This window comes from Erithacus rubecula (assembly GCF_903797595.1).
Source record: "Erithacus rubecula genome assembly, chromosome: 3".
NCBI classification, from domain to species: Eukaryota; Metazoa; Chordata; class Aves; order Passeriformes; family Muscicapidae; genus Erithacus; species Erithacus rubecula.
Window position 1 is genome coordinate 5,133,170 of NC_136689.1, and position 144,179 is coordinate 5,277,348.

General features: G+C 44.1%; 2 protein-coding genes and 2 long non-coding RNA genes across 6 annotated transcripts in view; 1 reads left to right on the top strand and 3 right to left on the bottom strand.

Annotated features, from left to right (window-relative positions):
• The window catches only part of EXOG (exo/endonuclease G), a 19,470-nt gene extending 18,727 nt beyond the window's left edge, over positions 1–743 (bottom strand). The window contains exon 1 of the mRNA XM_079301700.1: positions 571–743. Coding sequence (XP_079157826.1) covers positions 571–718 — 148 coding nt within the window. The 5' untranslated portion in view covers positions 719–743. The remainder of the gene's footprint in view (positions 1–570) is intronic.
• Positions 744–11,289: 10,546 nt separating this feature from the next.
• On the bottom strand, positions 11,290–107,935 carry ACVR2B (activin A receptor type 2B). Of its 2 annotated transcripts, none has more exons than XM_079302761.1 (11): positions 107,457–107,935; positions 32,361–32,568; positions 28,312–28,421; positions 26,655–26,806; positions 24,226–24,369; positions 23,020–23,163; positions 22,025–22,173; positions 18,362–18,476; positions 16,587–16,725; positions 13,607–13,737; positions 11,290–11,544 (listed from the first exon to the last, which is right to left on the bottom strand). In XM_079302761.1, the coding sequence occupies exons 1-11, from the start codon at positions 107,506–107,508 to the stop codon at positions 11,350–11,352; spliced, it is 1,539 nt and encodes a 512-aa protein (XP_079158887.1). In that variant the 5' UTR covers positions 107,509–107,935; the 3' UTR covers positions 11,290–11,349. The 2 variants fall into 2 exon arrangements, with proteins under 2 accessions (XP_079158887.1, XP_079158888.1); XM_079302762.1 differs by lacking the exon at positions 107,457–107,935 and adding an exon at positions 68,431–68,492.
• Positions 52,593–56,405, top strand: LOC306800638. 2 transcript variants are annotated; one of them, XR_013773887.1, is made up of 3 exons: positions 52,593–52,878; positions 53,501–53,633; positions 56,099–56,405. It is a non-coding gene; the product is annotated as an uncharacterized lncRNA (long non-coding RNA). The 2 variants fall into 2 exon arrangements; XR_013773888.1 differs by lacking the exon at positions 52,593–52,878 and having other exon boundaries at positions 52,911–53,633.
• On the bottom strand, positions 77,771–78,747 carry LOC306800456. The gene is made up of 2 exons (XR_013773839.1): positions 78,515–78,747; positions 77,771–77,954 (listed from the first exon to the last, which is right to left on the bottom strand). It is a non-coding gene; the product is annotated as an uncharacterized lncRNA (long non-coding RNA).
• Positions 107,936–144,179: the final 36,244 nt, after the last annotated feature.

A 144,179-nucleotide genomic window follows, 5' to 3' on the forward strand; every position in this document is an offset into this window, starting at 1 on the left:
TTTTTTAACAAGCAATAATTTTTCTCATGGAGGAATATTTACATCCATCTTACTGTCTTGTTCATTCTCCAGCCATCTGTCCAACAGCAACACATGTTTTTAGAGCCATTCTTCCTCTGCTTTCCAACAATCCGGTACTTTTAAAGCCTTGAGGCTGCGGAGAAAACCATTCACTCCCTCAGGAGCCCCAAAGATCTCACCCAGCACACCCCACACTTGATGAACGAGCCTCGGCTGACCCAGGGCAGCAACAGCTGAAATTTAGTTATGGTCTGACCCAAAATGCGTGTTTAAAACTAAGCACACATTCCTCTCCTGCCACCAGCACTCGGCTGTGAGGAGGCGCAAAGGGAAGCGCGTTTAATCACAAGCTACAGCTCAGCATCCCCAAATAACCTCCCCGCTCAGCCCGGCGCAGGTCCTGGGGGAGCCCAGGATGTCCCGGCAGCATTTGGGCATTCCGGGAATGGGGGAAGGAGGGAAAAGGCTCTTCTGAGGAGAAGGAGAGAGTTTAGGGACAGAAGGGGCTGCGGGACTCCGGGCCGCCGTCCCCACACCCGCGGCTCTTACCCTGTGCCGCAGCCCGCCCGGGGCCCGGCTCCGGCTGGCTCTGGCTGCGGAGGAGCCGCCACGCAGCCCAGCAGGAGGCGGCGGCCCCGGCCGCGGCCCCGCAGACGAAGCCGCCGAGGAAGCGGCGGTGGCGGGGCAGAGCCGCCATGGCGGCGGCGGGAGGGAGGGAGGGAAGGGGCGGGCGCGGCCCCGCAGCGCCCCCTCACGGCACCGCGCTGCGGGCGCCATGGCGGCACCGCCTCCGTGAGGGGATCAGCCTGCCGGCCTTAGAAAATAAAACTAGTGCCCTCACGGGGACTGCAGGGACTGAGGTGGCTAAACTGCCCCCATCCAGCTCAGCTGGGAGCGATCACCGCGGGCTCCAAGCGTAAAGGGTCACTGAGTCATCGGATCGTAGGACGGTTCGGGTCAGAAAGGATCTTTAAAGTCTTCTGCTGGAGAGCAAAAATCTCAATTCCCTTATGAGGAGAGACTGCGGGAGCTGGGGCTGTTCAGTCTAGAGAAGACTGCGAGATCTCAATATCACATTTAAATATCTCAAAGGTGGGTGCCAAGGGGACTGTGCTGGACTTTTCCGTAGTGCCCAGCGACTGGATGAGAAGCAATGGCCACAAACTAAAACACAAAGAAATTTCACCTCAGCATGAGGAAGAACTTTTTACACTGAGGGTGGCAGAGCCCTGGATCAGGGAGGTCATGGATTTCCCTCTCTGGAGTCATTCCAAACCCACCTGGACACGTTCCTGCATCACCTGCTCCAGGTGATGCTGCCTTGGCAGGACTGGGTGGTCCCCAGAGGATCCTTCCAGAGCATCCCAAACAATTCAGTGATTCTGTGAGAGTCCAACCCCTCTGCAATGACCAGGGACACCTTCAACCAGACCAGGTTGCTCAGACCCCCATCCAAGCTGACCTTGGATGTTTCCAGGGACGAGGAATCCAGCACCTCTCTGGGCAGCCTGTGCCAGTGCCACACCACCCACATTGTAAAACATTTCTTACATCTAATTTAAATCAACCCTCTTTCAGTTTTAAACCATCCCCCCTTGTCCTATCACAACAAGCCTTGTTGAAAAGTTTGTCCTCATCTTTCTTATAAGTCCCTTTTAGGGTCTGGAAGGTCACCAGAAGATCTCCCCAGTATCTTCTCCAGGCTGAACAAGAAGATTTTGGTGTGGGGTTGGCTTCAGCCAATATAGGGTGATGTTACATTGGGCTTCTTTTCAGGAAAACCACCAGCCTGATTATTACTATTTTTCCCTCCCAAATGCCTGCTAATATTCATATTTGCCTCATACATCTCCACACCAAGCATTTTCAACCCAGCACCAAGCTAGAGGCAATTTTCTTTAAAAAAACAAACAAACAAAAGGATCAGTTTAGCAATGCACCAGAAGAGGCAACACACTCAAAAGAGCAATTAAATAATAGGCAGTTAAATAATAATTGATAATAATAATAGTAATCATGGGACAGAGGTTGGCCTGAGATGTTTTGGATGTCCCATCTCTGGTGGTGTTCAAGGTCAGATTGGATGGGGATTGGAGCAACCTGGTCTAGTGGAAGGTGACCCTTAGCAGGGCAGCTGGAATTGGATGAGCTTTAAAGTCTCTTCCAACCCAAACCATTCTATGATTCTGTGAATTTAAGATAACTCCCACTTCTTTTTGGAACTGTTTGCGAGTGATGGGTAGTAGAGCAGGCCTCAGCTATGCCTCTGCAGGGACTTTTTAGGGATTTTGGACAGCAGAAATGCCATTGAAATATCAAAAACATTCAACTATGAAGAAGGAAATCCTCCAGCTAGATGCCAAAGATAATAAAATAACAATGAGTTTTAATATCACACCAATGAGGGAAACAGTTATTTGTAATTTACTGTTTATTTTCATATACAAAAAGATAAACTTGAAATAGTTCTTTCTAGGTTTTTTTCCTCCTATCTGTTGGGGTGTAGCTGCTTCACACAGGGCAAATACTACATTCATACTGGTTTATTCAGACACCCAGTGCAAAGCTGAAGCAGCAAAACTCCAACTTGGCAGATCTAATTTCAAACTTGAGACTCATTTCTAAAATACCACAGTAAAAAGGAACAAAGATCCACTGCAAATTCATGAACTATGATACAATGTTCTTTCCAAAATGTCTTCATTTCATAACTGCAATACAATGGATGTCTGCATTAGGCCATTTTATACATACATTTTATATATGTATACTTGTCCAGAATATATATATATAAAATGTACATATATAAAAAATCAGCACACTTCAATCCAAAAGGGGTTACAGCAACGAGCTTAACTCTCTATACTTTTTTCTTTAACAGGATACTTTAGTATAACTTTTGTTAACTCAGTAGTACAAGCTATCTCTGTTCTACATTTTTATAGCTACAAGAGTGAAATATAACCTACAACATTTACATTTCACATATCTTGGTATACAAACAGTACTTAGTGAATTTGAGCCAAGGACCAAAAGACTCTTTAAAAATTATTTCACCATCTGATAGAGCTTCCTGTAATTTACACTCAGTTTATTCTGCAATCTTCTAAATCATTTAATCTCATAGTTTGAGTTTAAATCCATTCCAACTGGAAATCCTGGAGAAACAGGTTACTGCAAACTCTTATGTATACTCTATATATACAAGTTAAGTAACACAGCGTAATAAGACTTAGCTATTTATCCTAAAACTGATATACACATATTTCACTACGCTAGACAAGTCTTAGGATTTTTATTTTATTTCTTTAAATAAAGCACAAATTTAGAAGTAGCTGGTAAAACTTACAATAGGATGGTTTTAAAATGACAAATGGTTAGGGTGAGATTTCTTCCTGCTGGTGCCAAAACATTTTCCTGTGAGTTTTTGTACTATGCTGTGTTGTTTAACTGTATGCATCTAATGTTACATGCAGAAAGCTCTTTCCACAAGAATTGACATCAAACTGTACTTAAGTCAACTTTACAGTACAAAAGTTGTCAAACTTAAGGACGAATGTGAAAATATTAACAGGTGAAAGATCAGGCTTTCAACTCTATCATGAGGATCATGCAGAATTCATAAGCAGATAGTTTGAGCAGATTGGCAATGGCATTGTGCGGGCTTATGGCGTAGAATTGAGGCCAAAAAAATGTTACTTAGTTTGCAGTAACCACCTCCTTCAATCCTCATCCACTACGAGATTGATTTTTTGCATCCTAACTATTCCATTGGAAGGCCAGCAGCATTTCAAAATATCTCCTTCTGGGAGATTTTAGTACTTTGATTTACCAAAGATAATCATCATCAACCATCAATAGCCATAGAAACATTAGGCAGTCAAAAAAAAATGGGGAAAGGGAAATATCGTGTTCTCTTCCTTTAGTAAATTAATTACTATCCATTCATTACCAGTAATTAAATGAATTACTAGTAATAGTAAATTCATTAGTATTTGGACAGGAAAGCTGCTATCCTGTCCAAGTAAAATACAGACTGATGTTGTATCAGCCACCTGGATACATTTTTTTTTTGAACAGACATTTGTGAGGGGAACACATAAAATAAAATGATTATTTAAAAAATGGTCCAACTTTTATTTTTCTCCCCAAAATATAGCCTGAACATTATTCTCTTCACCAAAGTACCATTAAGAAGTTGCTATAATTGAAGGTCTGATTTTATGTGTTTTTTCTTGGGAGTAGGTATTTGGGAAAGGAAAAAGCCAGACAAGTTCTAGGTCTTGCCAACATGTTTTTTTGTTATCCATAAAGTTGCTAAGTCCACTTTCCAAAGTTATGAGATGCTCCAATCTCCTACTCCTCCTCCATCATGGCAGGATTTTTGGTTTTGATTGTTTTATGGTGTTTATTTTGGTGTTTTAACAGAAGTGGCAATGCAGAGATGCCAGTGACTACTGGACTAGGATTTTAATTGACTAGGATGGTTACTGGTTAAACTTCAGTTCCTCAAAACACTAGAAAATTGAATGAAGTATGGCCTTCCATGTCACAAAAAGAGAAGCTATTAAATTTTCCTAGAACATGTTTGAGTTTTGCAATATCAACTTTATTGGAATGTTATAAACTGAGTTTTTGTTTTTTTAAACAATTGGAAAGATTAAGAAGCTTATGCTTCAAAATGGACCAGAAATGCAGAAGTGGTGTTTTATTCACATCATCTGCCCCATTAAAATACTGAAATAAAAGGCTAATAAAGGAAGCACTTTTCAGAAAACACTTTTTCTTTCTAGATATCCAGCACAATGCCATTATAGAGCTTCAGAAAAGCCCTTTTGGTTTCAATGTTGGAATACAAAATAAGTTTTGCTTTTTTCCTTCAGTCCTTGGGGATCACTTTCCATTTACATATATGTATCATATATATACATACATGATATATATATGTAAACACCCATATAGAGCAAGGTTCCTGTTTGTGTATGTTACAATATTGTAGTATCAAGGAGAATCCAGATAGCAACACTGTTTAACATGAGGTTTGAGGTAATTGGTTCTTGAAATACCTGGATCACAGACTGCATCCAGAAATGACAGCTGGGCGATGAAAAGTGTTCTTTTCAGACAGAAATAAAATAAAAACTAGTAAAAGAGAAAGAAAGCTTACAGCAGTTGCTTTTACATGGAAAAATAAAGGCACAACAGAATAGCATTACATTTCAGAACAGCTGGATGGACATAACACAAGTATGATCTCTTTCTGTGGAAGTGTCCTGACAAAAAGCGTTGCTGCTTATTCCATAGGCTGCTACTTCAGTCAGGGAACTGAGCATCACCCTAAAACGAGTCATGAGAAAGGAAGTCCCATGTGAATAAGGGACCAGGTGTGCTTAGAAATGTTCCAGGAGCACACACATAAACTCGTGGTCACACAGGATTGGATTGGATGGAAAGTCTCTCCCTGGTTTCCACAGGGCCAGGACTTCACCAGAGCACAGCTGAGGAATTGCAGGAGCCTGCCTGAGTTAGTGAGCACTAATTGCAAAAGGCACACTGTCAAACCAGCTCCAAGGCAGTGCATGTGTTGTTTGGTGTAAAGCTTTTTGCCCCTCTCACCCACTGACACTGTGCTATGCTGGTTGAGAGGACTAAAAAGACTGGAGTGAATTTTAAGTCCAATGGAAAATTAGGTTAATCTCCCACCCCCTGCCCCCATTTTTTTTTTTCTTTAGTACTTTTAGAATACCTTGGGCTGGTAACACAGATTTGGGAAGCTCTTTCTCTTGGTAGGACTTTGGACATGACAGTGCTCCTTTTCTTTAGTGCCTCTGACACAGACTATTAAATCTGATTTTAGGAACACAGAGCACTTATCTGTGTATTCTGGTGAAGCCTGATTAGTTGTGTCGCTTTAGGGAGAAGGAATTTCTAGGAACTGGTTTTATCAGGACTCCACTGGCAGCAGCTCCTTACAGATCATATTGTCAGTGCAGCAGACACAGCTGCTGTGAAGGATACGGCAGCGAGCCAGATCAGCCCGGCTACTTGGCCTCGATAAATTACCAACCTGACTTCACAACTCACTGCAGCACCACAGCATATGCCAAAGGACACTGCCCACACATGGACACTCGCATGAACACGTGAAAAAACTCCTCCTGGCTTAGCTGAAGATGGCCAGAGAAAAGCAATAAGCATCTTTAGCAGAAGGGATGTGACATGCAAGATAACCTAAACATATACTGAGTGCCATCCTCAAAGCATGTCCAAGTACATCCAAACTTGCTCCTCAAACTGTTTTCAGGCTACACTTGTTCTATCCTCTAGACTTTGATGTAGTGCACACTTAATTTAAACATTATATATATTTTTTTATTTATTTGCTGTGCATATACAGACCTTTCTCCCCTTTCCCTGCAGAAACATATTAGACATTACAAAAATAATTTGTGGTATAAAAGAATTTTCACACAATGTAGAATTTTTGTTTGTATATGTAACTAAAATATATATATATATTTCCAAAAGTAAAAAAGTCAAAATGTCCTTATTTCCCTCTATTATATAGTCTATTTTATTTACAATGTTACCAAACAATATCCTGTATGTAAAAGTGACAAAAGTTTGGGGGACACTTCCTGCTTAGCAACTTCCCAAGCAGAGTGTGGCTGGAAGAGGACTGCAACAACAGCACTGCCACACCTTATCACCCAGCACCTTCCTCTGCAGCACGAGCTCCTTCCATGCTAAGTGAAACCAGAGCTTTTCCCTGGAAACAGGGCAAGCTCTGACTGCCTGCCTAGAAGATCGTAGCAGAGGAATAAAACGTGTGTTCTCTGGTTTCAGTGCTGCAGTGTTAAGGGGGATCAGGATTCCTAACAGCCAGGTCTGACCCAGCCAGCCTGGAAATATCTGCTTCCACTGAAACCACTGACTTCCAGTGGGAACAGCAGGGAGTCAGGAGACCCAAGGAAAATGCAGGGGAGTTACTGGGGGGCACTCACAGACCTTCTCTGCAAAACAAAGACCTCAGCACTTCCATAGGTGTAACTGTCTAGCACTGGATATTCTGTAAAAGAATTTCAGCTGAAGAGCAAGGCAGAATAAAAGTGGATTTCTTTTGTCTTAAATAGAGATTTCTTAATGATGAGGACCAGCTAAAATCCTTAATCATAGTGAATAACCCTGGTACTACTTAACTGATGGTTAGGCTGATTTATAGCCATCTCTTATAATATGCACTTATATTTCAATATAAGCCATATACAATTTTCAGCCTTGCTGTACTAATGCAATTTCATCAGCAAATCACAGATCTACCATCTCAAAAAACCATCCTAGTTTTAGTTCCTGTGGTATTTCCATTTTAAAAATGCGAACTCGAATTTTCTGCACCTAGGAAACCAGGTTGCCCAGCCAGTGCAATAAATTCATAAAAGGGAGTTCCACCAGAGAGATGGGGAATCCTGGCTCCTAAAGTGAAGAATAATTTTTACTCAGGATATTCAGTGTTAATATTCACCTGAGAACTTCCATATGAGAGAGGGAGGTGACCAATAAAATTCTGCAGCCAAATTTTTGAAGAGCTGTTTCCCCTAAGTCTGAATGGGAAGTGAAATTTAGTGCTTGGGAAGTAAGGTAAGGGGTGTTGTCACCATCATATTCAAGGGAGTGTAAAGAGGAAAAGAGCTGCAGTTGCTTATGACAGCTACACCTATGGATGTGCCCAATTCCTGACTCGGAAAAAGCCTCTGCAGTACCAAACAGAACCAAAATCATGTTGTCAATGAGAGTTCAAATGAATTAGAGGTGAGGAAACTACTTGCTTGACAGCTCAACTGTTGAAAGACCAACAAGTTAATCAGAGCTTGTCTTTGTTAATAAAATAAATAAATATCAGTTTAAAAAACAGCTTTAACCAAATTGGTACAAATTAAAAGTTCAAGATTTCCTTCTATGCTGCAATGGCAAGACACACGTACCTACATACATATAAAACTTGTTACCCAGCACACACCCAATTTGGAAATTCTTTTTTCAGATCACTTTCTGAATCCTGCTGACAAGATGATCTATAAGGAACCATTGCACCAGGAAGATGTAACACTTTACAATCAACGTTCGGTCAAGGTTTGTACGGTCGTGCAGTTCCCCGCAGTAAGATAAGCTACATGTGAGAATTTGTGTTTATGCTTTCTCAAAAGAGAAGATTTCAGACACTGTTTAATAGGCTATTAAAATAATATGGCACTTTCAATAAATACTTTAAAGCTTCTTAAAGAAATCAGGATAAAAAAGCAACTGCTGTAATGAGCCTGTTTTAGCTGTAATACGTAATGCTGAAGGAAAAAAATCCAGAAGAGCAAACAGATATTAACAGTTAAAAGACAGTACAGCTTTTTTCTTTCTGCAGCAATAGGAACTGGCTCCCATTCCTAGGGGAAAGGGAGCCAGCCCACCTCAAAACAAGTATTCACTCAGTCTTAACTGCTCTACGCTCCACCCCAACCCTTACATCACTTCACTTCTAAAACATAGTCACATTTCCATATAAATCTCAGTGCAGAAATGTATTAAACATGAAAAATACTGATCCTGCAAACATTTACAACCACACTTAACATTAAGTGAGTGCCTAATGTCATGACACCAGAAGAGCTACCTACACCCTCAATGCTAAGCATAGGTATGTTGCAGCATCAGGCCCAAAGGTGCCAATGGCCACCAGGGACATTGGCTGGGTCAAAATGGTTTCATTCTGTCTGGTTTTGTCAAGGTTTTCTCAACAGAAGCACATCAAGAAACAGAAACTTTCAAACCTACACACGGAAACACAGTTACATGTGTGTACATACTAATATGCAATATACATTCAGTAACTTGAAAGAATAGGTTAAGACTTTATTCAGATAGACAAATTAAGGCAATTCTCTTAATGTCTCTTCAAGATAAAGGACCATGTCCTCATTTGTGACCTCTAGGTTTTAAAGCTATACTTTTCAAGAAATATATTTCAATTTTTTTTTTTATATTTTTTCCAATTAGCAGTTTCAATTGCTTAATAAATTATATCTGTGCAAGGGTGCACACTGGTAATTTGGCAGTGGAAAGAAGTCCAATTTATTTATATATAACACAGACTTTTTACATTTCCATACAGGGTGATTAGACTGGGACTGCATTTTGGCTTAACACAAAGAAAAATTTAGAAGTCTGGCCATCCAATGGACATAACTTTGTCAGTCTAGCAAGACGCAAAATTCATCTTATATTCAAAGCAAAAAAAAAAGGTTTTAAAAAAGAAAGAAAAAGAAAAAAAAAAGATGTACTGTCCTTTCACTAAACAGACTAAAAAATGAAAAAAAAAAAAAAAAGAAAGAAAAAAAGAATGGAAACAGCCTTCACAAATAAGAGTGAATAATGCCCAGGTACCTTATATAGGCAGTTATTCTACAACTGTATACAGTTATTTACAATGGTGCTTTATTAAACAAAACAACAAAAAAATGGTAGCACTTCCTAAAAGATTTTGGAACTTTTTTTCTTTTTTTAATTTTTTTAAAACTCCCTTGTCATAAAAGCCAACTTACATTAAAATATACTTACTACAAGACAACACAACTAACAAAATATATAATAAAACTCATACAAGTAGAAAATTCTGAGGTATTTCTGGTTTGAGGTGGTCTGTGGTCATGAAGTTTTCAATTTTTTTTTTTCAGTTTAAACCTCGGAAGCCACGTAACGTGTGTGTGTGTGTGTGTATGTTTTGTGTTTGGTTGTTGTTTTTTTTTTTTTTAAGTTTTTTCTTTTTTTAAACATTGCATGTTTTGCAAATTAAAAAAATATTTCAATGTTGAATCAGCAGCATTAGGAACATTCACTGACTAGAGCGAGTTTATGGCATAATAAGAGTAACGGTATTTTCGAATATGCACCACTTTAAGACAAAAGAGTTTCATCACAGAGTAAGGAGAAAGCAGAGTCAAAGGAACCCGTGGGAGAGGTGCTGTGGGAGCTGCTGCTGCTGCTGAGCTGCCTCAGCTCCCTGCAGCCAGGCAGCTCTCAGGCTTCTCAGAGGAGCCAGCTGACACCGTCCACTCTCCCAGTCCCAAATTAATAAAGAAAAAAATTTATATACCCAATTTTTACCCTTTTCATCATCTGCACCATTAGCTTGAGCTGAGAAATAATCAACCCAAGGCCAAATTTTCTCAACTGACCTGTACTTAAAGCATGATGCCAAATTTTTCTTGTCTTCCAGTATTTTACCAGAGTGCTCCTGAAATCACACTTCCCCACCTGTCCTGATGACACTGCTTAAAAGCACCCTTCCTACTACTATCTGGAATTGAAAAATTAAAATTATAGTCCTGCTTTGTTCCTTTACTGCCCAAACCCAGACTCTGGAGGAAGAATCAAGTGCCTGTCTTCCAACCACTTCTTTGACTTTGCTTTCTCCACATCCTGCAGGCGTAAATACTCTGCCCAGAAATGTCCTTCCCCTCCTCTAATGGTTACCTGAGAAGTAGCTCCATAGCAAATGATGTTTCCCCAAATGCTGCCAAGTCCAACGTCACTCTCCCCACCCCTATTCTATGCTCCCCCCTTCAATTATACCATCAAGAATTAACATTCTCTGCCCAGTTACTTTTGTTTTCCCATGTTACAATGACACCCGTTAGATCCGTAAAAGACACATCTGCTGTTTTTTTCTGAAGCTCACTTCAAAAAAAAAAATTAAAAAAAAAAAAAAAAAAAAGAAACTGAACCCAAAACCAAAATGGGGAAAAATGCTTTTGAGGAAGGTGTATTCTTTACATAACAGTCTTAAGTTTCCTCCACAGTTTGCAGCATTGCGTTTTCGAAGGTGGTAGGTGGTTTTCCTTTATGTCACGTAAGCTTTGTGTCACAGATGCTCCGCTCAGAAGACAGACTGATAAAGAGAAACCCAGAAAACTGAGTAAAATAAAAACAACTGAAGTGAGTTTGTTGAGGTTCTGAGGTACCTGCACCTTTTCTGCATTCATTAGTCGGCACCTGAATGCTTGCTGAAATGTCCATTTTTTTTTTAATACAGTAGAGCAATGTGCTGGTAAAATTGATCCAATCCAAAAAAATAATAATAATAATAATAACAATAATAATAAAAAGTCAAGATAAAATAGCAGCTGCATTCATGGGTTTGTTGAATTTTTGTGATTTTCTTTTTTTTGTACTTTTTTTTTTTTTTTTAAACTCTTTTTTTTTCCTCGTTGTTTTCCTGTCTGTTTGTTTGCTTTAAATCCGCTGAGTCTGGAAAGACAAAAGTGAACCAGGACCCAGGGCTCAGATACTAGACTCTTTGGGTGGCAAGTCCACGTTGGTGACGGAGGTGACGATGGAGACGAGGCAGTCCGAGGTAGTGCCGTTGACGGATCTGCGGATCTGCGCGATGCGCTCCTCCACGCAGCCGGCCGAGAGCCGCGCCTCCGCGTCGTGGTCCCAGCACTCTTCGATGGTCACGCAGAGCTGCGCCAGGCCCTGCGGACAGCAACGGGGAGAAACGCCCTTCAGCAACCTCGCCTGCTCCGTGCTTCCCTATTGCCTTCCTGTCTATTCTTTGTAGTTCCTAGCTAGCTCCAGGCAGAAAGATAAAACATGTTTCCAAAGGTTCCTATCCTATCTTGCGTTTTCCGGGTGTAAGAGTCGGTCTGAAGTTTCTCTGATCTGCCTCACAACCCCAACTCTCGCTCTGCACCTGAGTTCTGGCTTGGTTGAAGTGGATGCTTGCCAAGGACTGTTTGTTGGTGTGCTTGGTGCTTGCCAGGGTACACTGCTCTCGAGCAGAGTAGCATCCTGTTCCACCCGTTTCTTGGAGCTACAATCTCCACATACAATAGCCCTTAAATCTCCCTACCTTTTGGCCAGAGGCCAGTTGCTTTGGAAAAGAACTATATAAAGCGACTTTCCTAAAGAGACTCTGAGATCTCTTTTTCCCCAATGGATTGAGGACGCGTCTATCATCATACGACCACAAGGATGCATCCTGTCTGTTGGTAGCCATATCCCATCCCTCTCTCTCTCTCTCTCTTTTCTATTGCAAAACTGAGTTGTTCACTTGTTCACACACAATAAACTGCATTGCTGCTTTCTGTTGAATAAAACCAGAGTCTCTTGCTTTTGTCTTTTGCACTCTGGGGTCAAACAAACCATCACGACTCCTGCTCGGGTTGAGCGGATCATGACACCTGGGAATCAAGGATGAGCTACCCTCCCAAGACACTTTCTCATAAACCAAGTACAGATATGACCAATAGGGGCTCCAGAAGAGGTTGAACCAAGAGGGGGAATTTCCTCATCAATTGTGTTTATAATTGGGGATTCTTGCCAATTATGCTAAACCTATAAAGCTGTATTTGCCCTATACAAATGGACATTTGTGGGGTGGGCATTTTTCCATGTCTACCCCTGGAGGCCTCCAGTTAAAGACCAGTTTTTATATTACCTCCTATACTAATATTATCTCAACAGTGTGTTTTTTATTTCTGTATCTTTAAGACATCATGGATACCACCTTGTCAGAGGGTGGAGAGGTCCATTCAGCACAGCCAATGCCCTAAAAAAAAACCCTACAAGTATTTCTTCCACAGTATGCCAATTACCATGAGATAAGCTTCAAAAATTACTTTAAATATGTGTTTTCATGTGTTTTTTTAAACATCTGCTTTCCAAGGCTTGGTCACATTCAGCCCCAAAAGTGCTTTTTTAAATACCAAAATAAATCCCAAGATTCAGCTGTTGAAGCTTTAAAAGACAACAAGTATTAAGATTCCCATGATAAAACTGTGAGAGCTGGCAGCACTGTATCAGTTACTATGAAACCATTTGCTTTGTTTGTAATCACTTCTCTTGATATTCCTAAAAAACCTGAATTCAACAGTGCTTGAAGAACACAGCTCTTATTTGAACCCTCATTTGAAGTGGAAAACTCATCTTTTTTTACAATCCACAGCTCTCCCTAACTTCTGGGAAATTAGTTAGTACACCTGAGTGTAGCCAAATCTGCAGCAGTTTAGGCAAAATAGAGGCATTTGACTTTTTACTGAAGTCCAGTGAGATGTCATCCTCTCTCATCTTCCCAATCTAAGAAAAATCAGCTCTTTTATTAAAACCATGAGCCTGAAATGAACTACCTCTGGGAAAAACACACTGCATTTTGCTTCATTGTCTGCTTGCTTTCACATCTAATTAATTTTTCCTCTATAAACTGCTCCAAGTCTTGCATGGTATCTCATTTGTGAGGAGTGTGTCTCCAATGGTATGGATCGTTTTCTTTTTCTTAATGAAAGGACTTTATTTTCCATTCTCTCACCATATTAAAGGAGTCCTACTAAAGCACCACACGCTCCACATTCAGCACTAGCTGATTATTCAGCTTGTTTAGTCTCTAAAAACAAGAGATAAAAAGAAAATGGAGCACAAAGGTGTTGAGCAACCCCTCATTCCCCAGAGCTGACTCTGTCTAACACTGGGAATGCATAACCACATTCCTCATCCCCACCACACAGAAAATATTTTGCACTGTTAACCAGGAGGGACGTACGGGATGTTTTAGCCAGTGATCCTTGAACACGGGGCGCATCTTCTTGTGAACCACCACTTCTTGCAGGTCCTCAAGGGATGGGTGCTGACCTATTTCTTCTTCAAAAGGCAGCATGTATTCATCCACTGGACCTGTGGTGCACACAGAGAATCACGTGAGGGTAGAAATGGCCTCTGCAGAGCCACGACACCCCATGCATGAGTGAGCTGCAGCTCCAGAGCAGCCTCAGCCCATTGCAACAAAGCCTGGTGTTCACATGGCACTGCAGACAAATGTGATTTACATTCCTCCTGCACAATGTCTTTGCTGTCCCTGCTGCTTGTCTGGCCGTGCATTTTCCACCTCGTTGGGTTACAAATCCAAACTCTCAGCTGTGCCTTTGGGTCTCACCATTTCCTTGAGGAAGTTTGCCAGGTAATCTGTGATTTATTTTAATATAAAGAGCAAATCAACCCATCCTCCCCACATTCTAACACAACAATTCAATACACAGTAACCTAGAGAAAGATTTCAGCATGTGCATAATTTCTTTTTAGCACTGACTAGCAAGGTCAAGCATATGCAACACTTATTTTTGCTTTGTGATTCTGGTTTGTTTGAGTCAGCCCTGACACACTGGAGCTGGATGCACTTGTCCCAAGTACCAGCTCCTGAGTGTAAAATTATTTCTGAATGCTTTAGTTATACCAGTTATATACCAGTGAACTGCCCAGGGCCATGGCAATGAGACAATTGGTATGAGTATCAGTGCAGATGCTGGATGATAGCAGTAACTTCTGCTTATTGAAACATCATTTGGCTTTTGGCAATGTGTAGATGCTTTCTCTGAAAGAGCAGCCCAGCTTAACTGATGGGCTTCTCAGGGTGCTCCATGGCATCACTTATGGTTTCTCAGTAGCAAAAAATGACCTCTTTCCTGAGCAGAATTACTTCAGGAGGGTCTTTCTAAACTAAAATAAAAGAGCTGACCACTTCATCTGCTCATGAATTGTGACACCAACAGCACAATGTTTAGGTACTCTAAAGAATGAAATCACTAGAGTAGCTTATCATTATTTCTGTTTACTCAGCAGCAGACAACAAACCAAACTGAAACACTTGTTCCAATGCATGGCACAAGATCACTTATGACTTTCCTTTTCCTCCAAGAGGAACCCAGGCTGTGGAGAGCTGCACTGTGATCTGCAAGCTAAATGTGCTGTTTACACAGCACCACTTCTGAGCTGGAAGTGCAGATGAGGCTCAGTGAGCTCCCAAAGGAAGCCTTCCCTCTGACTCAGTGGTGCTGTGTGTGGAACCTGGGGTATCTCAGCTGCTGAATTGGCAGGAGATCACAAACATGACAGGAAAAATGAAAGTGGATACTCGGGACACCTCAACAGAGAAGGGCAATTCCTACATGAGTGGTTGTGTACCACTGTTTTACCTTACTGTGCTCCCAGCTCCCTGCTCCTCCAGCATTTTGTCTCATTAGACTGTACATTTCTGAAGATGAGACCTTCTGTTACCACACACTTATGGGAGGTATTTTAATTATAATCATGCTCCTCTGCCAATTGTAATGCTAACAAAAACATTTCAAGTCTAGGTGAGCTGCTGCTGTTTTATGAACTTGATGTTCAGTTCAGAACACCAATATCTATACAAGAAAAAAAAAAAAAATAAAAAGTTGGAGGAAGCAGCTTTGGAGATACTACAATGATGTGACTGCTTCCCTGTCCTGCACATGGCAAGGATCACTCAAGGAGAGATATGCTGACTGGACAGAAAAGATGCCCCACTTTGCAGCATTGTTTTAGGGTAAAAAAAAAGGAGAAAGAAGACACCATGAAGTTAATGCTTTTAGATTCTTCAGGAGAAAGCAAGATCCTCCAAAGCTGTAAATGAAACAACAAACCTAGCCCACTGCTGAGAGAGGGCTTGATCAGTGTTATAGATGGGTAATGTGATGGTTTGCTCTTGCAATTAAGGGATGAATATTATGTGTATGTGTATATTATGTGTAAGTTTTATTGGTGTACAGTTATGCTATTGTGATTTATTGTCCTCTGTTCTCCCCATAGTCCCCCTTTCCCCCTTGCATGGCTGCCAAGGGACAGCCTTGGTAGCCAGGACATGTGGAGGGAGGTGGTGTGTACCTGTGCCCCTTGCATGGGGCATTTGGGGAGAGGGCAGGCTTCTTACTGGAGGCACAGCATGGCAACAGCTGACTTCCAGTCAAGTTGCAAGAAAGTGATCTCCACCAAAGGATGGAACTTGACTGACAAGACTTTGGGAGGGACCAGGTTGCCTGATGCAACCCCCAGGGGTAGAAAAGATGGTGCAGCAATTTTACAGACAAACTGCTGTGTCACCAACTTCCAGTGTGCTGTCCTTTTCCTTATTCAGTCCTCTATTGTATTTTTTCAAGGATTTTAATAAACCTTTGAAATTTTAAAAAGTGAGCATCGTTTCTCACAATCAGCAAAAGTAAAAGATCAATAACTAATGATTTATGGTAGCAGGGAAATGGGCTTGCTGACCCAGGAAATCCTTGAGCCCTGTATTCCTGCTGTTTCACTAAGGTGTTTTCCATTCAGGCACCCCACTGCCCTGCAGAAGTGAGGTGACAGCCAAGCTGGCTCTGTGGCTCTTCTCAGGAGTCCAAGGCATGCCCTGGTCACAGGCAGGAATGTGCACTGAGGAGTGAAGGACACCCATCCTGCAGGGATCACCTTCTCCCTCTGAATTCTCAGCAATTTGCAAGGTAAACAACATAGTAAAAAGTACTTTGAGGCTTGAGCACTTACAAAGGTTATTATATACAGAGAGCAACACCTTATATTAAAAAAAAAAAAAAAAAATCAGGCGAGATGCTTTTAATAAAAATATACCATTGATCTTTTTGGGTTTTTTTTAACAGAGACAGATCCATTCTCTGTACCACTGCACCACACTGAAACAGAACCCTCCCTAGAGAAGAAAGGATCTTTTTTCTTACCATCAACTGCTCTACATCTGGAGACTAGCTCCCACAGCACCAGGCCCATTGCATACATGTCTATTCTCAGGAAGGCGTCTCGCTGGAAGTTGATTGCTCCCTCCAACACTTCAGGAGCCATGTACCTCCTTGTTCCCACCTACAGGGAAACAACACAGCTCAAGTTACACTGCACTGGGGCCCCTCAGCCCCTGCTGGCTGCAGGTGAGTGACAGCTGGTTTCATTAGCCTGGAGGCCACTGCTGCTCAAGGTGCTCAAAAAACAGGCAAAGGGAAGATGCTTCTTCTGACACCAATTCTCATTAAGATCACTCCAGTCCAGAGAAGCTACATGAAGGAAGAAGCCAAAGTGCAAGGCTACATGTGATACTCATTCAGTGCAGGTCTGCATCCTGCTACATGTATCTCCTGCATGAGAAAATGTTTTGGAGATACATAGAACACCCTGAGGTCAAGTCTGACTAGGTCATCCTAATTGTTGAAAGTTCAAACCTCTTTCACTCAAAAAAAAGAAGCCCCAACAAAAAACTCCAAACTCAAACAACCAAACTTCACTCCCCCTGATAAACACAATCAAAAAAACAGAGAAGAGAAAAAATTATATATCCTGAAAGGGTAGGGAAAGGTGTTGGTTTGACAGCCCTTGGTAAAAAAAGTCTCATGCATCCACATGAAGTAGTAAAACATGAACCCTGGCTTGCCATGATTTGGAAAAGACCTCTTGTTTTTTGAGGGAATTCAGTCTTCATTATAGTGCCACCATTGTTATGTTTAGTATACTCATAATGTAGGAAAGTAGACAGGACAGCAAGGGAAAAGACACCTTCCTTGGGAATTGAAACACTTTTAATAATTTCCTTTAGGGAAATTCTTATCTCTTCTTTGTTAGCTGAGGCAGTGGGGACAGAGTGAAGCCAGGGTATGGAAAAATGTGCACAATACTGGAAAAGTCAAAGAAAAGATGACAAAAATGAGGAAAGCTGAGTAAGGCTAACCCAGAAGAGTGTTCATTCCTTCTGAGATAAAGGTAAAAGAAAGGAGATTACATTGGAGATGAGAATTCAGAAAGCACAGGAGGCACAAGGAGGGGATGATGGACTTGCTGAACTGGAATGAGAACAGAATGATGGGGCTGCTTGCTGCAAAAAAGAGTAGAAAATTAAGAACCCCTAAAACTGTAGTATATTGTTTACACAGTGCACAGCCAGTTGTGCCAAAGGTCACCCAAGCAGCCAGTGTAGCTGAGTTCTTAAAATTAAATCAATAATTTTAGGATTATTATTATTTGTATTGTGGTATCAGTATTAATATTTAGGAGCTTTAATATATGTGTTATGGTCTAGAGAAGTGGTATGTGTAGCAGACTCCAAAACTAAACACTTCTAAGGTTCAGCTGGACTGTCTTGCCCTGCTTTGGTCAATAAAGGTTGGACCAGATGATCCTTGAGGTCCCTCCCAACATGGCATTCTGTGATTCTGTGGATATTTATTACTGAAACAATAAAGAGACAATGAGTTCTGTGTCTGAAAGAGGAGGCCCCAGACCCCAGGGCTGGGGGGACCTGACCTGCACAGCAATCAGAAGGGTCTGAGCACCCTCCCTGCTCACCCAGATTAAAGCAGCTCCCAGAATTTATGTCTGAGCACAAGTTTTTATAAAGAAAAAGAAAAAAAAAAAAACATACCTCAAAGAGAATTAAATACATCTACACAAACTAGCCCCCATTCCAGAGAAGCTATGGCCAACTTTTTAAAAACCTAAAGGAAATGATTACCTGTCCATGAGTGTCCCCTGGAGGTTTCCCAGGTTCAAACCGTACAGCCAGTCCAAAATCAGCTAGCACAGCTGTCAAGTCATTCTTCAGCAAGACATTTTTACTCTTGAAGTCCCTATGGAAAAGCCAAGAAGTAAGGGAAGGGTTTACCATGGCATGTGTCTAAATCACACTGCAGCACACATATTGTATGTAGGCTTGGCAGCTCCCAGTAAATCAGCTCCTTTCTTCTTTCTTCCCCAGATTCTCAGCATGGCCAGTGCTGCAAACTTGGCTGCTCCTCACTGCCCTTGTCCCAAAAACACAGCAGCCCTGAGCTGACCAGCACAGAGTCAGCCAAACTCTACAGTGAGTTAATCTCAAAATAAAATCTGTTCTGAAGGGGCTCTTTTAATTAGAGCAAGCTGTATATAAGGCACCATTTCTTGCTCCAAGCACCAGCTCTGGACTCTCATCTTCTGGACCCTTCTCATTCCCGAGAGCAAAACCAAGGCAGGTTTACATTTACATTACTCTTTATCCTAGTAAGGATGTTTGCTCCTATCTACAAAATTAGATCTTTCTGGAAATCAGCAGATGCTGGTGAGACTCTCTCCACCCTGACTACATGCTTCAACAGACTTTTGCCATAGTCATCTATCAGCCTTCTGCTGTAATTGCTGGATTGATCCTCCCTGGAGAATTCAGAGGGTTGGAAAGCAAGCAGGGGAGGGGGTGAGGCCACACTTATTCACTCTGTCAGGGTTGGAGCAGGCAGCTGACAGGCAGGTGTAAGAATTTGCAGTAGAGATGTGGGTCTGTACTCAAAGGGGACATTTGTGTCAGCCCTGTGCTGCAGCAGGATCATTTCAGGGCAGATCAGGTAAATCTGCAGGGGCTGGCAAGGGTGGGGGTTGGAGGAAGATCACACTGAGATGCCTAACCAGTCAAGCCCTATTCCCTGGGCTTCCTGCATTTTCATCTGAAAAGGAATGTTTGGCAATCTAATTAAATTACAGACCTTAGACAGCAGATGGCAATTGTCCTGTATGCTCAGCATTATAACTTCCCTATCATCAATTCACTCGGTGACCCTGCTGATTGCAGGACATTGCAGGCCTGCACAAAATAATTAATGAGGGCAGATACGATTGTTCTGCACTAGAGAGACCTGTCAAAATTCTTTGTGAAGAGAGAAACTGCTGGACCATGGAGAAGGGGCTGCTCCCTGCAGCCTCAGATGCCAGAGCATCAGCTCACAGCACTGCAAGCAAAAATCACCCTGGGCCACCCAGCCCCTGATTCTGAGCTTAAAATATCAGGAGAGAGGATTTATCCTTTCTAAGCTAAACACAGCAGGATGGGCATTTCTGGCTTGAGGATTAAGATGGGGGAAGTGGGTGTGAAGTTGGAGGGTACAGTGCAGCCAGTGAACCCCAGCAGAAACCAGCCTCCATCACCTCTAGGGACTCAGGACAGCTTTGCAGAGCTTCCCAAATACTGGTACCCCTCTATTTCATGGAAAAACTGCATTTCCCACTATCTGTCATCCTAGAGACTGCCTGCTTCCATGCTGCAGCAGTTTCCCCACAGGCTTAGGAAACAGCCATCATCTAATGACATGGATAAACGCCTTTGCTCTCTCAGCTTTAGGGGATTATGCCCTCAGGATGGTACAGATTGTGCAAGAGATTGTTGCAAAGCAGTGGCACACAGAAATTATCACACAATCTGCCTGAACTATGTGGTTCCAAGGTGAAACAAGAGGTAAACCAGCATTGCTGTAGGGGCATGTGCTGCTGTTGCTGACCTGCAGTGCCCTTTGGGCATGCAACAGTTAACTCCTACATCTTGGGCCATGATGCAGGGATTTCCCTTTGCAATCCCATTTTTTCCCCCACTTCCATACACTTCTCCATTTTTCCATGCTTTCCTTCCTTCCTTTCACAAATCACCTTGAACTGGCAAGTCTGAGCTGCAATGTAAATGTATCCAGGCCAGGGAGAAGAACTTAATCCAAGCTGTGCCAAGTAGAATTCCCATAACATCATATGCCTTAGACCATCCTAAAATGGTCACTGACAAAGAAAAGTGGCATGAAAATAAGAATTTTTTTTTTTCATAGAGCATTTCAAACTGGGGGATACAGAACAAGCAGACTATTAGTAATGGGTGAGTTAATTTGATTGAGACACTGGAGATTTTATTTGCAGCTTCCACGTGGGGGCAGTTTTGCACCAACAAGTGATTCCATATCTTTAATCCCTCTTGTGGTGCTGGGGGCCAGAGAAGAGTTGGCTGAACCCCTGCCCAGCAGTGGCTGGGGAGTTCCACCTGGCAACCCCAGCCTCTCCATCCATGTGCACTGTGGAAAGCCATCCAAAAACACCCCCCACACACCCCTCCTCAGACTTAAAATGCATTTAGTGCTTTCTTTCAAAAATAAAATTAAAAGGAGTGGGGTAATCCGAGGGAAATCCTTTGTGTCCTGAACTCCTCCTCCACTAGGTATGTGCTAAATTCACACAAATGCTGCATTCTCCAGCTTTTATCACTTGCTAAATGGACAGGGACACTAATGAGCACGATCTGTTGCTTTAAAGCCTTTCTATAGCATTCCTCTGTTCCCCACCCTCAGGAATTTTCATTTATAAACCACTGCCTTTATTCTACAGGGACAAATGTCAGGGACACAGGGGTCAGCTCCAGGAGCAGCACAAAGGCAGCTGCAGGCTCTTTCAAAAGCCCCCAGCTCTCCAAAACTTAGAGGTCTGGGGAGGTGGGGTGTTCTAGGGGCAGGGATACCCTTGCAAAAACAGGGATTATCCTGCCATACATGAATTCAGGCTGCTAGATTGGGTACAGATTGCTACAGCTGGATGTGGGGTTTAAGTCCCTCCTAGATGAAATGTGGTGGGGGAGTATGGCCATGGATTACAGCCTCTAAATCCCTTCTGGAAATCTCCCCCATCCTGCCCTGCCACGAGCAAACCACTCAGAAGAGATGCTTTAGGGCAAGCAGTGTGGGATTTTGGAGAAGGACTAAAGCATGAGGATGGTTTAACCCAATGCTTTCTTGCTGTCCCCTCTGCACAGCCACCCAGGCAGGCTGAAGTGTGTGCCAGGGGGTCTCAGGGTCAGGGTGGCACCTGCTGTGGTGTCTCTTATAAACATCCTGGAATTATTTAGGATTTATAAAACTACAGGGAAAAGTAACTAGCAGCCATTTCCTGTGTTTCCACAGTTTCTCCATTTTTTTACCTAATGATCAAAGGCTCTGTGGGAAGACACTCAGTGGAGTTATCAGTCTAAAGCAGGGAAAAATAAGACCCAACTCCTGGTGCAGCCATAGAAATACACAGATCACAATGTGATGATATTATCAAGCCAAGTCCTTTGAAAGAGTGGTTCTGCAGCAACCAGAATTCTCTTCCCACCACAAAGCAAGAGTTGATGGAAAAGGCAAACCCCTACTTTTTAGATATTCCCCACCTGCCACTACCAATATTGTTATTTCACAGGCAAAACACTAACTTGCCCGTCACCATTTTATATGTGGTAAAAAAAATTCCTGTCTTAGCACAGGATTTGCTGGGATAAAAGGCCTTTAATTCCTAAAAGCACAACTTCCTCCTCCATTCAACAGCATAATTTCAAAGACAGTGTCAACAAAAGAGGCTTTACCTGTGTGCTATGGCAGGTTTGTGTCCTTCACCTTTGCACCAGGGAACATCTTCATGAAGGTAGGACAAGCCACGGGCCATTGTTTCTGCAACATGGCAGAGCTCATTCCAGCTGATAATGTTGCCCTTCAGGTAATCTGTCAGAGAACCCTGCAGAACAGGACATTGTCAGTTCTTAATCCTAGACCCCTCTATGTGACAGAAGGGCCAACTCATCATTTAGAGAATGGTTTAGAGAGTGCTTGGAAAATCTGAGCCTTCATATAATTTTGGGGGGAGGAAAGGAGAGGGGAATCACTAGTGAAAGTTTTAAAAAGGAACTAAAAATCAGAAGTGTCCCTGAGTTTTCAGCTCTTGGCAGCACAGACCTCCTGATGTCTACTTATCTGCCAGGGAAGGGAAGGAAAGTAAGAAAGGGTAAGAATCATCTTTAACCAGAGCAATTCATCTAACCTCAGCAAGGGGAAAGCCTTCCATGCAAGATGAAGCACTGTTTCAGGTTGTGGCAATCATTGACTCAAGCAGACCTTGGGTTTAACAGGGGGATAACACTGCTGGCCCAACCCCAGATTTGCACATTTGTTTAAAGTGTTAGTCATGCTTTATGACTAAAGCAATCCATGGGGTGGGAGATGTGCCCCAAGCCTCAAAAGCAAACATGGAGCCCATGTGCAAGGGGCAAGCTGGGTCTGTGAGATCTGTTCCCATGATGCTCATCTATGCACACCAGGAGATGGTGACCACCACAGATGTGAGCTGTGGCCTTTTGTGCCTCTCTCCCTTCCTAAACCCCAATTTTATTAATCCTTTGATTGTGTAGGAAAGCCATGAAAACTAAAGGAAGGGCCTCTGAAGAGAGGGAGCAGGAGCACTTTGCTGCCACAGAGTCACAGCCCACCAGGAGCAGACTGGATAGATAACAGGGGTTATAATCCTGCTGTATCACAACCACCTCCTTCTCTGCCTCCCCAAAATATGTATGCAATGATACATTACCTTGTCATGGAAAGCAGTGATCAGCCAGAGCTCTGTCTCCAGGTTTGTCCCCCTTTTCTCTGCTGCGATAAATTGCAAAAGGTTTTCATGCTTCATGCCAGGAGTGTTGAAAATCTCCCTCTCACTCTGCCAAGATTGCTTATCCTGAAGCAGGGAGAAATGCACCATCAAAGATCACGCTTCCCTTTAAAGCAAACAGCTCCTTCAGTTCAGTCAGAGATGCTCACACTAGTCTAAAAATCATGCTCCAGTGTTAGGATGTGCTGCATCCCTTCAAAAGGAGGCTGTTTTCCCTAAGGAAGAAAGTTGCTGTCCTCAATCTCCCCTCTCCAAAATTATCCTCAGCTGTTCTTAAAGGACATGTGTGGGGAGTGGAGAGGAAGACAAACTCAACCTTACTGAGAAATAAGATTTTGCAGGATTTCTTAAGGATACTTGCAAGAAGAAAGCCTGTGCATACAGCACCCAGGATCAGCCTTGTCGTGTAATTGCTGCAATTGCAAAATCTAATCTAGGCTCTATTGAATATTTACTACAGCTGGCTTGGACAGGAGATGTGCAGATCTCCTTTAGCAATGCTATGACAACAAATACAAGGTGAAAAAGTAACGAGGGAGACAGCAGAGGAGCACAAAGATGTTTTAGTCATTTTTCTTTCACTTGACTTTCGATTGCTTTACTCTTTTGATCTGCAATTCCTAGAGAATCAAGGCAGGAGCGTTCCTGGAGCAGAAGGCAGGAGCTGACAGAAACACTGCAATGCAATTTGCTTTCACAGCACTGGGGCTCTGCCTTTGGAGGCTGTAAACTGCTCACTAGTTTGGATCTAGATTTACAACCCACCCAGGCAGGACACACAGAGCCAGGGCTCTTTGTGTGCACTCTGGGCACCACAGCTGCACCCTGCCTCAATGGATTTAAACAGCACAGGCTTTTGCAGGGAAGTTAACATACCCTGTAGGTTTCAGAGTGCTTGGTTTCGCCCTTCTTGCAACAAGTACTACTACAGGAAGCATTTAGCAATGAGATAAACACAGGGAGAAGTGTAGGAAGGAAGGATCCTTGAACTTTTTTCCCCTAGCAGAAGAGCCCAAATGCATGTTTGTTATGGCCTCAAAAACCATAATCTCCAGGGGCACTTGGAGCATCTCAGCCCTGGTGAGGAAACCCCTGGCAAGTAAGAACCTAAAGCAGTGTCCCTCTCACCTGGATGGGGAAGATTTTCACTGCTACGTAGTCGTTCATCAGCTGAGCCTTCCACACGCAGCCAAAGCGTCCCCTGGCCTTGATCTCCAAGAGCTGCAGGGGCTTTAGGCCAACCAGGGGAGAAGGGGGTGGTGGGCCAGGATCCTGCAGCAGAGAAAAAAGCACTGTCACCAGCTGAAGCTGGGCTGTAAAATAAAGGGAGGGGAGGAACTGACAGACTGCACATGAGGAAAGAAGCAGGAAGAAGTGACATTTTATTTAATACAAGTTATTTAAGTGCACTGTTTGCAGCAAGAACAGCATGAAATTCCTTGTCTTGCTTACTCTGTAATGTATTGGTATAGAACACGTATAACAATCTACACTTCCAAGTGTCACTTTGTGACACTACTGCCTGCCATGCTCTGGGCAAAACCTGAATTCTCCTGAGTTTTCAAAGCAAAAGTTATTTTGGGCTGTAAAGGACTGATGTCCTCAAGGCTCCTCCTGCCAAAAGTGGGAATCTTTTGATCTTTGTGACCAGACAGCCAACTACATCTAAAACCTCCCACTGCTCTCCAGTACATTAGCATGCTCCATGCCACCCCAGCCATGGGCAGGGAACTGGTCTGTCAGATCATACAGATCACATCTGTTTAGACTCTGCATTTGTCCAGGAGAACAATGTGGCCCTGTAGGATGCGTGGGGTTGGAGCTCTGTCCTAGCTGCTTTCATATGGGAAAGGTTCACAGTATCATAGAATGCTTTGGGTTGGAAGGGAACCTTAAAGATCATCGAGTTACACCCTCCCTACCATGGGCAGGGACACCTTCCACTACCCCAGGCTGCTCAGAGCCCCATCCAGCCTGGACCTGAACACTCCAGGGATGGGGCAGCCACAACTGCCCTGGGTGACCTGTGCCAGGTCTCACCATCCTGACAGGGAAGAACTTTTTCCACTATCTAATCTAAACCTGTTCTCTTTCACTTTTAATCCGTTCCCACTTGTCCTGTCACCACATACTCTTGTAAAAATCCTTCTTCATCTTTCTTGTGGGCTCCCTTCAGGTACTGGAAGGCTGCAAGTAAAACATCCCAAAGCCTCATGCACCCATTCTCTGAGGGCTCATAAAACCTGAACTTTATCAGGGAAAGCATCTTCTCTCCTCCCACAAAGCTGGCAGGAATTTTATAATCTCTCAGATCTCTGATGCTCTACAAAGCTGGCTGAAATCAGGCAATGGGTTTGAGAGTTTGGGAGGGCTGTTGAATTTCCCTCCCTCAGGTCTCTCAGACATGGTGGTAACCCCTAAACCCATCAGTCTGACACTTCTATGTGATGCCTTAAGTTTCAAGTTTTTCTGTTCTGCTTGGGTGTGCTTTTCTGCTGTGCTTGGGTGGTGAAGACAAAACTGTCCTATTCCAGCTGAGGACTCAAGGACAATCTCTTCAAATTTAAGGCCCTAAGCATAAACAATGTGAAAAGAGGAGGGAGGGAAAGCAAGCTAGAAGGATGAAACTTCATGATTTGAGTCTATTAATTGGACAGTTGACTTCTGTATGCAAATGGATTAAAACCTATAAAAATATGAGATCGTGTGGCCAAGCTCTGTTTTGCTTCCATCTTGGAGTCACCTGGGCAGGGCCATGACTGTGGCACTGCTACTGACAGGGTGTGGCCTTTGAAGGCCCCTCTATAAATATCCATTTTATTCCCCTTAACTCTGTCTAGCCTCTGTTCCAGGTCCTCTAGGCATCACATGGAGGCCAACTGTGCCACCAGCTTCAAAAAGCAGTGAAGAAGAGTTAGGCCATGTCCTAGGTTACAATGTGCCAAAAAGTCTGTGTTCTATCACCATCTGCTGAAACCAGACAGGCAGTGATCCTTATCTCTGTGGGAGATATCCTCTGCTAATGGGCCAGCTGTTAAAACCAGATGGGGCAATGTTCTTTATCTTTCCCATGACCCATCCTTCCTCCAGGAAGATATCTCTTGTTAATGGCCATTGAGTCCCAGTGAATGATTGATAAAATTACATCACCCCATTGGAAGATGCTCCACTCAGGGGGAGGAGCCAAGCATTTCCTAGCTAGATAAAAACTGAGATTTGGAACACCAAAGCTGATCTTATCCACTGGTTTCCAGAGGACAAGAGCTACTAGGACGACTGCCAGGATTTCTACAGGATCACTGCTTTGAGAAGACCACTTCATGTGGACTGCTACCACCACCCTAATTAGCAGGCTGTCAGGTTGTATTCTGACTCTGCCAGCACTTTTCCCTTCGTTTTACTGCACGTATTTTATTTTTCTCTTTTCCCCTATTAAATTACATTTCTGACTTGGAGTCTCTCACTGGTTTTTCCTTCCAAACCATGGCAGTCCCCCTGAAAAGAGTGAAGCAGAGGCAGGTGCTAGCTGCCCAGAGCAGAGGGAGTGGGTCCCTGACCTCGATGATGTCGACGTGCCCGTAGGGCGGCTTGCGGTGGCGGTACATCCAGAAGGCCAGCAGGATGGCCAGGGACAGCACGGCGATGGGCAGCAGCGAGTACACCAGGATGTTCAGCAGCGACGGCGGCGGCGGCGGCGGCTCGTAGATCACTGAGAGAAAAGAGAGAGGGAAAAGCACCTTCAGGGAGGCAGCAGCACTGTCAGCTGCACATCCTGAGGTGTCCCTGCACTCCAAAGCTGGCAGGTCCCATCACACCCAGCAGTGTTCATAAAGCTCCATGGTTTTCTCTAATGTTAATAATGGAGCAGCAATGGTCCAAACCACACTTTGCAAGCTGAGCCTCCATCTGACCTTTATTTAAGATAGGTATTTCTTGTTGGGATACATAAAAGCAGAACATTTCCTCCTCTTAACCCTTCCAAATGCATTAAGAGAGCACGAAATCCCTTGCAGCGTTGCTTTACCTTTCACAGTGATTGACAAGTTGTCAGTTTTTAGTAAAATGCTGCCGGAGCCACAATCAAATGCACTATTCCCACAGTAGTTCTTGTTCCAAATTACATCAGTGCAGTTGAGACACAAACAATGGGAATACTAAATGGAGCCATGTTGCTATGTTGGAGACAGGGAAGGAAAAAATAGCAAGACTTGCCAAATTAAACAAAAAAAAAACTGTGAGAGAAAGAATATTTGCTACTAGGTTGCTACGGGTACGTTAATAACAGGAGATAATAGAACCCATGTAAACAATTAAAAACCTATCAGGACAGCCCAGGAAAATCTGATAAAGGTCTATTGGAACATCTCAGGAAATGCAGCTAGCTCAAACCAACCTAAGGAAAAGATTCACCTGTTTTAATAGTTTTTATTGAATGATACTTTAAAAAGTATACAGCTAAAAGAATCACTGTTTTTCTATTAGCCTCTGAAGAAGGTCCTGCTATTACTTTTCTTCCTTGATGCATATCCACACACTCTGAAGTGTGGCACACACTCTTTCCTTTAATTCCCTGACCAACAAAACAGAATCAAATGCAAAAATCCCAGATGCTCAAGGTATCTGGAGACTCATGACCTATGGATTTAATGAGGAAGGAGTCAAACACCTTTTAAGAGTTTGAGGCTCAATCCATGCTATATAAATCACTCTGCCCTCTTCTCCTTGTGTGGGATTTTGTTTTGTAGCATCCCACAGTGAACTGTCCATCACAAAGAAAACCTAACCCTTACTGATGGTATCCAAAGTGTTGGTACAGCTTTAGCCAGAGAGAAACAAGCTCAAAAAACTATTCTTAAAGAACTCTAGCAAAAGGATTTCTGACTTAGTAACCAAAACATCCAAAAATTCAATGTTGACATGAAGCTGAATCAGAGGAGGTTTAGGACAAATATTAGAAAGAACCACCAGAGGGTGGTTGGGCACTGGAACAAGCTCCCCACAATGTGGTGACAGCACCAAGCTCAGAGCTCAGGGGGCATTTGGACAGCTCTCCCAGGGATATGGTGTGAATCTTGGGGGTTTCCTGTGCAGGACCAGGAGTGATGATCCTTGTGAGTCCCTCCCAACTCAGGACATCCCATGGTTTCTATGAAAGTCCTTGGATACTGGCTCTAGAGGAAGAGACCTCAACTTCCCACCCTCCCAGTCACTCACCTTCTGGGCCGGTGACTTCAGGCAAATGGGTAAATTTCTCATTGCAGTAGTTGCCCTCGCAGCAGCAGAAAAACACCTGAGGGTTTTCTTCTGTGGCTACACACTCCTGCCTGTGCCAGGGAGGGACAGACATGAAGTGAAGGGGAGAGAAAAACATTGTCAGCCAACTCCTGCCTCTTGACTTTGGGAGCCAACCTGCCCCAAATTGTCTTCTCCACACACCTTTTCCTGCAGCTGCACTACACAGATCAACAGGCTCCACTTACAGAAAACAACTTGGCACTCAAATACCCCAGTGGATAGCAAAGACCCTTGAAAAGACTGCAAAGGAAACAAATGCTTCCATATGCACTGAGGGCATTAGCTGGTGAGCAATAAATAACAGTCACTGCTGCTAACAGAATGAGAAGGAGAAAAACGACAGAGAGATGCCTGAATCCCTGAACAGTGACTTTCCCACAGCCCATATGAATGCTGCCAGGGCAGAGAAATATTTGATCATGCAATTAAAGACTGTGCCATTAAGCAGCCATGACAAGGGCTGAGCTAAGGCTGCATCACCAGCTCTGCACACTCGAAGGGCACCAGACAGCAGAACCACAGCCCTGCTGCAGCAGGAGGCAGCTGCAGCTCTGAGGCATGCAGTGATAGCTCAAGGGAATGGCTTTAAACTGAAATACAACAGGTTTAGATTGGATTTTAGGTACAAATTCTTTACTGTGAGGGTGGTGAGGCCCTGGTACAGGTCGTACAGAGAAGCTGGGGATGCCTTATCCCTGGAAGTGTTACAGGGTTGGGACTTGGACCATCCTTGGTCCTGTGGAATGTATCCCTTCCCATGGCAGGGAGTTGGAACTGAATGATCTCTAAAAGTCCCTTCCAGCCCTAATCATTAGAGGGTCCTATGATTCTCATTTCATTTCTGGGGTTTTTAAGTTTAATTTTCAATGGCCATCTCCTCCATAAAAAGCTTATTTCTGCATAAAAACCTTTAAGAAAATCAGTTTGCACCTCTCATTTTCTGCCTTTGCCTCTAATCCAGGTACTGCTACAACCTTCCCAGCACTGAGATTTTCCTTCCTTGTGCAAGGCCTTAGGGGACTTCCATGGATCAAACCAACTCCACTTCCACACATCCTCCCTCTCCCCACAGATCAATGCCAAAAGAGATGTGCAGTGATTTTTGCAGTACTCTAGCTGTCATTTCTTTCTGTTTCTTAAATGCTGCTTCCCTTCCCTGCCACCTTTTGCTGTGCTATGCTCTGCTTTTAGTTATTAGGCTTGCAGAGCTGCTCTCCACAGAGAACTGTATCAAACTATTTCCTGAAGCCCAGCTAAATTATATGCATAACTTCCTTCCCTCGACCACTTGGAGGAAGTAGCAAAACAATCATATGTGTTTGACATTATTACTCATTTCTGAACCCCTGCCAAGCCTCCCTTTCTGTGTTATCACTGACATACTGCCACGAGAAGAATGGAAAGGGCTCTCTTCAATCATAGCACTGGGTAGTTTTCAATGCTTTACTGCCTTTGGGGGAAAAAAAACAGGTATAGCCAAACTGTCTCCTCCAAGGTCTCAATTGGGAAGCACTTGGTTTGTTTTTCAGGCTCTCATTTTTTTCATCTTCAAAGCAAGAAAGCAGCCATTTGACTTACTCAAATGAACAAAGATGTTTCAACAAGTTAAACAACGTTTCCAGATGCTTTTTCATGAAATCAGATAACAAGCCCTTTGGATTCAACAGCATCAGTGTTGGAGCCTTCAATAGAAAACACATCCTTTGCTAAATCTGTTGGTTAAAAAATCAAGCTAATGAGTGAAAACAGCCTGCTCCACATCTGCAATTCATTATCCCTGTCTCTGAGTGAAGCCATCCAGGTATGCCTGACACGTTACACTTAGCAAATATTACAAGTGAGACAGTGGGAGAGAATGACACATTTCTCTGTGGCAGTGAGGGCACGTTTTGGAGTGGTTCATGTTCTCTGCAGGGGAATGTGAACATGACCTCTCTGGTAGGGCTGTGTAAATAAAAGAGAGCACACAAGTCGATTTTTAAACACTACCTTTTCCCTATAACCTTAAATGTACATGTGCCACGTTCTTGTTTCCTCAAGATAAAGAACAGGCTAAGGAGCTGTCACCCTCACCATCCCAACCCTTGCACTCCAAAATTTTTCCACATTCTGGTGACAAAAAGGAGGCAGAGCTTGGCACATCCCAGTGCTCCAAAAGCAGATGAGGCAGCAGCAGGACAGGACCATGCCCTGCATCCAGAAAGGCACAACACAGGTGCATCTGCCCAGGCTGCTCCCAGAAATTCAGCATCCAAAGGTGCCACAAAGGGCATCAGCACAGCAGCACTGATCGAAAAATCATCTTATTAGTCATGTTTGCCACCTTGGGATGCAGTACTGCCTGCATGGAAGTCTGTCAAGGGAACTCAAGGGAAGAGAAAAAATGAAAAGGACTGCATTTAAAGAGGTTTTATTCCTTTATATAATTAAAGCTAACCTTTATTTCAAATGTTGCTTTTGATACTTGTACTGTTTTTTAATTCTCAGAAGCTCTTTTAGCTTTGCCCTGGAAATTGTGGCTTTGAAAAGTCAGCAATGGAATACTGGATGTTCAATTCTAGGGCTGCAAAAGGCTGGTGAGGAGCCCTGGAAACTTTTCACCATTGTAACAGAGCAACACATTATGACAAAGTTTAAGAACCACTACATCCCTGCAGAGACACTCAGTGACAATACAAGTGTCACTGGATATGAGAGCAGGCACTGAAAGGAGAAATCTGTTTACAGTAAACACTTCTGCTTGGAAGTAGGAAACTACAGTGACCTTCTGTTCTCAGAAGAATCGGCATTAAGATGACTAATGGGCCAAGGAGGATTGATTTATTGGGAAAGAACAAAAATTTAACTATATATAGAGCCTGGCTACTCAATTGGCAAGGGAATAGGTGTGGTAGGAAAGCAGCTCAGGAGCTAAAAATAGAACAAAGATGAGGAACAACTTACAGTGGAGATAAGCCAAGACAACAGGCACAAAAGCAGGGGAAGTGTACAGCACCAAAGGGAGAAAACACTGCAGCCATGGGACAAATCCAGCTCCAGCTTAACCCCACAGCTCAGCACCTGATCTGCCTAAAACTACAAAGATGTACAACTGAGAATTGCACAAAGGTGAGATCGACCTACATTGGTGTTCTATCAAGGGAAATCCTTGAATTTTATGTTGTTAATCCTTATTAAAAGGGCTGGGCTTGGCTTGGTTGGTTGGTCATTGGTTTGGGGGCTTTTTAACAAAAACCCTGAGCTTAGAGCTACTGAACATTGTCCTTTTCAACTGAGAAACTTCATAGGGCTGTTTTCTTTAGCTGTAATTCTTTTCCCCTTTGTAGAATTGCATCAAGGGAAGTGAGAAAAGGCTAGTTAATTTTCCCAGCTATTTAATGAGGCTGGAGCCTTCACACCACAAAACCTCCCTGCTTTTCAGCTCACTGCAGGCAGTGACACACAAACTCACATTGCTTTTGCTGCCCCACTCTTTCTCCTGGCCCTCCTCTTCACTCAGCCAAAGAACAGTGGAACTTTTTGCAACATCACAGATGCCAGAATATCTCAACCCCTAACCACCCTGAGATATCCAAGCTTTTCTAGACACCTCCAAATGATTCCAGGTTTTCAATTTTATCACCAAATGCTCCTGGAAGAATATATTGCTCTTCATTTGATGGTACAGGACAGGTTTTTCAATGAATGCCAGATTTATCAAAGCTTTGCTAGAGCAAAAAACAAAACAAAATAAAACAAAACAAAACACAATACAAAACCCCTAAAAGTGATTTTTTTTGCAGCTTCTATTTAGAAAGCCAAATCAGGTTAAGTGACAATTCTGAGAGCTGCATTAGCAACAAAATTAATTGCAGGGGGACGCTTTTGCCAATTAACTTGGGCTCGCCTTTTTTTTTCCTCTATGCAAAAAACACAAGCTTTTACACTTAGATTAAACCTGTATTTAGCTGAAGCAGCTGGGCTGTTACCTGTCATAGCAGTTGAAGTCATCCAGCCAGCAGCCTTTCTTCACCAGCTCGATGGAGCCCGAGCTGTTTCTCCAGGAGGCGTAGCAGTGCAGCCGCTTGTCCTTCTCGCCCTCGCAGCGCTCCACGCCGCTCTGGTTGGTCTTCTCCAGCTCCCAGTTGGCATTGTAGTAAATGCACTCCCTGGTCTCAGCCTCCCCATGGCCTGGTCCTGCAAATAAAAAGCCACAAGGATATTCAGGTAAAGAAGGAGATCTTGGGAATGGTGTGGATCTGTTTTAGGGACGGGCGTATTTGATTTTCCGGGAGATGGGCAGCTCAGCAGTGTGAGCTGCAGCACAGTGTGGAGATTATTCTTCTTCTCTGGGGTGAGGAGGGAGATGGAGAGGTCAGCTTTGCCTAAGTTCACACAGGAGCTCGTGGTGAAGTCAAGAGCCCAGCTGAGACCTTCCCAGATCTCCTCTGGACAATGGTTCCACCTTAGAATCCCTAAAAGAGGGGATGCACAAGGCAATGCATTGTAATGTCTAGCCACAGAATGTCTAATAATGTGTAATGTCTAACCACAGAAACCCTGTTTAGCAAAGACAACCTCCCAGGGTGCTACTTGATGCTTGCTGGGATGTCAAGCAGTGGAGTTAGTCTCCCTCTCCACCACTACTTTGGGAAGCACCACCTAAAAATACACAGTTTCTTCCATAGATGTAACTGAGAACAAATATTCATCCTGTACAGGAGGGCCAGACCACTGGCCATTCATCACTTAGATCCAGTTCAGGCTTAGGGTAAGACTCAATATGATAAATGCCATATTTTTGACATGGCTCATGGTGCCTCTCCACCCAAGCAAGACCTTCAGCAACAGAAAATTCTCTTCCCCAAACAATGCTGGCCACCCCAAAGAGATGCTTGGCCACCATAGCCAAAGGAATCTCCATAGCCTGTGGGTTTTCCCTCCTTTAGAGCTTTGCACCAAACCACTGTGGAGCTCCTGCTGCCCCCAAGGAAACAATTCCCCCACAGCCCCGTGTGGCAGAACTGAAATACAATTGCAGACACATCCATTAAAACCAGAGTCAAATAAGGCAACATTGATATTTGCAGGTGATCTGTTCTGTCCTAAACCTTAGAAAACCTCTCTTCATCTGGAATACTCTGCTTTGTGGCATCTTGAGGATCAGTTTAAAACAAAATGAAGAATGAAACAAACACACATCTTGTAAGCAGACAAACACAAAAGATACCATGAGCCCTGTACCATGATGGTTCTGTAAATTCTGAAATGCCCTGCAGCCATCTCTCTTTGGGATTACCCAACCTAAGGTAAGGTCAGGGCTGGCCATTATTTTGATGGATTGCAATCATGGAAAATGTAGGTATCTCAATAAAATGTGTTGACAACTGGGTAGAAAACACAAATAGGTCCCACAGGATGGTGAAACAAAATGCTGTGCTCCCAGAATAGCCAGACCTCTATGAAACCTAGAACTAAGTTTCTAGCTAGAAAACCACAGTTCTGAATAAGCTGAGGGTGATGGGTCCAACCTGCTCCCAATCCCAACACCTGGACTCAGCAGTGGGTGATTTTCATGGCATGGAGCAAACTCATCTCACTAGAAAAATCACTTTGCAAAGTGCTGAGGTGTTCAATCCTTCAATAACGCTTCTTAGGAAGATTGCTTGATCTGCACTGTGGGAGAGGCTGCAAGGGAGTAGGGGTATGAGAATGTCATAAAGCTGACTTCTGAAACTATATTCAATTATATTCAAAGCACACACGGACAAGAGCTCAATTTCAATAGCACCTGCAGCTTTTATCAGCTCTTGCAAAGCTCCATCAGAGTTTTCCTCTGACAAGTTGCTTACAATAATGAAAACAACCTACCAATATCCCTCAACACAGAACAATGTCAATATTGACACTCCTTGTTAAAGCCTTGATATTTGTTCTCTTGATACTTACACCGTGCTTTTTTAGGGCAGATTAAGCATTTTTGCTAAATACTGGTTAAATCAGCAGGAAAGCAAAAGAGCTTTCTCTTGTGTGTGGGTGTGGAGGGCAATATCTTTTTACTTATGAAAGAAAAAATAAATATCTTAACTGTATAGAATCATAGAATGGTTTGGATTGGAAAGGATTTAAAGGTAATCTAGTCCAATAGCCCTGCAATAAGCAGGGACATCTTTAACTAGATCTGGTTGTTCAAAACCCCATCCAACCTGACCTTGAATACCTCTAGAGTCACCACCTCTGTGAAAACCTGAGCTAGAGTTTCACCACCATCATTGTAATAAGTCACAAGGCTTCCAGCTGGTACCTGACACTTAATCCTCACTTATCATCTTCTGCTCCACTCCTGGAAATACATTTTTTAGTATCATTTTTATCATCCCAAACTGAATATCACTTTTGATCAAGAGGGAAATTTCCCCTCCCTCCCCAACCCCGTCTCCCAGAAAGCAGGAAGGTTTAATGAACCATTTCACTGGAAAGCAGCCTCAAAATCTAATTCTAGCTCAGCCACCACCAGCTGCAACCTCTAGCAATATTGTGCAGCCTCTGTTTTCTCCACCATAAATGACAGCCAGTGCACAGAGCCAAGGTGAGATTTGATATTTCCACTGTGCTTTGGAAAGGGAATGTTGAAAAGATGTGAAGCAGGAATTGTATCAGCTCTGGGACCAGCAAACCAAGGCTGCTAAATCCTGTGTTGAGCCCAGGCTCCCTTCCCCCAAGGCAGTTGTCTTTTCTGGAACAAGTTTCAGCTGAAGACTAAGAGCTGCTTGCAAACACGCAACCCCAACTCTGCAAACAGCAACCACGCCAGGAAAAAAGGCCTTTCCCAGCTCTCCCCCCTGCTGTCAAAGTTTAGATGATTTGAATAAAAACATGCATAAAGTTTTAGATGACTAAATAGATGTATGCTTTCTTTATAACAGCTCCTGAGGATGCTTGCATTAAGAAGACACTTTAAAAACCTGTGTGTTTGTTACCTGCTTTCAGATCTCTTTAAAAGCCATTTGGTAGGATCCCCGCCCTGCTGGGTGCTCATGACTGCAAGAAACCCTTCTGTTTGTACCCAAGATGGTCTCAGCAGGAAGGGGCACGGCTCCAGGTCTGGGTATTAATTTACCTGCTGCTTTAGCTCATCAAGAAACACTCACACCTTGCTCTGTAATGGATCACGCAGAGACCAAAGTTTGCAGCTAACTGCCTGTTCTGCACTCACTGTGGTAAAACCCTGCCTGAACAGAGGGAGGGGGAGTCAAAACAGGAGCTTGTCCCTTTGGGGGAGAAAGGTGTGATGAGACAGGGAAATCTGAGCTTTGCTCATCCATCCCCAGGGAGCTGTGTAGCTTTTCCTGCCTCCTCTTCCTCCCTTGGGCAATGGATATCCCCAAGTGCTGCAGGTCTGTAAGAAATACTGAACTGGACATTGGCTAATGGTTTTAAACTAAACCAAAAATTAAATTTGATATAAGGAAGAAGTATTTTTTGCAATAAGGGTGAAAAAACACTGGGACAAGTTGCCCAGGGGCGTGGTAGAAGCCTCATCTCTGGAAACATTCATGGCCAGGTTGGACAGAGCTCTGAGGAACTTGATGTAGTTGAAGATGTCTCTGCTGACTGCAGGGGAGTTGGACTAGATTCCCTTTAAAGGTCCCTGCCAGCCTCAACTATCCTGTGATTCTGCCAAGTAACAAAGACATGGATAACATGTCCTGCTTCTCATTTCAAGTTGCAAGAAGAATCAGAGGGTGTTGCCCAGGATTGTGCAGGAAGCACTGGACACAGCTGATGCATCAGCACAAGGATTTGACTGGGCTCTCCTGTGGCCCCAGCAGTACAGCCTGGCTCAAGAGAAGTTTTGTACCAAACTTGAGCATCTGATAGGAGTCACACTGTTAATTTTGGCCAAAAGGGCCTTTCCTGAAACAAAAGTCTTCCAGTGCAGTCACAGACCACAGCATGGACAGATTAAAGGTGTTGTGTCCCCACAGTCCTGCTCTCCCTCTCCTCACTCTTGTCATCTGTCTCATAGCATCCGTGGTACATAGGAAAACTCCTGAGCTCCTTCATTTGCTGGCACTGCCTGGTAACATCCTGCTCATGTGGGATGGAAAATAAACACCCTGGAAACTGCTTAGCATTTGGCAGAAAATCAATGGGACTTGGGTGCAATGATATCTAAAACCTTTCCTGAGCAAGTGTTTGAAGATCACTGTTGGAACCTGGTCTCTTTCATTGGGCTCCCATTCCTCTCCTGCCTAAGCCTATTCCACCAGCCACAACATGAAATTTGGGAGAAAAATTTGCAAAGCAGAAACATGGACGTGGGGCAGGAGCATGGACATGGGGCAGGAGTATCCCCAGCACTGCATCCCACTCTCAGCTCCAGTTCGCTCCACAGAAAAGAGTCTCGTGTCAGCAGGCAGACAAAAACAATCAACTTTTTAATACCACAATCCACAAATAGTCATTTAAGTGATAAAGCCTGAAGTCCTGTTTGAAATCAAAACCCAAGGAAGAATCAGGCTTTGCAGGAGCAGATGGGTTTCTGGCATCCCACTGCACCCACCCAGCGCTTCGGGGATGTGAGAAACGACGCTCACCTTTTAAAATTTCAAAAGGTTTATTAAACTTTAACAAAATACAACAGAAGGACTGAATAAGGAAAAATTTCAGCACTGGGAGTAGTCTTGACTAGCAGCCACGTGCTCGCCTACAAATGGATGCTCTGCCTTTTATACCCTTGGCTCCTCCCAAAGTCTTGTGAGTCAGCTTCCATCCTTTGGTGGAGATCTCTTTCTTACAGCTTGACTGGAGGGAAGGTGTTGCCATGTTGTGCCTCCTAGGAACAAGCCTTCCCTTTCCCCAAATGCCCCAACTGCCCAGGCTGTCCAGTGCAACAATACAAGGGGGAGGGGAAAGAGGATTATGGGGAGAACATACCAAAATAACATAACTATACATCTATAAAACTTCTCTTAACATACACATAATGTTCACCCCTTAATTGGGAGAGCCAACCATTGCATTACCCATCTATAACAGCCACGATGCAGAGTGGCTTGTCCTTGAATAAAAGCATCACAGAAATACCTTTACACAAAATATCAAGCCCAAATAACTCCCACACATCACACAGGCAGAGGAAGGCTACCCACCATCACCTACTTTTGGGGTTGAAATCAACTTTTTGACCTCAGTCCAGAGCAACTGTCATTATGCTGATTCCCCTGGGTCAATTTTCTGCTCCAAATGACTGTAGTATCACTAGGTTTTTGCCAAGCAAGGCCCCCAGCACCCATCTGAGGCACATAATGATGGGAAGAGCAGGCGAGGCACCATGCGACATGGGAAGACCTCTCTCCTCTATTTGGGAGTTGCAAGGCACAGAGGGAGCTCATTAAAAAAAGATCCTTGTGAACTGAAGGACTTCAGCCTGCTGAGACATGGGACCTTGCTGCTGATCTGAGACTAAACCCTGCTCTCCTAATTTGGAGTCGCTGACAGATCACCGAGGCTGTATCATTATCCAACAGCTTCTAAATTATTGCCAAGATCCAGTGTAGCAACTCCTGGTCTAGGTGTTAGCAGTTGCCAGGCTCCTAACTCATAATTAGATACATAGGGAATATCTTCCCCAAGGCTGAAGGCTGCTATAAATCTCAGCTCTTTATCTCTGCCTGTCCCCTTTTGAAAACCTAAAATGAAAGTATATAGAAAAGATGGGATGTGTCAAAATAGTCTGCATAAACACTGAGTGATTTACCAGACAGTCTGTTTGCCTGACTGTCAAAACCACCGGGCTTTATATATGAAACAGTGTATGCAACTGAAGTTATTTGCAAACACTTCGTTATGTCCCTATATAGCTATTTGTACATGTAATTTTATAATATAAAACGGCAGAGATTGTACACTGAATTGGGGTAATTGCCCTCTAATTTGGAGGGTAATTGCATGCAGCAATTAAGCAACTGCTGATGCATTCTTGCACGTGTGATTATGGGAGTCGGGCCCTTTGTTTGAGGTTTGGGTTTGCTTTCAAGGGCTCTCCCTCAAACTGTGCCAGGGGTGAGCAGAGCTGGGGAATCAGGGGCTGCTGGGTGCTCACCTTGCAGTGCAGCACCTGCTGGGATGAGCCTCTTCAGCCCCTTCCCAGGCTCCAAACCCACAGCTGCACTTTGGCACTCCCTTCAACAGGGCACCACAATCCCATTTGTAGAGTTCTCTCAGAGGAACTGGTGGGGAGGGAAAGGCAGGGAAAGAGAGCTGCTGCCTCCCAGCTCTCCCTCTGCCAGGCACCTGCCCAGAAATCACCTGCAAATCAAAGAATTCCAAATAGCTGTGATAGAAATTCAAAATCAATCCAGATGAAGGCTTGCAACTGGGAATGTTTGGAAAATGTTGCTCTGGAGAGACCACCCAGTTGCATCTCTACGAAACAAATGTGAGATTTCCAAGTGTTGCTCCAGCACTTATTCCCCAAGCAGGGTGATTTCATTCCCGCTGTACTTAAATAATAGGGGCTAAATGCATTTTTAGGCAAAGCATCAAACTCGTGATGACATCTGTGGTTAAGCACATAACTGCACATGAGGATTTGGAGACTTGTTGCTTTTATCTCCTGTTCTTTCACTAAAGTCTTTAAACAACAGCAGAAACAACCCCTGGGACTCTGCAGAGCCTCTCAAGCCAAAACTTCACCCCACCTTTGGGGAACTCAGTGGGCAGGGTTTTTCCAGGCAGAGATGCCCCATTCAACCAGCTGGATACAGGAATAATTAATTAAAAGCATCTACTGTTGCAAAATGCTTTGGTTCTTAAGCCAGATCAGGTAAATCTGGGCTCAGGCAGCATTGAGAAAGCAAAGGTGTAATGCCAAGGGAAGATATTAGCTGGAATTTTGTTTTCTGTCAATAGATTTGGCTTATCCCACAGTAAAAGAGCTCCAAGTTTTCGAGTCAATCAATGGCTGTTAATCTATTATCTCAGCATATATTGCCATGGTAACCTGCAATGATGCCATTGACAACCACTCTCAAAAGGACAGGAGGCTTTAAGTCATTTTCTTTTAAAATTAAAAAAGGAACTTTAATATTAAGAAATACATCCTCCCTGCTCACCAGGGATGACAACTCAGGGCTTCTATATTCACACCATGACTCACACTTCACAGCTTCCACGGACATCTGTGTAGCAACCCCCCTCCCCATATATCTGTTTTTTAACTTGGGTTTAAGTCAGTAAATGATAATAAGGAAATTCTTCCAAAGAATTAGATCTTTATTAGAATTTTCCCCCAAACAGACAGCAAAACCTGTTTTGTAAAATGTAAGGAGTGTGTTTTAGCAGTTATTGCTACCAGCTTGGGGAAAGGATGCAGTAATGTTTAATTCTTCTGAATAACTTCCCTATTATTTTAAGTCAAACAGGGTGGGAAGGAGAAGGACCCAGACAAGCACCTGGAACATCCCAGATTCTCACAAGGCAACAGAACCAGGCAGATCCTGCAGAGGGAAGATGGGGCTGAGATGACAGCAAAACTCAGCTGAGTGAAATACTGAGTGTCCACACACCCATACATGCACACAGAGCTGGTGAGATCAATCTCCTGGCACTAAGGGGAGGATCTCTCAGGAAAAGGTTTAGTAAATCATTCCTCTGGCCAGGCAGAGTGATCCAAGGAGCTTTGGCCAGGTTGCTGGCTGGCCTGGTTTGCAGCAGGACAGAAATGATGCCAGCAGTTAATCAATTTTTGGAAGCAAAGCATTTTTGACTTGAACTCAGAGGGTCACTTCTATATTTTATTTAAAGAAGAGATCATTTTAGTTATCCATTAGAAAAATCCTATTTTGTATCATTTCAGTTAAGGACAAAGCCAAAAATGTAATTACATTTCTCCCTTCACATCACTAACTGTATCTGTCTCCCCCAGAAAGGTTTTAGTTCTTTAATAAAACCATCAGGGAGATCAATCAAAAGCATTTAATGCCGTGGTGCTTCTGCAGTTCATGTTTAAATGCACTTTGGGTCACAAACGAGGCAATTTGGACAGCAGAGCTCAAACCAGATTAGTAATAACACACAAAAAAGGCCTAATTCCTAATTTCTTTTCTTTTTTTGCACAGATACATACTCCTCCTCAGCTACACCCATGAGAATGAAATGAGAACCAAGCTAGCCCTGACAAGCACAAAGTCCCAGATCCACAAAGGCATTTCCTGGTCACAGTGAGGGTGGAGGAGAGCACCAGGAGCTGCAGGTTGCCCATCCAAACTCCCTGCCAGAGCTCTCAGAGCTGCTGCCTGTCCATGTGTGACCAGCCCTGAGATGCCACCCTGGGCAGCACCTCTGAAATGATGCTGCTCCATCCCCTCAGTTCATTAGGAGACACTTCCAGGGTTCCTTTGCACCATCTTGCTTCACAGAGGAATTCCATGAAGGAGAAATTGTGTTTTCTCCCCCAGACCATGAGTTTCCAAACAGGCATACAGTTATTAAGATTATTTTTTCTTGAATTTGAGGTGTGCTCTTATAAAAGCATTAAGCAGGCCATTTATTTGGATTGTAACAGTAGTGACCACTCTTTGGCATGAAAAATGGCCCCTTGTGGATTGAGCACTCTGCACACAAACTACCAAGAAGGTGTCTCAGCAGCCAGACTTTGCAGCCTCTGTAAGGGAAAATATTTGAGCTTAATTGCAAGATTAAGGTATTTCCAACTGCACTCCTGAAAATCAAACAGAGGGCAAGTCTTGACCAGATTCCACAAATCACTAAGTAAAACACGCAGCAAGTTCTGAAATGACATTTAGAACACAACCATTTGTTCTCTCCCATTCTCCTCAGAGCCAGCGTGGGGTCTCCAAAGCTCAGGGGAGGAGGAAGTGAAATCACATTCGTTCTTAAATATTTTCCCCACACACAGAGAAGTTTTGAAAAGCTTTCAAAGCAAGCCTGGGAAATGAATTGCCTTCCAGGCAGAAGAATGAGGGTATGGGAGCATCTCCTTGTGGAGAGCAGAGGTTTAAGGAACAGCAATAATCATGTGGTGGTGCCTTTCCCTGTTCACGTGCATCTGCTCCATCCCACTATCCCCATCATCCTGTGGCACTGCCTCCAGCAGAAATGCTTTTCAGAGCTCCTGATTTTTAAGGTCTTCTCCAGGGAGAGAGTGATGTGTGTCCAACACAGCACAGCACACCTGGCAAGCCAGAGAGAGCTTTGGCACCAGAACAGCAGCACCTCAATTCATAATCTACACAGGGTCCTCTGAGATTTACCAGCAGGGACATTTCAAATATGCTTTAAAATGTGCTGAGTCTACTAAGATTGGGCCCCAAGTGCTTTTCTATTGATTCTGCTTGACATTTCCAAATACCACAATTCCAAATTTAATTCACTGGTAATTGGAAAAACTGTAATGCATGTAAATGGACAAGAAGATGTGGGAAGTCCAAAAGGTCAAGCATCAGGAAAACGTGTCCCCAAGAACTAAATGATGCTTGTTTGTGTTCCTGTCACCCTCTTCTACTTAAATAATCAAAGCTTGTAGTTGAGCAGTTTTCTCAGCAGGATGGAGGAAGAAAAGCAGTAAAAAACCACAACCACTCTAAACTATGGAACCAGTTCAAAAAATCACTGTTTTGACTCCATCACTGACCAGAATTCAAATACACCACAGAGATGAGTCACTTAATCAGCAGATTACATGAGCAAGTGGGAAACTCAAGGAAGAATTAATTTGAAAATGCTCTCAGTAGAAGAACATTATCTCTACCTAGAAATCAGGTTTCTAAGATTACCTTTCTGCTATATCACAGCTTCTCCTTGCCAGCCACTTGAAGGGGAGGCACTGACAGAGAGAAAATCTTACAGATGTCTAAGCTCAAGCCTCAGTTCCAGCATGATGATGGATGGTTGTGGGCAGGTGCCAACTGGGATCTCTTCTTCATTGAGCTGAGAAAACCAAACTTCTCCTTCAGAGGAACCAAGGGCTTCAGTGACAAGAAATAATGCAGGACCATGCAGTGGATGCTTGCCCAGCTCCTTGCACTGGGTTGATGGGGAACCAAGCTCTTTTGGTCAAAGACCATTCATGTGCTATACAAAATACACTGTGACAAAATCCCCACATTTTTTCATGTTCTAGAGAATAAAACATGCACATTTTAGCTGCCAGTCTGACCTGCATTCCCCCCAGCACATGAGCAGTCCCTGATGGTCTGACACACTGTGTCAAAGGGTAAGAACATGATGGAAGTGCAGTGCACAAAAAATCACAAGCACAGTTTATAGCCAGTCTTACTGAAGGAAAAGCATCCAATACCACATCCCAAACAGAGATTCCTCCACCCAGCCCACAGCAGTACATGTGAAAATACTTGGTGCAAGGAACACCTTTTGCATGACACTCTACACCTTCAAACCATTCAAGGTTTGCAGAAGAAACCACTGATTTTTAAAAAGCTCTCTCCCCTATGTACACTGGTATTTCAAGAGTTAACAAGCCAGCAGAACCTAGCCTGAAAGAGAAGGAAGGCAGGAAAAAAGCAAGTTTCTGGTCCTTGCAATCACAAACTAGCCTTAAGCCCCCCCAAAAGGAAGTAAAGACATTCCTAAAATTCTTCAAGGATGAGAAGCAAGATGCCAGCCAAATCAGAAGTCCACTTCTCCAGTCTTTATGCTCTTAATGACAAATCCCACATGAGCAATTTTAAGAGCCTCTTTTACAATGGAATTTTCTCCCAGGTGGCTATAGCACATTTAGGACTCGTCTCATGTTTACAGAAATGTACCTTTCTCCTTTGGGTCTACTGAAAAAAGCTGCTGTCAGACAACCTGAGGAAGGAATGTAGCACAACCCAATACCCTCATGCAATTTCCAGTGATTGTTTCTGTTACAGTAATGAAAGGCACGGAAGAAAGGTCTGGATAGCTGTGGTGATTCTCTAAAGACAAGTTATAAAAGAGATGCTGAAGAGATTCTATGTAAAGGGGCATGGGGGGAAATAAAGTCACATATTAGCTTTCATTTTGATGACATGCATTAACCAGCATCCAGATCCCACTTTGAAATAAAAATGGTTTTGAGCAAATTGTCTCAGGAAATTTAAATCTTTCCTGCTTCACAGGTGGGAATAAACTAAATAGCAATAAAATAACAGCATGCTCTGGGACAGATCTTTTCCTTCCTGGTTTTCTCCCACCATAGGAAGACTAAAACACTTTGGACCACAGTGTGTACATGAAGTGAAAGAAGAACTTACCCTCCATCCACGCCCAAGCTTTCTGGACTACCTGAGCTCAACAGCTCCTTCCCTTCCAGTTCAACTTTCTATTTGGATGCCATTTAGTTCCCAGGGCTCCAATATTTTATAAAAGAGCACAAAGTAACATTCTAAGATTCAGCACAGTATTCCCAATTTTCTGACCTCAGGTAGGTGGGATCTCCACTAACACCACCCCTGATGCTGCTTCCACATATTTAGATGCTGATGTATGTGAATAAGGAGATGGGGGTGCCCCTGCCTGGGGCAAGGCAGAGAGACCATGAATATTTAGAGGGATTTATCACTGGAAATACAATAAGAATCCAAGACAAGAGAAGGCTCCAGGGAGATCTTACTGCAGCCTACCAAAGTACAAAGGAAGTTTACAAGAAAGGTGAAGAAAACTTCTTACTGAGGCCTGTAGTTATAGGACAAGGAGAAATGGTTTTTAAATGAAAGATGTTGAGTATAAATCATAGAGAAATTATTTCCTGTGTGGGTGGTGAGGCACTGCAACAGGTTGCCCAGAGAAAATGTGGATGCCCCATCCCTGAAGGTGTTCAAGACCAGTTTGGATGGGGTGTGGAACAACCTGGTCATTGGAAGGTGTCCCTGCCCATGACAGGGGGGTTGGAAAAAAAAGGATCTTTAAAGGTCCTTTCCAACCCAAATCCTTCCAAAACTCCTAAATAACCCGTAACATGATCATTTTAGGCTGCAGTCAAACTTCTCTTTTGGCTCCAGAGCTTCATCAGCAAGATGCAATAATCACTTCTTTTGGTCCATGTGCTTGAGTTGGAGGATGGGAGAGTTGCCTGCAGGAACGTAGACACAGAGGACTGGCAGCTATGGAGAGATGAGCAAACTACAGCCCTGAACACATCTTTTTACTGCCTCTCCTTGCTCAATTTTGCCTGGGGACACAAACATGCAAGCTACTCCCACCTCTCTAATAAAAAGGTACTTTATGTAACGTTACTGTACACTCCTGCTAATCAGCAGGAACAGAAACAGAAGACATGCCACCAGTAAATTCCATTTTTCACTAAAGAACATAAAATGTTCCAAGGGAATGCGAAAAGCTTCACAGTAACAGCAGCCAGTTGAGCAATAAAACCACTAATCTCCCCAGTAGGTTTGAGCACATGGATCCCAGTGCTCTCCAGCCAATTTCCCTGAACTTTGGTAAGGCGTTGCAGCCATCTGAGAAGAGCAAACAAAACTTTTGATAACTTTTTGGAGGGTGCAGGACCATCTGCTTCCACACCAACAAGGTGAACACACCTGTCCCAGGCAAGGCAGAAGCACAGAGGGGAACCCCTCCACCTTTATATCTTTGAGAACAAAGAAAGGACCATAGGAAAGTCTCAGACCAAGCTGCTTGTTTGTATTTTCCATGGGTGTCATGCTACAGTTCAAGCTTTTCAATATAAATACTTTAGTACAGGATTCACTTTCTTTAATGCAATAAGCCCTGGTAAACATAACCTACTGTTCTAACTATATCCTGGGAGCTTTGGTGAGATGCACTCTTCCTTGTGCTGAATGAAAACTGGAGAATAAAACTGCTAATCAGCCTCCTCCAGCTCTCCAATGGCCCCTGCTTTGCAAGAGTGGGGCAAATGCTGGAGAGTGAAACAAGTGATGAAGGATGAAGCAAGTGGTAAACAAGTGATGAAGGGTGAACCAATCACATCTGGCTGAAAGCACACCTGGAGAAGCCAGTTCCTCACCCAAAGGGCAGGTGATATGGGGAACCCCTTCTCAGAAGATTCCTCTTAATGTTTTAAGAAGAACCACATGCACTTTCTTGTTCTGCTGGCCATTGTCCAGCTCCTGTACTAAATGTTGTCAGCCTAAAAACATAATTTAGAAACAATTTAAATGTTGAATGACCCAAGCAGCTACTGACCAACCAAATGCAGTATGTCACTGACTGCAGCTTTCCTCTTGATTTCTATCCCCACCCATCCAGGCAGCCTGCATTTCTTTTCATGTTGGGATTTGAGGAACCCAATCCCTCTGAACAACTGCCCTGAGCCCAGAAGTACCATTTGGAGCTGACAGCTGCTGAGAGAAGAACACAAAGCCCTCTTCCTACCAGAGTCCTTCCCTTCTACCCTTGCAGCCATTTCCCAATAGACAGAGATTTTGCTCAGGCTTTTTATCTCTTTGCTGGTATCTTCCATCTTAACAAGTTTTTAATGTTTAATGTAGCAAGGATGCCCCTGCCATCTAAAGAGGGTAGCATGCAGCAGTAATTATTCATTAACAACACATCATAAGTGATCTTTACACTGAGGCAGAGGAAGCCAAGTTCCTGCCTGGCTGTATTCTGGAAGGGCCAAGAGTTTCAAAAGGAGCAAATATTTTCATGCAGGATAGCCAGCCTAACCTATCTTAAAAAGGTGCCTCATTTTTGAGAGAACAAAAACTGTTTAAAACATCTCAGATTAAGTATCCACAAGTTAATATACAGTTTGGAAAAATCTAAGTGGAAAGTAGAAGTCACCACAGTGCTTGGTCCAAGCTGGCATCTCACAACTCCCTTTCATCTCAGCATAGTGAGAAATTAATATTCTGTCTTCATTGCTATACAAAGTACAATTTCTAGATGGGACAACTAATGGGGACTAGCTGTCTCACCATGAAATATGAAGAATATCAGTGTTTCTACTGAAAAGTAGCTCTACAGATTGAATCAAAGTCCAAGGCACACCTACCAGCCAAAGAGCTGGAGCACTTTGTTTGCAGCAGCTGTTTTAATGGGATATGCAGGTTGGTTTTGCTCACACAAGCCACACATCCCTAAAGCAGCAAAAATATAAATCCTGGTTTTGCAGAAGGAGGTAATGGAGCTCTTTTATTCCTGGAAGAGAACAAGTCCCCTCTTTGGGTTGTGTTTCAGGCATACATGGATGAATGTAGGAAGCAGAGCACCATACAAGCAAGTGAGAAGCAGAGCCAACACACACACAGCATCCAGGCACCAGAATCATTTGCAAAGCAAAACTAACATACATCACTTTATGCATGATTACATTTTCAAAAGCAAGAAGTGTTAGGAAATATTTTTGAAGACAGTCAGTAATGTTTTGCAAGAATCGCTGACTCGAGCCCTTGATCTGGCCATTTAGCTGATGACTGGGAAACAGCCCTGCTATGTTTATTCTTTAGACAAAGTCCAGCTAAAAATGCATCCAGGCTTAAATAATCTGTGTAACAATGACCTCAAAACCCCAAATACAACACTGCATTGTATGCAGGTTTCCCAACAGGATAAAGCATTGTCAGGGCTCACACCCAGCTATCCGCTTTCGATGCACAATCTCCCGACACGGCATTTTCATCTTTAGACCACTCTTGGAAGTAATGCACTATTTCATTTCCATTTGCATTTCAATATGGCCCCAAGGGCTTTACATACATCTGGTCCTCACTGTGTTAAGATTCTTCCCAAACACCATATTGCCTAAAGATGGTGAGACAAAGGATGTGCTGCATTTTGAGCAACCTCACGCGTCGGCTCTCGGCCAGAACAGTGAGCGTCCTGCATCCTACCCTGCTTCACTCTGCACATCTCCATGCCAGCACTGCTTTACAAAAAGCAGCAAATGTCACCATCCCAGTTATCACAGGTGGGGAGAGCTGGAGGAGGAGGCACAGCTCCAAGCTCAAGGTTATACATCGAGTCAGGAACGAGCCGCCAGGGATATTTGACTCATCCATGTCAGAAGATCCCAAACTTTCCATGTTACCTAAACAACAAGAGCCTAAAAGAAGATGCTATAACAGGTCTGCTGAGCACAGCTTGGGAACTACAGATCTCACACACAGGCTGGGAGCTTTTTACCCATCACCTTGCTGTAAGTGCTTCCCTCTCTTCCCTCACACAGCCCAACCCAGCAGCAGCTTTGCTCCCATCATGCATATCACCTTCAGTGGGAGATGACTTCATGTATTTTTAAGACATTCATACTTTTGTACAGTATTATTATTTAGGATCTGTGAGCTCTTCCAGAGAGCGAAATTCTGCTTTTTTTTCCAGACTGAGGAGTATTTTTATTCACGCTTTCGGTGTCTCCCGCCCCAACGCTGGCCCTAATTCCCCTGGCACACCCACCATCCTGGGGCTGAGCACAGGCAGAGATGATAAATGAGACCAAGTGCCTCAGACCAGCCATGAGGCTGATTAACCCTCTCTTCTCCTGAGAGCTCAGGTTGGGCACATCAATTTAGTTTGTGCCATCCAGGGGACCAGCAGCAGGGAGATGGTCCCTCCTGCCCGGAACAGGGTCAGCATCTGGCTGCTGGTAAGCAGAGAACTGCAGACAGGAGGATCCTCAGCCCCATTTTAAAATCAGCTTAAAATAGGGTGCTGCCTCTGAGTGGAGCCAGCAGCACAAGCCTTGCCAAGCTGCTGAATCTTCCAGCTCTTCACAGGGGTGTTTACTCCTACCCAACCACCCACAGGTCCCAGCCCCTTCCCAGCCTCCACCTGGGGCTGCTGAGCATCCTTTTGGCACAGGTGTCTCCAGCAAGGGCTCACTGGCGTGGAGCACAGCACACTTACCTCTCCATCTGTAAAATAAATATATAATTTCCCAAGCAAGGACACATATCAAAGAGCACAGGATGCAGCACAGTGACTCATGCAACCAGCAAAGTAGAAACTTGGCTGCATCCATGCCCGCACAGGGCATTCTGCATCTCTGACTATAATTAGTCCTTCAAACGCTGGAGGGGAAAGGAACAAATTCAAAGAGGTTTCACTTCCCAATTATTCACATATTTCCAAATCAAATGGTTGTCTGTCAGAGAGCAACATGCCATTGCCCTAGGATATCAAAATGCAAACTGAAAAGTCTCTCCAGGAACAGGATTTGCTTTCATTACATTTATATCACCTAATTCATTTTAAGATTATATATAATTAGTCTCTCCCTCCCTTCCCCACCCCAATCCAATATACTCTCCCAAGCAATTTCAGAACATGCCACACATGCCAATGGCACTTCTAAGGCAGCAGTCTCTTGCCTTTCAAACAATACATGGAATTTTAATTTCTTTTTTTTAGCATATTCTTTCTTTGAATTACCAAATCTTTCAGGTGTGCATCAGTACCAACCTGCTTCCACAATATTTTCATTTTAATTTTTTTTTCTTTTTGTAGCAAACACCTTTAAGGAACTCTTTGTCTTTACTCTTCATTTGCCTTCTGACTGTCTGAGATTTAGTCTGCCATCCCTAATGTTTCACAGCCATTTTCCATTCACCATCAGACTCTGTGTGCTACCTTCATTTGAATGTCTCCATTGTCATTTTAAATCCTCCTGATTCCAGCAGGTAAAGCTGCTGTAAGGTTTAATTGAGAGAAAGCCAAAGTGCCTGGATCACTTCCCCATCAGCAAGTTATTACAGCATTGCTCCCAGCAAGGATGCAATTTTCTTAAATCATGGAATGGTTTGGGCTGGAAGGGACCTTAAAAATGTTTTCATTCCAATCCCCTGCCATGGGCAGAGACATCTTTCACTAGACAAGGTTGCTCAGAGTCCAGTGCAGCCTGCCCTTGAGTACTTCCAGGATGTGAATTAGAAAAAATTGAGTCCCCTCATCCTGTAAAAACTCCCAGCAAACACACAAGGAAAGTCCTTAGACAGGTAAGGGTATTCTGACCAGCTGTGAATACAAATGAATAATTTCATAATTGTCAGTTTTCTAATTGGGAAGGAGGAGGGTCTTTCCCCATGAAGGACAGATGGTGTTTGCTGCTGCTTCCTGCTCTGCTCCACCCTTCTGCTGAGATTTCCCTGAATTTCAGGGGAAAAATCACATCAGTCATCATCTTTAGCACAGATGATGTTGGGGCTGGATGAAAAGCATCCCATTTCTACAATTTCTAGGTAAAACAGCACATTATCACATACAGGGAATCTGCCTGGAGTGACACCACCTTCATCCCAAACAACTTGCTGGGTTTAAGTGATATAAAATCAAGCATCCCCTATGGCAAGAAGATGCTACAGGGGGTGATGAGTCTCCACAGCCCAGGATCCCACAGCATTTTACTGCTTTGCACTTTCAGCTGCAGCCCTGCACCTCTTCACTCCTTTGAAACAATGAATTTTTGATTTCTTTAGCAAAGAAACAGGGAAATCAGTTTTGAGAGCTTCTTCCACTTTGCAAAACGCCATTTATACAAAAACCCAAAAAGCAGAGGGATGTTTCACCAAATACGTGTCCTTGACCCTGGGCAGCTGGGACTCAGATCAGCTGTTTGGCACCAGGGCTTTGAGCACCTCTAAATGACCAAGAGAAAAACACCAGAGCTCTTAACTCAGTTAACTCACAGCCCTAAAGGTAATATCAGGGTGAAGATGTGCTCATTTCGTCACAGAATAAAGGTGAAGGCAACATCAAAGGAAGGAGCTGCTCTATGGTGAAATAAGGACCAACACTAACAGCTAGGGTTGGGTATACAAATACCCAAAGAAGCATTGCAGCCCCCCATGAAAAGAGGAGGGAAGAAAGAAAATAAAAGGAGAAAACAAACAAACAAACAAAAAAAGAAGAAGAAAAAACCCACCATTATTTAACTCTATCAAGGATAAAATGTGGCATCCTGCACTGCTTCCAAACAGAGGATCCAAGAATCTCTCCATCCTGCCCAGGAATCCCTCTGTCCTGCCACCAACAACAGCTGAGTGCAAGGACACTGGGGACAAGCAGCCTGCCTGGGGTCACCAGCACAATGCCAGCTGCCAAGGCAGGGAGGATGAGGAGGCAGCCTGGTGTGCAAAGCTCTGCTGCTGTGAAGGCACATCCTGGACACCCCTCAACCCCTGTGAGCTGGGAACTCCCTCCCTACCCCAGAACCTGTCCCAAGGGTCAGGGAGGGGCATTTCTGATTTGGGATGTGCAGACAAGGGGGTGATGGAGGGTGAGGCAGCCTGGCTTAGGCACATTAGAAGGGGAAAGTACAGTGATAACTCACACCCACCTGAGATTTATGTGGGTTTTTTAGCCTAATGAGTTCCCAGAACTGCTTTGAAAAATTCCTCATCTCCTCACAGACCCTCAGTGCACACAAGTCCTGCAGAGCTGCCTGTGACAGAGCTGGCTAACTCAGAGCAGGCCTGCTGCCAGCACCCCAGAAAATGCTGCTTTGCAAGGAACTCTGATTAATCTCACTGCTTTTAAAACACTGATCAAGATCAGGAGCACCAGCTCCCATTTCTATTTTTTTCAACTGTTTTTACTTCTTATTCTCCAACATTAAAACCACTTGTTCCCCTCATTGCAATTCCCCAATAAGTCTCAGCATCTTATTTCCAGATTTAACCAAGTGTTTTTACACTGCTTGCTTTTCACTGGGAAGCAGAAGTGCTGTTTGTTATCCCTCCCTCCTGGCTGATCCTCAGGTATGACTGACATATCTGCAAGGGATTTTCCACATCATGGGCTCCCTCTTGCAGTGCTGCCTGCAATGGGTTTGTGGCTTGTGTGGAGCTAAACAGGCTCCTTCTCAATGCTCACAGGCAAATGTGTTTATCCTGCAATAACACTGCTTTGTTTCAATTTAGCCTCGTGGATATATTGCAGTGAAACAAAACAGATTAAATTTTAATCTCCACTCCAGATTAGGAATACCTAGATGGATGCAGCCATTTGGGAGCAGGTATTTCACATTAAATCCATATCTTGTTTTAATTTCAGCAGCTCATCTGACCACAGCTGCAGCAGCCACTTCCTAAAAGCTGCAGTGCTGAAAAGCAGGGAAGCTGCTGAGTTCCTGCAGATAGTTTCTCCATTCAGGAACTAGTAACACTTTAAACCAGGTGGGCAAATACAGGGTGTGCTGAGCCAGAGCATTACAACAGGTCCAAAGAGCTCTGCCCAATGCAGCATCCGAGCTGCTGGCAGCAGCACGTGGCAGGTTTGTGTCACTGGAGGAAAGCCTCACGTGGATGTGATTTCACTGTGATTTCACTGGCAACTCATCATCCTAGAGGCTCAAAGTCACTCAAGAACTCAAAGGGCACAGCACTCAGAACAGGAACAGCTTCTCCACTGCTTTTTTTGTTTTAGCACCAAGATTTGCTGCTTGCATCCAAATTCCCATAGTCCTGCCCTGTCCTTTTCTGCAGAGCATCATGTTGCTCATCATCAAGGAGGGTTTGCAAATCAGAAAGCCACTGCCTTGACTTTATCTGTACTGGAAATGCAGCTCTGGGGATGCCCTCCCTCTGTGTCTCCCTGTGCTGGATCTGGGTCTTCACTTCTAAGAGTGATCACCATGAAGGCAAAACATGCTGAGAGCTGCTGCAGAACAGAAATTAAAAGTTCTTCAGGAATGCTGACTATCTGCTCTCCACAAAATCTTTGTTGCAGAAAGCTGCAGACCTAAAGATCAAAGCACATGTGGAAGTCCCCACTGAGCTGGGTAACTCCAGGAGGGGTTTCCAAGTGCCTCAGCAGATATTTCCTTTGGATTCTAGAAGCAGGGCTGAGTCAACATCATGTGCTTTTGGGAAATCCCTCCTTGCAAACCAGCCTGAGGGGTGGCAAGAACAGAGAAGAACAGAGCTCACTGCAGCAGTGTTGGAAAGCCATCAACTCTTTCTCGTGCTTTTTAGCACGCAGGGAAATCCAATGAATCTTCGTGTTTTCTGGGGCACAACAGGAATCCCAAACTCAAGGCATCCTCAGTAAGAGATTAAGGAATGACCTTTTTTTTTTTTTTGTTTCAGAGGAATCATCTCCATCAGCCAAATGTGCATTACAGGTATTTTCTTCAATGCTGTATTACCTCACTTTGCTATCCTAGGATGGAAGATTTCTTCATTATCACGGGATGAAAGATAGAAATCTCCTGATTCTTATTTCCATCTTCCACTTAGAGAGGAAGGACACAACTTCTCACACTATCTTCTCATGTGGACTAGCAGGAGAACTCAAGCAGATGGTTTTCAACTCAAGCTCCATGATGCATTAGGTCTCTTGGTCCCACATTCCTTCAGCAGAGCTTTCTGTTGGTAGCAACAACCTCTGCCACAACAGGGGCATCTCTTTGGATGGGCATTCCCCATTTGGAATTTATTTATCCAGTATCACTTTGCTCCTCATCCAGCCATGCTGTTTCCAGCTCTACTGGCTGCTAAGCAATCTTAAAGGCTTAGGTAGCCTCTTATCTTGGAATGGATTTTAAGCACCCAGCGCAAAAAAGACAGGTTGTGGGTATCAGAAGATCAAGTTCCTCTCTCCCTGCAAAATCTCAAGCCCATCACACTAAATTTCTGCTGGGCAATTCCTTTTGTCATCCCAGCTCTTCCCTGAATGGTCAGCCTATGGCTGAGTATCCTACATCAAATTCCAAGCACACAGATAGATCATAAATCCTGCTGAAGATAGCATCTTTCCAGCCCTGTTTCACCAGGCCAATGCAGTAGGTTTGACTGGTTGCAGTTTAGTCTTGTTTTCAAAATGTGCTTGTTGGAAACAAAGTGAGAAATACACATCATGCCCTCCAAAAATGAGATATTTTGAAAAGTAAAGCTCAGGGCTCATTAGAAACAAGCTTCACTTAATCACAAAGCATTCCTCCCAGCTGGCCTTGTAAAATGTCATGGTTAATCCAGCCTCATTGCAAGTGGGTATTTTTTGATAATGCATCAGGTGCAAAGCAGTAATTTCCTCGTGATGAGGCTGAGTGCTAGCAGGGGCTGCAGCAAAGGCAATTCCAGCAGAGCAGACCAGGATTTCTTTCCAGCCATCCCCTTCTAGGGAAGAGGCACACATGTCACAGATTTTCCACATGGGCACTTAGTGGGGTGAAGATCATTCCTTGGCTGTTACACAGGAACAAGCAGACCATGATCTGTCTCTTGGGAGCCACTGCTCATGCAAGAGGGATTTCCTGGTGTGGCACAGACCTGAGCCCACCTCTGCCCTCTCTCCTGGTAAACCACACCTCACACTCCTGTGTGAGCAAGGTAAGATAATGGGACAGAAAGGGAGATGCATAGGTGAGCAATTACATGTATTTTGTGTATTATATGTATTTTTCCTCAACCAAAACAAAGCACCTCCTTTGTTACTGGAGGGATGAGTGCGTGCCTTGCATTTCCCACTGAACAATTGTTCTGTTTCAAGAGGATGAGAGATTCAGAAGGTGAAAGAGATATGGTCCTCATGAAAGAGATACTGTCCTTGAAGCAGTGATTGCAATCATGTCTGCCTATGAGAAAACACCTCCCTTGAAAGCAGGATTCCAGCTATAATATACAGTAATACAACAGTACTTCCATTATAGGGTCAGAGCTCAGCTGAGGGTGACACCTCTATAACTACAGGCAGAGATTTTCATATCAGTTTATGCAGGCAGAATCAAGCCTCTGTTTGAAGGATTTCCCCCCAAAAGCAAAAGATCTGCCAGGCTTCTGGATGCCTTTAATTACTGCAACATCTCTGTTCCAAAGCCAGACTGTTCACCCTTTTACCCTAACAAACAACAGAGCTTTTTCTTTTGTTAGCATTATAACACTCATGCCTATAAGTGTCCATTCTCCATTTCATTTATAGCATACCTACAATGAGTCACTGGCCAAACAAAATTTACAGTCTAGTGTTCAAAGCTTGGCTAATCTTCCTGTGTAGTGTGAAATACAGACAGATCACATGCAGGTTTTTTTAAAAGCAATCTCCTTCAACTTCTACTTTTTCTTTTTTTTTTCCTTACCCTGTGGAATTAAATCCCTGTGGCAGGTACTATTAGAAACCACATTAGGATGTCACATTCAGCAATCATGCTCACCTCAGACACTAACACAGCTTTGCCCATCCCAGCTGTGGCAGATACACCTCTGCCAGGGTCACAAGAGCAGGGTGTCTATCCCACAACATAAATCACAAAACAAAGAAATTCTCCTCTGATTTTGCCTTCCACTGATATTTTTCACTTTTTAAATTGTTTTTCTAACAGCATGGTGTCAATGTAAAGCACCAACATTTTATCAGAAGATGCTCGTTCTGTATGTACAAAGGAGCACAGACTAAGCCACAGCAACCCTGGGAGGAATTAATGCAATGGCAGCTCCTATATATCCATACTGGGGCCAAAATAAGCCCAAATAGAAGCAGCACATCTGCTCCCACTATCCTCAGTGTATTCTTCAAACAATGGGAAGAAAAGCCTGGAGAAGCACTGACCCTCACTTCATTCAATGAGTGCCCCTGCTCAATTCATGAAAGTTTGCCTTTCCTTTTCAAGTGAAAAGGCCAGAAGAATACTTGGGAAACCAAAAGATTTCTTGGGAAAAAAAAATCATTTTAATTGCAGGAGGCTTCAAACCATCAAACCCCATAAACTTGTGTTAAAAATATACAGAAAACTAGTGTGCTGGAGATTTGATTTTTTTTTTTTTTTCTTTCTGGGTTTTTAAAAGAGGAAAGCAAATACAGGTTTTTAATCAATCTTTCCACAAAGAGATTTACAACACTAATGTGCTGAAGCATAAACTGATACAGTGACAAACCCCCTTTCTCCTTAAATGTGCTAATAAGGTTGATCCTTTCTCCAAAGCTTTGTTCTTGGGAGGTTTCTGCAATGAGTTCACTTCTTTCACCAGCACAGAGCCCTGCTCATGTGGAAATCATCGGGCTGAATACATTCACTGCTTCATCTGGCCCTCAGCATCAGATCTCAATTGGGATTTGGGATGGTGGGCAAATGACTGGACAGCAATGCAAAAAAAAAAAAAAAAATTAAAAAAAATAAAAAAAGGGAAAAAAGAAAGAAAAAAGAGATAAAGAAAAAAGAGATAAAAAGAGGGAGGGTTGCTTTTACAAAGCAAAGTGAAGCATCATTTAAAATGATCTGTCTGGGAGTGGGAGCAGCTATCACAGGGCATGCCAGTCCTGGAGTGCAGCTTTCCAGCACTTCTGTGTCAATGAGCAGCAGCATCCATCCCAGATCCATCCCAGCTGGCCAGGAACCCCCATCCCACCCACATCACCCATTTGCCAAGGAAGCAATGACCCCATGCTAGGAGTTTAACCACAAAAGTACTAAACTGAGATTATCTGCAGGGGTAAAAGGCCCAAAGCAGAAGGGTAAACCAAATGTAAGAAATCCCAGCCCACTGAGACAGGCACAGGAGCAGTTTAACTTTTCAAGAGCAGTGAACTGATCAAAGGCACACACAGCCAGAGGAAGAGTCAGATCTCAGGGTCAATATTCATTTTGCCCATTAACAGAGCAAACCAAGCACCTTGTTCAAAGAGGAAGTTTTGGTGTCACTGATTCCTGTAAAAAGTTAGGCTGAGACCTTTCTCCTCACCCTCCACCTCTGTGCAGCAGCAGATTTTCACACTGAGGAGCAGCCTCAAAGGTGCTCCATCCTGCAGCTCAGGATCATCCAACTCATCTCAGCAATCTCCAGGTTTACTGCTTTTGCAGGTAACTGCAAACAAAGCCAACAGCCTCCTCCAACAAAGCTGCAAACAGCTGCCAGAAGTCCTACTCCATGGCCATCAGTGGATGCAAATGAAGGTCAGCAGGGACTTTGGCTCTTCTAACACCCCAGGGCAGCATCACTTTGAAGACAGATGAAGTTTAAAAACAAACAAAATCCCCTCGACTCACAGCTGCTCTCCCATATCGGGGCTGTGGCCAAGCAAGGATTCCTCCTGCAATATTTTTAGCTGAACACGTGCTGTGTTTATTTCTTGAAGACAAGAAATCTCCTCAAGGCTGTGGCAATGAACACATGTGACAAGACATTTAACTCTTTCCCACTAAAGACCTTGTAAGACAAATGTGATTATGTGCACTACCAACATGGGACAACAGTGATTTTTGTGAATATCCCACAAGCTTCAAAATCCTTTTTTCCACCCCAAACCAAGATGCATCTCTAAATCCCTTTTACTCATCTGAGTGCCCAAAAAGGAAAATATATATTACACAGTACTTTCACAGTGAGATCACTGTCATATGAGCAGGGCCAATAGCTGCAGAGAAATTATCATATGCATGGGTCTGTGATTGCTCCCAGCTCAAGGCACCTGAAAATATTGAAATATTGAAAATGAAGCTGCCTAGGGATGGAGAACAGAGGCTCTGCACCACCCAGCTCACTGTTGCTGTAAGGTGCAGGATGTGGTCCTTGGGATGGGTTTAAAACTCCCCTCCCCTACCAGACTCCTCCATCCAAAATGGGTGCCATTCCCTAGATATGGTCCTTGGGAAGGGACTAAATCCCACTAAACTCCTCTTCCCAACTATATTCCTCACTCCAAAGTGCATTCTATGGCACCCTTCTCTGGCTGCTGACTGCTGGTTAGAGAAGTATTTATGGCACAGTTCTCTCTCCACAAAATAAACATCAACGACTTAGCAGCACAAACACAGAGGCTGGACACGCAAGACAGGGTATAAATAACCTGCTTACCCTTAAAACCTTTTTCCAGCTCACCTATGCCAAGTGTTTGTGCAGAATCCCCGTCTCAATTTAGAAGCAGAATGTGTTTTGGACAGAGCTGACACCGCGTCCCCGCCTGGGGCGCGCGCAGCGGCCGCGCCGGCGCCTCCAGCCAGATCCTTCCAGCCAGGGCTTCACCTTCCCAGCAGGGAAACACTGCAGGGGAAGGGCAAGGAGTAAAGTAGAGATGGATGAGGAGCCTTCTGTGTAGAGATGTTTCTCCTTCCTTTTGAAGGGGGGCTAAGAGCAGGATGGAAGGCAGAGCCCAGCGTGTGCTGGAGGGCAGTGCCAGCCTGGGCAGTGCTCAGGTGAGCTGGCCCAGGGGGTTTGAGGCTTGCCCTGAAGCACATGGTGTGCGTGCCAGCTGCCTCTCAAACCCATCCCGAGTAATGAAGGCTCTTAAGAACAGCAGTTGTGCTAATCTGAGCTCATCTCACCCAGTGCCACCCTGCTGAACTCCAGACATTGACTCCTTGGCACCACCCTCACCTCTTAGCAGGGGCCTTTCAATCTTTTATTTGGTTCTTTTCTTCTGCTTAAAGCTCAAAGCAGCAGTCCCTGGCCAGATGTCACAGCTGGATCCCTGCAGCACCCACCTTCTCCCCAGGTGGCTTTTTGGCTGTGAAATGTGGTCCCTGCTCATCTGAGTCAGAACAGCTCACCCATGAGCTGGCACTGTGCTCCATCACTGCTGCTGGCACAGCCAGCCCAGCTCATCCCCTTCTTGCACATCCCAGGGTGACAGGAATGATGCCAGGAAGGGCTGATGGAGGGGCAGCACATCCCAGCACTCCTGAATTTTCATCTCTGGTAGCAAAGGTGGAAGGCCAAACTCAAAGTTTACAAGCTGAAGTTGTGTTTACTCATGCAATAAGAGATGAAGGGGGCAAGATTATCACGAGATAATCACTCCCTTGATTTGTTATAGAGCAAAGCCAGCTGCTTCTAATTCCTGCATGGCACCAGCTGCTTCCCATGGAACTCCCCAGCACAGAAGTTTCAATTTCTTTCCTCCTTGACTGTTTCATTCCAAACTTTAGAAAATAATCACACTGCAAACAGTCCCTCATCTACCTCCCAAAAGCACTCGCTGCTTAAACAGAATGGATTGCTGCTAAAACATGAAAAAAAAACACCCAGTCATACAAAAACTCCTCATTCAAGATTCATCTGTGCTCAATTAAAGAACAGAGGAGCAGCTGATGAAAACATTTACAAGCTATTATTAAATTTTACCAGGTGGGAAAGCCAAGAGGAATCCAGATATTCAAATTTTTGCCAGGATTGATTTTTATTCCAGACACACAAATAAAAAAAAAAAAAAAAAAAGCAGTTGTAGAAGGCTGTTTTGCCTCAACAGAATTGGTAAGTGCAGCTATCAATAACCATTGCAATAAATAAAACATTTGCAAGGAATAAAATACCTGCACAATCATAAATTCAATGGAAGTCATCCCCCTGGTACAGGGTGTGCTAAGCACTGGGTACATGGCCTGGCACTAATTATTCAAACAGCAAAGCGACTTGAGATCCAGAGAGACAAATGGGAACAACAATAGTCAAAATTATGAAAACAGGGACACCCCAGGTGGGTCCAGCATCATCCCCACCTCCCACAATATGGGCATAAGTGGAGAAATCACTGAGCCTGCTGCACTCCTTCTCAGTGAGGGAGAATTGGATATTCCCCAGAAGTGATCCCAGAAGGAGCAAATCCCCATTTGCTTCATTCCCCAGAACAACCCTCAGGGAGCAGCTGTGATGCCAGTGGGTAGATTGTCCCCAGAGCACTGATGGGGGCTGATTGTGTGTTCCCCAAATCTGTGGGGGACTCCTGCTGGGCACCACTGCTGCTCCTCAAGCCCTGGGGCAGTTCCAGCAGCTTTTTGTGACCGTGCATTCACCCAGGAGGCCACATGGAACTTGCATGAAAGGGAACCTGCTCCATGGAGCTGCTGTGGCAGGGATCAGGTGAGAGCCTGTGAGCATCCCTGCTCGTGTTTCCCTAGCAACTCCAGCTCCTGCTTCCCTTCACACATTCCCTTCCTCTCTCCAAAGTAGGGCAAGACTGTCTCCATCATTCAGCCACACAGAGCAGAGATTTGGAGAGTTCAGTGAGCCCTGTGTCCACTCCATGCAAATATTGATGGAGGATGCATTGGCATTAAATCCTCCCTCTGCACGTGCACTCAGCCTCCCCTAGAAACACAGAGGAACCCATTTGCACAAGGGGTATCTCAGCAAACCACCCAGAGCCTCTCAGCTCTGATAAAGAAGCAGGATGAATATAGAAGACCAAACTCCAGCACCTGCTGGCAAACTTGGATGTGCCCGGGCAGGTATCACCTAACCTCAACAGTCACACAGGAGGTCCAAGATCCTTTAAAAAAACAGCTTTAAACTCAGACCTGACCAGATATCAATGTACTTAAGTGTTATTTTTTCATGGCTGAGGCCTACAACATCTTTGCCAAGCTGGAGAACAAAGCACAGCCAAGGTAGCACCCCATGCTCCCACCCACCATGTCCTTCCTCTCACTCAACACCAACACTTCACCAGTTAAACCAGCTCCTGGCATGACATTTTTGCCTCTCCCTCTCATGAAAATTACACTTGGAGTTCAGGCATGAATGCCCAAACTCAGCTGGGGGCATTAATCAGGCTCCATCCATTCAAACCTATCCCACAAGAGAGGAATTTGCTTGAAAAGCAGATATTTAATCACCCCACACTTCCCCCAGCATTGTGGCTGAGCTATCCCTGGCTGATGTAGCCACAGCAATAGAAACTCAAATACAGGCACAGTGATATCAGTGAAAACAATACCAGATGGGTGGATGGTCTCACCCAAAACACCCTGTCTTATTAACAAGGGTTACTGGATATAATTTTGGTCCTTTACAAAAGCACTGACCTGTTTATTTACTCATGTCACAGGTGTAGCTGAAAAAAGCTGGAGGTTCGTGACAATTTTTTAGACAAATTCTCAGGGAAAGTGGCAGCTCAGGACTTAATCCTCCTCTAGCCAAGGCAGCACACAAGCACATGTTTAAACTGAAACTAAAATGTGCTCATACTTCTAGGCTTTGTGGAAGCAACCTGATCTGGTGAGAAGTGTCTCTATCCATGGCAAGGCTATTGGAAGTAGATGATCTTTTAGATCCCTTCCAACCCAAATCATTCTATGATTCTATGAAGGCACACATTTAAAGAAAACAAGCAAACAACAGAGTAAGAAATGCTACAGGGGAGAGGAGGCACCCTGTTTTCTTATAAGAAGATATATCAGATTGCAGGTAAATCTAAACCCCCACCATAGGAACACACCTTCATCCTAAATGAAGCAAAAACTAATCCTTGACTCCTTGGATTAAAAGAAAAAAAAACCACACTGCAAAAGCCCATCTCCCAGTAAATTAGTTGATCTCTGGTTATTGCTTCTGCTTTTATATTAGTGTAGAAAGAAGGGAACAAGCTAAATAATTTTGATTAGTTGGCATTAAAAGGAAACCCACTGTGATGCTGGGCTGTTCAGTGCTTAGTTCACATGTGCTTTGCTGACCAAAAAACCTTGAGATGTGCTTTATAGCACACACTCAAAACTCAGATGTTTTTTGGCTAAAAATTAGATGTAGCCAGAATCAGAAAACACTCCTGGCAGGGTGGCAGAGGAGAAGCTGACAATGAGGCACCTTTGAGTGGAGCTTCCCAGTCTATCTCCTCAGCTGCACAAAATCCATTCCAACCAGGGATGGAGTCAAAATGCTAATCAGTAAAAGCAGGTGGGGAAAGGCAGCAGCTGTAAAATCTGCAGGATTGCACCAGCTCTGGGATTCCCCATCAGCCAGAGCTTTGCTGGACAGGCTGCAGGAGGGCTGACCCACCCCAGACGGGAGAAAACATCTGGCCAAGATGATGGCAGAGCAAAGCAGGAACACAAAACCTTCAAAAAGTCCCTCTGCTGAGCTGGCACCAATGTCAGAAGGCTGAGCAGGAAAACAGAGGGGGCAGAGATGCAGTGCCATCACCAACACCTCCTCTAGGAAACACTTGGGATAGGAAGAGCTCATGGAAGGAAAGCTCAAGATACAGCAAAGGATTTGGAGTTTTTTTTGAAAAATAGCTAAAATCTGGAACATTGTTTTCATCAGGATGTAAAAATGTGAATGACTAAGAGCATGTCACTGCTACATTCCCTTTACACACATTCCCCCCAAAGGCTGCCTGACATTTGGTTAATGTCATTAAAAACAACCAATTCAGAGCATTCAGACCACATGAAAGATAGAAATTAATATTTGCTTACAGAAGTTAATATATGCTGGGTCTAAACAAGAATAATGAGATGTGCTCCATTGAATAGGGATTAAAACTGGGATATAGGGATACTTCAGTCAAAATTTCATGTTCTTGGAGTGAGTTGAGCAGCTTCAACAATAGAACAAATGAAAAAAGAGGGAAGTTTTGCTTCAGAACAATCAACATGCTCAACTGTACTCTGCACCCAGCTGCCCCATATTGAGGGACTTACTGTAGATACTGCAGCATGGAGACTGCAGCTCCAGCTGCAAGGGATGGCAGGCAGAATGTATTTAAATTGAATTAAAACACTAATGTACCCCAACTAGCACTGGCAGTGAATATATGTTTATTTTATATTCATGCATTCTATTTATGTGTGCAAGTGTGTATACATGATATTTTAAAAATTCAATAGTAAACCTTTCACTGGCCACAAATCTCTTTTTTTTTTTTTTTTTTTTTTTTTCTTTCCACAAAAATGAAGCATTGCTTGGGTTAGCTGCCCACAAATCTCTGCAAATATTTCATATTTTTCTTCCCCAGGAACGAAGTATGGTGCAGGTTTGGAGATGAGCAAATGGCTCCATCACATGAATCCTCCTCATGCCAGGGAACACTTTGCATCAGCCTTGTCAGGTTATATGGGAATATAATTAATCAGGTGACACATCCCACATAAATAACTTATGAGCAGCCTGTTGCTTGGGGGAGAGCTGGTAGCCAAAATGTATCTTAATTCATTCTAATAACAGACTGGGGGGAAAATACAAACACCTGGATGGAGCATCCATCATTGCACTGTCAAATATCCTCAGCTAAGGGGAGTCTGTGCATCTGCCTGGCAAATATTCCTTTGCTTTTTGTTCTTACCCCCTCAGTTCTTTTTGGGGGTGGAGGGTGGCATTTGCAGCACCTGGTAGTTTAGAGGTAGCATCAAAATGAGTGAAGGCAGAGCTTGTGGGCAAGATGAGCTTTCTGTTGGCAAGCATCCTGCAATGGGCTGTTGGTATCACACACCTTTGTCCACCAAGGGTGACTCTACACAGCCACAATCAGGTGAGATGTCAAATACCAGCCAGGCAAGGGAGAAGAGTTCATGAGGAATTTCCAGGAACAGCAGGTCAGCTATTGAAAAGCAGAATAATCTATAAATCAGTCCTACAAATTAATGGAATGGCTTTTGAGCACAGGAATATGAAAGTTCCCTCAAAACAGAATTTTACACCTTTAAATACTCCCACTAGTGCATGTTAAACAAATTTGAAGCAATTTAATTTACACTAGACCTGACATCAGGGACATCAGGATTCCACTTAGAATTATAAAATTATTAAGACTGGGAAGGACTTCTAAGCTCAGTCCAACCATGAACTGCCAGGTCCACATCTGCACCTTCCCTTCCTATGGATCCTCTCTCTTTTCCATCTGTGCTATTAGTGCAGAGGTCCTTCACATCTCCTTCCTTTCCCCTGCAAATTCCTGCTTTGGAGCTGCCACCACGAAGCCACTGAAGCTTCCAAGCACCCAATGTCACCCCAGCCCCTGGGTTTTTGCACCCCTCTCCTACCCTTCAATAAAGCAAATTTCTTGTGTTGTTTTTCTTTGGTGGAGAGGGAAAGAAACCACCTTGAGGTCCAGCAGCACATCACTAATGCTACCCCTCATGAAGGAGCACAGAGCATTTCAGGAGATTCATTAAATCTTCAGCTACTACAAGCAACAGCTCCAGATAATTTGGTATTTTATAGCCACAGAGCCTGGGACACCCTGGCATGGCTCCCACTCTTTGAGCATAACTAACCTCCAGGACTGCTCAGACTGTCAGGAGGCTGATTACATGAAATAAAACACTGCTTTTGACTATTAATTAATATTGACTTCACTGTTTGACCCCGAACATGTTGAAATTTATAGGATCACTCTCCAGGTTTATTAGGGCACTATTAATAATCTGAGGAGTATTTGGAGTCAGGCACCTTAAGGAACTCAAAAGAGCTCTTTGGTATGATGCATAGACATCATCTCAGGCTACTTTTTGGCTTGGAAAAAGCATTTGGCTGATTTTCAATGTGTCAAGTGAGCCCCTGACAAGTTGGTAACGTTTCACAGAGCAGATCTTGGGGAATCTCCAGCGAGTTTTCCCAGCCACGACTGGCCACAGCAGCATGGCACAGGGATATTACAGCAAGCAGGATAATAACCAGATGGAGCAGAGCAGTCATCTAGGCTATTTTGGTAGAGCCACTGCAGATGAACATGATACAAGAGCCAATTAACTCCAATAGAGCTGACATATAAAATAGTTTCACGCTGAAATTCTGTGGGTTTTTTTGTTTTTCCTCCAATACTGGGCCATCTTAATATATGGCAATCTGATGAAATACAAAATTAGGCTTAAAAAAAAATTCAAAGGAAACATTCAAGCGTGGAACATTTTTAAGTCCATAGAAAAGCGGAAAGAGTTAACAACTTTTCTTAAAAACTTGGGTTTCTACAAAAAAAAAAAAAAACCAAACCCAACCCAAACCACAAATCAAAACCACAACCCACCTCGCTATTTTCAAGCTTTTACTTGAAAACTAGAAAGCATCTTAGTTTCTTACATGTGTCACATATGAAATTGTTAAGGACTATATTTTTGGGTCGTTTATTCAGTGACAGGGAAGAAACTTATGACAAAGTCTCCAGAAATCTTACTTCTTCTAAGCCATCTCACTCTTTACAAAACCCAACATGTTTTTTAGAAAGACCAAATCTGTGAATATGAATCTTTAAACATTACAAAGGCTAAATTTAGTCAGCATGCTTTCTTCAAAAAAATAAATAAGCAAAGGATGCACTGAGACAACTAGCAGCATCCAGCATTTTATCTTCTAAATCTATTTGTTACTCACAGATGCTTAAAAGCAGTGGTCCAAGGCCTGGGAGATGTTAAAAGCACTTTAAATTCTTTAGCCTGCTTTGAAAAATCTCCATGTCTTTGCCACATGTGGATATTTTGCACAGCAGAGCCAGGAATCAATGCAAGCATTTAAACTTCCTTTGGTCAGAAACGACTTAAAGGGGGGAGCAGAGGCTTGTAAACAAAACTGCTGACCCCTCCTGAGTTAGTGAGAGAGAACCATGATGCAGCATCCATTGAAGGAGCACCTTCAGCCTGTGGAGTCAAACAACACCCACAGGGGCTGTTCCAGGCAGAGCTCGGGTTGTTGCTGCTGTTGGTGTCATTAAATGGGGAATTTTTCATGATTCTGTGGCAGCACTGGGGTCATCTTGGGAGGATGAAAGGAGCAGCACAGCTGCTGAGCCTGGTTTGGTTATCAGTGGCCAAGGGCTCCTGGGAGTCTCAGTGCTCTTGCAGATTTCTTGCAGATTTTTTTATTGTCAGATTGTCACCTCTGATGAGTCTGCACTGACCCTCCAGCCCACAGAAATGGGTTTTCTCCCACTGAAACAGAATATCCACAACAGAGTGGATGTTCTCCTCCATGTCCTCACACACATTTGTGTCTTTCCCACCATGGAAAGTACCAGTTGAAGTAGCACAGCTCTGTTTTCTCTCTGGGCAGAGAGAGGATCAGGAACTCATCATCTCATCCCAACCCAACAAAACCCAAACCATTTCTTTCCAGCATTGCAGAGAAATTGGCTGAGGTGACACCAAACAGCTACAGCAGAAAGGAGCTTCCAGAAAATAAAAAATAGCACCATCATAAGGAACATAAAAACTAATTAAGGTTTCTGGGCCACCATAAGATACCCTGCCATACCAGAGCTCTCCAGATCAGTAAATTTCATTGGTGTGAAAAAACGATGATGCCAAAAAACAAGCCAGAAATTAAATCGAGTTTAAATGGCTCAACTGCTTAAAAAAAACTTTTACCAGAGCAATCAAGCCTTCTAATTGCCTCCATGTTAAAACAGGACAGAAACAGGGAAGAGTAAGCAGATATTTGATTTTTCATCTCCTGTAATTCATTGTTACCTCTGCATTACACTTGCTTTTAAATGCAGAGTTAGAGAAGGGCTTCTCCTCCTTCAGTGGAGAAAACAGAAAAACATGCAATAAAATTAAAGACAAATTTAGAACCAAGTTTGCAGCTGGCAGAACTCCCAGCAGCTAGAAAGAGGCAGGCAGAAGAAAGGCAAGACCCAGCACAAAACCTGTTAACTCAGAGATATTCTCTGATGGGGAAAACCAGAAAAGGGTGGGGTCTCACACTAAACCCATCAGGTACAGCTAAAGCAATCATCAAGCAGCTCATTATCATTAACACCTCACTAATGAAAAGATTGTTTTTACCTTTCCTTTCAGCCCTCCATTCTTCTCCATTTCTTTAGGCCATGGCATTTTGCAGCAGGAGCTTCTGCTCAGCATTAGAATTAATTCTCCCTGCTGGCTCATTTTTGGTAAAATCCTGTTAGCACGAACACTTGGATTTGACAGACATTTGCACTATTCACTCCTGCAACCCAAGGCACAAGACCTCTCAGAACTCTCTCTCAGAGTAAAATTACTGTTTTTTTCTTAATTACACCGGTGGTTAATGCAACCTCTGACAGAGAAAAGGTTGAACATTTAATTTGGCAAGGTTTAGTGCCAATCTGCATTAGGCCACAATGATTTAACCTCTACCTCCGTGCCACTGTGCCTACATCATTCTCCTAATTGCACATATTACACTGCTCACACCAACATGCTCCTTTGCACAGAGTTGTGTTTTTGAGATGCAGTCTCACACCCCAAAGTTCAACCAGAGCAAGTATCCAGTGCTGCTTTTGCTGCTGAAATAACCCCACAAACCCCTCTCCATAATTTCCATGCAGACATGGATATTCCATAATTCTCCATAATTTCCATACAGACACATAAGAAAACATAAGAAGTCCATAACAGTAGCAATAAAGAAGAAATCTTTTCATTGGGGATGATGCATCTTGTTCTTTGCATACTGGGCTCACTTGAAGTCCTTCAATCCAACTTCAACTCGTGCAGCCTCATCTCCTAAGACACCTTATACTCATGTAGGATTATCACAGTGGCAATTTATCCTGCATATAACCAGGAGACAATTTCATAAGGCACGTGCTGGGTGAGTACATAACTGCTGCTTAAACTATTTGTGTGTTTATTTTCCTTATAATTATTCATTCGTGTTTGTTATTTATTATTAATAAACCATTAATAATGCATTAGTTTTTAATTATTATTTCTATTATTTGAGTACCCTGCAAACACTGGCACATCACTTCCAGCCTCCCAGTGCAGCTGGAAAGTGTTTTCTGTGCTTACAGGCATGGGGTTGGGGCACTGGAAGACAAAATGACTTATGGAGGATCCAAGGGAAAATGAGCAAGAGAGCAGGGGATCAATCCAGGCATTTCCACATGTCTGATGACTGCCTCATCCTTCCTCTACTCAACAGGATGGACCAAAAGTGGCCCACAAGTATGGCTATAACATCTATAAAACAAATTTCTGAATATGGTCTTCTAAGAGGAACAAATTTATTTTTTCATTCCTCTTTTTTTTTCTGGCTTAGCAGAGGAGCTAAATCATGAAGTCTCATACTTTGTTCTGTCTGTCATTCAAAGGAGCAGTGTGGTTTCAGTGCCTCACCATTGATGTACCACCTTCCAAGCTGCACCAGGAGATCTAAATCCCTTCTGGAATGGTGAAATTTGGGTGCATTGCCCCACCTTAAGCAGAAGGATTTCAGCTCCTAACTATGAGCTTTAGGTGCTTAGAGAAAAAATAGAAACTCTTATGATGCCATGTTTTAACTTAAATGCATCAGTACAGTTAGGAAAAAAAAAAAAAAAAAAAAAAAAAGTAAACTATAAGATGTGGAGGCATTGTGCCATAATTAGCAAAAAGAAAGCTTTGGCCCCAGAAACAGCAGTAACTTCCTAACACCCTGATGTGGTCCATGAACTGTGCAACCCAGGAACCAGCCAAAGTCCACACAGGAAGGCAATCATTGCCAGCAGCCCCCAAAGTGCTTTGGGTGTTTGTTTCTCATGTGGCACCTTCTGGTCTTAACATCTCCTTAGTGGCTATCTCTGGTTTATTAGGGGACAGCACTTCACTATCAGCCCTGGTTCCACAAACAAGCCAAGGCCACTGAGCAGAGGGAGCTCCCAGGCAGCAAAAAGCCTCTCTTGGCTCAGGCTGCTCACAGCTGGATGGTTTAACTTTTTCAGAGTTGTGACTATAATAAGGCTATTTATTAAAAAAAAAAAAAAAAAAAAAAAAAAAAAAAAAAAAAAAAAAAAGCAAACAAAAATGCAAACAAACAAAAAAAAACTAAGCAAAACAAAACAACAACAACAACAAAAAACATACAGCAGTAAAACCCCCCACATAAACAGGATTTTATCACAGAGATAAGAGTCCCTCTGGATAGCAAGTTCTTGTTGCCATAAAGGTGAGGAGCCACCTGTGGCTGTGGCTCAGCAGGACAGTGATGCCAGGGGCCAGTCCCTTTGCACCCCTCCACACCAGGGAAGGGCAGGAAAGGGACAGAACCACTGATGATATCTGCTTCCACTCATGTCTAAGGCAAAGGGGTGAAAAAAAAGGAACTTTGGGTGTTTTAAATGGATTATATCAAAGCAGAGCTGCTCACCGCAAAACAAAGAGTGGGACTTCATACTTCTGCTAAGAGAGGGGGTGAGAAGAAAAGGCAGAGAAAAGCTGGGTTTGAGGATCACCCAAGCTGGGTTGAGAATCACCCAAGCTGGGTTGGAGGATCACCCACCCTTAGCACTGCCAGGGACACGCAGCCCCTGCCCCATTCCTGGGGTCTGAGCCAGCCCGTTGTCTTGGCACCACAAGTCCCCCTGCACAGACACATTTGGCCAGGCATTAATTCCCAGCTCCAACACAGTGCCCCCAGCCAAATCCTGGGTGTGCACAGATAAATGCAGCACACCTCTGGAGTACCTCCCCCACCCCCGCAGCTGGCATCAGGGAGAGAACTCAGCCCAGGAGGAGCAGCAAACCTGGTCGGGAAGGCGGTGTCCCCATGGCCTCTTCTTTGCAGCCTCTCCAAAGTGTCCCTTGCAAACTCGCGGCTCAGCCTGACGTTTGATCTCTGACCGGGGTGAGCAAACACCGCCCGTGCAGAACAAATTGTTCCCTTTCCCAAAGTGGAAATGCAGCCCTGCACGTCTGGGCTCCATCCCAGAGCGACCCTGGAGCCTCCAGGGGGACCTTGCCCACCAGGAGCTGGGGGGCTCAACCTCCACTCGAGTTTGAGAAGGGGCTCTGCCCACCTTCTCTGCTCAAATTCCCCCAATGGCATTTCCAGCCAGCAGCTCCCACCCTGCTCCATTCCCTCCCGAGGGTCTCGCTCTGATCCAGCCACCTTTAAGGGGAGGAAAAAGCATCCCTGGGGCTCTCAAGCCATCCTGCATTTTGCAGCATCTTACATTTCACCGTGGGGCATCAAAGCATCCCCCATCACAACACCACAAAAGAAACTTCATGTTTCATGTCCTGCTTGGAGCTGTGTTCTGCTCCAAAAGCAGAATTTACAAAATCCCAACCTAAACCCCTATAAAAGAAATATCAGCAATTCAAATGAGGCTGATTTTTTTTTTTTTGTCCTTTTACTCTAGCCACATAAATCAGATAGTGAAAAATAAGACTATGACACAAAAGACCAATCGTTAAAATAGCCCTATTAATTTTACTCTAAGGAGTTCAAATAAATAGTGTCATTCCTGCATTTTGAGACTATTCAATTACAGAAGGAAAAGAAAAAATGATCTAGCAATACAATGCAGTTATAACATTTGAACAGCTATGAAACCAGAAAGAGGGAGATTGATTTATTTTTTTTAAATTAACACAGAATTACCTGCACTGCAGGATGGTCAACACTATTAACAGGAAGCTAAAAAAAGGAAAAAAAAAAGGGAGCGGGGGGGGGGTAGCAGAGGAAAGTAAGTCCCCAAAATATTTAAAAGAGCAAATACCATAGTGTATAGCTTTTCTGAGGTGCCTTGGGGAAGATCTGGGTTTATTCTGGTGACAATAACTGCTAAATCATATCAGGACACAGCACAGGGGACCATAAACATCTGATTCTATTGTCCTGCCACACAAGCAATCATTGCCTCATTATCATCACTGTTAAAATCCAGTGCTGCTATCATCAGCAGATCAGTTGATCCCTAATGTCCTGCTCATTTTTTTTGCAGTACTAATTCATCAGGTTGAAAGTTTTAAGGAAATCTTACCCAGCTGAGTAAATAATTAACTGCACTTCTTAAACGTTGTATTGTTTTAGTAAAAATGTTTCTCACTGAGTTTGCAAACAAATTATCATAAGGAGAGGGAAAAGTGAAAAATTCCCTAAATTTCTACTTTTCTCACCTGGTTTTAGTATTTCATATCTCACTGAAATAGTCAAGCTTCAGATTAAAAATCAGCAAATTCCAAAAAGGAAATTTTGTGGTGGTTTTATTGGCCTTAAATCTGAAAGCCAAAGACCTCAAATTCTCCCACCAACCTGGCATGCTGTCCAGGCTGAGCAGTGCTTCTCCCTAGAAAGCCTTTCAGTGCAGCTGAAAGAACTGGACAGAGGGAACTCAGGTTTTCCCCATTGCAATTCAGTCTTTATTGAAAAAGTGTTTCTAAGCATTCTGACAAAAACTCATTTAATTCAATAGTAACTGCCATTTAATCCTTGCTCCTATAAGGCACTTAAAGGCACTTTTTACTTGCTTCTTTAATATATATATAAAGAGAAAATTCTTCTTTTAAAGAGAAAAGTCTTCTTTTTAAAAAAAAAAGCCTTTGATTAAAAATCAGTTATCTATGCACTGAGGGTAAAAATGTGTTTCTGAGGCATTGATTTTGAGTGTTTTCCTCTGGTCTGTTTGCACAGCCCCAGCTGCCTAAGGTGCTACAGTAATTCAAGAAATCCTCACCATTCCCTGGTTAGGAAGAGCCTCAGGAGCAGGTTTGGGGCTGTGGGGGCATTTTGGGGTACCCAACCAGCAGCTCAGCCCCAGAGGAGATGGGGGAGGAGGGAGCAATGGTGGTGCCATCCCTTCTGCTGCAGAGGGATCATTCCAATTCCTGAGCTTGGAAGTCCAAAACCCACCAGGATCTTGAGCTGTTCTGTGAAGGTCTGGAGCTGGGACACAAATCCACCTGTGCAACACCCCAGTTCAAATACTGGGACACAAATCCAGCTGTGCAACACCCCAGGTCAAACACTGGGACACAAATCCACCTGTGCAACACCCCAGGTCAAACACTGGGACACAAATCCAGCTGTGCAACACCCCAGGTCAAATACTGGGACACAAATCCACCTGTGCAACACCCCAGTTCAAATACTGGGACAGAAATCCACCTGTGCAACACCCCAGGTCAAACACTGGGACACAAATCCAGCTGTGCAACATCCCAGTTCAAATACTGGGACAGAAATCCACCTGTGCAACACCCCAGGTCAAACACTGGGACACCCATCCACCTGTGCAACATCCCAGGTCAAACGCTGGGACACAAATCCACCTGTGCAACATCCCAGTTCAAATGCTGGGACACAAATCCACCTGTGCAACATCCCAGGTCAAACGCTGGGACACAAATCCACCTGTGCAACATCCCAGTTCAAACACTGGGACAGAAATCCACCTGTGCAACACCCCAGGTCAAACACTGGGACACAAATCCAGCTGTGCAACACCCCAGTTCAAATACTGGGACACAAATCCAGCTGTGAAACACCCCAGTTCAAATACTGGGACACCCATCCACCTGTGCAACATCCCAGTTCAAACACTGGGACAGAAATCCACCTGTGCAACATCCCAGTTCAAATACTGGGACACCCATCCACCTGTGCAACATCCCAGTTCAGATGCTGGGATGCACATCCACATGTGCAGCACACATTTCAAATGCTGGGACACAAATCCACATGTGCAACAACCCTGTTCAAATGCAGCATTTCCAGACTGGAAAAAAAAAATGCAGATGTCAGAAGCAGGTATAAAATCACATCCAGAACCTACCTGACTCCAAACCCAGCACCACTTCCCCAGGGATCCTCCAGAGCATCCTCACCTGCTTCCCAAGGCTCAGGGGACCAAAGCTGCCCTGAGCATCCCCAGCCACCCTGCCTGCAGGCATCATTCATAAAACCAGAGCCCAACAAAAGGCACACACACAGAGACATCCACACACACCTCTACCCAGAGAAAGACCATCTTACTCACTGCTCTCTCCTTCCCACGCTACCTCCAAACACTCATCTGCTGAAGCAATGCTCTGCTTGGCTGGCAGCCAGCTGGAAGCCAAAAGGGGCTTTTCCTTTCCTGCCTCTCAACCTCATTCAGGCACTTCTTGCTTGTACACAAGGCTATTTATAGCTGCTGGCGAGCACCCAGGCACAACCCAACCGCAGAGCTCCAGCGGTTCCAGAGAAAAAAAACAAAACAAAAAATAGAGGGGAAAAATAGAGGGAGAAAAAAGGACCCAAAAATAAATGTATAAATAATATAATGGTAACAGCAAGAAAATAAACTCAAGTGGAGCTGCTGCTCTGCTCCCTGCAGTGTGGTGTAAGGGAGAGGGAGAAGCAGGGATGGGCTGATCTGAGTTAAAAATAACCTGGCCAAAAAAGCACGGCAGGGAAGTGTGACCTTTACTACTACTACAGGAGGGAAGCACACTGCACCCTGCCTGGGGGGAGAGCTGCTCCCCAGGCTAGAGTCAAAGGAAAAGTGTTGGGGGGAGAAAGGAGGATGGAGAGAAAAAAATGTGTGTGCCAAGAAAAACAGATACTGAAAAAAAAAGAAAAAACAAAATAAAAAAAAAAAAAAAGCAGATTTTTTTTTCAGAAATGGTTTGTTTTCCTCACCTCCAAAGAGGAAAACTCTCATTGCTTTGCACACCTCTTCAGAGGGAGTGACTCTGAAATGTGGTTTTGTGATGGGAGTGACTCTGAATTATGGTTTTGTGACAGGAGAGAGTGATTCTGAAATACGGTTTTGTGACAGAAGATAGAAAGAACCAGCTTAATTTCTTGCAGATTTTGATGATAATATTGATTATAATATTCATAAAAATAATGATTACAAGCACTAAATAAAAATATGTAATATAGATGCAATATATGCTATATATTACAATATGTCCTTTATTATTGTTATTGTTGTGGTTGATGTTGTTATTGTTGTGTTGTTATTATTACTACTATTATTATTATAACTATTATGATTGTTTTGGAAGGGAAAGGCAGTAGAGAGGCTGTAGTTTCACTCCCAGGCAGAGCAGCTTCTCCTGGGGTTTTGGTCCTTCCCTCTCTGGAGACAGAACCTGCATTGTATAGAGAATACTCAAAATTTCTTTGATTTTGGGGGAGAGTGGCAGGAACTGGCAATGATGTGTCCTGAGCAAGTGTGTGCACATGAGAACAATTAAACACACAAATTTGGCATTTAAAAAACACATCACACCCCAATAAGAGTGGAAAATAAAATGGAGAAACAACCCCACAGGTCAGCAAACATCAGAGACCCCCTCCTTCCCTCCCACTCCCCTATTTCCCCCCTGAAATGAAAACACTTTGATTTTGCCAAGACAGGTGTTTCAGATACAGCTTGAGAACTAATTAAATCATATCTGCAGCTTGAAAACTAATTAATCCTTTATTCCCTATTATAATAGATAATTGCAATGCATGATAGGAAACAACTTGTCAGGTTTTCTGTTCAAAATCCTCACATTTTATGGAAAATAAATGGGGGAAATGGTTAGGGAACCTTCCCATTCTCCCCACCATGGGAGGCTGCTAAAAGGGTGGATTTTTTTTTTTTTGATATGGCATAAACAGATATTAGTTTTATTGAAGACAGCTTGGAGAATGAAAGATTTTTGGGGTGGTTCTTGTTCATTTGAGTGTATGGTCAAGAGGCTACTGTGAGAGTTGACCCTTCATGCAAACAAACAGCAAATTAAAACATCTGTAATTAGAATAACAAGCAGAGTAGGGTTCAGCATTTGAGATGGGCAATGGAGATGCCCCTTGCTTCCTCTCCAGCACCTTTTCCTATTCCAGAGTCACACAAAGGCAATAATCCAATGCCACCAGGAAAGTGAGAAAATACCCACATCCATCAGCAAAGGCCCCCAGAACCCACCTGCCCCTGCCCTCCATATTTATCTTAAATGCTCTGACATCTTTAGTCCCACAATGAGGTAAAAAAACATGATTGTGCTGACATTTTCCATAACCCCCTTGTGAAAAAAATTAAGTTCCCAGTTTTGCTCTGCCCTTAAAAAAAGAGAACTGAATGGATCAAAACCTATCAGATCCAAATTCTCAAAACTATAATTCAGGGGATGAGGATTTTGAAGGTATTGATGCATAGACTGTCTATGTAGGGTCTAGGGAAACAGCAAATAAAAGCAAGTCCATTGATTCATTGCCAATATTATTAAAAGGTGCTCTCCAAGATGTGTAAATCCTTAGTAAAAATGTGGGTGGACCCACATTGGATAAAACCAATCAGGCACTAAAAACAAAATAATTCCAAGAGGTGAATAAAATATTATGATGTGATTTGCACTCAACAGAAAGCAGCGTGCAACAAAAACACCATGGATGGCATTTTCCACCAAAAAATGAACTAATTCCAGTCTTTTTGCTTCACCTTTTCCTTCTCTTCCACCTGGTTGCTGTTCTGCAAAACTTCATGACCTTGATGCAGCTCCATGCTGTCATACACTCCCATTTTGGGGAAGCCACAAAGGACCAAGGGCAAGCAATCCTGCTCATTACTTCTTTGGATTTACGTCTTGGGTTTGCTTTTTTAATTTATTTTAGAAACAGATTTTTCTAAGGAACCCAAAAGAGAGAAGTATCTTCCAAACTCCCCAGCTCCCCACTAAATCCACATGGGCTTCCTCTCCAAACTTCTGCCACTGCCTCCAGTGCCCCCAAGCAGCACTGAAAGCCAATTGCTGCCATGTAAAACAATCCAAAGTACAGTCAAGGTTGTTTTCTTTCCAAAGAAACTCTCTGCTGCTCAGGAAAGCCTCCAGAACCTTGCATAGCTGGCAGCAGGGACAGGGATGACACAAGCAATTAGCATCACAGACAAAGATCTTCAGCAGGATCTGGTGCCAAACCCACTTATCAGGGAGTCCCCAAGCAAGACAACCTCGGGAACCACGGCCCAGAGATTGATTGAGACCCTGCATACCCACATTAATGAGGTTAATTAAAAACTCTGTTATCAGCAGGGAGACTAAAGGGTGTGAATATAACTCAAAAAGGGCCATCTCCCCTCTTCCCTTCCCAGGGAAGGTGTTATCCAGCCTGGTTTTCCTCTTTCTGCATGGGGATGACCAAAGGTCCCACATCCAACAGAGGTTTTAGAGAACACACCTCATCTCAACAAAAAGCATCCCCCACCTCCAGGGCATCCAAACTCCTCCTAAAGCAGCTCTCACCCTGCAAACTCACAGCCTCCCAACCCAAAAAAGGTCAATGCATCACCCAGTTTCACAGGTGATGGTCTGTCACCAACAGGATGAATGTGTAAAGAGATTTGGGGAGGGAGAGACAGAAAAAACCAAGAGTGGAAATGGGTTTTAAATTAACACAATTAATGGGTTTGGTATTTGTTCATATATTAGATTAGTAGACTCAGAGGCAATTAAGCATCCTTGATATGAGGATGCCCCATGGCAAAGCTTACCCTGCTCCTGCCATTTAAGAACTTGGGATGGAAGGGAGGGAGGAAATTCCTCTATTTTTTATTAGGTTTTTTATTATTTTGTGCTAGAAGATATTTCCAAAAGTTTGCATAACTCATTAAGATACTAATTTCAAACTAATTCTTTGCATTTATCACTTTCCTTTAGAAAATGGCATTTTAAGTAAATAAGAGAAAAATAGCTGTGTATGAAAGAAGAATATTAGAGAGAAATTAAATTCTCCTCCTTATTTTGGCTACACTGATTTATTTCCTATTTTTCACCCCAACCCAAACCAATACTCTCCTAACAATATTTAGTAAAATCTATAATGGAAAGAAGTGTTTCTTCAAGCATTAAATCATCTGAGGACACTTAAACTGACCTTTCATATCTATTAGAGCCTATTAAATAAAAAAATCTCATCCCTCCACATACTACTGACTTTATTTTCATTGCCATTGTCAATATCTCATGGACCTTTCTACCCATGCAACAAAAACCCTTCCAAAGCCACTGAAGCATAGCTTTGGGGATGGATTTGAAATATAGCTGAGGTTATCACCTAGTTTTGATCACTGGAGCACAGCTCTCCTTCCAATTTGGTATTGCTTAATCTCCACCACCATCCTAAAGCTGTTTTTCACCCAAACACTCATTTCCTACTCTTTCTGTAATTAAGGTTGTAATGGAAAAGCCTGGCAGCACTTAATGCTGTTTTTATTAATGCTGTAATGACTCAAGTTACAAGATATTGAGCCATTTTCATGTTTTTGCAAGGGAGGGTGAGGGTGAGGCTTCCCCCCACTGCTGCAGTGTTCCTTGTTCCACATATTCCTATTCAATGGATCATTTAGATTCCAGGGCAGCACAGGCATTCCTAAGGAAGGCACAGCCCTACAGACTTGCCAATTGAACTATATAGTCTGGGGACAGAGAAAGAATTTTTCAAAACTAATTATATCACAGCCTTCATTTTTTCTGGTGTCCAGTTGGATCCCAATTAAAGAATTCCAACTTTCTAAGATAGCACCAGCTCTTTATCCACTGAATATAAACCCCTTTAAATTGATACCTCTGTTTTTAAGCCACTGAAGGCACTGACAATATTTGCAAGACACTGACCCAACATCTTCTTCTTATGCTGAGAGCTGCTGCTCAGTGGCATCTCTTTTGGTCAGTAGCAACAATATTTTCTTTAAGGAAACTTTGAAGTGGTTTCAGGCAAGTTACAAGACATATTAAAAATGACACGCCATCTGCTTCCCAATGTGATGTTTTGCATTGTGTAACTAAACCAATTTAAGAACTGAAGTCTATTTGACATCTAATTAGTCTGTTTGGTAGCCTGATCACTTGTAGATGTTCTGGAAGGAAAGAAGCACTCTAACAATCTTGATCTTTTTAAAAAAAAAAAAGACAACAATTAAAAATAATTAGCCACAGAACTGCTTTTCCTTCCTAAATATTTTCTTTTTTCCCATTTAGGAATCAAGACATATGCTTCTGCCATGCTACCCTCTATTTCTGGTAGAAAGTAAATCTAATTATCCTTTTTTGGGCACCACAATCACACAGCTTTTGTTGGAGCCCTGGAAAAGGAAGAGGAACATTCCCTGGGTTGCAGAATCAAAGGATCAATCATCAGCACCCAACACCACAGGGCTCCATGCCAGCTCATCCTTTTGCTTGCTCAAGTTAATGGTATTGCCCAGGAAATGCATGGTCACCTCAGGAGTGATTTATCCTGGCAGGGGATACAAGTGGTAGGTGCAATCCAAACAGAAACAAAACAGCTCAGAGCATTTAAAATTCAAAGTCTACACTCCAGCTTGCAGACTGCTGTAGCTTCCTCACAGGCTGCTCCAGCACGAGGAAGAAGACTGCAGATAGCAAAAACTCAAAACCAGAACCTGCTGAGATCTGCCCACCACAGACAGGGATGTTCAGATCCACCTCTCCATTGAGAAGGCACAGGGAGAAATAATTAAAGAGCATTTCACAAGGGACAGCCTGTATGGTGCTCACACCAAGGAGAAAGGATGGTTTTCCATGCATGAGCGAGTGATGGAGAGGGAAGCACACACAGCATCCCCAGAAGTGTGGCAAACATGCCTGGTAGAAATCAAATCAGACAGTTTCCAGTGCTGCAGACCCACTGCATGCTGCAATGTGGACACACACCAGAAGACCAGAGAGAAAATTGGATTCCAGCACCAGACAGGAGCAATAGCACTGCATTGCTATACACAAAAAAAATCCAGAGTTTGAGCCCATGGCAGCTGTGTCAGCACACTCAGACCCTGATGGATCAGATGGGGAAGTCAATAACATCTCAAGCCTTTCCCAGGAGCAGCCACATCCATCCCACCTCTCTTTGGAGACAGGCCCATCTCCAGCAGTCCTTGCCCATAACCCACATCTGCTGCAAGCCCCAAACCTGCTTGGAGCTATTTTGGGTAGGGAGAGAAGATAAATGAGTGAGAATTAAAATCAGGCATGGGTAACAGTTGGAGGGGGGGTCAGATCAGGTCACTCCCAGAGGATGTTGTTCCTGGAACAACAGCATTGTAACCTTCATCACCTCCTACAGTGAAATATGAGCACTCTTCTGGCCTGTCTTGTTTCCCAAGTTTTATTTTCTATTGTTCTGTACTAAGCAACTGCCTGTCCTTATCAACACTGTCCCAGTGCCACTTGTTTTCCTGTTACCTTCCCTTGTATCACTGCAGTTTTTCAGCTGTGCCTGGGCTGGCGTTTGGAAGATCTGATGAGTTCAGCTGCCTGATCTAATTACCACCTTCCCAAAACGAGTCAGAACGAAGAAAGAAAGGGGGGAAAAAGACCATTGCAACTAGTTAAACATGCTGCTACCCGAAAAAAAAAAAAAAAAAAAAAAAAAAAGAGTTGGAAGGAGACAGGGGGAATTTGCTAACTTTCAGTCGGCAGCAGAGCAGGGCTGCTTTCAATGTGCCGTATTGACTTACCGCTGCTGGAGGCACAATAAAGGCAGCCCTGGAGTCAATGCGGGCTCCCGCGGCTCTGTGTAAACTCTGCCTAAAATGTATTTCAAGGAACTTGATCTATTGACATGGCAACTGTGAAAACTTGAGGCCATTTGAAATTTAAATAGCATTTCCACCCCTCTGTAAATGCCAGCCAGGGGTGGGCCCCACGGCCCTTGTGTGGAAAATGCTTTCACTGGAAGGCGTCCCCCCCAACAGAATGCCTCCAGACACAACTGCTCGCCTCAAAAGCAGCCAGCACAACTGATCGGGACCCCTTTTTGATGCAAATTCATATTATTCTGTTGGGGAACAGCAGGTGTTCAGCCATGCTTTCCTTTACAAAAATTAGGACCTTGCTTGCTCCCCCTCCTTCTCGCGCTTGGCTCCTGGTTCGACGCTCTCAGCCCCGGCACACACTTGGGTGCCTCCTGCACTGGGAAGTAAAAATCAGGACTGAGAGGAATGGGACAGTGAGTGTTACCAACCAGTGACCATCACCCTTATTAAAACAAGAAATGCCTGCAGAAGAGAGCTCTGAGTCTTCCCACACGCCCTCTTTCCAACGCCGTGCCCATTGAGACCCAGTGTGACACCATGGGAGGGTAAAATGCAAGGGAAGCACCTCACAATCAATATTCTGTGCTACCAGGGGCCTCACCAGCAATTACACCACATGAGTAACTTACTCCAACTTCAGGAAGGAAGTCCTTGCTCAGTATCACAATGTCACTGTGCTCCTTATAAGAGATGTGAAATTGCCTGCCCATGCAAGGAGCACAAAGTAGCCCCAGGAAGGTGCCAGGGGATGGTCATGTCATGGAATTAAAGTAGTGTCCAAAGGTCTGAAACAGGACAAAGCTCTCAAAGTGACAGGGACATCAAAAAAATGTGTTGACATGGTGCTTAGAGACATGGTGGACCTGCAATACTGGGTTAATGGTTGGATTCAATGATCTTGAAGTGGTTTCCTGCCTTAATGATTCTATGATTCCATGAAGTTCCTGCCCTTCCCCCCTCTCTGCTCTGCCACCTTGTCATTTGCAATTTAATTTGAGAAGAAACAATGGAAAGGAAGAGCAATAGAGATAAGAACAGAAATCCACAAGAACAGAAATCCAGGAAACACACAGATAATCTGATTTTATATAGGCACCACCTAAAATCCATTGGGTTTGGAAAGATCCCTTATCATCCTGTGGAATTTTATCTCCAGGATTCTCTGAATTATCTGAGTAAATCTAAAGGACCTTCTTCCTAGTGTGTGTGAACACCAACCATCTGTAGGATCCTTGGGGTCCTAGAGAACAATTAGAAAAAAAGAGGAAGCAGCATCTTCATGGATCCATTTAAGGACACCCACAGCAGAGCCAGATAAATGGATGATTAAGGATAGAATCATGCAAGTGACATGAGAAAATACCACATTTACCTAAGTGACATGGGATGGAGCTTGAAAGATGAGGAAAATGAGTTTAAAAACAGATTGTGTGCCTTGACATCAGAGAGTATACACCATTTGTCCATCACCACAACTTAGTTTAAAAACTAAAAATTAAGAAAAAAACAATTGAAAGGGTAGAAATTTATGCCTGACGTCCACTCAAGCTTCAACTCAGACCTGTCATTTGCAGTTGAAAGCATCTATTAAAAAAGTTGCACAACCAATATTTCACCTGACCACTTAGAAAATACTGTCACTTCTGTCTGCTTCAATAATAAAGGAAAGTGATAAACCAAAGTGAATTTATTTCAACTCTTCAAAGTCAAAACAAATCATGAAACCTGTGGGAATATTAGGCTAACCTAAAATTCCTAATTTGAGTCCCATTTGTTTAAGCATAGTGTTAAGATAGACATCTGAAGTTATAAAATCACAAGACACCTCCAGCAAATTTGCCACTTTTTATTGCCAATAATGATCACTGTCTCTATTACAGGCTCCAGTTAGGACTCTATTATGCTGGGCTCTTTATAAAATACAATCCACACCATTAAAAATCTACCTGGCTCTCTTACAGCAGTTGGATGATACAAAGAAGAATAGCTAATAAAGATCTGAAAGAAGGTTTGAAAGTCTACTCTATATTTCTTTTTATGGAATATTTTAATCAAACAAGACTATTACTCAGTGGTTATAGCTGCAATGCTTTTTTTATATTTCTATATAAGTATATATATAGACATACACACACACATATAGATATTTATATATAATTTTTTTCCTTCATTTGTAAAAAGCTCAGGCAGGTCCTCTTTGGAGCAGCTTGATGTAAATAGACAAGCAGAGCCCACAGAAGCAGTCCCAGCAGTTTAGCAGAGATGTAGAACACAGTCTGAGAAATTCATCCACCAAGAGCTGCTCACAGCACTAACACTGGAGTGACAATCAGACATTCAGCAGTGAAAGCAGAGAGGTTTTTCCTTTCTTCTTAGCCATAAAGCAAAAGTAGGAACATGCTGATGAAAACTAACTAGTTTTAAACTATATCAAAGTTTTGGCTCTTATTTTCCACTAAGCAATCAATGTCCACTCATCCACAGCTCCACTTGAAACTATTCTTGCTATTCAGCAAGATCTTCTCTGTAATGGTACAGCACTTCTCAAACAAGAAACAAAAGGGAAAAAAAAAAAAAAAAACAAAACAAAAAAAAATTTTGAGGACATACAAAGGGTTATGCTGCTAATAAACACTCCTCAAGATGAATGGATATACAGCATTTCCAGTAACACTCTGCTCTGCCAGGATGGCTTCTCCTGTGACCAGCATGCATGGAAAGGATGCAGGAAGAAACCCAGATTGCTAGAGAGAAACCTGGGAAATAAATGCAATATTGAAAGAAGGGGTTTTACAATAGATGCAGAAAAACGTGGGAAAAATACTTGTGTTCCCATCATTTCATATGCCTGGCTAAATATCATTTAACAAATTAAAAGAGACACGCTGAATCAAAGTCAGTGTCAAAGCACAATGCCTGACATTTGTTTTTCAAAAATTAGTTATTGGCAGCATCTTAAATGCACTGTCACACCAGAATTACAGCCATATAATTCACTTTTTAGCTGCTCAGAAAGAAGGATAACAAAATGCATTGGCCACTCACACCATGGTTCATATTAACAACATTCCCAACATCTGAAGTTGCTTCATTCTGCCTTTGGCAGAAGTTTAGAGTTTCATTCTTGAAGTTGTATAATAGATACTTTTGATTTGTGACTGAATGGAAGATTATAATCAACCTTGGGACATTCACTCACTCATGGAATAAAGCCACTCATTCCACTATAAATATTTATAATTTTACCCACATTTGTTAGTATAATTAAAGAGAATGAAATTCAATGCAACAGTTGGGGGAGGGAGGGAAGTAAAACCTGTTATTTACAGTGTCCTCTAAAATTAAATGTATAGACATTAATTGCTTATTACACACACTGTTATTCAACCAGCACCACACAGAGAAAACTGAGCCAAAGAGAAGAGTCTGCTGCTTAGAAACACCCTGCAATAATTTGTCCCAACCGGTCATTCACACAAGAACAGGCACAGGGCATCTTGTTCACTTCCATCTGTGCCAGGAGCCAATCCAGGATGCCCCAGCAGCAGCAGGGTGTCATTTTACACCCAGCTCCCCAGGAGTGCCTGTGCAGTGTCAGGTGCTGCCAGCCCCACTTAGGAGTGTTTGATACCCCTGCATCCCAAGATAAATTCAATTGGCCCCGTTATCACTGTATATAAACCACCTACGAGCACCTGGCAGAAACACAAGGGCATAGAGGTAGAGAAGGGAGGGTTGTTCCAGCTTCATCCTTGCTGCTGCTCCTCTTGATGGGGAAAAAAAAAGACATAAACAAAAAAAAATAAAATGCAGACATCACCCGGGTACTGAATTTGTGAAGGTAAGCAAGCACCTCACCACAAGCTCAGAAATTCTAAGTTTGCACTGCAGTCCCCAGGGAGAAGCTCTGGTTTTCAAAAGGGTCAAATATTTTCACTTAGAGGTTTTTAAAGCTTCTCTTCAGTGAGAAGAAGGGAGATTTTATTCTGGTTCCATCGCCTATTCATTCCTTCTTTAATAATACATGGTTCTGTTAAAAAGGGCAGAGCACTATTTTTAGACTATCTCATAACATATAAGAAAGCATCAGCTAGGGGATTTTTTATTTTTTTTTTTGCAGCCTGGTACTGCAAAGGTTTGGGAATCTGGAAAAATGGGGCACAGGTAGGAGTTGGTCTCAGGTTGCAGGGAAAGATTGGCAGGCTAGGTGAGAAAACACAGAAAATGTGTCTAGGTTTCTTCAACTCTTCTCAAACCTGAGATGTGCCGACAGAAAAGTAGGGAGAGAAAGAAAGAAAACAGAACCACTGAGGTGCTATTGCTTGGAAACCACCTTAATGAAAGCCACTGCAGAGTGTAAGAGATTGAACATACCCTGACAGGGAAAACAGGCACAGAAAATCCACACAGCCACTTCTACCTGCCCTCAGCACAGAAATAGCTGGATAATAACAATTTCACAGCTCAAGACGTCTGCAGGATCCAACACCTCTCTGAATCTAAAGACAGAAGGAAACCCTTCTGGAAGCATCAGCTTTGAGACAGGAAGATCCTTCTTTACTGCTACTGCAAAGGACAAAGAGCTTATTGGAATTAAGGGATGTCTTAGTCCCTTCTCAATGAAATACTGGTTCTTCTTATTTGCCTTGTTATAAATAGGCTTAGATTTCTTTTCTTTCTCTCCTCTCTTTTCAACATGGGAACACAGTGCAGTTTCTAAAGGATGATGCCTATGAAGAAAAGAAAAAAGGGGAGGAAGGGGAAAAGAAGAGATGGGGGAAAGGGGAAAAAATTAAAAAAAATTAAAAGGGAAAAAAGAAAAAGCATTTTTACCTTTTAGCAGTGAAACTGAACTCCTGCCTCAGGATTTGATAAGCAAAGCTGAGTTCAACTGATAAAGCCCTGATTTTGAGCACAAATGCAGGGCATTCAGACACCAGGCTCTATAGCAGGATCACATCCAAAACAATACACGTGGAAAAGGTCACTGATCCAACCTTTACTCATTAAATCCTTCCCAGAGCCCAGCATAGTTTGCTTACTGGATATAATGGCATCTCTGAAAAATGTGTGGCACCTGAGCCTTAAAGCAGATCTCTGAACCCAAAAAATAAATGCCAAGCCAGAGGCAGCTACATATGTCAAGGGACATTTTGCTCATTTAAACACAAATACATTTTAAACCTGCTCTGTTGGATAACTGTGTCCATCCAGCACTCCAGGCCCACCTGGATGTATTATTGTACCATCACATGCAATGTCACTTGTTTCTTGATCACAAAAAGCATGAGGAGCTAAAAAAACAGTCTCAGAATGGTTTAAGTTGGAGATGATTTCATTTTTAGAAAGCCCAGTGGCAAATGGGTAAATCAAACAAGGGAAAAATAAACAAACCAAAACCAGCCCCAGCCTAAAACTTGATTACTGTTCTTTAGCCCCAATATCTAAAAAAAACACCAGCCTACTGTGCACTGTTCACACAGTATCACCAAGCTGCCATGAGATTTGTATCCCAATCCCACCTTTATTCTTTTCAGACCATCCCTTAGTTTTTAAAGAAATCTCAGTTCAATGGGTTCAGGCTTTACAAAGCATGAGGAGAAGGTTATCACTCACTTCCAGTAAAACCATGAAGTGACCTGACCATGTGCTACCTCTTTGGACCACCAAAGCTTTATGACTGAGCATCCTGCCCTGTCAGCTGGAGTATTTGGAGGTGGCAGTGCACTGCAGTGGCTCTTCCAAGAGCTCACACTCATATTTGCTGAGCCTCCAGCCCAAAAAAGCACTTCTTCATGTTGCAACACCAGCATGTACCCCTGCTGCAATCAACCAGCTGACCACCTGGACCCCACCAAATTCACCCATGAGTGACAGTCAGGGACAGGGGCTCAGCTTTCTGAATTTTTCTGCATCCTCTGAGCCGTGCTCCAACACCAGCTGTTGCAGCAGGGGGACGGGAATAGCCCCCCATTAATCACTCGTCTTTTCACTGAACATATTCCTCTGACATGAGAAGCTTTCTCTGGGAAGAAAACACCACTGGGACAGCCTTCACCTGCTGGAGAGCAGCAGGAGCTCTGCCCTCTCCCCCTTCTCCCAGAGCAGCAAGGTTTCCGTAGCCTGGATCCTCTTAGGAGCCCCCAGGGCTCCTCACCCCCGGGGAGCCTCAGCAGGAGTACGTGCAAAATCCTCATCAGCTGATCAAAAGCTTTGCTTACTACCACCCCTTATGTAACCAGCAGCATCCTAATTATCCAGCTAAATGCAATGAATTCAACCGGCCTTGGCTCCACACACTTTCACTAGACACAAATGAAGGAACTGCCTGAACCCAAAGCACTTCAGTGGAAACTGCATGGTTTGGGGAGGTGCAGATGCTCCAAAGTCTGCAACTCAAACCTTAACCTAGATCAGGACCAGCAAAACCTGAGTACTCCCAGAGGAAAGTCCCATTTACTGCTTGGGGTGGGGTTTTCCAGCACTTTTTGCTCAGCCAGAGATGGAGAAGCAGCAGAACAGCTGCAGCAGAGGAGTAGATGGATTTTTTTTTTTTTTTTTTTTTTTTTGGTCCAGTTCCCTATCGCACTGTAAGTAATCTCTGCTTTCATCAGCAAGAATGTTTGCAATGACTGCAGAATGTAACCCAAATTTTCTCTGTTGGTTCTCTCTACCCTGCCTTAACGTCTATATTAAACCTATTTTCTACCCTCGGTTTTCAGCTTTGGTTGTTGTGTTGGGTTGGTTGTTGGTTTTTTTTTTAGCTGAAGCTCACTGTACTCCATCTGAGCCTTGCACATAACGAAGTAAACAGCACCACAATGCATTCCTCAGCACAGGCTGAAGCACTAAATAGCTGCCTGGAGTCTGAGGCTGGAGCAGCTGGGTGTTGGATTACAAACGCCAAACAAATGCCAAGGCATGGCCGTAGTGTGTGCCATACATTGATGACCCACTGTGCTTAAATAACTCCTTGGAAAGCACACCAGCCACTCAAAATGGCTTTTTACACCTGAGAGAGAGAAGAGAAAGCAATTTGTGCTGATAATGCAGATTTGAAAAACACGAGGGAAAAATTTTAGCAGGTGTAAGAGAGGGGGCAGGGGGAGAATCCAGCCCAGCGCCGGCAGGCTGGGAGGGACAGCATTTCACGCTTCTGAATCGTTTCCAAAGGGTGAAATCCCTCCCCAGCGACGCCAAGAGCAAGGCTCTCACTCAACACAGCCAGGCAAAGGATTTCCGAGGTCGATCACAGCAATTTGAGCCCCCTCAGATCCTTGTTTTCCTGCCTAGAGAAGAGCTGTGCTTTCCAAAGCACGTGGAGTCCCCAGCAAAAATCCCCAGCCACGGTGCACATGGCATTTGAAGCAGTGTTTCAGCATACCACAGTCCCCAGTGCACCCAAGCAAAGCTCTCCTGGGAGTTTGCTGAGTGCCTTTGTGTTCCAGACAAGGTATGCAGGGTCTCTGACCCCGTGCACAGCAGAATGAAAAGGGATGTTTTCATCCAAACAGCAAAATAAACTAAGATAAAGCAGCTAAAGAGTAAAAAATTCCCCAAAATTTTACTTTTGTTGCAATGATAGCTCTACCCCTCTGAAATCATCAGAAAGGCAAAGCAGGGGGGTTCTCACCCACAGTTAAGCAGGTCCTGGGGGGTCACCAGCCGTGTCACCACAAACACTCTGTGAGTCTTATCCCCAGCACACTTCACAGGAAGGAAGATGCAGTTTCTTGCCTTCCCAGCACTACAACCTACTTGGATGCTGCCACAGCTCCTCACCCCTGGCCTTCCCCAAAATCAGAGCATGGCCTAGTTAAAGCTGTTGTTGAGCACCACGTGTTGTTAGACCACAAGCAACACTTCAAAACCTCAGTTTGATGCTGCAGAGTCAGCTGTGGGAGTCTGCACTGTACAGCTGCCACTCTGCAGCAAGAAATGAGCTGCCAACACTCCCAGTATCCCACTTTTGCTAAAGTGCATCAAAATGGAAGCAAGTCTCTAGCCAAGACTGCAAGGAGCATTTCCAAGGTTTTCTGTGGAGTCACAGAGGGGCTAGAATCCACCAATTCTTTTGCTTTTAAATGCTATATGCAGTGCAGACAGGTACATCTCAATCTGAAAAGATTATTTCAAAGTGGTTCTAAAGGTTCAGAACTTCTTTAGTATCTTAGCAGCAGATGGATCCACCCAGCAGCACCTCCCCAGTTCTGTCACCCTCTTGGTCAACTGGTTGGAGGAAGTTAGAGACTCTTGAAGACAGCACTTCAAAGCATTTGGAGATTTTTCCTTTAGGAGGATGGGGAAAGGGTCCCCCTTATGTTCAAATATTGTAGAAATCCTAGAATGGTTTGGGTTGGAAGGGACCTTAAAGATCATTTATTTCCAAACCTGCCTGCCATGGACAGGGATACCTTCCACTAGATCAGGCTGCTCAAATCCCCATCCAGCCTGGCCTTCTCTGGGCAACCTATTTCAGAGCCTCATCACCCACACAGTGAAGAATTTCTTCCCAATACCCAATCTTAACCTACTCTCTTCATTTCTCCTATCATTACATGCCAAAAGACCCTCTCCAGATTTCTTCCTTCAGGTATTGGAGATCATGCCAGAGCCTTCTCCAGGCTGAACAATGCCAAATCTCAGAATTGCCTCAGAGAAGAGGTGCTCCATCCCTTCAATCATCTTTGTGGCCCTATCTAAACACAGAAGAGAGCACAACACTGAAGCTGGATTCATCAGTGTTCACCCCAGCACTGGTGGCAAGGCTGTGTCTGGGCTCTGCTGCTCCTGGCAGAGTAGCTGCCTCCAGCTGAACTGGGTGGGTACCTGACAGCAGAAAATGAGCAAATGCAGCAAGAAAACAGGAACTAAATTCTTATCTGAGTGTGCCTGATTGAAAACCTGATGGATTAAGAGCCGACTCAAACTTGGAAGGTGAAATATTTAAGGAGTCAAAAAGCCCAAACAAAAATTTATCTCTCTCCATTTTTCTTGATGATAACATTCTTCCCAGTGAAAGATGGGAGATGCTGCTGGGAGAATTTTTGGCAATACATCCAAGAGAAGAGTAACTCAGAAACCTCTGTGGCTGTGCTGTGCTCAGCCCCATCCAGCCTGCCCCAGATGCTCAGGCAGGGAGGAGGATGGTGAGCCTCCAATGCACAACCACTGCTCTCAATTAAAGGGTTCAGATAAACTCTTGGGAAGGCAAAAAAATCTCTGAGACACTGGACTGGGCCTGAGAGCGTTAGACTGAGGCAGATGTGGAGAGACCACCAGGAGAAACAGAGATGTTCACCAGTGCCAGGATGGATTAGGATCAGCACGGGTGTACCTGTCCCCAGTGGACCCTCCTGCTCCCCACTGCATGTTCTGCTGAGTTATCTCAATTACTACAAACTTTTCCTCTACTCCTGCTGCTGGGCCCCCTGTTGAGTGCAACAGAAGAAGAGTCACCTCATCAAGGGGATGGAAAAACAAGGAAAACTCTGCTATCAGAAGAAAAGCAGTTCTCTCTGGTCTGTCCCTTCACACAGGTCACCAGCTGCCTGATGGAGGCACAAGAACCAGCCACCACTGTGGAAATCACTGCCCTTTCATGCTGCACACTTACTCCCCTCTCCTGCTGCTGACACAGCTCAAATTTTAATTAAAAAGTGCAAGATTTTGCTTGTAGCAGAATAAATAGTGGGGGAAATCACTATGGCAAAATACTGTTTCTTTTTTTGGGAGCTACTACGTGTATGAAACCCTGGCTGGTTTTGCCAACAGCTGGTCCACAACCTGCACAGTATTTCCAGAAGTGTTTCCAGTCCAATCTACTCAATTTAGCTAGAATAACTCACTCATTTCGTAACAGCAGCTGGAGAGGTTTGAGCACTGCTGCTTTTAAAGAGGAGAAAATGTCTGGATGATTTTTAGGAATGCCAACAAAACCAAAAAAAAAAAAAAAGAAAAAAAAAAGAAAAAAAAAAGAAAAAAGAAAGATGCAAATCTTGATTCAGCTGTGATTTCACATTAGATGGCACTCTCAAATGTGATTCTATCAGGACAGCAGCAGCTTTTCCACAGAGGGATTTTTTACTCAAAGCAGTTATTTCTTAGAAGGAAAATCCTGACTGCCTCTCCCAAACACACACTAATGCCTGGAAACAAGGGGTATGGGAGAGCCACCATGTGCACCCTCCTAATCCAAGGCTCCTGGCTTCCCTGGGATAACTCCTCTGAGGATCCCCAGATCTCCTTTACCTTCCTGCTGCTCCCCACATCCCACCAGCTGCACATTCCCTTTGGCCCATCCTGGTGTCCATCCTGGGCCCATCAGACCCACCCTGGTGTCCATCTGGTGGGGGGGATGGCTGTGTGGGTGTCCCTAAACTGCTGGATTTTGGGAAATGCAATGAGCTGAGAAGCTGCTGCCTTTCCTCCTGGAGACACCACACGTGCCAATGAAAACTGAGAAAAACATGATCTTTCAGCAACTTCTGCTCCCAATGACAGGCACTGCATTGCCTCAAACATCTCTGCACCTGCTCTGCCAGTCCAAGCACCAGGAGCTGCAATAAGGGCAGGGCACACAGCAGCTCCCATGCCAAGGCAGGACTGCCCTGATCTGTTACCTGCTGATGGCACAATCCAGACTGTACAGCCAAGGAAAGCTGGGTGCCAGGCTCAAGAAACCCTCACCTGGCACAAAGCTGGGTGCCAGGCTCAAGAAACCCTCACCTGGCACAAAGCTGGGTGCCAGGCTCAAGAAACTCTCACCTTGGCACAAAGTCACAGAAAGTATCACAATGCTTCAAAGCCAATGCTGTTACACAAACACCAAAAAAAATCAGGCAGAGCAGCAGTTGCAAAGTCCTACCCAGTCTTAAAAATACTAAACCCCACTAAAAAAAAAAAAATATTACAGTATGGAGAGGTGCTTTATTTTCTGTAAACTCTAGCTGAATGTTTCCTAGGGGAGGCACTGCTGGAGCACAGGCAGGATGCACTGGTTTCTCCTTCCTCTTGGAAGCACACTGCAAATTTTCAGTTCCTCCACAACAGAGGGTTAAAAAGGGAGCAAGAATCTATTGGTCCCACTTACAAGGGAACATGCACCACATCATCCATAAAACCTAAGCAGAGGGATCATTAAGGAGGTTTCTGTTTGACAGAATGGATGCACAAATTTAAATACACAGCAGCATCCCAACATGCTCCAAGCAAGGCACCAAACATGTCAAGGACCCAAACAAACTTAGCAGACCCATGGAAGAATAATAAATCTTCACCACAGAGTGAAAAAAACCCCTCATTTTACACAGCTGTAATTCAACCTGAAGATTAATATGTTGTAAGTTCCATTTCAAACCTCCTCTTTTCAAATAAGCAAAATGTCAGATGGCATCAGGTCAGCCTCAAATGGGATTTCTCTCCCCCTGCTCTGACTGGGAGCCACTTACCCAGCTTACCTTGAAGGACATGTGGTACAGATCAGCTGAGGTGAAGCCTGGCAGGACATAGGTTAAGTCACTCCCTTTGCAGATGGGAGGTTTGCACACACACACAGTGACCTCGTATTTTGCAGAAAAGAGGATTTTTTTACTTGAAAAGTATTTATGTCAGCCTCCACAACCACTTGAGGAGGAGAAGTTGCAATGTGCTCTGGAGAGGCAAGAAACAAGAAACCACTGCTGTGTTTTGGAGCAATATCCTTGTTACAGAAACTCTCCACAAATGGGTTTTGTCTTTTCTTGGCCAAAGCAGAGATTTCCAAAGTTTGTACTTTTACTGACAAATGAGGGGAATTAGTTCATCAGTCACTTCCAGAAAGTCTATCTCTTGCACCAAAATCTGACCTGTGTCAGCCCCAGCATCCAGGCCTGGCTAAATGCCACCACAGCTCCAGAGGAATGAGCCTCATGCCTTTACAGAGAAGGAAACTGTAAGAAAAATCTAGGTAGCTACATCTCATAAAAAGATATCAGCCTGAGACACTTACATAACTTTCAAGCTGTTTTTTCCCCCTGTATTTCCTCAGCACTGGGGATTTCCAAGTCTGCTCTGGTACCCACAAATGCCCCACTGCCCCTGCATGTTCTCAGCTGACAAGGAACATCAGCATCTCCAGGAGAAATTGAAAGGGGCATCAGTGCTGAGAATGCTCAGGAACAGCTCCCTGTGACTTAATAATCACTAATTCACATCCCAGGGAACCTGCAGGAACCTTCTGTTCAGGCCAGCCCCCAGGCATGTCCCCACCCCAGTGTGTGCCACCCCCTTCCTGCCCCATGTGCCCAAGTCCAGCACAAGGGGGGAAATTTCAGCAGGAAATTGTCCAGCATTTCAACAGGAAGGGTTTAGCAGAGGGATAAATAGATGTGCAGGAGATGCAGGCACCATAAAATAATAGAATCTTAGAATAGTTTGGGTCAAGAAGAACTTTAAAAATCATATAGCTCCAGCTTCCCTGCCATGGGCAGAGACCCCTTCCACTAAATCAGGTTGCTCTAAATCACATCCAGCCTGGCCTTGGAAACATCCAGGGATGGAATCCACACAAAACCACAGCTTCTCTGGGAAACCTGTGCAGGGGAATCACCACATTCACAGTAAAAAATTAGCTCCTAATATCTAATCCAAGTTTCCCCTCTTTCAGTTTAAAGCCATTATCCCTTGTCAAATCCCTCCATGCCCTCCCCAAAAGTCCCTCTCCAGCTCTCCTGCAGCCCCTTGAGGTACCATAAGGTCACACCAAGTCCTGCTCCTTTCCAGGCTGAACAATCCCAGCCCTCTCAGCCTTTCCCAGTAGGAGAGGCTCCATCCATCAGTGCTAAGTGCTCCATCCATCACTGTTAAATCACGTGATATCAAGATCCGGAGGCAGAAGAGGACAAACAAAAAATAATGGAAGCACTGACAGGCCAACCTTGTCTCTCTTCCTGCAAATCTTCCCATTACTCCCCTCCTTCCTCTCTAAATTGTGTTCATGCTCCATGTTCCCCTTCCTTCTCCTCCCTGGGAACTGGACCCTCTCAAGCTCCAAAGCTGTGATAACCCAAACAAGACCAACCAAACAAAAACACAAATGAAAACCAACATTTCCTCCCCCCCAAAAAAACCCACAAACAAACAACAGAGCAAAGAAAAACATCCTTCACAGAACTATTCCTTTTCTACCTTATCTTTTTAAACAAACTTTGTATGCCACTAAACTGTAGTATTATTTTAAACACTTATTTTCTGGTGCTAGATCAGCTCTGACAAGAGAAAGGAACTGCTGGTTTTACTTTTCAGGTTCATCTGTGGTAAATAAACACCAGAAAACCAGTGAAGAAAGCTATGAGGGTTTTCTTGCTTTGTTTTGGTTTTGGGGCTTTTTTTTTTTAAGTGCCATTAAAGAAGAAACACCTAAACAAAACCATTACATTCATGGTGTTGACCACAACACTCTAAGCCCATGAAACCTCAATAAATATTTTTACAATGAAGCCCACAAGAAGAGATAATACTTCAGACATTTATAGGACTTTTATTTCTCTATAAATGTATCATGAAAGTTGGAAACGCTGAACTATTATTTCCATTCTGACTTCGAAAAAAATTAGGGAAGAAAAGAAAAAAGATGCCAGAACATTTTACTAAGAGGAGGCTTTTGTGGAAGACCTCTCTCAGGAGCTCCCATCAATTCATCCTTGCTGCTTCTTTGAAGCCACATCAACAACGATAATTTAATTTACAGTCCAGATAAAAAGATGTGAGGGGAGGGAGAAGGGGGTTAGTAGGGCATTCCCAGTTTAATTCAGTCCAGCTACCTGCTGCCTGTTTAGGATCTAACTCCTGACAGCTCATCCTCCACTAAACAACAGAGCTGCAGCAGATAACAGTGTCCCAGATACCCAGGGGATGGGGGAGGGAAGAGTGTCACACCAGAGGGCCCTGCAATGCCTATAAATTGCAGCCCAAATGGATCTAATCACAGCAGGCACTGCACAAAAAATGTGGCAATAGTGGTCATGCTGGGAAGAGGAGATGAGCCCAGGACAGGGGATGCTCCAGCCAGAGGGTTTGACTCAGCTCCCCTCCAGGGCTCTTGGAAAACAAGGAGCAGGAAAAGAAATAAGCAAAAAGCATTGCAAGCACCCAGACACAAACATCTACTTAGGAGATATAAAAATAAAAAGCTTTTATTAGACATGGTTTTAAGGAGAACAGACTAATTGGAAATTGTGAGCGACTCAGAAGATCCCCAAATGGTTTGGGTTGAAAGGAACCTTTAAAGGCCATCAAATCCCAATCCCCTGCCATGGGCAGGGACACCTTCCACTATCCCAGGGTGCTCCAAGCCTGCCCAAGCTGTCCATGGACACTGCCAGGGATGGGGCAGCCACAGCTGCTCTGGGCAGTGGAGGGGATTTCACCCTCACTGGGGAAAAGCAGGGACAGGTTTCTCCAGTTCTAGGTTGGCTCCTCCAGCTGTGAGGAGCAGCAGGCACTTGGGGAGGGGAAGGGAAGAGTTCATTGCAAACACAGAAGGATCAACAGGACCATCCCAGCAGGATGATCTCCAGTGATGGGGATGCTGCAAGGGGGTCCCTGCCCACAGCCCCCATCACTCCTCCACTGAACTGTGAAGATTGACCTCCCTGCAAACTGGAGATAAATATCTGTAAAGATATCTAATCTGTACCAGAGCCTGGCTTTCCTGCCCAGCACTGCTGATGAGCTCAGCAGCAGTGTCCACAAAAAAACCCTGGCAAAATCCCTGCACACACACAAGCAAAAAAATCCACCAGGCTCAGCTGCTTTTGTTCTGGTAAGCGAGGAAACAATTACTGAAGCTGGAACAGATGACTTCTTGTAAAGAGAAAGAAAGGTGGAGAGGACAGAAACAAAAAAGCAAAACAACCCAAATAATGAGAGAAGTAAGCAAGTTGCATGAGAGGTGATAAAAGAAAAAGGTTAATAAAGACTCACAAACCAAGCTCATGTATCACCTGCTGCTGGCCATGTTCCCCATTAGGAGAAACCTCCTGTAAACACTGCATTTGAGCACTGAGCAAACCAGGATGGACATGGGGATGAAAAGGAGCTGACCAAAATGAGGCAGGGACAAGTCCAACACCTTCAAGGAGGTGCCTGAACCTGCAGCACCAAGACAGCTGCTGGCAACAGGGTGGTACCCTAAAACAACAAAAACACTCTTTGTTTGAAGAAAGCAGCTGACAAGAGCCAGCCTGTCCCTGCAGATATGGTGGCATCTATTCCTGCCCTCTTCTTCCTTCCCAGGATTTCTCACTGCCCTGTGAGGAGCTGGATTTTTGTTGCTACATCCCTCAGGGTCATTTAGAAGATGTAAAACACCACTTTTCATTTCAAGAAAAATATTTTCCAGCCCTCAAGGAATGGGAAAAGAAATACAGGAAAGCACAAAAATATGATTAAGGTGCATTCTTGCACCTGAAACCCCAGAAAACAAAACCAACCTCGTTATATTTGTTGCTGTCTGCTTTCAAGTCCCAATATCTAAAGCCAAGTCTGCAGGTTTTACTGGGAGGGAGGGGGGGAGGGAGGGAGGGAGCAGAACAATGAACTCATCACTTCCACCACACTGAAAACAATCTGCTCCTTGGACCTGTCTGTCCAGCATGGTGATGGAAGGGGATGAGCAGCAGTATTTCACACTCCCAAATCCATGGTCTACATCCATAATCAGCTCTCCAGTACCTCCACATGCTTCAGGAGAAAATCCAAGCAGATTTATAGGAGGTTGATTCTGGATTACTAGTCCCCAAGGAAATTTTCCTCCCAACACCCACAAGTTAGAGGTTGATTTATATCCAACCTATAATAGACTGTATTCCTTAGAGACAACTCCTTGTCTTCAACCCTGCTGCCATTGCTGAAACTGGAGATTTGGCTTGGTTTAGCAGTTGTAGAGTTTATAAATACCAAAAGCAGCACTCAATTTAGGCTGGAGACAGTTAAAGTACCTTAGACCAACAGGATGCCACACAGTAAGGAACAGTAATGAGATGGTGGCACATTCATAACCTGAAGTTTTCATTAAAAACTCACAGCCCGAGGAAGCTCACCCCTCCAGAGCAGAAACACTCCATTCTCCTAATTACTCAAAGAGCAAATTTTTGCAGGAAGCAGTGAGTCCAGGAGAGAGCTCCTGAAGAGCACATGTATCCATCAGGCAGGAACTGGGGAAGTACCAGCCAGGGAGCTGTAAATGAGGGGGTGCACAGCCCATTTCTGACAGCCCTCAGCACCCCAGCATGCATCACACAGCGAGCAGGTACCAGCGTGGGGCTGGCAGCCCCTGTAACAGATTCAGGGGAAAGCAGGACTCATGAAAAGAACTTGCTGGATGCCAAAGTCCCTGGATAGAGCTTCCTCCATCTGCAAGCACAACACAGTCTCTTTTCCAGCTTTTGCTTGTTTTTAAAGGTGCAATTACCTGAGCAGAGCCACAGCACAATCACAAACTGCAGAACTACGCAGTGTTTGTCACATCATCCATCCAAACAGAGGTGATGGAAACCATCAAATCCTAGACTCTCCAAAACCTTGAGGAGGAAGCTCTGCTGAAGAACAGAAGTACTTTTATAGCTGTGCAAAGTCACATCTAACTGCCAGTAACTGGGAAAGATCCATTTATCAATCCAACTAGAAAAAATATCTGCTGGTTAAAGAAACAGCAGTGGAACAAAGGAATGGCAAGCGTTGGCTGTGTTTTACAATGCACAAGTCAGAGCCACAAAAATATGTTCCTGGGAGTGCCAACATCCTAATGAAAACAAATCCCAGAGCACAAAAAATGGGATAAAAGCACAATGCAAATCTCTTTCTTTCCCCCACAATTCTGCCCTGTGACCATGTGCCACAGAAACAGAAATCTGGCTTGGGTAGAAGGATTTTTTTTTTCCCCCACCAAAAAAACAATTAAACCCCTTTTGTTTGGGTTTAAAGAAAAAGTAATGCCAACCACTAATAAATGTTGGGTTTGTGGAGTTTTATGGGTTTTTTTTAAATTGTTTAAGAGCACAAACCAAACTGAGTGGTTGGTTTTTCAAAAATGTCTCCTCCTACTTCTCAACACAAGACGAGGAGAATGAATATCCCAGCTCTCATACCCCTTGTTATGAGAATCAGAAGCTTTCTGGGAAAGAAACATCCCAAAAAGAGGAAACCAGTAACTTTTCTTTCCATGCCATTTTTCAGACCCTTCTCCTTCATGGGGTTCACACAGCAGGAAAAGAAATGGAAGCCACAACACGAATTCAGATCCAGAAGCACATTTAAGGAAGCAAAGCACCAAGATTGATTAGAGTGTTCTTCTGCTTTAATAAAGAGCCTAATGATGTCCAAATTATAGCAAAGCTCAATTGTGTAACCAAGGAGCCAAGATTTCATCCTTGATAAGGACATGGATTTCTGTCTCGCAGGAGAAGCCTGCAGTTCACTAACAAAGATGACCTTTTATATTGTACCCTTCAAGGCCACAATTAACTGGAGAAATAGTGGAATAACTTGGCAACATGAGTTTTTATACACTGCTAATTTTTAGCAGAACTTTGCCAAGACCATTACCATCATCTAACTAGATAAAAAAATAAAAAAATAAAAATACAAACCCCACTGCTCTCCAGACCCAAATTACTTTCCACAATTCAGTTTTAATTAAGATGATTAAATTACAGCAGAAATGATTAAGATGATATCCCACAGCAAACCACTAAAGGTATAACACCTTAATCCAGAAGAATCTGGTGTGCACATATTCATGATAAAGTATTCATGAAAAGCTAGAATTTTACACATGAACCAATTCTACATCACTCAAACAATACCTTGGGAGATATTTGTCACAAGTAAAAAAAACCCGGTGACATCCATCAACAGAGCACAGTTTTTCTGAGACTACACAGAAAGAAATTTACACAGGAAAAAAAAAATTGAAAAGGCTACAATTACTTTGACAATGTTTCTACAGCTCTGAGGAATTTGGGGGTTGAAATAAGTGGTTTCCTTCTCCTTCACAGGGCTCCCAAAATCAATTTTATATATAATTCTTTTTTTTCTTTTCTTTTTTTAAATCAGAAGTCAGATAAGAAGTGCATGTGAAATCAGGTCACTGCAATAATCATGTACATGGTACGTTTCCACTACTGCCTATTAACTATGAGGTTTAAATGAATGAGCAAAGTCTCAGATCCATATTTCACCAGTAGAAATTATTAATATAAACATAGCACAGCTCAGGTTTTAACCTCACCATCCAACTGGGCCAACTCTCCTTTGGAGAGGGGTAAATGGTATTAAATGAACAGACAGGGTTCAAAAGGCAGCTACACAGAGGCATGGATTCCATTAAAACCTGGGAAAGGATCCTGTGCTAGGAGCCCTGGATGTAGGATGCTGTTTGTGGTGCTTCAGCACTGGATAAATTCCAGCCTGTCACCTTCAAGGAATGGTAACTTCAGCATGTCTTTTTAAAAAAGCTGTGCCACTGTGATGAAAAGAAGTGACAAACCAGCTATTTCCAGGTGCAATCTTCTGGAAACCCTCCATGGGGGCAGGGGGAGGTGGCAGAACCTGGTGGGAGAGTTCTGCAAAGAGGAGGCTGTGACCCCAAATTCTGCTGAAAGTTGTGGCTGAATTCAGGACAAGGTGCTGAGTCAGGATGTTCTGCCTCTCTCTGGACCTCTCTGCCCCAAAACTGTCCCACACAAGGGGCTTTGTAGGGTTAATGCATCAGAATAAAGTCCCACAAAGTAGATCCATTCCCAAAATGCAGATCCATTCCCAAAACACTTTGCATTTGGGAGTTCTTTGTGTCTCTTCTCAGAGACAAGAGATCTCCTTGAAGCTCTCAAGATGGGAAGGGGGCTGGAAATCACTAAAAAGTAAAAGAAAATAAAAGAAATCTGTATAATGCATTGCATGGCCATACCAGGGAGCTGTGAACACCTGAATCACATATTCAGGACACAAAACCCCTGGAAAGCTCACAAAGAACAAGTGCACTAGAGAAACTTACTGATTTTTTGTTTGTTTGTTTGTTTAATTAATATGGCTCTGAATGGCTCAGCACCAGAGAGCTTCCCCTCAGTTTTGAGGATCTGATGAGGGTGAGCCCCAGTCCAGGTGAGAGGTTAACTTTATATTTTTCTTAATTAGACAAAGAAAAGTATAAACAGAAAAAGATAAAATTCCAACATAAATCCTCCAGCAAGGCTGCTATGAAATACCTCTTTTGTTTAATTATTATGAGTTGGATCAGCAAACACTGGATCCCGATGGACAGAGAGCAGCTGTTACTGTAACAGAAAGACATTCATCTTCCCTTCTTGGGACCCTGAAATTCTATCAACAATGCCTGTAAAACGACTCTTGGCTCCCCCCTCTCCCACTTTTTGCCTTTCACATTCAGACCTATTTTTAGCCAATTTTATTTTGTTGTGCCACACTTCAAAGCTGAGCATGTTGGCTCCTTCAGAATCATTTCCATGCACAGAAAGCAACAGGGATGTCAATGGGGCCACTCTGGGTGCAGGAGAAGGGCACGTCCTCACCCAGGGTCTCTTCTTTCACCAGGGATTCATTGAGAAGGAGCCTACAGACACAATTACCCAGCCAGATACACTTGCATCTCATTTACCTCTGAGGCTCACAGTTACCTTGGAGGTCTTCTCTTAGCTGCTACATAATAAATAGTTGATCCCTGCACGATTGCATGGGAAAGGAAATTCTATTTCCAATTAAGAAAGAAAAAAGTTTCTCATGCTTGCTTTTAGCAACACTAACTGTGTCCCATTAGATGATAACAGAAGATATGTATCTAGAGGAAACTTTCTCTGGCAATAAAAATTAGCTGTAAAAGATTCCATACTTATCTAAGGCACAATATAAATGTTAAAATACCCTCCAGGAACGGGCACATGCAGCCAATCTCCAGCCAGTATGAACAGGCAGAATGTCAGGGCATCAGGAGACAACAGCCCCAGGGACTGCACATTCAGTGAATGGGTTTTTTTTTCCTTTCCTTTTCTTCTTTTTTACATCCAGCAAAATTCAAACTGGATGAGCTTTGTGCCACCAGGCTGTACCCATGAGAGGAAACCCCAGGGACAGCCAGGGTGCTCATCAGAAGGCTCCACCAGGCATTGCTGGTCTCCATCACACACCCAAAAAAGCCTGGAAATGGGGACTGGAGTGCCAGCATGTTGTTTCAAACACTGTAAAAGGTGATTAACACCTACACAGGAATTTCCTGCTATTGCTGAGCCCTTCCACAGGGCCCAGCTTCATTATGTCACTCTACAAAGATGCTCCAGGAGCCTGAGGAAAAGCCTATGACAGTAAAACAACAGGAATCAGGTCAAAACATCCATCTCCATGAGTTTTGGGTTGTTGGCTTTTTCTGTTGGGTTGTTGGCTTTTTCTGTTGGGTTGTTGGAATTTTTGGGTTTCTCTGAGGTTTGCTTTTTGGGATAAGGAAGTTGGGGTTTGTGTTTTGGTTCAGGTTTTTTCTTTTCTAAACTTCAGCCTTTGAAATATTTCAAAGGAAGCCCAGGAGCAAGGCATAACAATGAGACAGCTCAGTGGCAGGGCACACCCCATGAGAGCACCCCCACCTGAGGCTCCATGCAGAGCTGGTGATGCCACAGCTCCAGAATCCTCACCAGACCTGAGCACTCAGTTCCAGCAGGCATCCATCCCTTCAAGGCAGCACCAAGCATCAAAATGCCCCATCCTGCTTCAGGTTGTGCTAAGCTTTATCTGTATCCCAGGCTTCTTACATTAAAAGGAATTTCATAGCAAGGAGCTGTTCCAGGTGTGTCAGCACCAGTGCCCATTGCCCACCACAAAAACTCAATTTTAGGAGCCAACCAGGTGAGTGTTTTCCAGCACAACTGCAGTATATATTTGGAAAAATGCTTTACTCCAGGTGTAAGAATGTGCTTAAACAGAATCTTTTCTATAAAACAAAAGTGCCTGATAAGCTGTGAGTGCATGTGAAAGCAAGGGATTATGAGTTCAAACTTTTGTGCACCCAATAGCTGCTGCTGGGTTGTAACTGAATACTCTAGCCACAAAAAACCAAGGACAACTGAATTTCTCAGCCTGCAGATATACAGGAAAATTAGCATTCTTGACCCATTAATTACTCTCAGGAACTAAACCAGCCATACAAATCCCACTGTTCCTGTTGCCATACTGAAGGAAAAAAATCCCAAAACATTAAGACTTGGAGAAAGAAGAGAGCTGGGAGCCTGAAGGTCACATTGCCATGGCTTGGCTGTCCCAAGAGTGAGGACAAAGCTACCAGCAGGATAACCACAAATCTGCACTTTGCTGAGCATCCCAAGCCAACTGCAGTTTCTCTCTGCTGAGTTCAGGGACTCCTGCAAATCCATGCAATCACAGGTCTGCAGCAAAGTCAATGCCTTCTCACATTTGAGCACCTACACAGCTCACTGGCTTTCTTTTCTTCCAAGACCAGTGCAAAGCCTCCTCACAACTTTCCCATTGTAAAGCTCAGCTTGCTGCCTCAGAGAAAGGCCTGGACATCAGCAGTGCAAAGCTCAAATGCCCTCTTTTCCCAGGAGAAGAAAGAATCAGGAGCAACTGGAGGGGGGGGGGGGGTTTGTAGACAACTCAGCCAAGCTGCAGAACAGCCCTCAGAGGAAATCCAGAGACTGCAAAATATAAGAACAGCACTAAAAGGGCTTAAAAACTCTGAAATATTCTCATTTTCTGAAATACTTTTAAAAAGTCACAAAAAGGAGACAAGTTTTGCTTTAACCTTTCTTCACTTCAGACCCATGGTCACATTCCTCCCTCCCCAGGAATTCAAAGCAGTCAGCAGAGGTAAATTATGCATAAGCAAAATATTCCTAAAAGCTGAATTTTAGAAGTTGCACCCATTACACAAGGCATTTTTAAATAGCTAAATGTCGAAGAAAAGAACAGTTAGTGACCTAGATTGACCACTTGATAGATCAGGCACAAATGCAGCTAACTTTATCCCTCTCATCCACTCAAAGGCTTATCATCTCACACCTTAGAGAAATAAATTAGGAAGAAGCATTACATTAGCACTACTGGCACCACACAGAAAATTTCAAGTTCTGCTACCATTAGGAAAACAAGTTCTATAATGGGAAAAAGCTTTAAATAAGACAAATAATTTTTTTAAAAAGGCAGAGGCAGTCACAGCACCTAAGACCCTACAGTGTTAGCTACTCTGGAATTTTTTAAATGACAATTTTTGCTGCTGTGATTTGGGACTAGTTTGGTGCAGGTCTGGGATTTGGGGTAGGTCTGGGAAGTGCCAGACACACTCATTTCCCCCAGGTTTTGTTTATTTCTCTATAAAACTGACAGCAATACATTCCATTTCCAGCTTTACTGCAGGAGGATTAGCTCACCCCCTCTGCTCCCAGGAGCACCTTTTTCTTCTCCCTTTGTTACAAAAAGATACATATTCGACAGAAAGTGTCCAGTTCAAAATCCACTTCTAAATTTGCATGAGTATCCATTTCAGTGAAAATTAATGGAGCTCAGATTGTAAAGCACTGCATCTTCTCATGTGCTTTATTCTCTTTATGCAAAGAGGAACCACTCATACACTATACATTGCTATGAGACTGAGACAGGAGAAAAAGAAATCACACCTCTGGTTTAATAAAATCATCAGAACATTCTATTTTTTCCAGCAAATTTCATTCCAGGTGAACAAAAAGGGATGATGCAGAGGTCAGAGAACCAACCATGGACTCAGGAATGGGGGGCAATGCCCTTGCCTTGCTACTGACTTCCAAGATCTCAGAGAAGTCACTTCCACCAGGAATAAATGGCAAATTTTTGTTATGTTCCCAGATTAAACATACAGATATACAGGTTTCACTTCCATAAAACATTTTCAAAAGTTTATTTCAGCTCCTTAACATACCCCAAATCCATCATGAGGACAAAAAATTGTGCTCCAGGCCCAGGCTGCATCCTGCTCTGCAGCCAGGACTGTGAATCCTCTCAGCAGGACTCCCCCAAAGTCAGAAACAGAATCTGTGGTGAAACGACACACCAAGGTGGAAATTGTGGAATTATTGATGAGAAACAGGTCATTCACATCCTCCTCCAGCCAGGCACAAACAGGCTGCTCCTTCCTCTGGATTGCTTTTTGCACACCTGTATGTGTGAGCTGGTCCCTGCTTGCAGGCAGCCCAGCCTAAGAGAAAAGGATCTTTCCAAGGGTAAAATGCACCAAGCACCTCCAGCACAGCCATCAGAAGAAAAGAAATTCAAAAATCACATAAAGTCGACAGAGGACACTCAGGTTGAAGTCTGATTTTACCCCTTACAGAAACATTTCTTCAGGCAGATCATTCAGTACAGGTACAAAATATTCAGTGTGACCTTGGCTGAGCCACTTCATGAGGCAGCAGGGAGCACCTGCAGACAAATTTTCTCCCTCTTGGCCCCTCTGCTCAGGATTTTTGGGGCAGGGACCTTCTCTCTACACCAACAGCACTTTGCAAAAAGAGGAGCTGTATTTTTCTGAGGCACCTAGACACCAGCAACAGATTTTTTTTTCTTAAGCAGCATGATGGATCAATGCCACATGCAATAACTTAATCAGAGTAAAAGACTCAAATACTGGCAAAATATAAGAAGCACTTGTATGCTGGATGGAAGCATATTATTATTTTACAGTGTACACTGAAAATTGATGCTCTTAACTTTTAGTTTGAATTGCAGCTATAGTGTAGCAAAGGAGGAAGATGACAGAGAAAAAAGAACATTAAACTGGTGAAAAAGACCAAGAGTTATATTCAAATCTAAGCATAAAATGTGCTGGGTCTGCAGAACACAGCAATTTCATCTTTAATTTACTTCTTTGCCCCTCTGACTTCAGTGGCTCCAAGAAACCTTACAAAGAAGACTAGGGGGGAGTGATGTATATTTTTCTAATATACCTTAAAGGAACAAATGACTAATGAGATACGAAATTATTTCAGAATGAAGTAATAATGAAGAGAAGAGATTAGACATTAGCTGATCCTCAATGGTTAATGGAGGGGAAAGGGAAGGGGAAGAGCAGAGCTTATACTGGTGAATACTTTGGCCACAAACACCTCTCTTAAACACATCCAATTTCACTGATGTGAAAATCTCCACATGAAGGAACAGGCGAAAAAGAGCTTAAGTGGGAACAGGGTGCAGAATGCCAAGTGCTACACTGAATAATTCAGATCCAGGCAGTGCTATTGGCCAGGCAGGAAAATCACACTCCCCTGCTAGCTTTAAAATCAAAGGCCAAGGAGGGATAAAAGAGAAAGACAACACCTCTTTAAAGCAGAGATTACACTCTGCAGTTCCCATTTCCCAAGTTCCCACAACGTTTTGTTGCAGGGAGAGTGCTGGAGCCCTGGTGCTGCTGTGGTGCCAAGGCACAGCACCTCACTGCACATCTCAGAGCACATCAGAGCACACCTCACTGCACATCTCAGAGCACATCTCACTGCACACCCAGGCACCTGGCAAACTCAGCCACCTGCCCTGTGACACCACCCCTCCAACCCAGCAGCAAGAAAATGCCAACTCTGCACCAGGCATGGATCAACCCTGACTTCCCCAGCACTTCTGCAGTTGTTGGAGGGTGAGACCCCATCAGGGCTTTCATGTGGGTCCAGATCATCACTGAACTGTGGGTTCTCTCCCCTTCCCAAATTACAGCCACACTTCTCCAGTGCCAGTGGCAGGGCTGGACACACGGATTTCCAGGCAAAGGCTGCAAGTCCCACAAGGAGCATTGGGGTTTCTCCTTGCCTGGGCTCTGCAGAGCCAGAAGCAGAGGGTTATTAAAATCACTTTCACAACTTTTAGATCTCTGTCCTCAGTGTTCTTGATAGAAAGGTGTTACATTTCATGGGGCTTGAAAGATCCTGTGCTCCTAAAATCCCATTAAATTCTCACTATTCTAGTGCAGCACCACAAGGTCAACTACTTTTATCACTAAATTTTAGAAATGTTTCTAAAAGCAGGTCTTGGAACATGACAGCCAAATCACCTTCTGCTACAAGGCCCCAAATAGGGAGTAACTGACTTATATTTATTTTATTTTAAAGGTGTCACGGCTTTCTAGGAACAGGAAACTTTGCCTTTGGGCAGAGCACAGAAACACATCCCTGACAGATGCCCAGCCTCAAAAAATCTCTGCCACCCACCTCCTTCACCCTTGATAAATAAAGACAAGCATCCCTTGGTTCCTGCAACACTTCTGCATGAGGAGCCACCCCATGGACAGGCACGATGCAAAGCACAGCAGCAGGATTCCTGAGCTGGTCCCATCATCCCATTACCAACATTTCAAAAGATGCCCTCTTGCACCTCAACCTGTGCCCTGCTGCTGCTCCCCAGAGCTGGAGAAGCCTCTCAGGCTGATCTGCCAAGCAAGGTGTGTGTGCCTGGGGAAGGGGGAAAATGGTGGGAGGGATAGAGAACAAAAACAACAACAACATAGAAAAGAAAAGAAAAAAAAAAAAAGGCGGGGTGGGGGAGGAAAAAACAGTGAGGCTGGCCTGCTTCTTTTTACTCTACCATCTATTCAGTGTCAGCAGGGGAGGTCCACAACTGTTGCGTCACACGGAGCACAAAACAGCCTGACAAGAGTGTTTGAGCTGATGGCAGCAGGGTGGACAAGGGGCTGGTGGCAGCTCCAGCACGGGCACTGCGAGCCCTCTGCTCCAACCCCCTGCTTCTCCCATCACAGCCAGCCAGCAGGAGCCTGCACGGGCTGCTCAAAGGCACCAGCAAGGGCAGAAATTTCGGCGTGTAAATACTTTGGTGAGCTCCCCAAGCTCAGGTTAGACCCTCACTCTGCTCCAGGGATTTTTAAGAGATGATGCAGGAGATGCTTTGAAATGGGAAGGGGGAGAAGGGGGGAGCGACTAAACCACAGGTTGTGCTGAACCTGCAGAGGTGTTTATAAATAATGCCACTAAAAATAATACACTGATCACTGGCATCTCTAACACAGCATTTTCTTCTCCACAGAACCCTGACAGTGGTTATCTCGGTGGTATAATTATCTAGATTTGATAGCAGATTAAAATATATATATATATATATATCCTAAACACCTGTTCAAGAGTTTTGTGTTTTTAAAGGCCATTGCCATTAACCTTGGGCCACGTACTTCATTGTGTTTAATTAGCAAGCTAATGAAGCCAGTTTTATTCCCTTTCTCAAGCACAAGAGGATAAATACAAGACAGTGAAAGAGGAGACCAGAACCATTTGCAGCACAGTTCATTGCTGCATGGCATTACTTAAACTTGCACCGAAATAAAAGTAATGTAATGGCTTGGAAAACATGTTAGCAATGCATTCTGCAAGACAAATCCTTTTACACCTTCTGTATTTTCTCAAGCTCATAGATTAAAACATGATTTCTGAACATTTGGGCTGCAGAGAATTTGCAAACAAAAGGCTAAAAATAAACATAATGTTTTCCTCAATGAATCCTCAGTATTCCAAAAAAATTAAGCATAACAGATTTTTATTTTTTTTTTTAAAGAACAGCAGCCCGTGCTTGCTTTGTTACAGCCAGCCAAGGTAGAGATGAGAAACATCAACAATGGAGGTCAAGCAATTTTCGAAAAGCCCACCACTTTCACAGAGCCCTAACATGCACACACACAAAAGACAGACTTTGAGCAGAGCCCAGTGCTCTGAATCCCAGCAACACATTCCAACTTTGGGTATCTCAGCCTGTTTTCCTTTCTTTTATTTGTTGGGGTTTGGTTTTTGTTTGTTTGGGGTTTTTTTTGTTTTTTGGTTTTTTTTACTGAACAGCTTTAGGAAAAACTGGACAATGAAGATCACGTTGATAAATACTCATAAATATCACAAGAAAGGCAGAAAGGCTTTAAAAGAGAGGGAGGGATTTACAGAATGGCTAATGCACTGATTTAGTGATTCAAGAGGACCTTTCCAAATAAACAGAATTATATTCATTTTCTGGGGTTTCTTTATTGTATTTTCAGGGGAGGAGGAAAAATTCAGCATAGGTATGCCCTGTCAGATTATCTTTTTCATAACATGATACATTTAAGAAGCTTTCAGGGTGCTTTTTTTTAAAAAGCAATTGCTTTTTTTCCTTCAACTTAGATTTCAGTCACTCTGTGCACAGAACCATAGGATCAGGTTAAATACCAAAACCAAACCAAACAAAAACCCAACACCATACCCAAAACAAAACAAAAAAAAAAAAAAAAAAAAAAAAAAAATCCGGAAGCCATCTCTTTTATTGAATCACCCGAGATAAAAGGATTCCAAGATATATGGAAAGAAAATACATTGACCATAAATCTCCTTTATGCACATAATAGAATTTTCCAGCCAGGAGAGCTGTTGTGATGATAGCAACGGCGAGCACCAGGAATGCTGCTGGCACACACACTGCCCCCCACACCCCCCCTGCTCCTTCCAAAATACCTGCTCTCCTCAGCACTGCTATGTAAATACAACCCCGCACACCCCCCTTCCCCACACATGGAAACAAAGCTGCGTACAAGTGTCCCAGCCATCTGATAAAAAAAAGCCGGAGCTGGCTTTGCTCGCTAAGACAGTAATTTATTAATTTTTTTTTCATTTTTATTGTCCGCTCCCCTTTTATTGCCAATCGCACGCACTTTCGGTGTGACTTAAAAAATAATGAAGCGCTGGCACCGCGGGTAATGGCAGAGGCAGGCGGTGGCAGCGCATATTTAATGGGCACTCGGAACAAAGGAAGCCCGGCTGCAGGAGCGCCCCGGGGCCGGCTCCCCCCGCCGGGCAGCGCCTTCCCGGGCCGGGGGACACGGACACGGGCACGGACACGCGGGGAACGCCCCGGCCCCCACCCGTGCCGTGGGTGATGGCAAAGCCGCCGGGATCCCCCCGCTGCCCATCGCGGAGCGGGCACGGCTGCAGCATCGCTGCCCCCGGGAAGCCCCGGGCACAAAGAGCCCCCTCGGCCCCGCAGCGCTCCCGCGACCCCCCGGCCCGCAGATGGAGGGGACGGAACAAGTCCCTGCCCAGTGCCGGGGCGGGGGGCTGCGGGCTCAGCCCCGCGAGGGTCGTGGTGACCAGGCAAGAGGGGAGGAGGCAAAATTGCTGCCGCACCGCTTTTTCCTGAGGAAAATGCAGCGATGATAAAAAAAAAAAAAAATGGGGAAAATAATAACAATAATATAAACAATAATTAAAACAAGGAGGGAAAGTGGGGAGCGCAGGGATTTCCAGCGTGCCCGTGTTTTCAGGGCTGGGGGCAGCCCGGAGGGTCTGACTCTTCCCGGATGGGGCAGCCCATGGAGACCCCTCCCCGACTCCCCGGGTGCCCCTCCAGCTCCTCCGGCCGTGCCCGGGCTTTGGGCGAACTTCCACCCGCGTCCCTCGGCACGACGCGCACCCCGCAGGTTGCAGATGAAGTTTGTAGCCCATAAGTGGGATGAAGAGACTACAAAATAAACACTCTCCTCCGCCGCAGCAGCCTCCTCCGGAGGGATGCTCCCCAGGCACCCCCTGCCGCACACACACCCTTTTTCCCAACTTTCTCCCGGCTCCCCGCGGATCAGCCAGCCCCAAGAGGATCGTTCCTTGCTAATCCCTATGGGCCCGCGGAGTCCCGGGGGGCTGATGGGGGTCCCTTTGGGGCGGAAGGGGGGTCCCCCAGATCCCCCCGAGTTACACAACCGCAGCCCGGCAGGAGCGGAGCGCACACATGGCCACTACCTGGGAGAGCCCGCACCATTCCGGAGCGAGCCCAGCTCTGCTCCCGCTGCTCCCGGCTTGTCCCCCCTCCTCCTCCGCAACCTCCTCGGCTTCTCCCCCACGCCCCCCGCCCAGAAGTAAATGCCCATTTTTGCAAAGTTTCCTCGAGATCGCGCCGTGTTTACATTGCCATGAATTCCCACAGGCTGCCTGGAGGGAACAAAAAGCAGCACGGGAAGACTCGTCCTGAGAGCAGGGAGAAAACGGAGAGAGAGGGCGAGGGAGTGAAAAGAAAATAATAATAATAATAAAGGAAATGAAGCCGATGCAGCGGTGGGGGGATTCCCCAGCTCGGGTGCTCTGCTCTGCTTCGGAGGTGCTGGAGGGTGGCTGCAAATAACCGCACGGCCCATTCAATTCTGCATTTGGAGACACGACCGAGAGCCCGAGCGGGAGGTAAACACGCCGAAAGGCTCTTACCTGCACAGAAAGTTCCCCAGAGCACGGCGAAAGTCAGCCACGAAGCAAACATAGTCCTTTACTTTTTTTTTTTTTTTTTTTTTTTTTTTCCTGGCGTGCACCTCTACCCCAAGGGAAAGAAAAATAAAAATAAAAAGATCGAGCGCGTGAAAAGAGGGGGGAGAAGAAGCGCGGCTCTGCCTTCCCTCTCGCTCTCAAAAAGAAAAAAAGAAGAAAAAAATCCTGGGGGTAGGGGGTGGGAAAAGAAAAAAAAATTAAAAAATAAAAAACAAACAAAAAACAATAAGAAGAAAATCGGATTTAATTCCTTCGCAGTTGCAAAATTTATCCAGTGGAGACGAACAGACCCGGACGGTTCGACCTGCTCCTGCCCGGCCCCACCGTTCGCTCCCAGCTTTCCAAGAGTTTCTTTCCCTGGGCTTTTGTGCTGGGAGCGCGGCGTGCACCACACACCGACTCCCCCTCCTCCTCCTCGTCCTCCTCCTCCTCCTCTTCCCCTTCCCCCTCCTCCTCCTCCTCCTCCTCCCAACCCAGCCCCTCCGGCTCCCCCAGCAGCGAGGGGCGAGCGCGCACACGCACACGCCCCCCCCCCCGCGCAGTTCCCGCGCAATGCCCGCGCAGCCGCGCGCGCGTTGCGCGCTCCCCCGCACACACACGCGCATCCCCCTCTTCCTCCTCCTCCTCCTCTTCCTCCTCCTCCCCGCGCCGGCAGCGAGCGGGGCGGCGGCGGCAGGAGAGGGACCGTGCGCGGTTTTTGCGGAGCCGCATCCCGGGAGGCTGCGGAGCGGCAGGCAAGGGCCGGCGGAGGGGGCGCGGGGCGGCCGCGGGGGCTGGAGGAAGAGGAGGAAGAGGAGGAGGAGGAGGAGGCGGCGGGGGACCGCGGCATCGCGGGGCTGCGCGGGGCGGCGGGGGCGCGGCGGGAGGTGCCATGTGCGGGATGGGGAGGCGGGAGAAGAAAATTTTAAAAAAAGAAAAAAAAACACAAGGTGGAGGGGGAAGGGAAAAAGAGGTTTGATGGGGTTTGGGGTTTTGTTGTTGTTGTTGTTTGGGGTTTTCTTTTAATAATTAAAAAAAAAAAAAAAAAAAACTGAACCGCGTCCAAAATGGCTTCTAAAAAAAGGGAGAAGGCAGCGCGGAGCCAGCGGGGAAACCCGGATGTTGGATACAAAGGGGCTGGAGGGGGCGGTGCGGCGCGGGGGCTCCGCGGGCGCTGAGTGGGGAGCGGCGCTGCCCGTCACGGCCGCGCCCGCGGGGAGCCGGGGACGGGACGGGGGGGGCGGGTATGGGGGGTTAGGGGCAGGGGGACTGCGGTTATGGGCAGGGGGTGTGTGTGGATAGCGGCAGGGTTAGGGGCAGGGGGTGTGTGTGAGTATGAACAGGGTTAGGGGCAGGGGGTGCAGAGGGTGTGTGTGGATATGGACAAGGTTATGGGCAGGGGGATGCACGGAGTGTGTGTGGATATGGGCAGGGGGATGCAGAGGGTGTGTGTGGATATGGGCAGGGTTAGGGGCAGGGGGAGTGTGTGCATATTGAACAGGTTTAGGGGCAGAGGGATGCAGAGGGTTTGTGGATATGGACAGGGTTAGGGACGGGGATGCACAGAGTGTGTGTGGATATGGACAGTGTTAGGGGCAGGGGGATGCAGAGGGTGTGTGTGGATATGGGCAGGTTTAGGGGCAGGGGGATGCAGAGGGTGTGTGTGGGTATGGGCAGGGTTATGGGCAGGGGGATGCAGAGGGTGTGTGTGGATATGGGCAGGGGGATGCAGAGGGTGTGTGTGGATATGGACAGTGTTAGGGGCAGGGGGATGCAGAGGGTGTGTGTGGATATGGACAGGGTTAGGGGCAGGGGGATGCAGAGGGTGTGTGTGGATATGGACAGGGTTAGGGGCAGGGGTCTGTGAAACAGTGGTTCAGGGACATAAGGGACATAAGAGATGAGAGTGAATATGGACAGGTTTAGGGGCAGGGGGCTGCTGAGGAGAGATTTAGGGGCAGGGAGTAAGAGTGCACTGTTTAGCGGCATAAAGAGCAAAGGGGTGTGTGTGGAGAAGGGCAGGTTTGGGGCAGAAGGTGGGAGTGCAGATTTAGGGACATAAAGAGGCAGAGGGGTGTGTGGAGAGGGGCAGGGCACTGACAGGGGGAGGTTTGGGAGAGTGTGTAGGGGCAGGAACTGGAGGGAGAGGTTTAGGGAAAAAGTGTGCAGAGGGTATGTGTGGATAGGGGCAGGTTTAGGAACAGTGGGAGGTAGAAATTTAGGGGCAGAAGGTGACTGAGGGGCTGTGTGCATCACAGCAGTTTTAGGGCCAGAGGTTGGAGGTGGAGATTTAGGGCCAGGGGATTGGGGGTGGAAATTTAGGGTCAGAAGGTGGCAGGGAGTGTGTGTGGATAGGGGCAGACTTAGGGGCATGAGAGTGACAGAGAATATGGGGCAGGGGGTGTGGGAAATTAAATTAGGGCAGGGGATAGTAGAGTGATCTGGTGGGAGAAATTTAGGGGCAGAAGGCTTGGGAGCAGAAGATTTTGCGACAGGGCAAGGAGGAGATAGGGGCAGGTTTGGGGACAGAGTGCTGCAGGGGCAAGGTTTAGGGAAAGAGGGAAGATTTAGGAGCAGGGAGAGGAGGGGAGGTTTAGGGGTAGGGGAGCAGTTTTAGGGCCAGTATCAGGAGAGGAAGATTTAGGGGATGAGGGTGATGGAAGGTGTGTGTGTGTGGATGGGGCAGGTTCTGGGATGGCTTAGGGGGTTTGGGGTCAGGGGTTGCAGGAAGTGCAAATAGGGCAGGGAAGTGTGGAGGGGGCTGGGGGTGAGGTTTAGGGCTGAAGTGGATCAGGCCAGGAGGAAGCAGAGGGTGTGTGTGGATAGGGACAGGGAACTGTGGTGAGGTTTAGGAGCAGGAGGCTGCAGGGGGCAGGTCTAGGGGCAGGGGATGGCAGGACAGAGGGTTAAGGGGCAGGGAATGCCGGGGGCCTTTGGGAGCAGGGAGTGGAAGGAGAGCAAACAGGGGCAGGGGGTGGCAGAGGGGGCTGATTGGGGAGGTTTTAAGGGCAGGGAGTGGCTGGGGGGAGGGATTGGGGTCAGGGAATGGTGGAGGGCAGTGCTGAGGATGGGGTGGAGGAGGATGGGGTGGAGGACGGGGTAGCACAGGGCATCTCATTGTCTTGGAAAAATTCTCTAGCCTTCCCAGCAGAGAGGGCAGCACAGCCCTCACCAGGGCCAGGAATAAATTTTGTCCTTGTAGATAAAACAATCCAGCTCTTCCAGGCAGTGGGAATGTGTGCTCCCTGCTCGTGTCCTGGAGTCCCCTGCACCCCAACAGCCCCTTGACCCCAAGATCCAGCAGGAGCAATGGCTCAGTGACACTGTCCAGGGTCCCCAGGGCACCTCAGCAAAATCCATTTTTAGGCCATTTCAGGGTTAATAAGGTTTTCTCCATTGCCAGGATTACAGGAATTGAATGCTGCCCATAATTTATTTTAATTCTAACTAAATAATATGGCTATAGGGAGCACCAAAGGAATCTTAATGAGAAGAAAGAGAAAGGGGGAGATGCTGAAGCTGGGTCATTCTCAAGGCTTTGGGTCTGTGAGGCCACTGACTCATTGGAGAATGTGGCACAGATGATGCTGTGCACAGCACTGAATTGCAGGTCAGCTCCCTCAAATTCGTCGATGGGGACTAAGGCTGAAAATATTCCAAAACTCATTTTCTTTTTCCTCTGGAGAGAGATAAGAGTAAACATGAATCATTCTTCTAAAAGTTTGAGAAGCATTTTGTTCCGAGAAGAAATATGTAATTTTTTTTTCCTTTTTACAGTAACAAGTTCACAGAAAACTTCAGGAGGCTTTTACAAAGGCTTGTAAGCACTTTGAAGCTGGAGCCTGTTTTTATATACATACAACACTTGCGTAACAAGGTCTCAGTGAATGGGATTCCTGGCTACAGTTGCAATAAAGTGATTAATAGTATCATTCATGGTATCATTCCTCATTCATAGGTTTCCTGTAAGTTAAGAGGAATACATTGGCAGGAATACAGTGGTTGTGACTTTAAACATGATACTCTTGATGGGAAAAGTTATGGCTAACACATGCACTGAAGAGCAGTGCAATTAGTAAAGCTGTGTAAAAGGCTCAAGAAAATAATTTCTAGAGCCAAGAGTGTGGAAAAATAGATCCACAAAGATCTAGTTCTGAGCTAGTTCTATGGCACAGAAAAAGCAATGTAGATACTGCCACACAGCTGGTAAAACCAAGAACAGAAAATAAAATGTCTGTCAAAGAGAGGGGTCAGGGGTGATCACTGTTTATTCAGAAATACACAAGTAGGCTTTGGGTTTGTTGCTTCTTAATCTGCACACAGTGAGGACTGATTTGCCACCAAAATGCTTGTCACTTGCTTGTGACAAAAATCACTGAGAAGGCCAGGCAAGATGTGAAAGGGAATGCTAAACAGTTGTCAAAGGAGAAGTAAATGTCCTGGCTGTGGGCTGCAGCAGCTCAGGATGCTTTTGGAGCCTCCAGAAAAATGACAAATAATGGGTCAATATTTCGTGGCTGAAACACAGAGAAATGTGTGGGGTGACAAAACACAACCTAGTGTTTCACTGGACCAGCATCCCCACGATTATAAAACCAGACATCCAGCTCAGCCCAAGAAAACATCAGCCCTGGAGCAGGCGGGGTGAGTGACACAGGATGGCTTGGGCTGATCCCTGGGGCTCTGAGCCCTCCCTGGCCAGCTCTGCTGCTATTTTTAATCTCTGTGCTATGAAAAGCCGAGTTCCACAGCACCTGGGCGTGCAGGCAGGGACGGCCGCGCGTTCATCACGCGCCTGTCATCGCTTTTGAGGAAACAGGCTCAGGCTGCTTGGGATGTTGTCCTAAAGCCACCCAGGCACAGCCTGGCCTTTCTCCACAGGCAAAGCTGGATTTTTTTTTTTTTTTTTTTTTTTTTTTTTTTTTTTGCCCGGGGCTAAATGATACCCTGAAGTTTCATTTATTAAATTTCCTCCCGTCTTGTTTGCCGTGTTTCGCAGGGAAGTGTTTACCCACCCGAAAAGCTAAAATGTTTTCTCTACTTGCAACACAAAAGCCCAGGAGTGAATATTGTCGCTGGAGATAATGTTACAGCTTTGGCAAGATGACACTTAAAAACTTCATCAGCCTTCCAAGAATTTCAGAAACTGGTGAATAAAGGCAGCAAGTGCTAAGAGCAGGCAGTGCTTGCAAGAAGTGCCCTCACCAGCAGCGTTTTCAAGAGCTGCTTTCTGTTTTCAGTTATCATTAGAGCTGCATGGCTCAGACTGCTTTTAAATAATTATTCTTAACAGTTAAAAAACTCTCCCATGCTAAAATAAATTTTAGCTGAGATGGTTTCTGCTTTGCAGCCTCATATGACACTCAATCTTTCTCGTGTGACTCCTGTAACAAGTCAAATTTGTGAATTTTGATACCGTGCACGTGATTAAGATACTTGGATCATGTAAGCCTGCACAAAACTGCAGTGCTCACATGTCATTTATCTTAAAACCCTATTGTAACTCTTGTGAAGTTTAATTTCTTCAGTGAATGGAAATTTATACTGACAGAGGTGTTATAAAACATGGAAAATACTGGTAGGAGAGGGCCCAGCATTATCTCTTCAAGTGTTCACTAATGGCAATTTACTTTTTCAGCTCAGCATTGGTTCATTGCAGGTTACAGAGCTCTGGTGCAATTAAAGGGATTCATTTCCAGACTTCTTAAGCAAAACCCACATTACTTGCAACAGGTGGGAACTGTGTGCTGTGGCCTTGAGGCAGCAAACTGGTTCACAGGCTTCACTTTCCACATTGGTCCCTAAAGCTACTTGCAGAAAATCACCCAGCCTGAAGAAACTCCTGGGATCCCAGCCTCTGCCTCCCCCTTTCAAAATGCATGGGTAAGAAAAATCAATTTATATTCATAACCTTGAGTAAATAAATTGTCACTTACACTACACATTTTATTGTAATTAAGTGCTTCCTGGTAATAACCAACCCACACTATGGAGCTGTTCCTTAATATAAAGGTAAGGCAAGTTCTCTGCTGTGAACAGAATTGGGAAGCTTTTAAAAGCACACACCAGTTGATACAGCAGGGTGATGTTCTCAACATGTGAGAAAAGGTGGTTTTGCTAAAGAGCTTTGTCTTTATATTCAAGAAATGCTGTTGCTGTGTGGCCAACAAAATCAAATCTCACTGGCCCAATTTCCCAGTAGGGTTTTTACCCAGTATTAGCCTGGTAATATCCTCTGCTCCCAGTGGATTTGTCTAACTCCAAAGGAAACACGACTGAGGCAGATTTAGACCTTCCCCAACTTTCTAAGGACTTGCTGCTGTCATCTCTCCATAATGCAGCCACAATTAACTTTGCTGGAATTTCTATATTTGAAGCAGCTTGAAATCAGAGCCTGAACTTCCAGACGTGGATGCAGATAGTCTTTGCTACTGTCTGTACGAGCCCTTGGGCTTCACACTAAAAAAGCCCACCCATGTGGACAAACTTGCCCTTTGCAGTCTGGCTTCAGTGCAGCTGGCAAAAATAGCAAGTGATACAGCAGACAGAATGGGCCCTAAACTTTATTTTTTGATAGCTTTTCTTAGCTCCAGACTAGAGCAAGGCATCAGATGTTGACAAATTAGCAGGGAATATACGGAGCAAAGGGATTTGTTACTGAAATGCCCACAATCCAGCAGTTTTGCTGTCCCCCAGAATTTGAACTTTTCCCTTGGTTTTCAGCTGCATTTTGATTAGAGTGTAAATACCAGCCCCTGGCACATGTCAGCTGCCATCAGAGCCACGTGCCAAAGCTTTGCTCAGGTCGGAGCTTTAGTGTCATTTTACTCATCCATGGGTTTTGTTAGGACTTCTGAGGCATAGCTCATTATTTTTACCACTGTAACCAGCAGTCGTTGTATAATTATTCCTCTTTAAATCCAGGAGCTTGTCTGGCCTTTTGGGTGGGGAACTTAATTGCATGAAGGCTCTGGAGGGCAGCTGATGCTGGATAGTGACTGTGCCATTGGTGTGTTACCTGCCCCCCAAAAGGAGAATCCAGGCTCTAATCCATACCCCCTAGTCATGCCAGTTTGCTGGGTACCAAAGCACATCCAAACTGAGTTGGAGGCTCCTGTGCTCAGACAAGGAGGATAATGGACACCACATGACTAATTCTGCAATGACAGTGCATGTTTAATTGGTAAAGGACTGCATTTTCTATCCTTTTTTAACCCAGGTCACAGTGCCAAAGGACTGCCTGATGTTTGAGGTTCCTTTCAGGTATTTTCTCCATTGAGATGCACTGTCCTTAAGGCTACTGTGGTTGCCAGCTTTGTCTTATGCCCTCAAGCACTACTGTGGCTTTTAGGATTGAGAAACCAGCATTCAAATTCCCCTGGAACACCAGGCTGTGCTGCTTTCACAGCTCACAGAGGGCCTTCCCTCAGCCTCAGGTAGAAAAGCTCTGCCTGGCTGCTCCAAAGACAGTGACCAGGAGTCAGGCAAAGCACAGTATATAAATATACATATACATATACATATACATATACATATACATATACATATACATATACATATACATATACATATACATATACATATACACACATACATATATACATACACACACATACATACATATATATTTGTGTATATATATATGTATTTGTATATTTATAAAAAACCACTACAATCCTAAACTTCAGACATCTCCTGTTTTTAAGCTCTCTGCCTGAGATTCCCTGTAAAATACAAATAACAGCATTGATGAGGTGTAGCTCATAAAAAAAGTAAATATTTCTAACTTGCAAGAGTGTGTGTTGCAGTCAGTTGAAGTCAATGCAGGTTAAATTCAGTGGAAGGAAATATTTCTACCAGCTGAAGGTACATGACCATTCAAGCAGTTTACCAAGTGCCACAGCAGCAAAATTCCTTCTGTTTAAGACTGCCTGGTTGTCTGGCAGGAAAATGTGTTCCCAAATTGGTGTAGTAATACTGGAATCACTTCTTGGTGACAACCCTATTGACTGACAGCCTCCAGTAATGGCAATCTATTAATCTCGTGCTCTGTGGCCATAAAGCATTCTGTCCTCCTTCCATTAAAAGCTGAAGGTAAATAAATGCAGGTCCATCATCAGATCATTTGGCTTGCATTCTTGCTGTCTACAAAGCCTCTGTGTGACAGGGACAAGCAGGAGGGCTGGAGAAAATGTCCCTAGAGTTGGGATGATGTGGCACTGCAGACATGGGGAGCTGCTGAGCTGCCCTGGTCATTCCACTTTGCTGTGCACAGCAGCCCACATTGCTGACAGGACCAGGTGTGAAACCTGCCCTGAGCTTTTGGCCAGTGTTTGGGCCAGGTCAGGGCAGCCTGAGATGCTGTGTGCCTTTGGGTGGCTGCCAGCAGAACCTCTGGGGCTTTGCAGCACCTGAAAGAGAGCCTGAAAATGCAACATATATATAATAACATGGGAATACAACAGCCTTTGAATCTGCAGAGTGAGGAGAGCCATTGGACTGCTCCTAAACCTTTCCTGCCTGAGTTACCATCCCCTGTAAAAGAGGATAGGAATTATTTGCCCACACTGTGTTCAGGTGTTGGTGTTTTACCTGGAAGTGCAATGCAATTCTTTCAAAGCACATATGGTGGCTACAGCAGCCTGGAGCCAGACCTGTCATCTCTCCTGCTCCCCTCCCTTCCTCTCTCCCCAAGTGTTTAGTTGGCAGAAGAACACCTTTCAAATTCCAGTATTTTATTTAGAAAGCTCTACTCGGGGTTTTTAAACTGGTTGCAATTAAGATTTAACAGCAGGGAAGTTCTTACAGAGGTGCCATGTCCCTTTGAAATGGCTTTGCTGTAGAAAATCATCCCTATCCCTGCTGCAGCCAGCTGGACTGCACTGCAGGGTTAACTTCCACTGCTACCTGTGGCCTTGTGCCTCCTGACACACTCAAGGCATGAGTGGAAGGACCAATAAAATATGTCCTGGAGTGTTTGGTGTATTTTTAGAGTTTGTCCCAGATTATTGGCCTTTGTCCCAGATTTCAGTGGTTAGGGTATAAGAATGCCTGGTGGGGCTGAGTGCTTCCTGCCTTGCTCTCAGGAAGGCTTTAATCAGGAAAAAAAACCCTCTCAGAGAAGACAAATAATTAAGTTTTTGTGGCAAATCCTCTATTGCCATTAGCAGGAGATGATAAACACTCAAGACCACAGTATAAATAGAGCAAGGCAGATGCACTAAGATTGAAAGTGCAACTTTATTGTATTACATGGTATTGAGTAATGAATTGGGCATTACAACAAGGTAGTTTTCTTTTTTTTTCTTTATTGGGAGCAGAGTTGGTTTTTACACTGTAATGTGCCTGTCTTGTGGGGAAATGCTGGACAAATCTCATCCCACATCCTGGCACTGGCAAGCTAATGTTGGGAGGCGTCTTCACATGCCATCCCATCCATCCTCCTCCCTTTGGCAGTGGTTAACTGGCCTATGGCATTCCTGGTAAATGCTCATCCAACCTCCTCCTGCAGTGCTCCAGCCTCCCAGGACATTGAGAGTTTCACCTGCAGAACTTTTTCCTCCTGTGTAACCTCAGCCTTTCCTGATGTAATTTGGTCCTTAGTGAGCACATGGTGAGCAATTCCTCCTTTTCTCTTTTCTTCAGCTTTCCACATGGGAAGATTGTCTCTCTTCATCCTGCCAAGGCCTAACAATCCAATTCTTTTGTCCCTTCCTTGTGTTTCTGGTTGTGCAGCATGACCCTTGTTCCATCCCTTGGCTGCTCAGCCATTCTCAGGGGCTAAAGTTTCTTGCTGAAATCCTGGACTCCTCATCTCTCATCCACTCCTCATCTCTGGGGATTTTCTGGATTCATCCCTCCCAGTTGCACTGCTGGTCATTGGGATGCTGAAGAGCTCTCTGATGGATGAGTCCAAGCCATTGTTGGCTTTCATCTGCTTCCCCCTTGGTCTTGCCTCTTCCCCTGCCTACCAAATATTTCTTGCTAAGCTGTCTTGGTGCATTTTCTTCACAGAACATTCCATGTGTCATAACAAATAGGAAGTATAAAAACTATTCTGTTAAGATTCCAGTCACTGGTCCATCAGTTTGAGAGTGACACATTGCCAGTACAAATGCAGAAAAAGTCCTGCTGCACCCAGTCATGCCTATGAGAACTTGCTTTCCTTCCCAGTGCTCCCCAGTATTCAGCTCTTGGACATTTTGGCACGTTATCAGTGATGAATGAATTCACAAGTGAGAGCAGACAGCCCTGCAGGTTGTGGTGCCAGGGTATTATGGGTTCTTGGCATTGGCAGTGCCTCTCTGTGGATTTCAGACGAATGAAGCAGAAATATTTTTATAGCCAGCCTCAAGTTTTTATCTATTTGTAGGTGTCTTGGTGCTCCCTAAATAGGGATTAGGTCCTTTGGAAGGAAGACTGCATTTTGTCTTGACTTTCTTGACCCTTTGTGCACCCAGACCTCTCTTGCTCCCAAAGGCCACTGATCTTATCCTTTATTTTTGCCACTCATTTGTGTTGAGAAGCATCTACTGGCAGCTAGGAAATTATCAGTAATACAGGAGACAACCTGTTTTCTATTCTTGTGGCCTGTCCATGCTGTGGGATGCTGCACAGACCCTTAATTATTCACCTACATTGTTCAAATGCTTGCAAGTAGCTACTAATACCAGGTGAGAAAAGAATTCAATAAAAATGGAGGGAGAAAGAAGATTTTTTAATAAACCAAGGGTAGCATGAGGCAATGATGAGAAGGGTGAAGGACATATGGCAGAAGTTCTGGTTGGGGTATTCTGTATCCTGGGTTCCAGCTCAAGATTCTGCAGAATTTCTGATAGGCTTTACTTTACTTATCTCTTAAGTCCAGATCAGAATGGGAACAACAGACTTTATCCACAGAAGTAATTAAAATGTTGCACTCCCTGGCAGGGGAGTTAAAATCAATTTCTCAAATGTAAGATGAAGAGCAGAAGAGCAATTGGCCAGGCTTCTGCCATGGGGAAACAGATCCAGGACTGTGGTGCTTGGGATTTCAGCAGAAACCCAGTGCTGCTGAAATCCAGCAGTTCTACTGGGATGCCTGTTCTGAGGGACAGAAAGCAACTCCATTTCACCTTCTCCATTCCTCAAGGACAATTTCCACACCTCAGGAGACACATGGCTCAGCTGGGAAAAGCCCAAAGGGTGCATAAAGAGTGGCTGGGGGTGTAGAACACTTGCCATTGAGGTAAAGCTGAGAGAAGGAGACTGAGCTGACACAAGTTGCCAAATATGTGCAAGGCTAATGCAAAGAGGAGTGGCACAATCTGTCCTTGCTCCTTCTGCAAGCAGAGTGAACACAGGTAAAAGGAAAAATTTTCCAGTGTTTCAGATAGTTCAGCTCAGGGATATTCCCACAGGCTCTTGTGGAATTGGCACTGCTGGAAGTTGTTAGACAAAGCTCTTGCAGGGATGGCTGTGGGGTTGTTGATTGTACTGGGAGCCTCTTAAAGGGATTTATCCATCTGGTTTTTTTTTTTTTTTTTTTTCCTATTTCTTCCAGTTGCCACTGAAATCATTGGAATTCAGTTCTTCAGCGTTTGGGAAGTCCTGCCACAATAGCAATCCCCTGTTTGTAATCAAGAGGATTGCAAGAGCAATCAAATGCATATTGAGCTGATGTGCAGCTCCCAGGATTGTGGGGGCACAGAATCAAGCTGAGAAGAGCATGTGCCATAACTGTAGAAGCTGGTTATTCTAAAGGATTGAAAATCCAGCTTTTCTTTCACAAAGAGATGCTGCAAGTGAGGAATATCACAGGTTATATTTAGTGTTACAGAGGCACAAGGGAAATCTCATTAGAGCCCAACGACAATGATCTGCTACAAAGGGAACAGGAGCAATTTGTAAGCCCTCAAAAAAATAAAAAGTCACTGTTCTGCCCTGTCCTCACTGTCTGCTGCTGCTCTAGGACACAGCTTTCCTGAGAGAAGGGTCTGTGCCTGCCTGCTCAGTTAGCCCTGATATATCACATTTTATTTGCTGAGAGACCTGAACAATGAGCAGCAAACACTCCTGTTCCTATTTTAAACACATGGAAACTGCAGAGCAGAGAAATAAAATGGCTTGCACAGAGTCACAGAGCAATTTCATGGCAGGGCTCAGACCAGAGTCCAGCTCCCCTGCTCCCAAACCCATGTGCCAGCCTTTCTCTTAATTTTAATCACCTTCCAATAAGTTATCTTGGCCACTTTCAGTTGACTTCCATGGGAGTAATGCCAGGTATCAAATTAGGTCACCCAGAATATCAATAAAAAGAAGGCAGTATTAGATGCAAAGAAAGAACTGATGGAAGGGGGAAAGCAAATTTTACAATAAAAAGAGAAAAAAGAAATAAGTTCTAGTGCCAGTTCTATAATATCATTCCCCTTTTAATTTGTGCCTGATCAAAATTAGAAAAAAAAATAGATTGCTAATATTAATAAGTGAAATGAATCTTGAATTTTATAACAGTGGAGGAAATGAAAGGACCAAAGTAATATTGTGTTGTTAACTGAGATTTTAATAATGATTCTGTCCTCAGTTGGTGCATTTATTCCACAGAAAGTAAATCATTAATGAAGAGGAGGGGAAAACAGTTTTGTGGTGATGGATTTTTAAAAGAAAATTTTAATTTTGTTTAACTTGTAGAAACTCTGAAATATGTTTGGAGCACTAAACCTAAACCACCATCACCTCAAAAACGTAGAGGTGGAATTTAGCCAAGGGGCTGACAGTGCCTGGGGTAGGATGGAGAGGAGTTCAAGGCTCCATCCCAGGAGAGCTGAAAGAGGTGGCTTAAAGATTTTGGGGCTCATCCCACATTTTCTGTGGGGTTTTGCAAGATCTGCTTGCACCATGCCCTCTGCAGGGGGAGGGTGGGCTCAAAGCCCTCTCAGTTCTGTGAGGGTGTTTGACTTGCCAGGTGCAGAAAAAATCCCATCAAGGCTGATGTGTCCACTACCCACCATTTTCAACCACCTCCAACAGTCCCAAAAAAACCTCCCTGGAGCAGCAGCTCATACTGAGCCCCCTGGTTTGAAATGTCAAAAATGAGGTTCATGGTCACACAATGGTGGAGAAGAAAAACATGTGCAGCTGAGATTTCTGCCTCAGAAAAAACAAATACAGAACATACATCCCTGTGTGTGTGTGAAGGAGATGGGGGAAAATCAGAATTCCCTTGATTCCTTAATGAGCACAGCACCCCGACAATGAATGCTGAAATTTGCAAATTAAACCGCATTTCTGTATCTAAATTATCAAATCAATAAAGAGATGTAAACATTAAACAACATTATATGAGAGCCTGGAGTGTCACCACAAAAAAATTAAGACTATGTAATTAAAAGTACAATGCAATTTATTTTTATATTGTTCTTCATTCAAATCAACAAATCTTATTACTTACCCAAAAATGTAAAGCAGGCTGCAAACTAATTCAAAAGATGAAGACAAAGTGGTTATTGAAAAACCTATGTTTCTTGTTCCCTTACATCTGGCAACAGTCATGATTTAATATTTTAACTACTGTAATAGGTTATACTGCTGAAGAAAAGTGCATTAATTACTATGGGAAACCTAAAGAAATCTAATTAAGAACAATAAAATCACTCTTATTGACTGGGAAAAATAAAACTTTGTAAAGGGAAATGAGGGATGAAAAAACTGACAACACACAAATACTAATAAATGTCTGTGCAGGGTAGGAAACACTTGTGCTGTTGCTGGGGATGTGGATTTGGAGTCTGGCTGGAGATCACAGTTTGGCTAAAGCTCTTCTCTCACCCACTGGAAGCTCCTTCTAATTAGCTGCAGCTCAGGGAGTTTAGTTTGCTCCCAATGCAGCCCAACATGTCCTTGCAAAGTCAGTCCCACTGTCTGTGTCTGGAAAAACACACTAATGTGGGAGATTGAGCTGCATTTCTGGGTGTAGTGTGGAGCAATGGAATAATTATCTCAATAGGTGCCATCCTAGTCAGAGAGGACATGTGAGAAAGCAGCCCTGTGTCCCAAATACTCAATGTGTCCTGCCTGGGGACCCCACAGGGAGAAATCACCACAGCAAATCCAAATCCATCCTTCCAGCAGCCACAGCCCTCTGAAGCCATGTCAAAAGAACCTTTCTGTGTGAAATATCCACCCCCTTGTTTGCTCAGCCCCAGCTAAAGCCATCTTGCTGGACTTGCACCCCCATCCATGCACTCACAGGATCCCCAGGGATGCAGGGATGCTTTGGGAGCAGGTGCTTCTTGTATAGCCAGAAACAGCTGCCAAACGTGTTAGGAGGTGTTTGTCTGTGTTTTCCAGATGTGACACTAGGTGGGATTGTCTGGTTTTGTCATTTGTGGGGGTTGGATTCTGGGACTGTGACTTTGAGACTCCATCCTTGATGATCTTGAGCATTCTTGCGATGATAAAACTTGTTTTCTGCCACCTTGACTGCCCTCATTCCTAAAGATCTCAGCAATGTTGAAATGTTTGTTGATATTGAAAAGAAGGGAGAGGATGCCATAGGGTCAACATCTACACTAAATACTTAAACAAACACATGTGGTTTAATTTCTTCATCTGATATTAGTAGTATTAATGCCTTTTCAAGCCAGGGGTAACCCTTTGATCATGTGTATTTACTTCACACACAAAATAGACTGCAGCAGTTTGGCCAGTTCTCTGGTACATCATTAATATCTCCAAATATGATAAATTAGTAGCATAAATTTTGCACAGTCCTTCCAGGACTTCAAATCTTCATCAAAGGCGAGAGGAATTTTCTGAGGAATAAGAATTTCTCAATTCAATGAGTGGACACTGAGTCAGGGAGGAAGAAACAAAGTGAAATTTTTGCAACAGATGATGCTATTGTGGATGAGTACTTGAACAGACAGCCATGAAAAGGACCTCAGCTACATTTTAGAGGTATCACTGACACCCAAAGTTACACAGAATTGTGCTCAAAGATAAGCACATTCTCCTTTCCCACCTTCACCCACAGGAAACAAGGTTGCAAAACAAAAATCATAGACGGGGGTTGTCTGATGGAGTTTTGATTGACTGGAGGTAATTTTGCAACACAGAAACATCTGAGCAGCAATGCCCCTTGATTAGCAATGAATTTTTATGTTGAACCCTACAGAACACACAAGGATTACTCAGGAAGAGTGTCACATAGACCATGTGCTATTATCTACACAAGGGCTGCAGAAACAGCCTTTAGATATAAAACAGGAACAAGCAAAGCTTAAATCCACTCTTGGACAGGAAGATAGAAGGGGTTTTGATGTGGTAGATCTGTAGCATTGTATTAGGACTTGCCATATTGTACATGCTCTGCTAATCCAGGTTCCTTAGCCACAGGACTTTGCACAATCTGTGTGGGGCTCTGCCAGACACTCAGGGCTGATGCAATCCAGCTCCCACAGTGAGCTCTGGCTCTGGGGATTTGGGGCCTTAGGGGCACACAGGGGCTCTGAGCTGTTGCTCAGGGCTGGAATGTTTCAGCTACCTGAATTTGGGACTGTGTCTCTGCTGTGGCATCCTTCAGTCCAGCTGTAAATCTCTGTGCACTGCAGGGTACAGGGAGAGGTGCACTGAGAGCAAAAGGGCAGGGGAAGTCTGTGTAGGATTATGGTCAACTCATTTCAGGTATTTACAGAGCAGACTTCTAGGTGTGAGCTCTCATTCTGGGCTTTCCAGGCAGCAAGGAGAAATAAGTGGGTTTATTATGTCATTCATCTGCTCTGTTTTAGGCATCTCCTTTAGGAAGAGATGAATCACTGCAGACTCCATCAACAGTATTGACTGGCTCTCCATTGCCTCACAAGGGAGCCACAGGTGGCCCAAGAGCAGATTTCTGCTTTATTGGGGTGAACCTGCCAAGAGCTTCGTGCCCATGGTGCAGGGCTTGGCTGCTCTGAGTAGCTCAAAATGTGGCATTTCAGTCAATAGCTGCTTCAGCAAGCTCAGTATCTTTGGAGAAATGACACCCCTCAGAAGGAGTCTGCAATGTTGAACAGATAAAAGAAACAGCAGGTGGGAAGCAGAGGTGCCCTGTTTTCAGCAGGAAATAAAGTCTGTGCTTCCTGCTCCTGCACCACATGCCTCAAAACCTGTGTCTCTGTTATAGCAGGTTTTCATATCTTCACGGGCAGACCAGCTCAGGTGTGAATTCATCATACTGATGATTAGTTCATGATGACTGCTGTCATCTCCCTCCAAACTGAAGGGCTCCTGTTGTACCCATATCTCATCCCCCGTGGCTAGTGCTGCACCTTATCCTCCGAGCATCAGCTGCTCTGAGGAAGTCTTGGGCCATCAGGAAATAAACTGTCTGGGTCACCAAGAAGGCGTGTGCTTGAAAGAGAGGGAAAAAAACCCATCAGACTGTAGGAGCAAAAAGCAAGAAAGCAGCCTACACGTGTAAGAGTGGCAGCCTGTACAGTGTGGTGTGTGTCCACACGTTGCTTCAGAAGCCATCTCCCTTCGGCTCTGACTGTTTGCAGTCTGTGTGCGCTGACGTGCGTGGAATATTACTACCAAAATGTGCATTCTTGTTAATAGGTATGGTTTAGGATGATTGTTAGCAGAGCATAAGGCCTTATTGATTGAAAGTGGCATATGGCAAGGATGTATAATGATTCACTTTGGCTGCTCGTTGGAAATCCTATTCACGGGTGAAAAAAGCCCCCGCTCTCCTTTGCAGTCGGGCTTCATTCTTCCTGCAGCATGTTTTTCAAACCGGACCATTTACAAGTGATCCCAAGGAGAGATTTCCTGCTCTCCTGGGTGTGTGCTCAAAGCTCTTTTCAGTCATGCAAGGGCAGGTCACAAGAACAAAAGCTGAAGTTATCATATGCCTCCCTTTGAGTGAAAGGTTGTCTTGCAGTTCTCTCTTTAAAACTCTTTTTCTGGACATTTTGTGTTTAGGAAAGGTGGTGGGCTTGAAAGTCTGACCACAATAAATACCAGGGATAGGTGCAAGGCTGCTTTCCAGGTGGGAAAGGGTGAATATCCTCACCTGCAGCAACAGCCTCGTGGGAAAGATTTTGATATTTTTTCCAACTGCATTTTTAAAAGATAAAGATGCCAGTGCTCCAGCAAGCTGCAGGAAAAGTGAGCTCTTCTCTGGATCCAGCTTCTCTTCACCAGGGGAAAAAAAGCGTGTTCCTACATGGCATTAGCAAATACAGAGTAATTAACCTGAGGTAAAATCCCAGGGAAGGCAAAGCAGACAAAGTATTAATAAATGTGAACTGACAGAGATAAGCCCTGAGGACCTCATCTATCTTCCCCATGTGTTAGCAGGTCCAAGTGAAGCTGCAGTAGTCTCACCTGGTTTGCCTTGTGTAGACTGACAAGGTAGGCACAGACCTTGCACGGGGTAGAGGTGGCACTTTGTGAGCCCTGAATGCCCCCAACTCCCATCACTGGAGCATCTCAGGGATCTGTTGAACCTCAAGAGAGTTGTCCTGAAGGATGACAGCTCAGAGTGGCACTGTCCTGGTGCTCAAGAGAAAATCTGGCTGTAACTGACCCCAATGGTGATCCCAGCACACCCTCACCCAGGAGGGCAGTGCAGGGAGGGGTTTTGCCAGGTTGGCTGGACATTGCAGGAGAAGGTGGTCCCAGCAACTCAGAGCTACCTGGCAGCCTTCACTGAACAGGGAAAAGCTGCAGGGACTGATCCCAATCCAAATGGATTGGCTCATACAGGAATATAACTAACTGACAGAGGAAAAATGTATGATCTGTGCCATTCCTATAGGGTTGCAAACCTCCCTGACCTTCATCTGGCTGATGTTCAGTGATATCTGGACACTTTTCTTGGCAACAGCAGTGAGAACAATTCAAATGACATTCACTTCACCACTGGAGGCACAGCTCTTATTTTTCCCCACCAGCAAATAAAGAGCAGACCCTTCATATATGTCTTTTCTGGGAACTGATGCTTTCTAGGAATTGCTTACAAAGAATTAAGTATTCTACTTGATTGTCATCCAGAAGTCCTGGGCTGGCTAAATGATCTTGCACAATTCTTTTTTTCCAGGAAGATACTCTTTCTAGTCTCAAGGATTTGCCTATGGTAGGCAAAACAAGGCTCCCTTGAATAAACTAGCTCTGAACAGGAAAATATATGGAATGCCTCTCATTATACCTGTCACCAGTTTATTTACTCTGTGTCCTCTTTCTGCCATGAAAGTCTTGAGTGATATCACCACAGTAAAACATCTGCACTCATTTTCAGAAAATAACAACAACTGCCAATATATGAAATCACTATTTTCTCAGTGTGCCTATTGTTCAGTGTCCGGCCCTTATTGTTTCTCATCTCCTGTGAGTGGTTTACAATCAAATCTGCTTTATTTACAGTGGAAAGCAAAATATGTCAGAGCAAGACAATTGACTATAAGCCTTCAGTCAATAGCAGCTTACTTTTGTGCATGCTAAAATGTAGTTATTTCTTGTGTTCATTGAAACCAGTGGCAAAATTCCCATTTGGAGGTGTCAGTTCAGGCCTGTGCCAGGTGCTGGGCTCCTGCTAAGCCTGAGATGCTGCACCTTCTAAACCTGGATCTAGCACACACAGACCATCTTTCCCTAGGCTCCACTGCAGTGAGCACCCACAATTAAAGTCTTGTATCAAACAATACTTTAGCATTGTTCAACTGGTTTGGTGATTAGGGACTTCTGTAAGATACTGAGCTGTCAGCAGGCTGATCATCTCTATCCCACAGTGTCTCAGCCGTTTGGTTTGTGGCCAGCATCACCTCCCACTGAAGGCCTTTCTTTCCAGTGAATGCTTTCCATGGGGTCATCACATCTCAGAGATAAACACTGAAAAGCTGGAGCATGCTATTAAGCTTCTTAAAACATAAGAAAGACAATCATTTTGACAGAAGAGATGTTAATCACGCTTCTATAAAAGCTTTTCATCTTCAAAGCATTTAACCAACATTAATTACATGTAATTGGCTTTTCCATGTACATCATGCAAAACACACCTTTCATGTCACTTGTCACTGCTATCTTACCCAGGATTTCTGAGACAAAGCTGTGCCTCTCCAGTGCAGCACAGCTTCCTGAAGCCACCTGAGGCTTCATCTTGCAAATCCCAAAGGGCAACATTTAAAACAGCAGTTGCACAGAATAAAGACACCTCAGCTGAGCTGAGAGATCTGGGGAAGTAATAAAGCCATCCCACTCAGGTGCCTGCAAAGCTGTGTCTCCATTGCCCTGACAAACTCCTCTGAGGAGACTCTGGAGTTTTCTGTCCCTGTTTCTGGGGTGTCCCTGCTTCCACCAGGCCCATCCAGGTCCCATACCCACACTCATGTCCACCCCAAATATCCAGGGTGCCCTAGCCAGCAGCAAGGTGCCCTCTGGACTCCAGCAGCACTGCACTTGACAAGCTAGAGTGAAAAGAGAAGGGACCACATTTCCCATGGGTACCTTGTCTCCAATCACCTACCCTAGAAATTGAGAACTTGGGTTCATCCCTTTAATCTGTCAGGGGACTTCTGAAACCCCCATCTGCCATTACCCTGTTGTGTTTTTCTTGCATGACCTTTTCTTGAAACAACTGCTACATTCAGCCACAAACAACTGAAAAACTTAAGATTTTTATTCCAATTTACAGCGTGTTTGAAACAAAACAAAAAAAAAACCACTTTCTTGCCCAGTGAACTGTCAGGATTCAAGTAGGAAATATGAGTTCCATGTGTCCTTGGAAGAGCTGGCTGTTGTTCAAGCTCCCTGTAGCTCAGGGCAGAAAGAACAGGATTTTAGAAGCATAAGTCACAAAAACATAAATTTCACCAAAAAGGATAAATTAAGAGTAGCCAAGAAAAATAATAAAAAGTTTATTTTTAAACATTTAAAAATCACAGGGACTAGATCACAGAGAATTTATCCTGGACATGAGCACTGGTTGGAGGATGAGGTTCACAACAGGTGGGAAACCAAACCCAAGCACTATCTGGAATCAACAGCACCACTCGGGTCAGGACACAGGTGAAGGTCCTGATAAGTGTCTTCCCTCTCTTTGGCTGCCTTTCAGAAGGCAATACTGAAGGTGATATTATGCTTGTTTTCATTTTGAGTGTGGAGACATTTACAAGCTGATTAGTTCCATCACTGTTTATATATGTAGCTAATAGAGCTAAAAAATGCTCTGTTAGTTCAATGGCTCATAAAGGTATGAAAGCTCCACCTGGCATTCCTGCATTGCTTTGAAGCAAATAAAGGTGCTTTCCCAAATGTTCAGGACTTCCTTAACTTTTACTCTTAGCCCTCAACTTTTATTCTTAACCCTAGATGGATACAAAGCCCAGAGAATGAGTTTCCCATGGAGTTGTTTGGGTCTGGGATAAAAAGTTCCAAGCCTTTCAAGCTGTCTTGCACATTGAAAGACTCTTCATCCCTCACCTGCCAGGGGAAGGGACACACTTGTGTGGTGTGGTCAGGATGGGCAGAAGAGCAGCTGTGATGTGCAATAGGGGATTCAAAGTGCCCAGGAATCTCATCTCAGATCCTAGAGAGGGAGATTTTTGGAAAAGCATTGAAGTGGCAAGTTCCAGTGCAAGCCACAATGTGTCAACAAGAACCTGTTAAAATCCCACCCAGCTCACCTGCCCCCAGGAGCTCAGCGGCTCTTTATTTTGCAGAACTTCTTCAGCACCTCATTCTCAAGATTATAATTCAGTTTTTGGCCACACGCTTTTGTCTACTCCCACCCTGGAAGTTAAGTAAATGGTTAAGTGAGTTATTGGTTCAGAGTTAGGACACTCTCCACCTCGCTGGATTGAGCCCTGTAATCTATTCCTATTTCCTTTTCTGCTTCTGCGAGTAACCCCAAACAGGCTGGGAACACTAAGTGCAAAGTTGCAGGAGATGACTGTGGCAATTTCTGAATGACAAGAGCATTTAAAAGAAATGTCAAGAGTCTGTGGGCTGCGAGCTTTTATGTTTCAAGGAGAAGCAAGAACAAAGGAGGGACAATAAATCAAACGCAACAGCTTAGCATGCTCCATCTCTGAGAGTTAACCTCTTGAAAGCCACGGCCCCGACACAGCGAGGGCCACACTCCTTTGATCGGGACCATTATTTTGTGCAGAGTGATGGAAGCAGCAGGGTGGGCGCCTCCGTGCATGCCCAGGGGCCATGAACGCTGTGCTTTGCTTGACATGTGCTATGCATTTATGGGTTAACATCAAACATGAGCTGATTTATAATTTTTAATCAAAAAAGGATTATAACCTAATAAATCCTAATAACGTATTCTGTCTGGAGGTTATGTGGTGTAGTTGTATAATATAGTGGTAGCTTTGCTCTCCTGAGCCGGGAAGAGGGTGTAAAGTTTTTGATTTGTCTGCAAACTGTTCCTTGGAAATGCTTAAATGGATCGAGACCCTCCAAGCACCATGGTGCAAATGATGATCCCCTTGGGTGGAGCCTTTCCTGCTATCAGAGGTTTTGAAGTACTTGAATGAGACACACTTGGAAGCTTGCAGCTTCCCTGTGTGATGAGTATCTCCTCTCGCTTTCAGAGGCCAAATATTTCCGGTTAAGTGCTAATTATTGGCAGTTAGCTAGTTGAACTAAGCATTAAACATATCAAATACATCACTGATGTTAGTCAGAGCCCCAAGGGGTCCTCCAACCACCAGAGGGTAAGGGCTGGTTTGTAAAGGAACGTTATTTTTTGAAGTTAAAAAATTATGACCATACAAAGAAAGACTCAACTCTCACTACTGGATTTCCTGAGTTTTGGTTCTCCCACCCAGATGGGCAGGTATTGTCCCGGGGAATCTGCGAGTAAGCCAGACCTGTCAGTTATCAGAGGGGATTTCTGAGCCTACTGTTCCCAAAGAATGATCATCTTCCCTCCCATCCATACTCTGCCTCCCAGCAAAAGGCTGTCCTGGAAGAACATTTACTTCCCAGGAGACCTAATTAACATTACAAGACTAATGGAGACTAAGCGTAAAGAATTTTTAAAAAGTCCTTTGCCTACAGAGCCATTTTTAAAGCTGCTCCTCCCTGCTCTTTGTTTGCACACAATAGATAAACCACCACAGTGGGGAGAGGGCAGGGGTCAAGAGGTCCGAGGTATTTCCAAGCTAGTTTTCACTATCTTGCTCTTCCTCTGTGTTTGCATCCATCTGTTGGGTTTTTTTCAGCCTCTTCCTAAAGCTGCCTTCCATCCAGGGTTGTTCTCTTTGTGTGAGTGCAAGTGCATGTCCTGGTAAGGCTGGATGGGTGGTCAGGAGAAAAACCTCAACAGAAACTCTTAGTCTTGCCACATCTTCATCCCTGCTGGAGGATAATGTCACCGGGAGCTGAAAACTCAAAAGGGGTTTGGAGCTATTCCTTTAGCACGGGTTTACTGATTAAGGAAAGATTTCCAAACCAATCAGATCAAGAAATCCACCAGAACCAACCAAGTCTGTGTCGGTAGAATCACTCTCTCTCTCAGGTGTCACAGAATCACAGAACCATTCAGGTTTGTGAAAAAAACCTCTGAGACCATCGAGTGGAACCTTTGACTGACACCACAGTGTCAAGTCATGGCATGAGTCATGTCCAGTCATCCCTTGAACACCCCCAGGGATGGTGACCCCACCACTTCCCTGGGCAGCCCATTCCAATGTTTAACAACCCTTGCAGAGGAGAAATCTCTCCTCACATCCAACCTGAATCTCCCCTGGTGCAGCTTGAGGCTATGTCCTCTCATCCTGCCAAAAATGAGAATGTGGAGAATGTGTCCTGTGCAAACAGGAGATATTTCTCAGGGATGATCCACTTACAACCCTTTGGTTAGGAATTTTTTTCTACTCTCTCCAGGGTTTAGCTAAACCAGCCTGGGCTGACAGTCTTTCTGTCTTTGCAATTTTTTGTGATACTCAACTAACTGTGCTTCCCAATAGGCTTTGGACATGGAATTCATACTCCTTCATCCTAATTTTACCAAAACATCCCAAAATTCTGCTCCTGCCACACTCTCTGTGTAAAGAGGGCACACAAAGAGTGTCTTCTCTCCCCCTGGCTCAGAGGAAATGGTTGCCTTCAGTTTTTATTGTACTAGCATTGACTGTATTCCTGTAATAAAAGAATCTGCCTGGTATTTCCGAAGTCTTCTGGGAAATAACAGCTGTGTTTTCACTGGATGAAAAGGGGTGTCTGTTTCCCCACCTAGGCCCAGACATCCTCACCATTTCTTTCCTTGAGCTGTTTGGAAACATCTTCTGCCCTTCACTTAACGGTTCCAGTAGCAAAGCAATAAACACAGTGCTGTTCCTAACAGCCCAGGAGCCAGCCAGGCTGCACAGATGAAGATGTTAGATCCAAACCCATTTCCTGGGAGAGAGGGATGCCTGTGTGAACAAACAAAAGCTCAGCCAAGCTCTCCAAACAGAAAGTTTTTTTGAAATCTCTGAGTGAGATTTATCCAAAACTGTGTCATGAAACTCCAGATTTCCAAGAACAGGATTTGTTGGACCTGACAGAATCCACCTAAAATTCCTCCAGTTTAAAGGCTGCAATTAAAAATTAAATAAAATGAAAAATAATAATTAAAAAACCTGTTTAAAGCAAAGTCCAACTGCAAAGAAATGAAAAGCAGAGAAATGTGCCTAATTCAGACAAAGTACTGCAGAGAGTGGCCTCATTCATTGCAGTCATTCCCCTTCACCAGCTTCCTTCTGGAATGTAAAAACTGGAGTTTGGAGAACAGGCAATTCACAGATCCACCTCAGCTTTTAATTCTTCTTTGCTCTTAGCACATCTTGACCCTAACCCCGTCCAAAAGGATGGATGTTGCTAATGGCTGCATTCAACAGGAGGGTTCTAATCTCCTCTCCCCTCCAGCCAGTCTCTGCTATCTGCAGCATCTGACTGTGCCCTAATAGGCAGCTGGATGAGCCCATCTATTACCACCACAATCCTGGCCAACCCCACAGGCTTTCAAGCTGAAAATGGGGAGCTGCCACAGTTTGGATTAAAGAACCAAAGGCTGTCTTGGTGCTGCTGCAATGGAGCTTTTCTCTGAGGGTGAGACAGCAAGGGGGTCATGCAGCACACACACCTATGGCTTCTGTCACCCTGCTGCCCAGCCCAGCCTCTCAGATTCCTGCACAGCCAGAATTTTGGGGAGCTGGACATGCGGTCCCAGGGTGCAAAACAATTTCTGCATTGCTGCCAGGTGAGGCACAGCGAGTTGGGAATTCTCAGGGTGGTTGGTTCTTTACCTGTGAACATCCCTCAGCAAAAGCACCTGCAAGAATTCATGCCACAGTTTTGGGTTTATAATCAAAGTCTGAGTCTGTGTTGCAGGTCTTAAGGTGTTGCTACCATCTTTTTTTATGAAGGCAAAACACCCATTAAGGACTTCTTTAATTGCACATAAGCCCTGATCTTTGTGGCTCCAATTTTATAAAATGTGTTTGAAACCATCCGAGGTTACAGAACTGACCCCAGTTTTTAAAGACCTGATTTTTCAGTCGTGTTTTAGGGTGTCCTGGGACTGTTATGAAAAACAAGGGTTTAGCCTTGCTAATAAAGAAGTGATAATAATTAGAAAATCTCCTGGCTGGTGCAGATTTTATAACTCCATAGATACCAGAGTATTAACATTCTGTTTGTCCACCTGTTAGAAGAAACAGATCTGAAGAGTCATAACTCTAAAACAGTGGGTGACAATTTAATGAAAAATTGAGCTCTGCATTTAATTTCCTTTTAAGTTCAGTTGAGCATTCTGTGAGATCAAAGGGGCTTTGTGGCCTGCAAATGATCTATGATATCAGAGAAACAGATTATAACCCAGGCACAGTTTGGTATTTAAGTAAGTCTCTGCTTTTAATACCGATGTTTAAAGTAGGCTAATGGAACTAAAGCACAAGGATAATTTCCTATGATACATCTCTATAATCCAGTTTAATATATCAGTTGAACACTAAAAGCATATTTTGAATTTATTTCTGTGCTTTGGCCCCCCTGTGGAAAGTATCCTGAGACACCATAAAACATTTCTAACAAAACAAAAGGTCCTGCCTTAGTTTGTAAGATTTTGGAGCAGGGACTGCAGTTCTGCACTTGTAGAATGCCTGGAGAAATTAATCTCTTGGGCTCAGTGTATGAAGAAGCAAAAGCAACACTGCATGTCAGTGAGGATTTACTTTTAGTGTGGGTTCTGGAGCTCTGCTTAGAAGGTTGCTATCTTCTCCCTTCACATCCATGTGGCATAATTGTGGGCAGTGGACTTGAAAAAAGAGAAAAAAAAAAGGAAAGAAATCTCTTCAAGGTTTAAAGGTGCTTCTGTTTTGTTTTATTTTGGTTCTTTGTTTTGGTTTGCTTCCTGCTTTTTTTAATAAGTCCATGCAGCAGCAGATATTTCATACTTACCTTTTCAGAAATTATCATTCTCCAAATTACACCTAGCCAGGGGTTTCCCTCCATGACTTAGAGAGGATGTTGCTACAGACTCATTTCTGTTGCTTGAACTCTTCTTCCTCCTCACTACCTTAAATTTCTGGACAATCCATTCTTGTTTATTCTCCTGACAGTGTTGTCCTTCAGGCTAACAGATCTATTCCCTCCTCAGAGTTTACCTTCCTGCTAGGTCCATAAACCATCATTCTGTGCATCTTTCCCAGGCAGGAGGAGTCACATCTGCAATCTGCTCTTGCAGAGCAGTTTGATGTTTCCCTGATCAGTGGTTCTCCCTGTCTCCATCTGAATTCATCAGCTTTGAGCACCAGGGATGAGAATTGTACATGCTGCTCCAGAGGAGGCTTCAGCAGCCACGTGGACAGTGGCATTAATGCAGCTGCAGCTTTGCTAGAAATGTCTCCTGATGCATCACAGGCTTGTCTTAGCCTGACATGATGTGATGGGTTGTTGGTAGCTCAGGCATCTCATGATTAACTGATGCATCTGGGTCTGCCATCTCAGCAAATCCACGGAATCTTTGATTATGCCAGGAATTAATGCAAAGTGCATTCAGGGTTTGCAGTTTCACCCCCTTTCTGCTATTTTAATCTGTGAGGTCATCCAAACATTCCTGTAGGATATCTGCAGCCCCTTCAGGACTCATAATGCCTCTCACCTTGATGACACCAACACATTGCTTTCCCTCCCTTCTACCTTTTGTGTCAAGATCTGTCTCTATCTTTTGTCCCCTAAAGAAGTCACTGCTCAGCTCAACTGATTCATATCTTCCCAGACTAATTCCTTGCCCTTCTCATAGTCTACAGCTTATTCTTGTTTTGCCAAGTAATTAATCATTTTTTATGTGCCACTGCATAAAAAACAAGAGGTTTAGGTGGATGTAGAATGATAATGAAAACTTCAGTCAAGCTAGCGCCAAATTTGAAGTTAGATCCATTTTACTGATGTCCACAAGGACTAGTCTGCTGCACATCTTCAGTCTGGAATATTTGTTATAATTTTTGTGAAAACAGCAACAAATCCCCTCGTGTTTCCATGATTAGAGGTGTATTGGAGATTTTGATTTCCTTGTCACTGATTTGTAGAGCTGAAAATTTTGTTGCTCTTGTGATTAAAGCAGCTCTTTGAGCTGGCTCAGGCAAGGTTATCAGACTATTTCTGATGGCACTGGACAGGTATTTCCAGGGAACTGAGCATGCTTCTTCTGTGTAATAGAAAGAATTTGCTTTGAGGAACATTATTGGACAAACTGATACAAACTTACTGCAAAACAAAGACTGAAGTTTTGGAAGAAGCTGAAGAATAAAGATTTGAGGTCTGCAGGCATCCTGTAATGCAGAACAATTAGAAGAGATGAGTCCTAGAGCAGGGCAAGGAGAACAGAGACCCCAGACTGACAGCATCCCAAAGAGTTCTTTAGCATCATTGACTCATTTTTAGCTGAGTTCCCTATTCTGAAGCTGGGTAGACTGAGATCAGCAGCTTTGCTTGGACAGGAGGAGCAGGAGAAGCACAAGAAAAAATATCTTAATTAAAATATAAAATTATCAAAGCTTGGCCATCAGCTGTAGAAGAATAGGATAGGTGCTTCAGTTTTCACCTCATTAATCCAGTTGTTCCACTGGATAAACAACTCTGCTTTGCAGTTAATCTTCAAATAAATATGCTCTTAAAATCCAGTGGGTATTTATCTAATATAGGATAAATGTCTTACTGAAGCTAAATTAAATGCTTTTGGATAAACTTAATTTGGCCTCCTGCTGAAATGGTTTTCTGAATGAGATGGAGAGGAAATGCTTAACTCTTGTTTGGAGTAAGGGTGGTGGCACCCACTGATGGCCAAATACTCTCAATAATCTGTTCATGTTCCCTGTGGCAGAACTGGGTTTGAACTCCTGACAGGAATGGTCAGTCCCTCCTTAAATCCCCTCGAGTCCTTGACCACTACAACATCTGCTGGAACTGAGCTCCACCAACCCACCACGTTTTCCATGGTGACATCTAACCTTGAATTTCCTGCCTTCTACTCTTTTATTTTGCACTATGTAAAAAACCCCCAAAAACTAACCTGAACACGAGCTCCCTTCCCTTTGGAGCCCTCACATCCTCCAGCCTAGCAGGATCTCTGGCTCCTTCCTGATCCTGCCAGCTCTCCCCTCACCCTGCCTGATGCCTCCCCAGTGGGCTCAGCAGCCCCTGTGCCTGCAGGCTCAGGCACTTTCACACCTCCTGGGCTCCTTTCTCCACTCCCCCTCCTTCCCTTGCCACAGGCCTGACAGCACCAGCTTTTATCACAGCCCTTCTATTTAGCTCCCTTCCACAGTAAACACCACTTATCTTTTCAATCTCTCTCCATATAAGATTTTTTTCCCCCCCAAGTCTCAAATTATTCTTGTCATCCTTATCTGAACATCCTTTAATCCCCTTGGCAGTGACTTATAGCATTCCAGATGAGAGAGAAGCCTTGGTTTTATACCACACTGAAATTTACTCCATCCCATCTCTTACACATCCTAACCTTTTGTTTGCCTGTTTGACAGAAGCTGCACCCGAGCTGAAAACTTAAGTGAGAAGGGTGTAATAATGATTCAGAAATATTTTCTGTTGGTCAGTGCTGTTACTAAGATAATTCATTGCTTCCAAAGCTTTCTGCAAGGGCATTCCCCCTTTGAGCTCATATTTCCAGTGCAATATTCCAGACAGGGAGATGCAAACTACTTTGCATTGCTGCCAGCAGTTCAGGTCCTCCAGGGTGGAGGAGGCACCTCTGATTAGTGGCTACAGAGATAAACATTCACTAGCCCCCATTGAGGGTATTGAGCCAATAAAAGTTAACAGAACTCAGGAATTTTTTTCCCTAATTAAAAATCTTTGTGATTAGTAGTTTTTTTTGTAAACCTTTTGAAGTCCCTTTAAATTACCCTGAGACCTTCTGCCATCTATCACTGCAGTCTTATGATAGTGCTGCATCTGCAACTGATAAGCATTCTGATATTCCTTGCCACCCCTTGTCTATGGATGATTTTCCATTCAACAGCAATGGATTAACTGAAGGATAGCAGGGCAAGGTCTCTCACCTTGATGAGGGTTTATGTGGTGCCTAACAAAGTAAGACCTTGATCCACAGCTAAGCCCACAGAACAAGGCTGCTGCTAATACTGACTTGTCAGGTCCCTTTGCACTGTCCACTCACCTATTTCAGTCACGACCTTCAGAAATTCTTTATGGCCTATTGTGGACACAGGAGTGATGTTAGCCATAAATTTTACCACCTTGCTTTCCCATCCTTTTCCTGTATTGCTCTTTCTTCTCTATTAGTTTGTGTCTTCTTGCCTGTCAGTCCTACATTTTGAGTTATTTTGGATTCAAACATTCCCTTGTTGAATATATGGTCTAACACGCTATGCACTGTTCCAAAAATAAATATAAATTAATAGTGCCTTTATCACACAAACCAGCCCACTGAAGTTAAGAGAACTCCTGATAGAAAAGGGCCCAAGGTAAATAACAGTAGTGGAATGTGTCCCTAAGAGTTTGTCTTAATTAAAAGTATAACTACACACATTAAAAATTTACAACTGAAAAGGTTATGAATGTGTAATGTTTAATAACAGTAATGCAAAAAGGTGATATTTAGTTTCCAGTACTCGCATGAATGCTCATCCTCTGAATTTAGAAATAACTGTGGCTGTGTGGTTTGATCTGTAATTAAGATTTAATTAATCCCTAAAGCTCAGTTCAACTTAGATTAGACCTATATTGATTTGAAATTCTTTACAGTTGCACTCCTGGTGCAGCAATCTCACCTGCTCCTCGTGGTGCTGCTCACAGTGTTAGCACTGCATTTATGGGGTCTGTCTGACCTTTAACAAGGGTGCCACCAACAATCCTATGGAAAAGTGTCCACATCAAGGGAAAATCCTCCAGCTCACTTTGCTCTGCATGCCATAATGAGCAATTACTGATGTGACATGAACATCAAACACCACTTCTTCCAGAGCTTGCTTCTTACCTCTTGGGGCTGCATGATAGGAAACATGAACCACTGTTCAGCAAAGCTGATGAGAACTCTTTCCCCTGGATCACAAACACACAGCTGTGGGTCTGACCATGAGTTTATCCTCTCACAGAGGGGGAAAGATCCCCACAATGGGACAAGGCTTTCATTGCCAGTGGTTACCAGAACTGGAGGAGATAAGGGCACAGCTGTATGGAGGCAAGTTCAACTCTTCCCTCTGGCAGAGGTTTCCCAGAGAAGTCATTTGTGTCCCATTCTGACCTGTTTAAGGCCAGGCTAGACAGGGCTCTGAGTAAACTGGGATAGTGGAAGGTGTGCCAGCCCATTCCAGGGGGGTTGGAACCTGATGACCTCTAAGATTTCTTCCACCCTAAGCCTTTTATGATAACATGACTTCCCAAGGCAGGAATAGACCAAAAATCTTCATGCAACATCTGCTGAAAATCTCACTGCTGGGGGGTTCAATTCCCATGGGGACCCCTCACTTGGTCATTACAAGACCAAGGAATCTTGAACCTGGTTTGTGCAAGCCCAGCTTTTCTGGTTTGAGCTTAACTGCAGATGATTTACCAAGGCTTTACTTTGGAGGGGGAGTCAGTCATTCAGAGCAAATATACCAAGCTGCAGATCTTGGCTATGCTAAAAAGAAATAGGGAATAATAAAATGTTTCTCCTAGACTTTACAGCAGTCATCCCACAATAAGTTCAGGGAATCACAGAAAGGAACTTCTACTCCTGGCTGAAGACTTGGAGAGCATCACTCTCCCCAGGATGTGCAAGAGTCTCTCATCTACATGCTGATGCCAGTGTTTTGGCCTGAGTCTCCCCTCCCATGCCTAACCTTGCTGTCTCAGACAGAGATGTGCTGAGCTGAAAGGCTACCTGAACATTCAAAAAATCCTCACACAGATGCTTGCCCTGTGTCTAACAAGCAGCTCTTCTTATCCAGCTTCTGAATGAAACCATCTGTTAAACAACTCCCCTGATCCACATCAGCTCTACAGGGGCTCTGGAATTACGACTGCAGTGAACCAACGCAGCCAGGCTTAAAATGCATTATTAGGAGAATTCATGGAGACTCCATAATACCCAGAGAAATTCTGCTTTCTAGAATTATTTGGCTGAATATTTGTTTTCAGGACCTGCTGGCTAACTATTAGCAGCATATTACCCTGAAGTGGCACTTCTAAAATAGCAAATTAACCTCCACAGGGCAGACAGCATCCTGCCCACAAGAGGATACCTGGAAAATGAGCTACATTTGTTTTCCATGTAAGACTGCCTGGTAATGAATGGCAGCTTGTTACAGCCTTTACAGACAGAGCAAAAGGGTGTTGGACTCATGTCTGTTGCAGTGTGGGTTTTTTCCCCTGGGTCCCTTCATGTTTTAAAGGAGGCTTTAGAACAAGGTAGGAAAAGTCAGAGTCACTGTTCAGCAATGACAGCTGGTGGGTAAGGGTGGTCCAAAGGCAAAATCCTGAGCTCTGTCCCCCAGTGTGTATGGAGGGGAATTTCAAAGGCACCCACCTGAGAGAATGTCCTGGCTTTGAAGATGTTGTAATATTCATCTGTCACTGCAATTGCAGATACAAAACATGGAGTAAGAGTCATGGTCCCTCCTGTTTACAATGTGCTGCCATCCCTGCAGGTGGAGGTGATGGTTTTCTTTCAGCTCCTAGAAATGGGAAACTGTGTAAACAAGGCTGGAGGCTGTTTTGTGCAGGTTCCTGAGGTCTGAGCTCTTTCTGTTCCTAAAGAAGGGGCACATCTGCAGAAGTGAGGAACATGAAGACTACAGCAGCTTCTTTAATCCTGCTGGTGATTCACACAGTGGCTCTGCCTCAGGGAGAGCAGGAGAGATAGTTTTAGGGAAATCATACAGACAGTATGTACTGTCTGAGCTATAAAAGGAAAATCCTGGTTCCTGTAGGCAAATTGAAGCAGTGTAGCTTTATACCTAATGCAATGTGCTATGCAGTCTGCTGCTGGAGTACAAAGGGGAAGGTTGCTTGTAGGGCAGGGCTGATCTCACCTTGCCCCAGCACCTTAGCCTGGGCAGACAGAGAGCTGCATCCCCAATAACAGGGTAAAATTATTTTCAGATTTATTTTTTCCCTCACAGGACAACCAGAAGACATAGTTATGGAGGTATCAGCACATATTGCCTTTCAAACTCTTCAGCTCAAAAGCCTGTTCAGTTGGGAGGGTGATTCAGTTGTTCACAACTCAGGTTATCTTAAGTCCTGTGAGGATCAAAGCATTCAAACCTAAAGAGTTTCACTTTGGGTTTCCTCTATTCCCATGCAGTCTGAATCAGGGTTTTCAGTTTATGGCTCCTGCTGCTTGAGGTCTGTGTCTGACACAAGCTGCCCTTTCCACAGATATTGCATCCACAGTGGCTTTCCCTTGCTGCAGGGATCTGCAAGGCTGGCAATTTCTGCCACTTCTCAGGAAGGGAAAATGGGTATGAAAGGGATAATCAGCATGCAGGGAAGAGGAGGCAGTCCAGGCCTCTAGATATATCTAAATTTCTCTTGAAGACAATTGGTAGAGCTTCCTTAAGCGCTGTCATCAAGACTAAATCCAAACTTTGGTCCATCAGTCTTGACACTGTGGAGTCTAAGATCCCTTTAGCCACTGGCTCTGGAGGCTTTAAATTCTGTACCCCTTCCTGCATCATATGATTCTTGAGGATCACCTTACACAGATTTTAAATCCAACAGGAACCTCCCCCTCACCAAAAACACTTCAGCAGAACTCCTGGTCACCCTGACAGTGTGAAAGCAGCTAAGGAACCCAATGGCACATTTTAACAGCACTCCTAAACCCTGTGCACACTCAACAGAGACACACCATCATAGTTACAGACCTGCAGGAACACACATCTGAAAACCTGGAACATCCTTCCAGACAGACCCCAAAACTTCCACATCTTCCCCTTGATCTTTTGTTGTGCATTCAGTAAGTCCCATTCACTGGAAAGAGTTTTGCTTACACAGTAGTTCTCTCTGATTATCAGAGTGCCCTGAGCTATTTCAAGGCCACTTTCCACCACAGAGGAAATCCAGCCTGGAAGAACAGCCTGGGTGGTACCTGAGTCTCCACCAACAGAGGTTTTCCTCTGAATAGATTGCTGTTACTGGACATATATATTCACTTTCTGTTCTGTTCTAGGTGTTTTTTCTAATATTTCATATCAAGCCTCCTGCACTTGCCAGAGCAGTTCAGATCAGGAGAGAGGAATTTGAGCAGAAGAGAAGGCACAGTGTCATTTGGCAACTAAAGCAGCATTCACAAAAAGAGTGAGTTCCCAAGCACTTTCATGTGCCACTATCACAAGTATCTATGCTGACCAAAATAGGCTCAGAGGGAACAAAAAAAAAAGGACAACATGGAAGTTCCATTTCCACTTCTGTCTCTCAGCCACTTAAGTAATCAAAACTTTCTCAAAGTGCAATGAAGCTGGGAAAGCAAAGAGATAAAAATCCATTTCTAGGAAAGCAAGACCAAAAAGCTTCCAAAATGACAAATTCCTCATTTCCTTAGTTCATTTTCTCACTGAGAATTTGGAGCTGCAGAGAATGTACCCATGGGTGATGAGAGCAAAGGTAATAAACATTGCTGTGTAACCTTGGCTGTTCCCTGCAAACTGCAGTTACCCAGAAGCCCAGCCACCTAACATAAAAGGAAACTATCCACTTTAATTAGCACAGCAATCAAAAGACTCTTACACAGGAAAGCATTTATCGCCAAATAGAAAATGAATGATACTTTAAAATTAGAATATGCAGAATTCATAGCCAAAGGCACTCAGGGGAAAAAGAGCTTTGCACCAAACCAGACAGGGATTTTTTTTTTTTTTTTTTTTGGCTTCAGTCTAATGAACTTTAACAATAGATATCAAATTCTGTCTGGCAGCACATTTTAGCAATGGATCTGATTTTTCAGAACTAGTAAGCAAACCTCACCAGTTACAGGAGGAGGAGACAAGCATTTAGAAAACCATTATTAACCTGTATTCGGATCTAAAACCCAGATCCTTGGAAATCCAGTTTGTAAAAAAAAAAAAAAAAACAAACAACCTTTGTCTATACTTTCAAAATACAGTAAAAATAAACAGCAGGGAAATTTAATTTCAATTTTCCATGTTGATGAAGATTTCTTTGTATCCCACTTTAATTCTGTGCAAGAAAAAAACAGGCAACACCACATTTCATTATCAGGAGTTTGAGCAAAGCCTGAATTGGAGATGACAGCAACCTTCTCTTGGTCTTCCTGTACTTAACAAAAAATTGAAATATCCAAAAATCAGAGAAGAACTATATGAAAACACCTTCCTATCAGCTTGGAAGCTTAGAGGGATATTGAAGTATAGAAGATTGGAGATGTTTTGAAAACAGTAGGAGATGTTGTCACTTAGAGGTCAGTCTTCCTAGAAATCATTAAAAAGCAAAATGCAGTTTTCCACTGGTTTTAAAAATCTCATCTTGCAAAGGAGATGAAAGTTATGAGGATTAAGCATTAGCTCAGCCAAAATGCAGCTCCATATCAAAGTAGTTCCATAATTACTGCATAAAGACAACAGCAGGTCAGCCTGCTACAGGCCTGACACATTTCAAAATGCACAAGCTTTGGTTCATATCAACACAGTTCACTCAAGTTGCCTTAGGTCTGTAAAGTTAGGATCCCACAAATTGCATCCAACAGGAAAATTGGTCTGAAAGTTAAGTGAGGTCTTAATGACAGATTTGCTCACAGTATCTCTTTAGCCATTTGATGTATAAAGAGCACAAAGGGAATGAGACAGGGTGTGGGTCCTGATAAACAGAAGGGAGACAATCAGGAAGTCCACCCATATTCAGCCTATTTGTTCCTATTTCCTTCAAAGGCCCTTTAAGAAGATCTGTGATTTTTATAGACCCACTGGAGTTTCCATATCTGCCAACTGCAACTTTTAGAACTACAACACACAAAAGTTGCCTTGTCCAGGGAAGGTGAGTTTGGTCCCCAGTGTATTGCTGCAGCTGCATATTCCTCACTTCTGGGAGTGGGCAAGGGATATATATCTCTGCTTTTGGTTACTGTTGAACTCCCAATTCTTTTTTTAACCACCTCTATAAGCAGGCACACATGTGGCTTAGCTGCAACAGATTTGCTGGATCAGAAAGTGCTAATGCAGAACTGTGTAAACAAGAAATTCACGATCCAACAAGAAGGTCCTTGTCTGAACCCAGCCTCACTTCACATCTCCACACAACCAAGCCACCCTAATTCTGTCTGCTTCCAGTTGGTACTTGCCTTTTGCTTTTGGTATCCAGGATGTTCTGTGCTTCAAAGACTCTATAACCACCAAGATAATTCCTGAAGCTCTGTGCACTAAAGATACAAATTTGTTTGCAGAGATTTTAGAAGCACTTAAAAATCCCTGTATATTAGCCTGCTGTTTGAGCAAAAAGCCCTCTTAATGCTTAAGTGTCCAAACTAGCATGGCCAGCACAGATATGAACAGGATAATCTGAATAATCTCTTGTTACATCCTGATGGAACAGTGACTTCCTTGTGGCTCAGTAGAAGATTTGAAGAACTTTGTTCAGCTTGCTGGAGGAAAGTGTCTCACCCAGTACATGGTGGCAGCCATAAGCTGTGGAATAGGGAGGCTGATGTCTGGGTAGAGTCCTGCAGAGCAGGTCTGGTGACATCTGCCAGTAATGGCCTCAGAATGGCAAATCCATCACCATTTTTCTGTTCATGGTTTCAGTGGAAGCAGAGCTTGAGGTTGCCTTTTGGATGGTCATATCCTATGGCTCTTTTTTATTGTTTCCAGATCTAGATTTAAATGCCCCAAGCAATAGAGCTGCCACTGGAAATCAAGTGTAAGAGATTGCCTTGTTAAGAAATTGCCTTCATTTCTAGGATGGCATTCCTTTGGCCTGGATTTCACTCTCCTTAGACTGTCTTGTGAACATGATAAAATGTGGAGGGTTGGGAGATGCCAGATCTACTTCTGAATGGTCTGGCTTGATCATGCAGCACCACAATGGTGCCCTGGCTTTAATCAAATCTCCAGTACCAACAGGAGCAGGAGATCTGCCCAGCCTCACCAGCCTTCCATCTCAGTTGCAGGCACTGCTCCAGATTTGGTTGAGTCACTCTTTCCAAAATTCCACTCTGCCTTAACAATGTCTCCAAGGTTATCTGTGTAGGGACACTACAAAGGACATGTCTTTGCAGCAAAAGCAGATGCAATTGTAGCTGGAATGATTCCTACCTCATTGAAAAGTGTTGTAAGCATCTCCATCATGAGTTTGCAAGGATTTGATAATGGCCTGGAATGAAGACAAGAGACACCCATGAAAGAAATGCTGAAAATATTGTACAGGGCAAACACAGAATGGAAGCAGCAGTCTGACTATTTACAGCACTAAAAGAAGCACTGAACTTCTGGTGATGGTTTGCAAACATGGAAAGGAAAAGAGAATTACCTTTTTCAGAGAGAACTGGAGGTAGCTCCACTACAGTCAAGGCTGAGCTGTCCCTACACAGCTCCTGCAATTATGTGGAACCTTTTGGCAGCACCTACCCCTCAAGCTGGACCTGTGCAGAAAATGGGGTCACCAGCTCCAGATAACCTATATTTACCCTGAGCCTAAAAGTTTCTTCCCAGCTTTGGTGAAGGAACTCAACTCTGGAAAAAGGGATTGACACTGCAAGGAAATAAAGGAGATTTATGAAGTCACTCCCTCTGCAGGGAGATGCAGTTGGGTGAGAGCAGTGTGGAACATATTGTTCTTTGGCTCTGGCATCTCTAAGACCATTCTGCCCATTTGGTCTCACCTCCCTCATAATACAGACTGCAGACTCTCCCTATGGGAATCACGAATCAGACTCCTGACTTTTAGCTAATTTAGTGTATTTTCTAGGAACACATCCAGACTTGATTTAAAGCTGTTAGATGATGGGGAATTTAGGTAAGTTGTTCCAGGAGCTAAAAATGCCTATGGTTATGTGTGTATGCTCATTTTTATGTTGAATTTTGAGATATTCAGCTTTCAGCTACTGCACTTCATAATGGATTTGATCTCTTCTGTTGGGGGAGAAAATAACCCTATCCCAAATACAAGCTGTAAATATAAAGCACAGGGTACTAATACTGCTTGTAGTAATTCTACTCATGAGGGAAATTTACTCCACTTTGAAAGTGAAATGGG

Bases quoted from the DNA above. Each gene is read 5' to 3' on its own strand.
- ACVR2B (XM_079302761.1), bottom strand. From the start codon at position 107,508: ATGTTTGCTTCGTGGCTGACTTTCGCCGTGCTCTGGGGAACTTTCTGT. The intron at 24,370-26,654 runs GTCAGGGACCCA...TCTCTGCTGCAG, and splicing joins GGCACGTCGACATCATCGAG to GATCCTGGCCCACCACCCCC. The intron at 23,164-24,225 runs GTGAGAGGGACA...TCCCTGCTTCAG, and splicing joins TGAAAATCTTCCCCATCCAG to GATAAGCAATCTTGGCAGAG.